Source organism: Entelurus aequoreus, linkage group LG20 (genome assembly GCF_033978785.1).
Source record: "Entelurus aequoreus isolate RoL-2023_Sb linkage group LG20, RoL_Eaeq_v1.1, whole genome shotgun sequence".
NCBI lineage: Eukaryota > Metazoa > Chordata > Actinopteri > Syngnathiformes > Syngnathidae > Entelurus > Entelurus aequoreus.
In genome coordinates this window covers 27,842,499-27,967,498 of record NC_084750.1, presented here as the reverse complement: position 1 = coordinate 27,967,498, position 125,000 = coordinate 27,842,499, and the positions used below count along the sequence as shown (strand labels likewise).

The following is a 125,000-nucleotide window of genomic DNA, read 5'->3' as shown; positions in this document are numbered from 1 at the left end:
GATAGAGATGCCCTTTCTTTTACACCTGTTGGGAGCGCATACATTGATGTGGCATAGAAAGAGAATGAGTTAAGACCTTTGTTAGTTCGGAATCTGGGTTTAACGTGGTTAGTGGAGCACCCACTGGTGTTGTGGTTATGGCGGTCATTTACGTTAAGGAAGTAGTTTGACATGTACTTCGGTATCAGGGAGGTGTAGCGGATTTTATAGACTAGGCTCAGTGCAAGTTGTTTAACTCTGTCCTCCACCTTGAGCCAGCCCACTTTAGAGAAGTGGGTAGGAGTGAGGTGGGATCTGGGGTGGAGGTCTAGAAGTAACCTGACTAGCTTGTTCTGAGATGTTTGGAGTTTAGATTTGAGGGTTTTGGAGGTGCTAGGGTACCAGGAGGTGCATGCGTAATCGAAAAAGGGTTGAACGAGAGTTCCCGCCAGAATCCTCAAGGTGCTTTTGTTGACCAGAGAGGAAATTCTGTAGAGAAATCTTGTTCGTTGGTTAACCTTTTTGATTACCTTGGTTGCCCTTTTTTCACAGGAAAGGTTAGCCTCTTGAATGGAACCTAGGTAGGTGACCTCATCTTTCCTGGTGATGACACTGTCACCTACTTTTATGGTGAAGTCATTGACTCTCTTAAGTTTGATGTGGGACCCAAACAGGATGGATTCTGTTTTACCCAAGTGGATGGATAGCTTGTTGTCAGCGAGCCAGGTGCAAGTTCTACAGAGCTCAGCACTGAGGATTTTCTCCACCTGTGACTTGTCCTTGCCGGATACCAGCAAGGCAGAGTCATCCGCAAACAAAAACAATTCACAGTCGCATGCCGATGACATGTCGTTTATGTATATTAGGAACAGTAAAGGTCCCAATATACTGTCTTGGGGGACTCCACAGCTCACCGAGAGGGGGGGGGGGGGGGGGACACGGTGCCGTTCACCTCTACCACCTGCTCCCTCCCCTCCAAGTAAGACTGCATCCAGCTCCAAGAGGTTTTGTTAAATCCGATTGCTCTGAGCTTATCCAACAGTATAGCGTGGTTAACGGTGTCAAAGGCCTTCTGAAGGTCCAGCATGACCATGCCGCAGTATTTGCCCGCGTCCACCTCATGTTTGATGTGGTCGGTCAGATAGAGAAGGCATGTGTCAGTGGAGTGGTTAGTTCTGAAGCCGGATTGGAATTTGTACATGAGTTTATTAGTGGCAAGGTAACTATCGACCTGTTCATAAACTATTTTCTCCATTACTTTCGAAATGGAGCTGAGAATAGAAACAGGTCGGTAGTTGCCAGGTTCCAATTTGCTTCCTTTTTTAAAGAGGGGAGTTACTCTTGCTATCTTAAAATCTTTTGGTACTTGGCCTTGTGTAATTGATAGGTTTATTATGTGCGTGATGATCGGGGCAATGATGGAGGCAGAGTCCCTGAGGAATCTGGAGGGAATATTATCAAGACCGGTGGCCTTGTTAGGGTGGAGCGCGCTCAATTTTTTAAACACCTCATCAGCTGTGACCATTTCTAATTTGAAATCATCGTTGGATACTCCTAGCTTTCTGTAGAAGGCTTTAATGTGTTCTACACCAAAGCGACCAGAGTGGTGGGACAGCTTGTTGACAAGAGTTGCGGCTATGCTGGTGAAAAAGGCGTTAAGTCTGCTAGCTACCTCCATTTTGTCTGTAATGAGGGAGTCACCCTCCTTGATGCTGATGTTGGTGAGTCTTGTTTTAAGTTTCTGGCTGCAACCAGGGAGCTGGTTGTTGAGAATTTTCCAGAGCTCACGTGGCTTATTCGTGTTTTCCTCTATTTTGTCGTTAATGTAATTTTTTTAAAGGATTTAGTCAGGTTGGTTGACTTATTTCTTAATTTATTGCATTGCTTTTTGAGAGTTGAAAGGAGTAATTTGAGGTTGCTATTATTGGGTTGTTTATCTACTTCTGTTTTACATTTTTGGTATTCAGAGTATTTCCTGTCTCTGTCTTTTATGGCAGCTAATAGGTCCGGATTCATCCATGGTTCCGAGCGGGCTTTGATCCTGACTGTTTTCACGGGAGCCATGTCATTTAGTATCTTTAGGAACGCCGTTTTGAAGCGATCCCAAGCGACATCGACCAGGTTGCTCGCGAGCACAGGGGACCAGTCCCACTCATCTAATTTTAAATTGAACTTGTCATTGGAGTATTTTTTGAGGGATCTGGATTGGGCTGTTATGTGGCCATTGGCTTTAGGTTTAGCTATTTTACGGGTGCAGAAGGTTAGATAGTGGTCGCTAAGACCACAGATCATGACCCCACTATTTTTTATTTTAGGCCGGTCTGAAGTGAGAATGAGATCTATGGTTGATTGGGTGGAATCACACACCCTTGTGGGTAGCGCTATTAGCTGGGAAAGACCGTGCAGATTACAAAACTTGCTGAAGGATCTGAAGACAGGCGCATCTTTGCGTTGAATATCTGTGTTCAGATCCCCAGGTATAATTTTCTCCATGTTGTCTGTCCCCGCCAAGCATTCTTCCAAAGCCCCATAGAAATCACTCTGATTAGGGGGTCTATAAACAGTCCCTATTAGTACTGGCTTAGCATTTTTAAATTTGATTTCCGCCCACACAGATTCCAGGTCATTGGGGTTAAGATCAGTGCGAGTTATGTATTTAATATCCTGGTGAATATACATACAAACGCCCCCACCGTGTTTATTCCTATCCTTTCTGATAACCGAAAAGTTTTGTATTTCTATCTCTGAGTCAGAAATACTTTGATCAAATTTGGTTTCAGAGAAACACAAGATTTTTACCTTCGTGTTGAGGAACATTTCTCTGATTTGGTCGAGTTTGGCTCCAGAGAGGCTGTTCACATTAAGGTGGATAATGTGTAGTCCACTGGAACCAAAAAGAGCATCAGAGTCCGCTGTGTTGTGGTACTGACCAGAAAAATTGTTGGTTATTATTGCTGTTGCAGTTGAAGAGCAAGGAGAGAGAGGAGAGAGAGGCATATTGATCGTCCTCCAGGTGAAGGGGGAGGGAGAGAAAGGGGGAGGGGAGGGAGAGGGAGGAGGAGGCCAGGTAGGGTTGCTGGGGGATGGGTTGGGTTTCCTTTTGGCGGGCTTTTTTGAAGACAAAGAGAAAGAGAATAACGAAAATGTTTGTGTAAAGGCGCCTCTAAATCCTGTGTATGCCGCGTCCTCGGCCGTCCGGGACCGGGGAGAGTTCGCGTGGACCCCCGCCATCTCGTGCAGTTCCCCGCAATCACCGATGTCTGGGTCACCGTCCACCGCAGCCGCCGCGTCGTTCACCGCAGCTGAGTCGCTGCCTTCTCTGATGACCGGGTCGTCCTCCACCGCCGCCGCCGAGCCTCCGACCGTGTCGATGAACGGGGCGAAGTCCTCCGCCGAGCCGCCGACCGCTGGAGCACAGGTGAGCTTGAGCTGAGATGAGCCGGTAGCCGAGTTAGCTTCGATGGCGACGCTAGCAGTAGCATTGCTAGTCTTCGCCAGTCGGGACAACATTAACCGTGTTGTTGCAGGTCCAGGGTTGAGTTCAGTGTCTCCTGATAGTAGAAGTAATAGTAGTATTATTGACTTTAATTAATACTAATATGTACACATACATACATACATACATACACAGTACAGGCCAAAAGTTTGGACACACCTCATTCAATGTGTTTTCTTTATTTTCATGATTAATTTATGTTGTAGATTGTCACCGAAGGCATCAAAACTATGAATGATCACATGTGGAGTTATGTACTTAACAAAAAATGGTGAAATAACTGAAAACATGTTTTATATTCTAGTTTCTTCAAAACAGCCACCCTTTGCTCTGATTACTGCTTTGCACACTCTTGACATTCTCTCGACGAGCTTCAAGCACACCTGTGAAGTGAAAACCATTTCAGGTGAGTACCTCTTGAAGACTATAGCTATTTCATAGATTACACACGCAATCTACGAACTACCGCGTACTATAAGCGGGTGTGTTGCGTGTGATCTACCATCCTAGTCACGTCCTTTGTGTCCTTGGGCAAGACACTTCACCCTTGCTCCTGATGGCTGCTGGTTAGCGCCTTGCATGGCAGCTCCCGCCATCAGTGTGTGAATGTGTGTGTGAATGGATGAATGTGGAAATACTGTCAAAGCGCTTTGAGTACCTTGAAGGTAGAAAAGCGCTATACAAGTATAACCCATTTATCATTATTATTTATATTTACTAAGACAGCGAGTTTCATGTACTATGTATATGGGGCATCACCATGGAGACACTCATTTACGGTGGCGGCATGGCGTGACGGGTAGAGCAGGTTCGCTCCCCACCTCTTGCCATCCAAATCACTGCCGTTGTGTCCTTGGGCAGGACACTTCACCCTTGCCCTCACACTGGTGAATGAATGATAGCTACAGGTCGCAGGGGCCGTAGGCGCAAACTTCCGCTTCCACTTCCAGGCTTCTGTCAGTCTATCCCAGGGCAGCTGTGGCTACACATGTAGCTTACCACCACCTTTGTGTGAATATGGAGTGAATGACTGATGGTTTCCCACTTCTCTGTGAAGCATGTCTAGAAAAGCGCTATATAAATTATCATTATTATTATTATTTACTGCACATTCATGTTATCATGCTCCTACCTGCATACTTTAAAATGTGTATTCATATAAGTAAGTAAAACGCTAAATAGTGCTCACAAAACGGCGATGAGTGTTGAAATAATTAATTAAATTAGCATTTTCTCCTCCCAGTATTGTGGCCGTTTTGATGATCAGCATATACTTTGCATTGTATTGAAGACAAAGACGCAAAATGGATTGCACGCCTTATTCTGCTCACTTAACAGATGCAATCCACTTTGCACACGTTTTGCGTGTGCTATCAGGTTTACACGTGTTTTAGTGCAGACACACCTTTAGTAGATCAGGCCCTTGGTTGGATATTTTGGACTTTTCCTCTGAGACCACAGCAATTATAGTGTCACCATGTGGCCCAGATATCAACCATTCACACATGCGACTCAACACTAAACCGACATGAACTTTTATCAGCATGGACTCAAATTAATCATTTGACGGCAAACATTCACACTGCGAGTAAAAGTGCAAACACAACATGACATATAACGCTATTAACAAATCTCAGCGCAATCAATAAACAAAATGTGATGAGTGCTGTTATTTCCCCCTGCTCAAAAACTCATATCCGCCACATAATAATTACATTTTTGTAATTTTTGTAAATGTCATATATCACATACAACAAAGTAATAGATATCATATATCACATACAACAACGTAGTAGATGTCATATATCACATACAACAACGTAGTAGATGTCATATATCACATACAACAACGTAATAGATGTCATGTATCACATACAACAACGTAATAGATGTCATATATCACATACAACAAAGTAATAGATGTCATATATTGCATACAACAATGGAGTTGATGTCATATATCACATACAACAAAGTAATAGATGTCATATATCACATACAACAATATGGTAAATGTCATATCACATACAACAATGTAGTAAATGTCATATATCACATACAACAATGTAGTAAATGGCATATATCACACACGACATTGTAATACATGTCATATATCACATACAACAATGTAGTAGATGTCATATATCACATACAACAACGTAATAGATGTCATATATTGCATACAACAATGGAGTAGATGTCATATATCACATACAACAAAGTAATAGATGTCATATATCACATACAACAATGTAATAGATTTCATATATCACATACAACAATATGGTAAATGTCATATCACATACAACAATGTAGTAAATGTCATATATCACATACAACAATGTAGTAAATGTCATATATCATATACAATAATGTAATAAATGTCATATATCACATACAACATCGTAATAGATGTCATATATCACATACAACAACATAATATATGTCATATATCACATACAACAATGTAATAGATCTCATATATCACACACAACAACGTAATAGGCAGAGGTGGGACCAAGTCATTGCTTTGCAAGTCACAAGTAAGTCTCAAGTCTTTGCCCTCAAGTCTCGAGTCAAGTCCCGAGTCAAGACAGGCAAGTCCCGAGGCAAGTCCCGAGTCAAGTCCAAAGTCAAGACTGGAAAGTCTCAAGTCGAGTCCCAAGTCCTGCATTTTGAGTTTCGAGTCCTTTCAAGTCCTTTTAACCACAGACTAATATTTTTACACAGATTGTGTATGCTTTTAAAACGCTGTATTTATTTATTAAAACAAGTGCACTTGAAATTGCAAGAAAAAAAATAGTGCTGACATTGCAATTCATAATAGCACTATTAACAGTAATTCTAATAGTTTAAACAATTTTAAACATTTAACTCATTCCTTTACAGAATAAACACATTTGCAAAAACAAACATTAACATACTATTGGTTGTATTTTATGAAAATAATATTACCACAGAGTTGAGAAGGAGCAAAGATCTTCAATATTTGTATGTGAAAATCACAAATAAATCTTCTGGGGGAGGATGACGCCCCTACAGGGGTTTGGTTTACAAACTTTCAGCCCCACCTAAAACAAAATTCACCAGCCGCCACTGATTATGATGCATTCTCATTTTAGGCAAAATATAAGACAATACTTTCTTAACAGTATAATTGTAACCAGGAATAAGTCTTCAAGTAACAATATTCAAATACTAACATTGTTGGGTAAAACAGCATTTGGTTTTATTCTGAATGTAGTGAAACAAATTGGTGTTTTTAGCTGATATAAAGACTTTCAGGTGTTTATATATGTTTAAGTATTTGGCAGACGCTTTTATCCAAAGCGACATACATAAAAAATACATACATAACAATCACTGTAAACATGATCATTTAAGGGAAGAATGTAATACAAAATATCAATACAAAGTGTCAAGACAGAATAAACTCTCTGCTGCTGCAGCAACAGAGATACAGTCTATAGGCCCCTAAGATATATAGATATCTAATGTATTCATACATTGTTTATGTAGGATATACGCATGTATATATAACCTAATCATATTGTTTCTTCAACTTAAAAATAGCTTACCGTTTTTTCCCCCTTCTCTGGGATTATATTCCCAGTTTTGATCTCGGACGTCTGGTCACTTATAGCGTATACGAATATTATATTACTGTTAAGCAAACTATGAATAATAAAACTTGCCAAAACATGTGTCCGTTATCATAGCTACACGTATGACAAAAAACCGCGTGAAAATGAGTGGTATTCAGTGAGGTAAAATGAATTAAATGCGCTGACAGTTCATTGCTCCTGACAAATGAATTGCACTGAGTGGAGCGGATCACCACTCCAAGATGGCGGCCCCGCGTCTCGTCTGCGCCAGTAGGCAGTAGCGCTCGATGCTGCGTACCCTTAAAACATGTCTATGGTTATAACGTTAGCAGTGAGTTTACAGCCTCACTGATTTAACTACACAGCAAATAAAAGTCATGTTACTTAGCCAATAAACGTTATCTTACATTCAAAACTTACCCTTCTTTGGGCAACTTCAAATGTCGAACGAAGTTGGAAGTTGTTGCGTCTCCGTCTGTAATATTCGAACTGCGTGATTTGCATACGCAATTTGTTTTTTGTTGACCAAGTCGTAGTTTTTATACCCGAACGAAACCAACTTTGGCATAATTGTTTCTCTCTGCCGCATTGTTTGACAACTCTTGTTCGGTGGTTGTCCTGCAATTTGATTGGATGAATGCTGTGTGATGAATACAACATATAACTAATTTGATTGGCTGTTGTACTGACAGCACACCAGCTGACAGGCAGCACACACGCTGATAGACAGACAGACACGTACAAAATGAAAGATGCGGAGCGCTCCCAAATAACTTTTTAAGCTTTGGGTTTTGGGGAAAGTAGCAAGTCATGTCAAGTCAAAAGGCTGAAGTCCAAGTGAAGTCACAAGTCATTGATGTTAAAGTCTAAGTCGAGTTGCAAGTCTCTTTACATTTTGTCAAGTCGAGTCTAAAGTCATCAAATTCATGATTCGAGTCTGACTCGAGTCCAAGTCATGTGACTCGAGTCCACACCTCTGGTAATAGGTGTCATATATCACATACAACAACATAATAGATGTCATATATCACATACAACAATGTAATAGATCTCATATATCACACACAACAACATAATATATGTCATATATCACATACAACAATGTAATAGATGTCATATATCACATACAACAACGTAATAGATCTCATATATCACACACAACAACGTAATAGGTGTCGTATATCACATACAACAACATAATAGATGTCATATATCACATACAACAACGTAATAGATGTCATATATCACATACAACAACGTAATAGATGTCATATATCACTTACAACAATGTAATAGGTGTCATATATCACATACAACAATGTGTTAAATGTCATATATCACATACAACAATGTGGTAAATGTCATATATCACACTCAACAATGTAGTAAATGTCATATCACATAAAACATTGTAATAGATGTCATGTATTACATTAAGATCGGCAGATGCAAACGTTAGCGACGCTAGCATAGTGTGAGCTATAGTGCTTGCATGAGAGTCACACTTTAACGTCATGCTAGGTCAACATATTCACCGCCTTTGGTGCGGTGTGGCTCGGTTGGTAGAGCCGCCGTGCCAGCCACTTGAGGGGTTCCAGATTTGATTCCTGCTTCCGCCATCCTTAGGCGGGAAACTTTAGCCTCATGCTCCAGTGCCACCCACGCTGGTTTAAATGTAGCTTGAAGATGTAGATTATGGCTTTCACGATGTAAAGCATTATATTAATATCATTCACTTCACTTCACTAAAGAGAAACAAAGTGATCCAATTTGACCGATAGATATTAGGAGCAATTATATTTTCATTTATTACAGTGTTAACATGTTTTACAGTAAAATGTTGTTAAACTCCATGAAGTACAACTAATGGGTTTTTTTTTATGTTCCAGAGAGTCTAGTGTTTTTTGGCAGGGTTGTGTGTATTGCAAATAAAACTAAATCAAATAAAGTCAAGGCTGACAAAACAGGCCTCAGGTTGTGGAAGACATCAAACACACTGATGTTTGTTTTGTAGGGTCAAAGGTAAACACGGCACATTTAGAGGCCTTGATAGCCTTCAATAACGTGTGTGTGTGTGTGTGTGTGTGTGTGTGTGTGTGTGTGTGTGTGTGTGTGTGTGTGTGTGTGTGTGTGTGTGTGTGTGTGTGTGTGTGTGTGTGTGTGTGTGTGTGTGTGTGTGTTCTTGTATTTCTACCCTTCTTGAGACACCAACAAGGAAAAATACCTTTCATATGAGGACAGGTGAACAAGTTAGGACATAAATCATGGTACAAATACGGAAAACCATTGCATCTAATAGAGAGCCAAATACTTGAGTACGTGAACATTGCTCCAAAGTCAGGATTTTTTGTTGATTTCATGTGCATACAAAAGTAAACATTGACAGGTGCAAAGGCAGCAATATATGATAAAACCAGACGGCAGCTAAAGAAGGACTTCCCTTTTCATCCCCGAAAAAACCTGTCGGGTAAACAGCTGATTTTATGACTTCCGGTGCTGACGTAAGACAACCCGCGTCCCTTATGTGATGAACAAATACACTTCGGTACTAAGACTATAGTGGCCATTAACAGTTAGCTTCTACAGCTGGGTTGCCCAAAGTGCGGCACACGGGCCATCTGTGGTCCGTGACACGTCTGTCATCGGCCTTAAGCACATTACAAAAAACGAGAAAAAAAAGAGATCTCATTAGCACCCCTGGTGGTGAAATCTTATCAAAATTGGGGTGGTCTCAAAAAGGAGGGATTTTTCAAATTGACTGTGTCGGTTTTAAAAGTGCTCCCCCTCTGGTCAACGTATGAAATAACAAGTGTGTGTACAAATTTGAAGTGCTCCCCCTCTGGTCAATATATGTAATAACAAGTGTGTGTAAGAAATTGAAATGCGCTCCCTTTGCCCAAAATGTATTAAAACAATAAAAAATGATATATGTATATAGAGACATACTGTAATAACTTAAAATAAATAATGAAGATTAAAAACTAATTACAAAAAAAAAAAAAAATTATCTAAAAGCTATGTGTCGACTTTTTTCTTATAAAATTGGGAACAATTTCTCATATTCTTTCTGTTTTGTAATATTGCAATATTTTCTCGTAAAATTATGAAATTTCTATTTAAAATTATTACTTTTAAATGCAAAATGGTGACATTTGTCTTATAAAAGTCTGACTTGTATCACAATATTGCCAATTTTTTTGTTGTTCTTGTAAAATAGTGACATTTTTTGATTAAAATTATGACTTTTATCATAATTTTGCAAAGTAAAATTCCGATAATTATTATAATATTGCAAAACTGTTGAAGTTTTCTGATAAAATTGTGAACATGTCAACATATTTTCTTGTAAAATTGCAACTAAAGTACTATCTATCTATCTATCTATCCATCTATCTATCTAACTGTTGAGTAAAATTCCAACTTTTATCATAATATTGCACAAATGTAAAATTTTTCTTGTCCGAAGAAGGTAAGAAATACAAAAATGTGTGTGTGTGTGTGTGTGTGTGTGTGTGTGTGTGTGTGTGTGTGCGCGCGTGTGGTGCGGGGGGGGGGGGGGTCAGGGTTGCTGCCATGTGATGTAACTTGATGACATATTGGATCTCTTCATTGGGATGGGAGGGGTGGTCCTTGCCACTTTTAACCTTCTAGTTTCCTGCCAGCGATAATGACAACAGTCGAGAGAGAGTGACATCAAAACCTTGGGCACACCAACGAGGTTTAGGGGGCTGGGTGGGGATTCAAGGCAACTGCACGCACACACACACACACGCCTCCTTCCTCTCTTTGCCGCTGATGTTTTCTTATTTTTAGCACAGATCCAGTTTCCAGTCCTCCCCGGCGGAGCAGCCGGACCCTCAGCCCTCCATGCAGCTCTGAGCGGAGGTCCAAAAAGATGCCTGGCGGGGACGTAAACGTGACTTGGAAGGAAATCTGCTGCTGACCTCCAGGGAAGGTAAATGCAAGGACACGCTTGGGATAGAACTTTGGCGACTTGGAAAAAGTGCCTAATCGGCATTATTCAGATAACACTAGACCTAAAAATGTGTTTTTAAATGCTAAACGATACTGTTTAACTTTACAAAATGAATATTTCTCCTAATCAGAGGCTGCTGTCCCGCACAGGACAATAACAACGTGGACAATGACTACGGTCTTGTGCGTTATTGTGCTGTTTGTTTGCATCATGTCGTGCATTCTCCCCTTCAGACAAGGTGACCTGTTGTTGGCTGCCAGGCCAGAAGAAGACATTTAATCTCTTAGAGGATGCACGGCATCAATAACAGTCAGTGCACGCTGCCATGTGGAGCGATGCTGCAGCAGGAAGGTGAGGACCATTCATACATTTGCTGAAAGGGGAACTTCACTTTCTTTTTTTTTGCCATTTTGTCTGTCGTTCACAATCCTTATGTAAGACCAGAACACATGTTTTTTTTAATGCACTCTAAATCGTAAATAAGCACTAGCAAGAGTCAGTTAACAATTGAGCCAGTGGAAGTTGTTTTATTCCGCCTATAAAGCGCTCTAAAAACATCCAAAAACATCCATCAAGGTTTTATATATACGTTGTAAGTATATACTGTATGTAATGTAGTAACATTCATAATAACATGTAATATTTACATATTTTAATAATCTTAAGTATTAATTTCACAACGTTCACTTTTCCCTTTAAACAACAACAACAACGCTACTAATCATGGCAGACTTGATGAGAGACAACAAAGACTACTGTGGGACAAACGGTGATCCAGAAACTTCTATTTTTGAGCCTGAATATAAGGATAGATACATGGATGGATGGATGGATAGATAGTACTTTTTTGATTCCTTCAGGAGAGTTCCCTCAGGAAAATTAAAAATTCCAGCAGCTGTGCACAGAATTGAGATCGAATTTAAAAAGTAAATAATGGGGGTATAAATGGAAATAAAATAGAAAATCATCAGCAGATTAAGACCTTCACATAGAATCATATTATTAATTTAACAATAGAGCATAATAAGACTTGGGATAAAGAACATTAATTAAAATGTATTCAAACAATAAAGATTAAAAAATTAATCAAACCCATCAACTTCAGAAATGTAGTAGCAGTTGAAAGCAAAAGTAAATAAAAAAGTTTTAAGTTTAGATTTTAAAATAGGTAAGGTAGGGACAGATATAATGTCCAGCTTTTGGAGGCACAGTGGTAGAATGCAGCTTCACCATGTTTTGTTTTGGTCTGAGGAACAATTAGCAGACTAGTCCCTGATGACCTAAGAGATCTAGATGGTTCAAAGTGTAGAAGCAATTCAGAGATGTATTTTGGGCCTGGCCCATTAAGAGATTTATAAACTATTAAAATTATCTTAAAGCTTATTCTAAGGCATACTGGTAGTCAGTATAGAAACGTGAGTTCTGGTGTAATGTGTTCTGCTTTCTTGGTTCTTGTTAGAACTCGAGCAGCAGCTTTTTGAATGAGCTGTAGCTGTTTAATAGCTTTCTTTGGGAGGCCTTCGAAGAGACTGTTGCCGTAGTCTAACCTGCTAGATGTGAAGGCATGAATTAGCTTTTCTAGATCAAGAGAAACTATGCAGTAGTGACCATTGTATGAAAATGTATTGCACTGGATGATCTACAAGTTTTAGAAGCTATGTGCTAAACAGACACACTAAGCATCATGTAGCAGTATTGCTAAGTGCTAAACAAGATATGCAAACATAATAAGACAATCACTTACTGGACAATGTCTGCTCTCACTGGGATGTTTATACCTTCCCGTTTAGATGAAGAATTTATCATAATATTCATGTAAATGTCCCACAAACGAGGGTCTCCGGGGCTAAGTTGGATGTCAAAGTTGACCAACTTGTCAGTCTATGTCCACAACATAGACTGACAATGTCAGTCTATGTTGTGGACTGACAACATAGACTGACATGTTAGGATTTATAAAGCCTAACCCTTTATAAATCATGGAGGCATGATTTATAAATCATGCCTCCATGATTATAAATCATGGAGGCATGATTTATAATCTAGATTAACATCTTAATAAACAAATTAGAACGGTATGGCATCAGAGAGTTGGTCCTGAACTGGGTAGGAAGCTGCTTAACCAACAGGAAGCCATACGTGAAGATAGGCGAACACACTTCCACAGAGCTAAAATATATTGTGGTGTACCTCAGGGATCAATACTCGGACCAAAATTGTTCAATCTCTATATAAATGACATTTGTAAAGTTACAAAGGACTTAAAGTTAGTATTATTTGCAAATGATACAACGGCATTTTGTTCAGGAGAGAACACACAGAAGATAATACAAATAATAACAGAAGAAATGAAAAAATTAAAAAGAGGGCCTGACAAAATCAGACTACCTTTGAATCTCAGTAAGACTAAAATAATGCTATTTGGTAACAGTAGAAGGGAAAGTCAAACACAAATACAGATAGACGGAGTAAATATTGAAAGGGTAAAAGAAAACACATTTTTGGGGGTAATAATAGATCATGTAAAAAATATACAACATAAAGTAGCAAAAAACACGTCAATAATGAACAAAGCAAAACATGTCCTAGACAAAAAATCATTTCATATTCTCTACTGCTCGCTAGTGTTACCATATCTTAGTTATTGTGTAGAAATATGGGGAAACAACTTCAGATATGCGCTTTATTCACTGACTGTGTTACAAAAATGATCAGTTAGAATAATACATAATGTTGGGTATAGAGAACATACAAACCCTTTATTTATTCAATCACAATTATTGAAATTCAACGATTTGGTGCATTTGCAAACAGCTAAAAAGATGTACAATGCAAACTATAACCTGCTAGCCAAGAATGTACAACAATTCTTCTCAACTAAAGAGGAGAAATATAACCTTAGAGGAAAATCTAATTTCAAACATTTGTATGCTCGCACAACACTTAAAACCTTTAGTATATCGGTATGTGGAATTAAATTATGGAACGGATTCACCAAAGAAATCAAACAAAGCACCAATATGATTCAGTTTAAGAGACTGTTCAAACTACAAGTGTTCACAAAGTACACAGAACAAGAATTATGATGAACATCTTGAACCCTTTTTTTCCCCTTTTTTTTTTAAATTGAGACATTATTTAGATTATTGATGTATTTAATATGTGTATGCTTACCATGGTATATTATTTATTTGTTCACTGTTCTGTTACAGAGAACAAGGAAATTGGATAAAATTGCTATGGTATGAAAAGGTGTAGGATTAAATAAGCTCTGCTTCTTCCTACTCTTTTTCGTACGTGCTGTAATGAAACAACTGGAACTGTGTGATGCGTTACATTGTATCATATGCATGTTCGAAATAAACTGAAACTGAACTGAACTGAAGAATTAACTTTCACCAACTCAGAGACAATGCAGCAGCTCAATATGTAAATATAGTTAGCTCTCTAGAAATATTACCTATGCGCTTGTAATAACAATATCGCTAATACTTGGTTAATATTCAGGTCACGACATGTAAATGGAGTATTGTTGGCAGTTTATGGGCGGAATGGTGTACTCCCGTTATCTGCATTGTTAGCCACCTCGGACTAGTTGTGTTTTACCAGTTAGAATGAATTGGAAAAAAAAGAAAAACATATGGGTTATTGTCTTACATAAGGATTGTGATAGATAGGTACAATTCCAAAAAAAAGGGAAGTTCTCTTTTAAACATGTTCCATTATTAATATCATTGCTGTTGTTGTTATACCACGGTGGCTCTCTGTAGTGGTGTTAAAGAGACTTGTCATAAATAGAATTATTATCAAGTTGCGCCTCTGTTCCGCGAAATAGCAAAGCCCACGTGCACGCATGCGCATTAGACGACGGTTCGTTTAACACGGGGGGGCGCCATATAGCTACATCATATAAAGTCGCCGTGTCAAATACCTTTTGATTAAACCAAAGTTTTTCTGGACAATTGCTCTCTTTACAATAGAACACCAAAACAGATGTGAAATGTAAAATGTGACCAATTTGTGATGCGAGCAATCCTTACTTTTAAATTAAATTTTAAACAATCCACTTTGACGTTCTGTTTTTTTTTAGTGTTGCGTCCAAAAATGATGATTTTGATGTTATAAAACGTGTTTTAATTGTCGTGTCTGTTATTAGTCCTTCTTCATCCTTTGCTCGCTGGGAACAGTTATTTCCAGGACGGAACCAAAAAAGTTTAGGGAGGGGTGCGCGTCGCGGTTTGTTGCTTCTTGTTTTGTTTGTTGGGGTAATATGTGACTCATTTGAAATACATTTAGCACAAGTGTCGATTATAATTGTTAAAAAAAACAGAGGTGAAAAAAATAAGACAAAGGACGAAAATTATAAATGTGTGTTTTTGTAAACCCCCTACAAGAAAGCAAATGTTTGAATCGAGTTCTTTTCTCCTCCTTCGCTTCTCGACAACAATACGGTGGACTATTTAACTGTCCTTCGGCAAAACGTCATCTTTTTTTTTTATAGCTTGGCTTTTTTAACTGTTAACATGATAGACTTTTGACGTGGTTTTGTCGGAGAGCGGCGGGCCTCCTTCCAAAAAAGAGGCTAAATAAAGTTAGCTGGAGTTTGTTTATAGTGGGGGGGGAAGCTAGCTTAGCTCGGCGAGGAAGGCTAACCGTTAGCCGGCAGATGCTAACCGACAATGTTGATGTGTTCTGTGGAGAAAGTGGATTTTAACATCAATTCCCGCGCCGTCGCTCGGCTCGTCTTCGAGGCCGAGCAGGATCACAGGAATGGAGGCCACTCGTCCAACGGAAGGTAATAATATGGTGGTGGTGGTGGGGCACAGCAGAGTTTGCCCCTCCCCTGCGGAGTGACCCCTGCTCACTTCAGTCACGGTTGTTTAAAGTCTGACGAGTAGGGGCTCGGTTGTGTGATTTATTTGCAAGATTATGCTGGTTAAACATGTCCGTGCTAGGATTGCTCTTGTTCAAACATGAGAGCAAACATTGTTGCACACTGTTGCCTTTTTTTTTTGCACACATCTCCAGTGTGTCGTGGCCTTGTCGCATGGAATAAATGTTTAATGCCTCCGATAAAGTTGTCACCCTCAGGCTACGTCTACACCAGGGGTGTCCAAAGTGTGGCCCGGGGGCCATTTGTGGCCCGCAGCTAATTGTTTGCCGGCCCGCCACACAATCTGCAAAATGGCAAAATTGATAGTATTGCAAAAATTAAAAAAAAAAACATTTTAAAAATGTGGAATGAGGTGAAATCTAACGAGTAAAAGTTGCAATGTTGACACAAAGCTGCCATGCAGGCTGTTTTTTTTCCTTTTGTCTTTCTTTATTTTTCTTTTTTTTTGCCATTGCTCCCAACAAAAAAAAAGACAAAAAAATCTATGTTATAATGAATTATTTACTTATTCAAGGCTCCAATTACTTCAATAATGTCACTTTAAAATGTTTAATGTGGAAAAAATATTGCATATATTGTGTGGTTGCCATATAAAAACATCAAAGTTTTCTTTGACAAAAGAGCATAAAAACCAACGTAGTTCGAACGTAAAATCGACAGATATATTTGAAGTTGATCTCGTAACTTAAGTGTTGAAAGTAAAAGAAAACCTAATAAAAATGTATCACTTTATGAGTGGGGGACCTTTTGGATCCCAAATATATTGTGTGGGATTTTATTAATATTTTCACTGATTTCTCAAAAATATTAAAGAATTAAAATCAATGGTGCCCTGTATTATTGATCTTTTAGAGCTCTAATTACTAAATACTTCATATTTCCAGTTTTGCTAAAAAAAACAAAGTTGTCTTTGACAGAAAAGGCATAAAACCTTTTATTTTATTTTTTTATTTTTTTTTACTTTTTATCAACCGGAAGTTGATATAAAGATTTACTATAAGCGTTAAATAAAAAAAGTAAAATAATAATTTGACTTATTTTTAACGTTTTAATGACTGAGACCCTTTATGGTCCCCGGGAGCCCTAAAGGTTAAAAAAAAAATCCATATATTTTGTTAATGGTTTGAAAATGAAAAATATCAAAAAGGCCCCCGCATGCTTAAATTTTTCCGTGTGCGGCCCTCAGTGGAAAAAGTTTGGACACCCCTGGTCTTCACTAAGCCGGTCAACCCCTTAAAAGAATAATTATTTAGTCTCAGCCCCGTTTCAGCCACACTAAACCATCGTTTAAGGTCCCCCTCCTCGGACAAATTTTTACACTGGTATTTCTTGAATCTGAGCTTTGTATGGACTCATTGATCGTTTACAAACTGAGTTCGGAGAGGAAGTGACGCCAGAAAGACCACGGCCCACACAGGAAGTGACGTCAGAAAGAACGCGCCACAGCCAGCTTCATAATAAAGCGGTTTCGTAACTCGGAGCTAACCACTAGAAATATGGAGGCGAGTCATCCAGACATGCCCGTATTTTTCCTTCCGTCTGTACAGACGCTTGTGGAAATCACACATGAATACCTCAAAAGAAAGCGATTGCAGCTATTTGGGATACAACACTTCTCAGACGGCAAGAGAACTTTCAAATGTCAGAGTCAGCTGTGATTCTACTTACCGAAAAACTTTGTCCATTTATCGAAGGAGAGTCAATGAGAATGCGGGCTCCCGTGGATGTGATAAAAAAACGTAGCGAGTGCTTTGTATTACCTAAGGGTGTAACGGTACACAAACATTTCGGTTCGGTACGTACCTCGGTTTAGAGGTCACGGTTCAGTTCATATTTGGTACAGTAAGAAAACAACAAAATATAAATTTTTTGGTTATTTATTTACCAAATTTGTAAACAATGGCTTTATCCTTTTAACATTGCTTTAAAATAGCTGTGTGTGATGGATGTGAGCCACCACTAGGCTGATCAGTGCAACAGCAGGCAGTCATGAATGCTAAGCATAACAATAACATACATATACACACAGGGTCCATTGCCAGGGTTAATGTGGTCAACATATATAAAATAAAAACTAAATAAGATAAGACTCAGAATGGTTTCTTAACAAAACATTTCTACATATAAAGTGCTTTTTTTGATTGATTGATTGATTGAGACTTTTATTAGTAGATTGCACAGTACAGTACATCCATCCATCCATCCATCCATTTTCTACCGCTTATTCCCTTCGGGGTCGCGGGGGGCGCTGGAGCCTATCTCAGCTACAATCGGGCGGAAGGCGGGGTACACCCTGGACAAGTCGCCACCTCATCGCAGGGCCAGCACAGATAGACAGACAACATTCACACTCACATTCACACACTAGGGCCAATTTAGTGTTGCCAATCAACCTATCCCCAGGTGCATGTCTTTGGAGGTGGGAGGAAGCCGGAGTACCCGGAGGGAACCCACGCAGTCACGGGGAGGACATGCAAACTCCACACAGAAAGATCCCGAGGCCGGGATTGATCTCACGACTACTCAGGACCTTCGTATTGTGAGGCAGACGCACTAACCCCTCTGCCACCATGCTGCCCCAGTACAGTACATATTCCGTACAATTGACCACTAAATGGTAACACCCGAATAAGTTTTTCAACTTGTTTAAGTCGGGGTCCACGTTAATCAACATTAAACTGCCTCAAGTTGTTGCTCAGATTAAATAAAATGACAACTTTTCTTCCATATACAAAAAGTGCAACATTTAACATTTTCAGTAGGTGATGCACTTCATGATCAGAAAGTACAGTATTCACATGTTTGTCTTTGTTTCTTCAGTAATATTTTTCATCAAGCATCAGAACCAAAGCTGTCACCCTAAAAATATCCTTAAACCCCCTAAATAATTTGGATTGAATATAAGGAGGATGATCTACAAGTTTTAGAAGGTGTGTGCTAAAAAAATGCAGCTTTAGTAAAACACTAAGCATCATGTAGCAGTATTGCTAAGTGCTAAACAAGATATACAAACTGTAAGAGAACAATCACTTACTGTACAATGTCTGCTTTCGGTACGCTACTTAATATGTCCGTGTGGAAACTCGTTCGGTACACCTCCGAACCGAACCGAAACCCCCGTACCGAAACGGTTCAGTACAAATACACGTACTGTTACACCCTTAGTATTACCTGGTCGTCGAGGGAAGACTACGGAAAACGGCGACTGCTTTAGGACTGGCAAAGCAGACTGTATCAGTTATTGTCCGCCATGTATGTCGCGGACTCAACGTCTAGGTCCAGAGTATATAAAGTCACCAAAAACGAAGGGCCAATGAAGGTGAAGGCAAAAGAGTGAGGAGTGTCCTGACAAGATATCTAGATCCCTAGATTGATTGTTGTAAAATGTTCTTCGTCACGTGTACTTTCACATGTTTTTTAAAGATTTGATTAATTTATGATGGCTCAGGTGTGATTCAACACAAAAGCACACTGGATTTGGTTAAATTTAAGAACTTGCACACAAAGCAACACTGAAGGTGACTATTACGTGCGCATGTTCGCGTTGCGCCGGCGGGGGCAGGGGGTCTTAAACGGTGGCATTGTTGTGTGTGGACACGGATAAGGTTAGGTGGGATTTACCCTGGATAAACGGGGCCTCAGTGTGTATGTCTGGTAGATTCCTGCAACATCTTTTTGTGTCTGCTGATGAACTCAAGTGTGACTGGAATGTCGCCCTTTGACCTTCGGGACAGACCTCACCCAGTAGTTTGGGGCTTTTTATGTAGAAGTTATGTTTTAAAATGGAGTAAATTGTCTGCTACAACAGCAGCTGGATGCATGAATGTCCTGCTTTATAATAATACACATAACAGGAAGTCTGCGTCCTCAGGATCCCCTTTCCGGCTTTCAAGCTGGAATAACATTTCCGTGCAAATTACTCCTGTCACGTGATATATACGGTGACCACACAGGAGCTGGCTGTTTAAATTGAAGTTAAAAGTTAAAGTACCACTGATAGTCACACACACACTATGTGTGGTGAAATTACCCTCTGCAGTTGACCCTTGTTCCACCTCCTGGGAGGTGAGGGGAGCAGTGAGCAGCAGCGGTGGCCGCGTTCGGGAATCATTTTGGTGATTTAACCCCCAATTCCAACCCTTGATGCTGAGTGTCAAGAAGGGAGGTAATAGTGTCCCAATTTTATAGTCTTTGGTATGACTCGGCCAGGGTTTGAACTCACGACCCTCAGTGTGGACACTCTAACCACAAGGCCACTGAGCAGGTTTGTAATGACGTGAGGATATCACATTTTCATGTCACGGCTGTTGTCACCAAAATGATCACAATTACCATTTATAATCACGGTATTGTTGGATGTCCTCAAAAAGTACTCACACTATAAACAAAATCCTAGATATATTTTTCAGATTTTTCCTCTACTTTTTAAGAAACAAAAGTATACAAATTACAAAGATAATTCAAAAACAAGTTTTGTTTTATTTGATTAAAAACTAGTACTGTATTTTTCACACCAGTATATAAGCTGCACCCACTAAATTTTTAAGGAAAAAAATGTTTCTCCATATATTAGCCTCACTTGACTATAAGCCGCAGATTTATACGTTGTGAAATGAGTTATTTACACAGAAGGTTTCGGTAAATGGTTATTTACATACCCGTTTCCAAACGGTGTTTGTAACACGGCAGTAAAATGGCTGATCAAACAAAACAGAAGTCATCGTCATGGACCCAATAGCTGCAGAAGCTAGCTCTCCAATCAGATAAACAGATTCAATAACTCCCCAGTAACGTTTTGGGGAATTTACTGAGGGATTTGTGAAACTGAAACAAGACAAAAATAATGCCTTTGTAAGTTAATAATACTAACACAGATACTCATAAACATGTTAGCATACTAGCTAATTTTAACGACCCTAGCTTCATTACATTGCGATAGCACGGACAATTATGCATGCAAACACTCCTACAGGCATCACCCATGTGACAGTTTAGTAAGTATGAATTGCTTTAGTTATATTGTAAAACTTACAAAAGTTGCTTGGAGTGATGAATGAAGAATCCATACGAGTAGAAACGCTACCGACGGCCAGAAGACGGAATGGTACTTGTACTTCCGGTTCACAGTTTTAAACCACAGGAGTTCACATTCACCCAGCAGTAGGGTTGGGTATTGAGTATCGAGTATCGATTGGAACCGGGACTAACTTTCCGATTCTCCCGGTATCGTTCAAAAGTTTAAATTTCGATTCCTATTTTCGATACCAGACCGCCGACCGGAAAAAAAAAAAAAAAAAAAAAAGGGCAGCCGAACCGGAAGAAGAAGACGCTGAGCACCAACGAAGAAGCGCCCACCCCCGGAAGTGTTAGCATAGCCGAGCGAGTCAGTCAAGCTCAAGCATGGATAGCGGGCGTCGGCGGTCGAAAGTGTGGCTTTACTTTACAAAAAAAAAAAATAACCGCGAAATAACAGAGCTCCATGTCCATCAAGAAACGAGTGGAGAGAGAGCTGCAGATGTACCAGGACGTTCCACCGATACTTATGTCTGACGACCCTGCTGCATGGTGGTGGAACCAACAAAAGACTTATCCTTTGCTGTCAGATCTAGCTTTCTCCTATTTATGCGTTCAAGCTTCTTCCACACCCAGTGAACGTGTATTTTACACAGCAGGAGACACTATCTGTCCAGAACGCTCACGCATCCTGCCTGAGAAGGCGGATATGGTCATTTTCCTAAACAAGAACTGTCTCTGATTTTATACTGTACCTGCTGCTAATCTGGACTGGGTTTTGCAAGTTGTTTCTTATTGTTTATTTGCTTTTCTGCACCAGGTTAGCCCATCAGTGGGAGCACGATAACATTTTTAAGTACCTGCAGCATCATACACTTGTGTGTGTAAATGTGTTTTCATGAGGTTTTCAAAAATAGAGCTCTCTTGAGGAAAGTGTACCCCTGGGAAAATGTATTCATAATTTATAATATTTATATTGAAGTTCATAGATTTGATATTTATATTCTAGTTGAAAACAGCCCTGTGAGGAATTTATAGTAAAGTTCATAAAAAGTTAATAGAATTAAAATTGATGGAGAATGTCAGACTATTTCATTCAGAAAGACTGTAGGTTAGCTAGCTCATTTAAAATATCCTAAACTTTTTTTTGACCCTGCCTCATAAAAGAATCGGAATCGAGGATCGTCAGGAATCGGAATCGAAACAAAGAACCGGAATCGGTATCGGAATCGTTCGAATTCAAACGATACCCAACCCTACCCAGCAGCACCTGCAGTGAGCGAACTCATAGCACAAACAATAACAGACCATTTAAGCGTCTTTGCATGTATGTGTTTAATGAAAACTACTTGCGTAATGGCCATCAGCGAAGAAAAATCCACAAATGAGCCGCACCGTTTTATAAGCCACATGATTCAAAGCATAGGAAAAAAGTAGCGGCTTATAGTCTTGAATTTACGGTACTTCAGTCAACAAAAATGTAGCATTGCATGTAAATAAATAAATCCAATAAATCAATAAATACCAATCAAATTAATAAAGTGCAAACTTAAAACATCTGTCTTGAATAAAAGTGTATCGTATGCAAATAAATGATCAAGTAAAACATTGAAAGGGCTATTTTAGTAAGTGGATAAAAAGGCTTTTGCTATGTACTTGGCGATGTGCAGAGCGACTGCTTTGGTGTGCATTCTTCTCTTTTTTTATTTTATTGTAAATACCTTGTGTAAAAGTTTCCACCAAAATAAGCTGCTTTTTAGCCAGGGTTTGTTGTTTGTTGTTGCGGTCTTGTTCACCTCATCAAGAGTTGCATTTCCCCCACTCGGCTCGATGCCTCGGTTTCAGATGCTGCAATAAGTTTGTTTGTGCTGCTACAGACATCACACATGGGACGGTTTAGTCTGTAAGAATCGTTTGTTATTTTGTATAACTTGCAAGCGTTGCTTGGAGTGATGAGTGAAGAATCCATACAAGTGGAAAGGCTACGGACGACACAGCACTTCTCCTTCCAGTTCAAAGCTTTAAAAATCAGGAAACACTTGTAAACTTCAGTGAGCAAACTCGTCCAAAAGATGGCGCCATAACACAAACAATAACGCACTATTTAAGTGTTTTTGCATGTGTTTTAATAAAAAATATTTCCGTTATGGCCGTCAGCGAAGAAAAATCCTTTAATTAGTTGCACTGTTTTATAAGCTGCAGGGTTCAAAGCGTAGAAAATAGTAGCGGCTTATAGTCCGGAATTTACGGTAAATTAATTCACAGTCAAATTTGCATGATAGGCGACTTTGTGACCGCTGTTCAGATGCTGTGCGTATGTTTAGAATATGAAAACAAGCCGTGTGGCCTTAAAGACAAAGCAATGTATGTTTGCTCACGTTATGGGATAGCTCATATGGTCAGAACCGGAAGAACCGGCAGAATAAAAAGAGCAGAAAGAAATGCAATAGTTTGCTCAGCGCTAGGTTTTATCGACACGTTCTGTGTGGCGAGCCTCATTTATACACCACTAGACGAAAGCCTGCCGTTTGAGTGCAAAGCCTGTGCTCTTCTTCTCGCCTCTCAGGTGTGTTTCACCTCTGAGCTCACAAAGATGAGGCACCTAACGCAAGCCTGATGTCTCACTTGTGGTGGAGCTGTGAGGAAACAATGAGGAAGGCGACGCAAGACCGCCCACGTACTGAAAAAAGAAGGATGATTGAGCGTCTTAGTCACTCTTAGGTGGACAGCTGGACGTCCTGAAGAAGAGGACGAAGCCCTTCTGTGAGCTCGGACTGAAGAATTGCTCAAGTATTATTTCATGTGCGCTTGATGCTTTCCGAAGATTCCGCAAAGCTCCGATCAGCTTGAACTCTCCAGCAGTCTGTTCCTGAGCACAACTTTGAAGATGACAATGTCGTCCCCTGTGAGGCCAGGAGCTGTCACTCTGGCTCAGCCCATCCCCGTCCCGACGCTGACCGTCCTGCCCCCATCCTCCGACACGGAGTCCTGGTCCCGCTCGCCCAGCCCGAGGCCGACCCGCTCCGGCCGACATCCGCGCTCACACCGCAGCAGGACCCGGACCAAGAAGTGGAACTCGGAAGACCGAGCTTCAACGCGCAGGCGGACAGAAACGCCGCAGATTGTAATAGAAAAGAGTGTCCGCAAGGGAACCGTCCCGCTTGGAAGGCCTTCCACCGCCACAGATCAGAGTCAGGCCAGCCTGTCCCAGGACCACCTCCTGCCACCGTCCCAATCCTGGTCTCGTAGCCCTTCTCCCAGCCGACGCTCCCGCTGGTCCCTTAGGAGCCTGCTCGGCAGGGACTCTGACTGGGACAGCTGCAGGTTAGTGTGCAGGATTCATACACAAAAAACAACCAATAGCTGGAGAACCTAATAGGAACTATGTGGAACTCTAAAGGGCTCTGATTCGTTCATGTACTCCAGTTGGGAAGAATTAGGGTTGTTCCGATACCAACCATTTGTTACCGGTAAAATCATTTATTTGGATAGATAGAGGGGACAACAAAAACATTTCATTGATGGTTTTGTTTGAACAAAATGATACATGAAACATATGTTTCTTATTTCGATTAAAGAAGAATTTATGCATGAAATAAGACTCTGAACATGCCCGATAGACAACTTCCGAAATGGGTTAATAGGGCTACGTTCCCACTGTTGGGTCAGGTTTGTCAAATTAGGATTTTTTTGTCAAATTCAATCTTTTTGGTGGCCGTTCACATTACAAAATAAATGCGATTTCTCATGCGAAAGCAATCTGACCCGCATGCGGACATGACCGTCATGATGTCACACGCACTGAAGTGTTTACAGAAGTAAGCATGGCTTCCACGGTCTCAGTACTGGCGCATTTGTGGCAATTTCAAGGATGTTGCGCTATCAAAGTCAACATTTTCTGAACCAAATTATTGTGCATAGAAGATTAATAAAAGAAGAGGCAGTTTTTCGGGATACTTTGCTTGGAATGTCTGCTTGAAGCGCAAGTCTGGGCGAACAGTCGGCGACAGGAGTTCCTAAAACACAATTTTCACCTGTTTTCTGCTCCATTGTCAACTATTCATTTTGTAACCGTCTATTTTGGCGAATAATTATGATGCTTATCGCTTTTTGAGGAATTCGACCAGATAGCGGGAGGGTTCACATTGAGGACGAATCACATATACGATTTATTTCCACATACGAAAGAGGCCTGGGTCGGATATGAAACATTCAGAATTGCCAAAATAGCAAACTCTGGCTGAGGTAAGGAGTTCCAAAACTCTCCGCTCAGCGTATGCATGTACACGGCACAAACAGAGACTTGGACTCCTCTGATGACGCCACGGTTGTGGTTGTGCTGCTGCGTTTCAATGATGACATGCTAACTAGCCACTTATGTGGCTGCTGTTATTGTTTGGATTTTATCATATTTGTTACGCTGTGTTCTTCTTCGACTGACATTGTCACGCTTTACACTGAAAGTCTTGCAAGTGCATAACAAAACCGACATATGGCTTTTTTCTGCTCCAGTAAAATAAAAAAAACAGGAAGTAGTTGCTACCTGTACTTTTTATATAGGAGGAAAAAATGAAAAGTTACTTCTGCATTAACTTTCGTTTTACTTTAAGTGATTAATGTGGCTTTGGCAGGAAGAAGCGCTTGTTGTTGACACAACCTCTCCTTCCGCCCTCATGGACCGGCGTTGCAGCGCAATAGGCAAGCAGCTTACGCAGACCGGGTGAAACACAGAGGCAAGATCTCTGCGGGCCCATTGCTTGGCCAGGCTGGATTACTATGTGGACTCTAATCCAGCAGGACTGTCGCAGATTTAGAGTGCAGGGATTGGACACTGGATTTGGGCCAGGTGGACTTGCTGGAAGGAGGGAGGAAAATGTGCAACCAATCAAAGACAAAGGCCTAATATTACTATCTGATACTAATAAGCACTGTTTGATATTAGGGCAGCACGGTGGTTCAGGGGTCAGTGCATGTGCCTCACAATACGAAGGTCCTGAGTAGTCCTGAGTTCAATCCCGGGCTCGGGATCTTTCTGTGTGGAGTTTGCGTGTTCCCCCCGTGACTGCGTGGGTTCTCTCTGGTTACTCCGGCTTCCTCCCACCTCCAAAAATCATGCACCCGGGGATAGGTTGATTTGCAACACTAAAATTTGGCCCTAGTGTGTGAATGTGAGTGTGAATGTTGTCTGTCTATCTGTGTTGGCCCTGCGATGAGGTGGCGTCTTGTCCAGGGTGTACCCCGCCTTCCGCCCGAATGCAGCTGAGATAGGCTCCAGCACCCCCCGTGACCCCAAAAAAGGGACAAGTGGTAGGAAATGGATGGATGGATGGATGGATGGATGGATATTAGGTCTACTATTTTAAACTAAGAAGGCATACTTAAGCTTTGTTAAAAATTGAAAATTACCGTAAAAAGATGTAATGAGAAAAATCCAAGAAAAGTCGCATATGGGCAAAAAAATTGGACTTGTCCAGGGTGTACCCCGCCTTCGCCTGAATGCAGCTGAGATAGGCTCCAGTACCCCCCGCGGCCCCAAAAGGTACAAGCGGTAGAACATGGATGGGTGGATGATAGATTAATAATCTACTTAATTTCATTCACTGTTAATATCTGTTTACTTCCTGTTTTGACATGGTCTATCTACACTTTAATACTTTATTTACATTTTGGGTGATACTACAGATTTGGGTATGGATCCAATACTAAGTAGTTACAGGGTCATACATTGGTCATAATTAAAGTTCTCCTGAGTTTAGGGAAGTATTTCCTGACTTTATAAACCAAAGACAAAGGATTTTGTGATAATAGAAAATATTGATGCAATCATTGTAGTATAGACTCTTGTACTTGGTATCGTTAGTCAATATTTGTATATATTGTATCCTACGGTATGTAGTGAAGCATGTTTAGGTATTCCTCGTCCTGCAAGGATGATACTTGCAAGAAACCTACTTTATTTGTCGCCATGGAGGCGAGGATTAGTGATTTAGATGTAGCTAAAGCCCCGCTAATTAGCTCTGTTTTATAGCTGCACCTTCATAGTTAGTTTTAAGGCCAAAATACGTTCATTCTCTCTCTTCTGTCTCCATGCTGTTAAAGTTAAAGTCCCAACGATTGTTACACACACACTGGGTCTGGTAAAAATGTGTCCTCTGCATTTGACCCATCCCCATGTTCACCTCCTTGGAGGTGAGGGGAGCAGTGAGCAGCAGCGTGCGCCGCGCTATGGAATCATTTGGTGATTTAACCCCCAATTCCAACCCTTGATGCTGAGTGCCAAGCAGGGAGGCAATGGGTCCTATTTTTTGTAGTCTTTGGTATGACTCGGCCGGGGTTTGAACTCACGACCTCCCAGTCTCAGGGCGGACACTCTAACCACAAGGCCACTGAGCTGGTAACTTTAACTTTAACTTTATTAGTACCGCCATACCGTACAACCCTCGTAGCAATTGGAACAATCTGTTCTAGGGAAAAGCCGTGGCCATCCTATAGGCTCAATGAATTGTATGGGCAATGTTTTGAGTGACATTCTTTACTAAGGGAACAAAGGCTTTCAGTGTCATTTAAATATTATTGTGCACAGTGCATGTGTGAAAGAGAGAGAGGTTACTGCGTGTGTCTGTGATGTGAGTCTCGCCTCATGTACACTTGGTTGTACATTCCGATGTTGACCTATTTACATATTGTACTGACCCCTCTATGGTTATCATCACACTTTCCCCCCCGCAACGTGGGTTCGACTTCCAAACCCCTCTTCTTTTGCGCTATTTCGTCTCTAATCCTTAGCGCCTGTTGTGCGTGCATGGTCCGCCGGCTCAGAACAAAGCACAATGTGCACAGTCAGCATCAAGTGTGACAGGCTCATGGGTATTCTGTGTTGATGTGTAAGTCAAGACAGCTGAGAGCAACCAGAATCCGGAGGATATTTTCCTGCAGTCCTCATGTTGCCTTTTTGGATCACTGTCCAGCTAGTTCGCCAATGGCTGTGAGTACAGAGGGCAGGCAGTGATGGCTCGCTGTGGCGTCCGCAGAACCAATCCAGATATTCTCGGTGCCTTACTTATGATTGCGCCTGCTAGGAGCGAAACGGAGGCGTCAGCACAGACAGTCAAAACAAGATGGTTATTTACACTGTCAACTTGTCAAGCGACAGCAACAACGTATAGCGGCTGACAGTCGCAGCAGACTAGATGGAGGCGGGGCTCGTCCCTTGAATCATGACATCACCCTCAGCCAATAAGGGCCGACCTCTAGTCTGATGATGTCATGCTTGTCCAATCAAAGGAGGTTCTGGCTGATGTGAGCAAGCCGAGCGTCACCCCCCTCCTCTTATGCATTCTTTTAGATTTCATGGACAGTTTGTACCTCATTATTATAAACAACTAGCTAGCAGTGGTTGTGCTGCTGCGTTTCAATGGTGATATACTAACTAGGCACTTCTGTGGTTGTTGTTATTCTTTGGATTTCATCATATTTGTTACGCTGTGGTCTTCTTAGACTGAGATTGTCACGCTCACTTTCCACTGAAAGTCTGACAAGTGCATTACAAACCCGACATGGCCTTTTTCTGCTACAGGAACATTAAAAAACAGGCAGTAGATGCTACCTGTACTTTTTATTTAGGGTGAAAAAATGAATAGTTGCTTCTGCATTAACCTCCGTTTCACTTAGTCTGATAAAGGTAAATGTGGCTTTGGCAGGAAGAAGCGCTTGTTGTTGACGCAACCTCTCCTTCCGCCCTCATGGACCCGGCGTTGCAGCGCAATAGGCAAGCAGATTACGGAGACCGGGCGAAACACCGAGGCAAGATCTCTGCGGGCCCATTGCTTGGCCAGGCTGGATTACTATGTGGACTCTAATCCAGCAGGACAGTCGCAGATTTAGAGTGCAGGGATTGGACACTGGACTTGGGCCAGGTGGACTTGCTGGAAGGAGGGAGGGAAATGTGCAACTAATCAAAGACAAAGGCCCAATATTACCATCTGATACTAATAAGCACTGTTTGATATTAGGTTTACTATTTTAAACTAAGAAGGCGTATTTAAGATATGTTAAAAGTTGGAAATTTCCGTAAAAAGATTGAATGAGAAAAAACTTCCAAAATCAATAACTAGTGAGATTACGAGCAAATAAAGTCATCACAAAGTCACTGTTTTTGCACACAGGGCTAAACGATATCAATGTATATCGTGATAGACATGTAATTAATATCAGTAAAAATGTGCTCGGTAAAACATTACACATATTTTTTGTTTCTTTGCCGTAAGAAACCGGAAGTTGCGAAGCAAGGTTGGTTGCGTGGACCAAGGCCTTCGCCCTCCGGTAACCGAGCAACACAGGAAGTGATCACTGATCAGTGGGAGTGACACGCTGACAGCCAATCAGGTAACAGTATCAACTATCAAGTTTGGTTGCGCCATCTTGCTGTCCGGCGGTTGATTATTTGCTTGGAGTGAGAAGAGAAAGTAAAAATGAAGAAAATGTGGATAAAAGAGGAAAAGCCACCTTGACAATATGTTTTTTGGGGGGGATATTTTAAAACGGACCGTAGTCAGACCAAAGTTCCGTAAATTCCTTGAACAAATCCTGCAGAAAAGAGTTCTTCACGGGTCTGTTTACATTTACACACTTTGCACTATTTTCTTACACTTATTAATCATTTCTTACATATTCCTTATTTTTGCACCTTCATTTTAAGCGCTTATTCTCAAGTGTACAATTTGATTTTACAATTTTTTTTTACATTGAGTGTTTTCCATGCTTGTGTTGACATTTCCTTTCTGCTTTAGTAGTTGAGGGGATTATAATTTGACGAAGGTTACATTCGAAATGAAAAGGTTTACAATTAATATATATTACTTTCTAGAAGTACAGGCATGTAAAATTTCAGCGAAAATGGGTAAATCCACCTTTTTTAAACATTAATTTTAAACCAGTTGTTATTCTAGAGTATTTATTAGTACCCAGTGAAAAGGTATATTTTTGACGTGACTGATTGTAAACAGAGATCACAACACCGGAAGTATATTACCCGAGGGGGCGTGGCTACAGCATAGAGTTGCCAAATAGGAAATGTTTTCTGACTTTGTTGAGTGCATGTTACAGATAGTAATCATTAGGGATGTCCGATAATATCGGCCTGCCGATATTATGCGTTAAAATGTAATATCGGAAATTATCGGTATCGTTTTTTTTATTATCTGTATCGTTTTTTTTATTAAATCAACATAAAAAACACAAGATACACTTACAATTAGTGCACCAACCCAAAAAACCTCCCTCCCCCATTTACACTCATTCACACAAAAGGGTTGTTTCTTTCTGTTATTAATATTCTGGTTCCTACATTATATATCAATATATATCAATACAGTCTGCAAGGGATACAGTCCGTAAGCACACATGATTGTGCGTGCTGCTGGTCCACTAATAGTACTAACCTTTAACAGTTAATTTTACTAATTTTCATTCATTACTAGTTTCTATGTAACTGTTTTTATATTGTTGTACTTTCTTTTTTATTCAAGAATTTTTTTTTAAATTGATTTATCTTATTTTACTAATTTTTTTAAAAAGTACCTTATCTTCACCATACCTGGTTGTCCAAATTAGGCATAATAATGTGTTAATTCCACGACTGCATATATCGGTTGATATCGGTATCGGTTGATATCGGTATCGGTAATTAAAGAGTTGGACAATATCGGAATATCTGATATCGGCAAAAAGCCATTATCGGACATCCCTAGTAATCATGATCATTTTTAATGATAATAATGTCAAATGCATACTTATCTCTGCGTTTAGGCCTCTTGTCCACACGCAAATGCATACTTTTGTCCTTAAAATCGCAGACTTCAGCAAAGTCTGGCTAAGGTAAGGAGTTCCAAAACTCTCCGCTGAGTGTATGCATGTACACAGCACAAATGGAGACTTGGACTCCTCTGATGAAGCCACGGTTGTGCGATTACATTTCCAAAGCTCAACAACACTGCTGCTATATGTTAGAACGTAAAAATGCTGCTATTTTCACTCAACACTGACAAAAAAGACTCATCAAAGACTGTTAAGACTGCAGGCTGAAGTGGCCCAAATCAGATTTTTTTTTTTTTTAGATTTTTTCCATCTGATAGTTTACACTGCAAGTAAAATGTGATTTTTATCAGACTCCTGTGTAAACGCACCCAGGCCCCAATGTGGCCCAATGTGAAAACACAGGAAGATGACCATGAGGAAGTCGCTACTACTACAAAATAAAATAAAAGTCGCAACACCTTAAAAATGAGTGGGTTTTTTTACGTGAAAGTAAATGAAAGTAACATAATGTATGAATGGATGTATATAGCGTAATATATTTGGGAGGGTTGTAATCTTTTTATGGCTGTTAAATAGAGGAGACACAGACATCAGCGTGGATCAACGTTAGCTTTATTTTTCATCTCACATGTAAGCAAACACCCCACAGGGTCAATTCTGGTCCTTCAACAATCAGTATTTCTTCGGAATAAAAATATATATTCATATACAGCCTATTTGCGCACTATTGACAAGTGATGCACCGAAAATTCAGTCTTAAACAGCGAAACCGGATGTCGTGATGAAATAGCGACTGCGTCTTTCCTTGCGCGCACGAGTGGGGTAGCTCGCCAAAAGATGACGAAAAAGTCACATTCAGGTCGCATTGCGTTTACATTGGAAAATATCAGATTCCAGGACCACCTCCTGATGTGGCCTGAATCTGATGCCAAAAGATCAGATTTGAAGCACTTTGGAGCGTTTAGACTGACATAAAAACAATCAGATTCGGTGTGCAAAATGGGCTTTGCGACAATGGCAGTCAGCTGTTTCGGATACATCAGGCTGTCGGACCTCCAGCTGATGGGACAATTTTGACAAGCAAGACCTGTTGCTTGGTGTCATAAGAAAGGTGCAACATTAGCTCATCTTTTTTAATCCATACTTAACAACATAGATCATCAAGTTATTTACTTATATGTGTTGGTTCCATTTGTGTTAATGGGAAGAGCGTAAAACACGCCCAAGCAACTAAAAAAAACATGATGTAACTTCCTCCTGTTAAAGACAATTATATATATTATATCACTATATTGAGGATTAAGTGCTTTATAATTCCATGAGAATTTTGCAGTGATCTATACGCTTCAGGCACTTAACCTTTGAAGAGATTTTTTGGCTCCTATTTCAGAAATAATGTACAATTCATTGTACATGTAATATATCACCATGTTGCTGATTTAACGTGTTACAAGTCCCCGAGTGTTGGGTTTCATACGTTCTTTAAGACAGTGTTTTTCAACATTTTCTGAGCCAAGGCACATTTTTTTAATTGAAAAACTTCTGAGGCCCACCACCAGCAGAAAACATAAAAAAATGAAATTCAGTAGCCGATATTGTCAATAAAATGTCGTTCTCACAATTGTTGGATATGAATTCAAACCATAACCAACCATGCATCACTATAGCTCTTGTCTCAAAGTAGGTGTACTGTCACGACCTGTCACATCACGCCGTGACTTATTTTGTTTTTTTGGTGTTTTCCTGTGTGTATTGTTTTAGTTATTGCGCTCCTATTTTGGTGGCTTTTCCTCTTTTGTTGGTATTTTCCTGTAGCGGTTTCATGTCTTCCTTGAACGCTATTCCCCGCACCGGCTTTGTTTTCGCAATCAAGACTATTTAAGTTGTGCGGACGCTATCCTTGTTTGTTGGGACATTGTTGATTGTCATGTCATGTACGGATGTACTTTGTGGACGCCGTCTGCTTCACACGCTGTAAGTCTTTGCTGTCGTCCAGCATTCTGTTTTTGTTTACTTTGCAGCCCGTTCAGTTTTAGTTTCGTTTTGCATAGCCATTCCTAAGCTTATATGCCTTTTCTTAGCAGCACTCGCCTATTGTTTATTTTTGGTTTAAGTGTTAGATACCTTTTTACCTGCACACTGCCTCCCGCTGTCGCCTGCATATTGTGACCACGACAAACCCTGTTCCCGACATCTACAAAGCAATTAGCTACCTGCTGCCACCTACTGATATGGAAGAGTATTACACGGTTACTCTGCCGAGCTCTAGACAGCACAGACACTCAACAACGGCACATTTGCGGATTATAATTACTGGTTTGCAAAAAATATTTTTAACCCAATTAGGTGAAATTACATAATCTCCCACGGCACACCAGCCTGTATCTCACGGCACACTAGTGGTTGGAAAAACACTGCTTTAAGCTCAAAGAAAAGATTCATAATGTTCCCAGGAGTCTGTGTAAGTTCAGGCTGGTTTTACAGATAATGTGCATGTCATTGTACGTCTTGTATATAAAAATAAACATTATAATAACAGAGGTGTAATGCCACCAAGTCAGCTGTGGCTGCTTTTTTCCAGGCGTCTAATTTGACCAGATGTGCATGACAGCAAGTGTGTGCGTTTGTGTGTAGACAAGAGACCGTTTTGAAACCACAGGAGACCATTTAAACCCCGGATATGGATTTTTGAAACTCTGTGTTCGTGTGAACATGGCCTCAGTTTTTTTCAAGTACCCGCCGTCCATGTGTGGCAGATAAACACAGTTATGATAAGTTATGAAAAATACAACTCACAATAACGCTAAATTAGTGGGAGCTCGAGGCTTGTTTCTTTGCGATGGGATGGTCTCAGGCAGGTTGATGGTATATACCAAGGGTTCTTTACCTTTATGACCTCGGGGCCCACTCAAATCTTAACACCGAATTAGTACTTTTCCTCTTGGTTCTAATCATATCAAATAATTGTATGTAACCTACTTACATTTGAACAGGATACACATTGTAAAATGGTATGAAAGCATGTGTTAATCACAAAGACTATTATCAAGGCTTAGGTCAGGCTGATTACAAAAATAACTGTACACATAAAATAAATAAACTGTACCGTATTTTTCGGACTATAAGTCGCTCTGGAGTATAAGTCGCACCGGCCGAAAATGCATAATAAAGAAGGAAAAAAACATATATAAGTCGCACTGGAGTATAAGTCGCATTTTTGGGGGAAATTTATTTGATAAAACCCAACACCAAGAATAGACATTTTGAAAGGCAATTTAAAATAAATAAAGAATAGTGAACAACAGGCTGAATAAGTGTACGTTATATGACGCATAAATAACGAACTGAGAACGTGCCTGGTATGCTAACGTAACATATTATGGTAAGGGTCATTCAAATAACTATAACATATAGAACATGCTATACGTTAACCAAACAATCTGTCACTCCTAATCGCTAAATCCGATGAAATCTTATACGTCTAGTCTCTTACGTGAATGAGCTAAATAATATTATTTGATATTTTACGGTAATGTGTTAATAATTTCACACATAAGTCGCTCCTGAGTATAAGTCGCACCCCCGGCCAAACTATGAAAAAAAACTGCGACTTATAGTCCGAAAAATACGGTAGCTAAATTCGTAAATATTAATAACGTATCGTTTGTCAATAAAGTTTAAATACAACTTCACCACTTACGTCATAATTTTTCCGCTTAACAGACTTCTTTGACTTTAGGTCCAGACTTCTTCTGTTTGTTTGATGTTGTCTTTACCGCCACAAGTGGTGGAAAAGTGTATTACAAATGAGTACCGTTGCGGCCCATACGAATCACAGCTGAGAAACACTTCTTTTTTTTTTGGTGGCCCTCTAGGGGGCGCTCGCGTCCCAACAATGTTAGGAAACACTGGTAAATACTATAAAGCTGCCGGGGACTGCAGATGGAAAGTAGCCTTTGACTACAGTCCGGCACCTTTACATTTTTATATGTTCTTTAATGTGCATTGTCCCATGTAACGAAGATGTAACAAATATAGCAAATGGCTACTTCCTATCTATGAACAAGCTCATTGGTGTGTCTCGAGTGACTGGCGAAAGTTAAGTGATTCAGTGATTCTCACAGCGTTCTCCATCTTAATTAAATATTCAAACACAGTGTTACTGTTCAAACTGTGTGTAATGTTACAGTAGCCAAATGTTTTAAAAATACTTCTTGAATAAAATCTCTGCCTCTTTTTTTTAATGAATACTTAGGCCTACGACGCTACTGTATTTTAATGGTGGTCATTACGAGCTTTCTGTGTGGAATTAGCATTTTCTCCCCGTGACTGCGTGGGTTTCCTCCGGGTACTCCGGCTTCCTCCCACCTCCAAAGACATGCACCTGGGGATAGGTTGATTGGCAACACTAAATTGGCCCTAGTGTGTGAATGTTGTCTGTCTATCTGTGTTGGCCCTGCGATGAGGTGGCGACTTCCAGGGTGTACCCCGCCTTCCGCCCGAATGCAGCTGAGATAGGCTCCAGTACCCCCCGCGACCCCGAAAGGGACAAGCGGTAGAAAATGAATGGATGGGGAATTACGGTGGTACTTGGAAAGACAAGTGTTTTCTGAGGTGGCACTTGTGTTTGGGGACCGCTGATGTAGACCATGCACAAGGAAGTGTTTGAAATGTAGAAAAACAAATCATAATATGACCTCTTGAGCTAATAAGTAATAACTTTACCTGGCTATAATAACGTATTAAAAACCTGTCATGTCCCGCGTTTCCCTGACGCGGCCTCACTTCTTACAGTGCCCAGACGCACACTCTTGACGGAAACATTGAGACAGCTGCCATTACAACCACAGGAAGTGAACTAGAAAGAAACTATTGTCTGCAGCTGTGTGTTCGCTCGCGTCCATTAAAGTTCCCAGCCTGGTTCTCCCACACCGAACTCATCCAAGCATGCATTTGCTTTGTGCACTTTGAACAGAGAAGTGTCCATGTCCACCCTAAATGTTTTTAGGGCAGACAACAGATATATGATGTATGATTGTGAATATGATGTAATGGATAGGAATGTCTGATGCTGGATGTCAATAAAAGTAAAAAGAAAAAAAAAAAAAAATTGACAAAATAATAGAATGATAAATGGCACAATATGCTACTGCATACGTCAGCAGACTAAACATACTGTTTGTTTACTTAATAATAAAAGAAAAGTTGTCTAGTAAAAAATAAAGTATAATTACAGGCTACTTCTCTTGAATACGTATCCCCACACTGTAGTGTTTTATTCCCTTCCTAGAATGTGTATCAGAGTCCCCCCATCCTCCCTCCTCCTGGACATAATACCGCACCTCCTCCCCTTCCATCTGTGATGTGAGGGGATTACGGGTGGACGGCAGCCCGTCAGAGGCTCATCCCGCACAGGCGGCAGTTGTCCGCGGCGCAGGGGCGTCGACGATGGCAAACTAATAACGTCTTTTTTAATCACCGCGGGCCCCTCTGGAGGATCTCAGCACCGAGGCACACCGAGCAGGGGGCGCTGGGGGGACAAAGACGGGGACGCGAATGCACCCTCCGCCTCGCTCTCGGCTGCACAAGCAACGGGACCGACGGCGGTTGTGACGTTCCGTGCTCTTTCGGCTGGACCGTGAACGCCTCATGACATGTTCGAGTAAGTCGAAAAAAGATGCGTTACGATTTTTTCCCCCGCTTATTATCACAAGAAGGGAAGCGAAGGGATATTTTTGTCTACACGGCGACCGTGATGCGTTCAAGGGACTCCCGGTCGATCAGCGGTCATCCGGTCACCGTCGCCCCCGCCCCCACCGCACACCCATCATCCATCCGTTCCAGAATGAAACGAATCGATCGATTCCTCCCAGCTCTGTTTTTTTAAATTGTATTATCTTATGTTATCCTCCTTATAATCATTTGCTTGTAGCCAAATTAGCCTGATTGCTAGCTAGCCGGCTGCTGTTGACATTACAGGGACGAGTGACGTCAACGTCTGACGTCACAACGTGGCGATAATGATGGTGATTTTTTGGAACATGTGGATTTAGTTTAGCGATACTGTTGGGAGACAAAAGCTGACACAGATTCCAGTTTAATGGATTTTAAGCCCATTACATAGCCCTGTGTTTGCATACTGTATCTAAAGTAATGCCTCCTGATTAACATTTTGTTTGCTAATACCGAATTTTGAGGCTGCACGATTTTGAGAAATGCGATCTTTCTTTTCAAAACTGCAAATAGATATGCAATGTTTAGATTTTATACATATTAATGCATAAAAGTGCAAAAATAGGAGTGAAGGAAAACATGTTCTTTTAGACTGTCAATCAACATATTCTTGTCTCAAGGTCCCACACATTAGAACATTATGCAATAATCTACTTTCAAAAATATTTGTCTTTATGTAGACAGACTCAGAGCTTTTGTCTGCATCATGCTCTTAAACTGAATAAATAACCGATAAAAACTATACTGTTCATGATGTAACCATTTAAAGGGATACAAATTCAAATTTCTCTGTACTGTAGAATGGTTTACCATTGCACTGCAATCGGAAGGTTAATAACGTTGTTATACTAAATAAATAAAGAAACAAAAAAATTAAATGGACTCTCATTCTGTCTCTTTCTGACCGTCTCTTCTGGACGCGCTGTTTTGTGGACGGTCTTATTTACATGCGTCTTCTCCCAATCAGCCATTTTGTAGTCTTTAGCGCTTCCATATGGATATAACAGATATGAGTTAGAACTGTACGCTACTTTGGATTCGAAATGGCAACAGCGAAGGGTGCATGTGAGAGCCAGTCTGCCCCACAACAAGAGGATAGGGAAAAAGAAGGAGCTTATTGACTATGTCAGACTACAACGGTGAAATAGCGTAAAGCACTTTGGATACATTTCTACCATATTTGGGGATTTTCACTGATGTCACAAATTGACACTAAAATTGTTTTATAAATATTTCTGCAATGCCTCCACAATGTAATTTTACATTTTTGGGGCTTATGAAGACCCCAAATACACAACGGCCGGTATCAATGGGTAAGACAAGTTGATTTTGCATAACAGGTGCCTTTTTATTTATTTGTTTTATTTACAGACATCATTTTATATTACATTATGGTTTCATTTGTTAACATCAGAGTCTGCTCTGCAAAAAGGTAATCCCTAGAAACAAAGAGCTCAAAATGTAAAAATTAAGAAGATATATGGAAGCGGTACGTCGCCGAGACTTAGTGTTAATAGTGGCGACCGCAGCAACCGTAAAGCCACATGTCAGAGCCAGAAAAATGTCACTCAAATGCCAGTGACAACAGAAAAAAAAACCTCAATGTCGATTTGATGACGATTAATTGTGCAGCCCTATCGAGTAGCTAAATATAAACAGTATTTTGCTGCTATTTGGGCTATAAATGTGCAGAGGTGTCCGCCAACCAACAGTGGCTTTTATCGCTTAATTATCAGACAATGTCATAGTCCTGAGTTCAATCCCGGGCTCGGGATCTTTCTCTGTGGAGTTTGCATGTTCTCCCCGTGACTGCGTGGGCTTCCTCCCACCTCTAAAGACATGCACCTGGGGATAAGTTGATTGGCGACACTAAATTGGCGCTAGTGTGTGAATGTTGTCTATCTGTGTTGGCCCTGCGATGAGGTGGCGACTTGTCCAGGGTGTACCCCGCCTAACGCCCGAATGCAGCTAAGATAGGCTCCAGCGACCAAAGGGACAAGCGGTAGAAAATGGATGGATGGATGGATGTTCACATGCTGCAAAAGATCAGAGAGGAGTTAATGGCAAAACATGACGTTTTACTAAGGAAATGGTTTGGTTTGTGGTAGTTGCTTCAAAATAATAAATGCTTGCGAGTGAGAGAGAGGACCTTGTAGTGGTTATAAAACAGTCCTTGCAGTGACTCTGGGTTAAATAATCTCACACGTCTGGCGGCGTTATCAGTCAGAAGAGTTCCAGCTGATAAAACTCTTAACTCCATTCTGCTCGTGCAGTAGTTCACCAAAGCTTTCTGCTGCGGGTGTTGTTGTTGATGTCAAATATAAAGCCTCTGCAGCCTCCTCTTCATAGTCTGCTCTTCAGGCGTATGAAAAAATAACGCCTTTTTTTTTTTTGATCTTGTCTCCAGCACCGCCAGTAATTCTCCACGCAGCACTCCGGGCAGCTCACCCTCCCTGCGGCGCCGGGTATTGGGGGGTGGCCGAGCCAGCGAGAGCGAGGGCGGCGGGGAGAAGAGTGGCGGCGGAGGTGGCGGCTCCGACAGCCCCCTGCCCTCCGTGCCATCTGCGTCCTCCCTCACGTCCGCCTACCCGCTCGCTTCCAGGCATTTCCGGAGCAATGCCAAGGTAACTGCCATTGCCGAAAGTCTTCAGCTGTCTCATCATATTCAAGATTCAAGATTGTTTATTGTCATATGCACAGTTAAACAGACAGTTTGCTGTACAATGAAAATCTTACTTTGCTAGTCCACCCTTCAACAAGTCACACGGTACTTAGCTAAAATAAAAATAAAAAATGTAAAGTTAAGCAGTTTAAAATAAGGTGTACATAAAAGTATAAGCTATATACAAGGCACAGTGAGTAACATAACATTAATGCACATTCTGATTCACAGTCAACAGTATAAATATGGAGGTGACATTGGGTCACAGCAGCAGTTTAAAGTGTCTTTAGTGATCAAAGGTGAAAAGTGTACAAGGATGGTTCACAGTTTGGGGGTGGTCAAAGTAGCTGTCTTTTGTTCAAAAAATAAAAGTAAAAGAGGGGGGGTGGGGGAGGGGGTAGCTGGAGGAGCTAGCATTCACAAGCCTGATGGCCTGTGGGTAAAAACTGTTTGTCAGTCTCATAGTCCTGGCTTTCAGGCTACTGTATCGTCTGCCTGATGGTAGGAGGCTGAAGAGACTGTGCTGGGGGTGTGTACTGTCCTTTATGATGTTGTGTGCTCTCCTGGTGGCCCTGGTAGAGTACATGTCCTGTAGTGAGGGGAAGGATGCTCCTGATATGTACTGAGCAGTTTTAATCACTCGCTGGAGTGCCTTCCTGTCCTTAGCAGCGCAGTTTCCATACCAGACCGTGATTGAGCTGGTAAGGACACTCTCAACCGTACTTCTATAGAAGTTGCTGTGAATTTTGGGTGGCATGCCAAATTTTCTCAGCCTTTTTAGGAAGTACAATCGCTGCTGGGCTTTCTTTATTGTTTGTTGGGTGTTTTGAGCCCAGGTGAGGTCCTCGCTGATGTGGGTCCCGAGGAATTTAAAGGTTTTCACCCTGTCCACCTCTGTCTCCCCTATGTATAGAGGTGTGTACTGTGCACTCCTTCTCCGTGGGTCAATAATCATCTCCTTGGTCTTGTCTGTGTTCAAGGAGAGATTATTATCCTGACACCAGGCCACCAGTTCCGCTACCTCCCTTCTGTACGCTGCCTCGGCTCCCCCGGTGATCAGTCCGACGACCGTAGTATCATATGGAAGACAAATGCATCTGTACATCATAGTGCACTTAAAGCTGCTTGTTAAAATAATCATTCAAGAAGCATAAACAACATTGACCCCAAAACATGTCTGTGAAATACACCAGAACCTTTGACAAATCTACGCACGTTTGTACTATTTACATGTTAGGGAACTTACGTTGCTGTTGCACACACATTTTATAGGGGATCTGCACTTTGTGTTTAGAATGTTGCCTATTATTCACAATCCTTATGTAAGACAAGAACACATGTTTTTGTTTTTTTTATGTATTCTAAGTAGTAAAATATGGCAAGTAAGAGGTGGATAACAGTGCAGCTAATGGGAATACACTAGGGCTGCAACAACTAATCGATTAAAATCGATTATAAAAATAGTTGGCGATTAATTTAGTCATCGATTCGTTGAATCTATGCTATGCGCATGCGCAGAGGCTACTTCTTTTTATTTTTTGATAAACTGCAACATTTACAAACAGCTGAGAAACAATAATCAAAATAAGTTTGGTGCCAGTATGCTGGTTTTTTTTCCAATAAAATACTGGAAAGGATAGAAATGTAGTTTGTCTCTTTTATCCGATTATTAATCGATTAATCGAAGTAATAATCGACAGATTAATCGATTATCAAATTAGTTGTTAGTTGCAGCCCTAGAGTTCACTATTCCGCACATAAAACCCTCTAAAAAAACATCCAAAAAGCACCAACCATACTCCATTCACTTGTCGTGACCTGAATATTAACCAAGTATTAACGATATTGTTATTATAAGCGCTAACACAGACAAACAACTTTTAGTTGCGACGTGATCACAGAGCGTTAACTAGCTTATGCTGCTGTATTGACATATTGAGCTGCTGCATCGCCTCAGAGTTGGTGAAAGGTTATTGTAGATTATAAATCATGCCTCTCACCTGGATAGTAGAAGGTTGTGGACATAAACCCACAAGTTGGTCAACTTTGACATCCAACTTAGACCCGGAGATGGCAAGAAAGACATAAAAAGGCGCTCGTTTGCAGCACTTTATTTATTTTAACCCTTTGTGAAGATTATGATTAATTCTTCATCTAAACGGGAAGATATGAACATCCCATCAGTCGGCAGTCGGCACTTTAAAAGAATGTTGTCATTAAATTAGCAATCCTTATTGAAGACAAGAACGCATATGTTTTTCTTTTTTATGCATTCTAAATCTTAAATAAATGCTAGTAAAAGTCAGATAACAATGGATTTAAGGGGAGTTGCTCTATCCTGCCTATAAAGCGCTCTAAAAAAACCTCCATAAAAGTTTTATATACACGCTCTAAATTTATATATAATGTAGTAACATTCATAATAACATGTAGTATTTATGTATTTTAATCATATTAAGCATATGACAGCGTTTTAATTTCACAGACGCATCACAGTGTTCACTTTCCCTTCAACAACAACAACACTACTAATCACAACAAAGACTACTTTGGGACAAATAATGATCCAGAAACTTCTATTTCTGATCCTGAATATAAGGAGGATTACTTGCAAGTTTTAGAAGCTGTGTGCTAAACAGATGCAGCTTTAGTGAAACACTAAGCATCATGTATTAGTATTGCTAAGTGCTAAACAAGATATACAAACATAATAAAACAATCACTTACTGTACATAGTCTGCTCTCACTAGGATGCAGACTGAATTTGGAGCCAAAACACTGCCAGTAAGATTTGGTATCGAAAACATTTAATTGACATTGCAGAAAAAGTTGTATTGGCACCGAAACAAGTTTAGTAACACTGCTTTTGGACAAACTTGTTGTAAGCCCCGCCAACAGGCATGTACCGCAAAAAAAAAGAAGCGAAAGCAAAAAGAAAAGAAAAACAAAACCGTAAAAAAGAGAAGCGAATGTGAACAAAAAGACACAATGACAGAGTATTAAAATATGAATATTGACATCTAAAACATGTCATGGTTAAAAACAATAGCCGCCAAAAATATTGTATTTTTTCAATGTTTGTATTTATTTGTTGCCAAAACTTTAAAAATATTTTTTATTCTACAATATACATTTTTCTTCAATACCAAATCTTACTGGCAGTGTTTTGGTTCCATAACTGATGGGATGTTTGTATCTTCCTGTTTAGATAAACAATTAATCATAATCTTCACAAAGGTAAAAAAAAGTGCCGCAAACAAGCCTCCTTTCATGTCTTTCTCGTCTTAGTTGGATGTCAAAGTTGACCAACTTGTAGGTTTATCTCTACAACCTTCTACTATCCAGGTGAGAGGCATGATTTATAATCTAGAATTAACTTTCACCAACTCAGAGGCAATGCAGCAGTTCAATATGTCAATATAGCAGCATAAGATAGTTAGCTCTCTATGATCACGGCGCCGCTAAGAGTAATCCCTCTGCGTTAGCGCTTAGAACAACAATATTGCAAATACTTGGTTAATATTCAGGTCACGAGTATCGTTGACAATTTTTGGATGTTTTTTTGGTAGGTTTTATGGGCGGAATGGAGCTCTCCCATTAACTGCATTGTTAGCCACCTTTTACTTGCCGTATTTTACGACTTACAATTCATACAAATACAGTATATATATTTGTGTGTGTGTGTGTGTGTATACTGTATGTATATATACATATATACACATACCGTAATTTCCGGACTATAAGCCGCACCTGACTATAAGCCGCACCAGCTAAATTTAGGGGAAAATACAGATTGCTCCATATATAAGCCGCACCCGACTATAAGCCGCAGGGTTTTGATGTGTAATTACCATAGTATATAGGGGTTCCTGCTACCACGGAGGGGATTGTCAGGACAGAGATGACTGTTTGGGAACGCAAAGCGTCCCATTTATTAACTATAAATCTTTCAATCATTCAATCAAACTTTCACATCTTTGACATGGCGAACAGCATTCAAGCAGAGTACAAATAATACAACGGTGCAAAGTAATACAAAGTGCTCGCATGTACGTTATCAAAATAACCAGCCTACCGGTATATGAAAAGTCAGTCTTTAATCATTGTGTCATCGTCTTCCTCCTGCGTACTAAAACCACCGAAATCCTCTTAGTCGGTGTCGGAGAAGAACAGGCAGTATATAAGCCGCACCGTTGTATAAGCCGCAGGGACCAGAACGAGGGGAAAAAGTAGCGGCTTATAGTCCGGAAATTACGGTACATACATATTGTATATATGTATGTTTATATATATATATATATAAATATATATGTGTGTGTGTATGTATATATCTGTATATATAAATGTATATATGTATTCATATAAATGTATATATGTGTGTGTGTATATATGTGTGTATATATATATATACAGTATGTAGATGTGTGTATATGTATATGTGTGTATATGTATATACTGTATGTGTATGTATATATATATGTATATAGATTTATATTTCTGAGTGTATGTGCGTGTTCTTGTGAACAATAGGCTAAAATTCCCCAAAAAGTGCAGTTTCCCTTTAAAGTACAAATGTTTTATCCACGTGTAATTAATTTTGCTGCTGCTGTTGTTACAGAAAATGCAGAGCTGGTACAATGTAAGTATCCATAAACTCTTTCTCAAACGTTTACCTTACAGATATACTTATCAGTATTTCTCTGACCTTCTATCGACTGCCGTTTGTCGGTTCTCCACAAGGGCATAAAATGAGTTCTCATCCTCAGGTTCTCAGTCCCACTTACAAGCAGCGGAACGAGGACTTTCGTAAAATCTTCAAAAAGCTTCCCGACACGGAGCGACTCATTGTGGGTGAGTGTGAGGGGCGACTGTCAGGCCGCACGTTTTGGCTCGAGGAGGATTTGGCTTGTTGGACCGACTGAATGAAAGCCTCTGCGTGTGTCCGTCAGTCCGCTAATGTTGCCTCTTCCCGTAGATTACTCGTGCGCTCTCCAGAAGGACATTCTGCTTCAAGGACGCCTGTACCTGTCCGAGAACTGGCTTTGTTTCTACAGCAACATCTTCCGCTGGGAAACCACTGTAAGCAATTAGCGCATGCTTCCCGTCACCCGGGTCACATCTAGTCCTGTTTTGGGAAATCCTTGTTTGTAGATACAGGACTTTGGTAAGACTTAGACAAGAAATCAAGTGATGAATATCGTTTATAGCAAAAACTCATTCAGTATTTCATGTTATGTACACCATTTTTTCCGGACCATAGAGCGCACCGGTATATAAACCGCACCCACTAAATTTTAGGAGGAAAAAAATATTTTTCCATATATTAGCCGCAACGGACTATGAATCGCAGTTATTTACATTGTGAATTTAGTTATTTACACATAAATATTCTTCAAATCTTTATTTATATACCATAGTTGTTTCCAAACGGTGCCTGTAACCCAGCAGTAAAACGGTTGATCAAACAAAACAGAAGTCATCGTCATGGACCCACTAGCTGCAGAAGCTAACTCTCCAATCAGCTAAACAGACTCAATAACTCCACGGTGACGTTTTGGTGAAATCACTGAATAATTTGTGAATCTGAAACAATACAAAAAGAATGCCATTGTAAGTTAATAATACTAACACAGACACTCGTGAACGTGTTAGCATATTAGCTAATGATAGCGACACTAGCTTGATTACATTACGATAGCACATATAAATATGCATAAAAACACTCCTACAGACATCACACATGGGACGGTTCAGTAAGTAAGAATTTTTTTAGTTATATTGTAAAACTTACAAACGTTGCTTGGAGTGATGAATGAAGAATCCATACGAGTGGGAACGCCATAGACGGGTAGAAGACGGAAGAGGACTTCTACTTTTGGTTGAAAGCTCAGTCTAAACAGAAGGGCACTGCAGCGCCTGCAGTAAGGGAACTCGCCCAAAGGATGGCGCCATAGCACAAACAATAACACACCTATTCAGTGTATTTGCTTTGTTGTTGTTTTTTTGCATTATGTCCGTCAGCGTAGAAACATTCATAAATTAGCTGCACCGTTTTCTAAGCCACAGGCTTCAAAGCGTAGGGAAAAAAATAGCGACCTATAGTTCGGAATTTACGCTACATTGTCAACTACTACTACATGTTCTAATCATCAAATGAACTGCAAAAACCTTCTGAGCCTTTAATTGATCTCCTGAAGTCAATAAACTTTTCCAGCGTTTTCTCATTCATTGAGGTGCACCTAGACACTGCAGTGGAGCTACACCTGCATATTACACTTGGGTTTCATGTGTAACGCCACCATCCACTGCACGACTAACATGTCAGTCGATAAGTAGCACACTTTAAACTTTGGACGGAGAAGTAGAAAACCGAGCAAAAGGCTTAAAATAAATGCCCAAGAGGTTAATGAAGAAAATGTTCCGCCTTTGTGTGGACGTGTCCTCTGCAAGTCTGTGCTGGTGTTTGCAGATCACCATCCTGCTGAAAGACGTTACCTCTATGACCAAGGAGAAGACTGCCAAGCTCATCCCAAATGCCATCCAGATCAGCACAGACAATGAGAAGGTCAGCCTGGAGCACATTGTACTTTTCCTTGTCGCCTTTGCATACACACACACACACACACACACAAACTTTGCCAACCTTCTACTTAATATATGCCGTGTTAAATGGCTGACTCCACTGACTGAACAAAAATTGAGCGTTTCTGTCATCCCCTTGCTGTTCCATTTCAACTCTCAGCACTTCTTCACGTCTTTCGGAGCACGGGATCGCAGCTTCATGATGATCTTCCGCCTGTGGCAGAACGCACTGATGGACAAGGTACGGTGGTCGCGTTATAAAGCTGCCGGTGCAACATGTTACTGCGTAGCAGTAAAACGGTATTTTCTATGCTTGTCCTCTCTGTGCAGTCCTTGTCCCCCAAAGAGTTGTGGCACATTGTGCACCAGTGTTACGGCACGGAGCTTGGCCTCACCAGCGAAGATGACGACTACGTCTCCCCGACGGCCGAACACATGAACGGCCTACTGTGAGTGCTCTGTCCTCTAAACTTCTACTTGGAGAGCCACGTTTTCACCACGCGGTACAGTTCCAAGAAGAGTACGGATCAATTATTTTGGTTTTATTCGACAACCATAAAAAATCTAATTGTGAGGAATTGCAAATAATGGACTTCCCCATAGAAAGCTTTAATTTTTTCTTTTCCTGGAATTTCGTCTATCATTCTCAATCCTTCATGTATTCTAACTCGTAAATAAACGGTAGCAAAAGTCAGCTAACGATGGAGTCAATTGGAGTCGCCCTATTGCGCCTATAAAGCCCTCTAAAAAACATCCAAAGGCCTCCATCAACATTTTATATACATGCTGTAAGTATATATGTAATGCAGTAACATTCATAATTAGAGCTACAACAATTAGTCGACATTGTCGACAATAGTGGTGACGTCTTCACTCCTGTTTTTCCGGGCGGAAGTGGGTCACTCACAAAAACATCACCAGTGATAACATGTAAAGTGTGAGGATATTTCCTCTTATTCTTATTAAAAACATAAATACCGTGCTCATTTTGCAAAGCAGACCTTGTTTTTATGGCAGTACATCTGGAAGTGAGCGTTTAAAGCGGAAACATGTCGGACATTTGGAGGGAAGATGCGGACACAGACTTGGTAAGAGTGTTAACTTCTACATCGCTAGCTAGCTAACAAGAGTGAGACGAAGTTGTGTGAAAAATAACTTTAACTTTCATTTTAGCCAAAGTCAGCTGGCTAAACTTTGTCGACATCAATTCAAGTACAGGTACGTTTTAAAGCAGCATATATTTGCAATGCCGGAAAAAAATCTAAACACACACAGACAGAAAGGCCCCAATGCGAAAGGTATCAAAAGATTAAACATAAAAACTATTAAATACCCAACATTTTAAGAATTAATCAAAGATATAATTCTACACATTGAGTCCATTAGGGTGCTCAAACTGCCAAAAGTTAATCAATAGTTCATATAACAGTGTGCAGCTTTTTAAACATCACATTTTCTTTTTGAGGAAATTAGGTTTTGCGTTTTGTTGTTTGTTTTCATTGCTGCTATTTCAACTGTTTTTTTTTAAATAGATAAACAACAAGTTTGGACACTCCTGCTCTAAACATCTATACTATACAGGTATTGAAACACATTTTATAATGAGTTTGACACACTAAGAAAGAGTTGAAGGCACGTAGTGCACACTATTGTACTTACAAATTGTGTCGTTTTGCAAAATCATGTCAAATCAAAGCATCTTCCTGCTGGAGAATGATGAGTGAATTGACTTGTGAGACAGCGCCCTCTTTCTATTCAGGTTACCATGAAAAAAACGAGATAGTTACTATTCAAAGTAGAGAAAATAAGTCTGCGTATATCAGTGACGTGCGGTGAGGTTCATGACTGGTGAGGCACGGACTTCATCAGAGTCAGATTTACAAACATATGAACCCTAAAGAGTATCTTATTCACCATTTGATTGGCAGCAGTTAACGGGTTATGTTTAAAAGCTCATACCAGCATTCTTCCCTGCTTGGCACTCAGCATCAAGGGTTGGAATTGGGGGTTAAATCACCAAAAATGATTCCCAGGCATGGCGCCGCTGCTGCCCACTGCTCCCCTCACCTCCCAGGGGGTGAACAAGGGGATGGGTCAAATGCAGAGGACAAATTTCACCACACCTAGTGTGTGTGTGACAATCATTGGTACTTTAACTTAACTTTAACTTTACACATAGAAACTGTAGCACACAAAAAAACACATTTAATAAAAACAACGTTATTATGGTCTTACCTTTACTTATAAGTGCGGGAACAGCGGTGTTCGTGTTGGAGGAGTTGTAAATGAATGAAATATGAAATCCGTGCTGCAGTCTGCAAGTGTACCTAATGTTGTGTCCCTGCGGTCGTTCGCAGCTCCTCCGGCGCGAGCATTGTTGTTTTTGCACTTTTTGGCTTCTTGTTAAGTGACTTTTTTTGGGTGGATTCGGTCTTGCACGTGGAGGGTTTGGGTGTGGGCTTTGGTTGATGTGGCGCTCCCGTCGGGCGGTGCATTCTGCGGCGGAGTTGCTTGGCACCAGGAGGCGGGGTTACTGCGAGCCTCCCACAGTGCGTCTTCGCAGCAGTTTTATGATCGCTGAGCACAAGAAATACTTTACACACATACAGTTGTTGACAAAATACACTGTACATTATATACCTCAGCCAACTAAACTATGGAAATGTATAATATAATTCATATAGCAATACGGTCTCACTGCACAGCAGGCCAGCAGTTAGCCGAATCATTGCACACAATCCATGTTGAGGCACAACTGAGTGACGTGCCTCAACTGGCTGCTGATTACCGCACCGTCTCTTCTCAGTATTTGAACGGCAAATGTGAAAATAAAAATAAAAATAATCTAAAACTGGTGAAGTTAAATGGAAAATAACTTTAGTATAATCACTGGATACATATAACAATTTAATTAATTTTTTTTTCTTTTTACATTTTTTTTCTTTCCATGATGGCAGGTGAGGCCGTGCCTCCCCTGCCTCTAGTGACGGCACGTCACTGGCGTATATTTGGGCTCCACTGCACACCAAAACTGTACTGCTTGTGGTGGAAATAGTGCTTCTATGTACCATGGTGCAATACACCGACCTGTGTTTTTTTTTTCTTGTCAATGCATCATTTTCTAATGATACTCTTGGGGTGTGTGTGTGTGTGTGTTTCATTTTTGCCTCCCCTCTTCGTCCTTTCAGGCCAGGAGAAGAGTCTGTGTCCGTCACAGATCTTCTGGACTTGAGCTCGGTGTCGGCACCCTCCTCTGGCAGCTCGCCTCCACCCTTGGTGCCCTGCAGTCAGGCCAGCTCTCCTTCGGTTGCCACCGCCGTCAGCTCCTCTCCCCCGTCCCCGGCTACCTGCTTGCCCATTGAGGTGCCCTCATCGTCGGGACGCAGGCTCAGCTCGGACCCCCTGGATCCCAGCCCGCCCAGCTCCCATGGCTCACTTCCGTCTGCCGCTGCTCTTGCCAACACTTCTTCTTCCTTTGTAAGTGTTTTTTTGTGACATCAATGAAGAATCTTAAGGGCCAATTTACGAAGATGAAATTAATTATATTTATATAGCGCTTTTCTCTAGTGACTCAAAGCGCTTTACATAGTGAAACCTATTATCTAAGTTATATTTAAACAAGTGTGGGTGGCACTGGCAGCAGGTGGGTCAAGTGTCTTGCCCAAGACCAAAATGGCAGCAACTCGGATGGTGGAGCGGGGATCAAACCTGGAAGCCTCAAGATCCAAAGTTCCAAGATCCAAACATCATGCGGTAAACAAACGTGTGTACTATTAGTGAGCGTGTTGCGTGCGATTTACTAAGACTGCGTGTGCAATTGAAAAGTGGTGCAAACCGCCTGATGATTTTGCGTCACCTTGGAGACACTCCTTTACTGCACTTTCATGTTATGCTCTTACCTCTGGCGTTTTGCTATGTTTTCAAACATGCAAGAGACATCTACCACTTTTTATGGGCATTTTAGAGACAGTCCTGCAGTGCATTCACAATAAAATAGCTTTTGGGTTTTTTTACAGCTGAAAGTGCGCTCATTGGAGAGAAGCTCTACTTACTCCTCTAAAGACGCAGAAAAATGCACACCTAAAGGGGAACTGCACTTTTTTTGAAAGACATGACGACGGATGTATTTATTTTTTAATTCATTCTAAATATTAAATATCAGCTTTGTTCTGTACATGCGGCGTTAAAAGCAGACACTCTTCAAGTTTATGTGCGCTCTCCTCTTAAGGTCACATGACCATGGGCTGATTTGTCACCCACTCTTTTGCCTCCGCATCAGAACCTAGAGGAGGGCGGGGACAGCCTGTCTGAATCGGCCAGTCACATGCTGCCCTTGCCCAGCCTGAGAAACCTCTCGTCGTTGGACATCACCAACGATGAGGACCTGCCCACGGACCCGAGCAACTCGTCCGACACACAGGAAGAGAGTAAGGCGACGCACACCGCACGGTCCATTGGAGTCATTGCATAAGCAGCCAAGTCCAAGGAACTTCCTCACAAACTTGTCCGACACATTTAGGTGAAGTGGAGTCCTTCTGCGCCAACCTGAGCGGGCGGCTAAACATCAACACTGCCGTGCGGATGAGTGTGGACAAGCTCCACGACCTGCTCTTCTCTGCCGACACACACTTCATCCGACACCTCTTCTCCCAGCGACACTTCACGGGTACGTACTCGTGCACTCGCTAGCTAGCTCAGGTTTCTTCTTGAGACTACTATAGCAATGGAGGTTGGAGGAAGTTGTACACTAACAAGCGGGAACCGAGCCACAACGGTTGAGGTAATTGCTAACATTATTGGATCGATGGATGGATCTTTGTTGTTATTGCAAAAGTACAATGGAAATTACATTTTCAGCACAAACCCGTTGAAGATTAGACACACATTGTACAGGGTTACAGAACACTCCACTACGACGCCCCGTAAAAGGTGAGCAAAGGGTAGACGCTGAGGGAGAATGAGGGGAAAAAAAAGTCAATTTCAGACTGGGCTCCTGTTGAGGCGGGCCCAGTCTGGGGTGAGAAAAGAACTCCATAGCAAAGCACATATACTGTACATGTTATGACATACAGCTCGGGACTTGCAATCAGGGGTGAGGGGGCGGGAATCCGGTCCAAATTTACTGAGATGTAACTGAAACAATACAAAAAGAATGCCATTGTAAGTTAATACAAGCACAGACACTTGTAAACATGCTAGCATTTTAGCTAAAGCTGCTAGCTTCATCACACTACGATAGCACGAAAAACCCTCCTACAGACATCACACATGGGACGGCTTAGTAAGTATAAACTGTTTTGGTTGTATTCAGGGCCGGCCCGTGGCATAGGCCGTATAGGCAAATGCTAAGGGCGCCGTCAATCAGGGGGCGCCAAGCCAGTGCCACAAATGTTGGAGAAAAAAAAAAAAGTTGGTACTCTTATTTCTAAATACAAAAAATAATCCCACGTTAATTAAAATGCAAAGTAAAGCCTATTTAATAGAAATATTATTTGTTACAACATTACGCCCCTCCCCCCGCACGGTGCGCCCCCTCCCTTCCTGTATCATGACTCTTTTTGGACGTCACCACATCAAAAAATCAACACAAGATGTCAAAACGGCCAAAACTGTCAGGTGCCCAGGGAAGAAAAAAGAGAAAAGAAGAGGTGGAGAAACGAGAAAAAGACAGAGGTAGCAGGTAGGTAACGTTAGCCTACATGAAATTATTTGTCTGTTACAGAATGTGATAGTAACCTGGCTTTTTAGCATTAAGCTAATGTTACATGATTCGGCAATTGCTAATCAATAAATAGCTAGTTCTGTTTTAACGGCGGGTTAATATTGTGGAGGGGGCTAAATTGTTATGGAAAATAATAATGTAACGTTAGGTAATTACAATACTCCCACCTTACATTCCTCAGAGACATTTGTATTAGATCTTTTAAGCAGGTGTTTTTTGTTTACATTGTTATTGCCTTCTGGTTAGCTAATGTTTGCCCTGCAGGTAATAGTCACTTTTCCACACCTTTATATATTAGGTATAGTTGTAAGCCTAGTTGTTAAAGTGCACATCATTAATGTTAATTAAGCAATATCACATGAGAGGGAATGCTGTTTTTTAATTTGAGCACTGCTGTGATTCGGTTAAAGATAATCATAACATAACATTCTCATATAATATATTATACTGTTACTTTGCATTCTGCTATTCAGCATTTCACTGTAATGATGACAATAAATTGATTGTTAGATATTCATTTTTTATTTTTTGTATTCATTTATTTATTCATATTTTTTTTAATCTTGTTAACTATTCTGATTGTTAATTTGCTTTCTTTAAGTAAAAAAAAGGTCAAAGACCAAGCTATTCAGTTTCTTGTGAGTATATACACTTCACTGCCGATGTGGGGGGGTGCCACCTAAAATCTTGCCCAGGGCGCCAGATTGGTTAGGGCCTGGTTGTATTGCAAAACTTACAAATGTTGCTTCGAGTGATCCACGAAGAATCCTTTAAGTCAGAAACGCTATGGACAGTTTTACTTCCGGTTCAAGGCATTAAAACAGGAGGTACATTTTCAACCGGCAACTCCTGCAGTGGCCGAACTCATCCAAAAGATGGCGCCATAGCACAAACAGTAACACACCATTTCAGTGTCTCTGCTTGTGTTTAAAAACTGTTGAACACAAAACATTATGGCCGTTGCCGAAAAAATTCCATAAATTAGCCGCACCGTTTTATAAGCCGCAGGGTTCAAAGCGTAGAAAAAAAGTTGTGAATAGTAGTTACGGTAATTAGATATTCAAACACAGTGTTACTGTTCAAACTGTGGCCAAAAATATTAAATATACTTAAAACCTCTGCTTTATTTTTAATGAATACTTGGGCATACCACGCTACTGTATGGTGGTACTTGGAGAGGCAATTTTAGACCCGAAAATAATACGTTACGGCAGGTGTCCAGAAGGGCCAACAATCAACATCTTCGTTTTCTTAGAGGCAAAAAGTTGCTGGACGTCCATTGTTTGATTTAGACTCACGCGCAGTGTGGCCCTAATGAGTGTGCCGCTCATTTGTTTAATTTTTTATGGAGAATGGAATAACCCACTTTTATCCCCTCTGCATTCCCTCTTTCTCCTTTCCATACACAAACTCTTTGTCCCTTTTTTATGTTATGATGCTTGTGTTAATGCTTGTGTTCCGCCACCCCTTCCAGAACTGACGGTGGGCAAGTGGCAGCAGGACGCCAGCAGCGGGAGCACCAGTCGTGTGCTCAGCTACACCATCGCCCTCAACAACCCCCTCGGCCCCAAGACTGCGCCTGTGGTGGAGACTCAGGTGAGTACATTTCAGAGATGCTGCTTATATTCACCTCATTAACATAAGTGAAGCTACAGTTGCCTTACAGCCTTTTAATAGCAATAGACGTTAGTTTAACTAGGGCTGGGCCGATGAAACAGTATCAGTATATATCGTGATAGACATGTAATCAATATTTGTTTGTCTGTTTGTTAGCAACATTACACAAAAATGTCTGAAAACAACAATTCTTCGACTATGAACACATTTCACTTTCAGCCTACGGCGTTCCACGCCCCCACCTTGCCGTTCTGCGCTGCGCAGAGAATTCTGGGAGCTGTAGTTTATTTTCAGACCCTGGCAAAGCTAAGGCGGCAGGAAAAAAACGACACACCAAGTTTTTGTTTGATACCGTTACGCGTCACGGCATTACTGTAAAGACTTTGAAATTGAAATACCACAGTAGCTACAAAACCGTTACACTCCTACCATAGAGGATTAGAAGACAGAACGGCAATTGTACTTCGGGGTTGAAAGCTCAGTCTAAGCAGAAGGGCAATGCAGCACCTGCAGTGAGCAAAGCCGTCCAAAAGATGGCGCCATACCACAAACAATAACACACCTATTCAGTGTCTTTGCTCATTTTTTTAAAAACTATATGCATTATGGCCATCAGGGTAGAAAAATCCTTAAGTTAGCCACACTGTTTTGTATGCCTCAGGATTCAAAGCGTAAGAAAAAAAAATAGCGTCTTACACTCTGGGAATTTACTTTATGTATGTATTTGTGTGTGTGTGTGTGTGTGTGTGTGTGTGTGTGTGTGTGTGTGTGTGTGTGTGTGTGTGTGTGTGTGTGTGTGTGTGTGTGTGTGTGTGTGTGTGTGTGTGTGTGTGTGTGTGTGTGTGTGTGTGTGTGTGTACTAGTAATGTAACGATACCAATATTTTGGTACCGGTACTAAAATAATTTCGATACTTTTCTAAATAAAGGGGACCACAAAAAATTGCATTATTGGCTTTATTTTAACAAAAAATCTTAAGGTACATTAAGGTGTGTGGACATATGTATATATATATATATATATATATATATATATATATATATATATATATATATATATATATATATATATATATATATATATATATATATATATATATATATATATATGTGTGTGTGTGTATATATGTGTATATATATATATATATGTGTGTATATATATATATGTGTGTATATATGTGTATATATATATATATGTGTGTATATATATATATATATATATATGTATGTGTGTATATATATATATATATATATATATATATATATATATATATATATATATATATATATATATATATATATATATATATATATATATATATATATATATATATATATATGTATATGTATGTGTGTATGTATATATATATATATATATATATAGACCGCTAGCCTGTGCATCGGATGGGGACATCTCTACGCTGCCCGTCTCCGCTCGGGATGGTTCCTGCTGGCCCCACTATGTACTGGACTTTCGCTGATGTGTTGGACTTTCACAATATTATGTCCGACCCACTCGACATCCATTGCTTTCGGTCTCCCCTAGAGGGGGGGGGGGGTTACCCACATATGCGGTTCTCTCCAAGGTTTCTCATAGTCATTCACATTGACGTCCCACTGGGGTGAGTTTTCCTTGCCCGTATGTGGGCTCTGTACCGAGGATGTCGTTGTGGCTTGTACAGCCCTTTGAGACACTTGGGATTTAGGGCTATATGAATAAACATTGATTGATTGATTGATATATATATATATATAATATGTGTGTGTGTGTGTGTGTGTGTATATATACAGTACCGTATTTTCCGCACCATAAGCCGCCCCGTGTTGTAAGCCGCACCTTCAATGAATGGCATATTTCAAAACTTTGTTTACCTATTAGCCGCCCCGTGTTATTAGCCGCACCTACGCTACGCTAAAGGGAATGTCAAAAAACAGTCAGATATGTCAATCAAACTTTAATAATATATCACAAACCAGCGTTCTAACAACTCTGTTCACTCCCAAAATGTAATGTGCAAATGTGCAATCACAAAAATAGTAACACTCAAAATAGTGCAGAGCAATAGCAACATCAATAACTCAACGTTGCTCATACGTTAGTGTAACACAACACACAAAATAAACATTTAAAGCTCACTTTCTGAAGTTATTACTCATCCACAAATCCCTCGAATTCTTCTTCTTCGGTGTGCTTCACTTGTTTTTTGACACCATCTGTGATGTGGACGCGCATTCAGTCATAGATCAACAGGGACGGAGCTGCGTGAAAAAAGTCACCTGGTCTCTTCGCTCATTTTTTCTTCATCCATCCATCCCTTCGAGTTAGCTTTTATGATGACGCCGGCTGGAAAGTTCTCTTTTGGCAAGGTCTTCCTTTTGAATATCACCGTGAGTGGAAGTTTCTGGCCATTAGCATGGCAAGCTAGAACCACAGTAGGACGACTTCTCATTCCCTGTGGTGCGAATATTCACTGTACGTGTTCCCGTTGTATCCATAGTGCGGTTCACATGAATATCGAAAGTCAGTGGAACCTTGTACGCGTGTCTCTTAGTAGGAGACATATTGTGGTCTTTACAGAAACACACAAATGAAATGAAACGTAATATCCGCACGCTTCTTCTTCTACGGGGGCGGGTGCTCACCTTGGCGGTTGCTTACAGTAGAAGAAGAAGCGCTTCCTCTTCTATGGGGGCGGTTGCTTACCGTAGAAGAAGAAGCGCTTCCTCTTTTACGGGGAAAAAAGATTGCGGCTGTTTACCGTAGTTGCGAGACCTAAACTTTATGAAAATAAATATTAATATTAATCCATATATAAGGCGCACCGGGTTATTAGCCGCACTGTCAGCTTTTGAGAATGTGTGTGTGTGTGTGTGTATATATATATATATATATATATATATATATATATATATATATATATATATATATATATATATATATATATATATATATATATATATATATATATATATATATATATATATATATATATGTATGTATATGTATGTATGTATTTTTTAATAAAAGGTCATTTATTTTTATCCTGGTCCTTAATTTCGATAGGTCATAAGATTTTAAATTAATTAGCTATATCGACCGATGTAAAACACTTATATCAGTATACAGTTTACAGCCATATTGCCCAGTTCTAATTTTATTTCATACCATTTGTGGAATACTCATTGGATTCTATTTAGGACTACAGTGTCCCTCATGTTGCCACAGAGACGCTGCATTACCTGCCTAACTATTTTGAAATAACAGGCAACCATCCATTGATCCACCAACAATGACTGTTTATTAATTAAGTGATTACGGTAACTAGCATATTGACATTGTAAGTGTTTGGCACGCTGACATCCTCTCCCTGCTTTTTCTCCCCCACGTCTAGACACTACACAAGAGCAGTGCTCAGGGCGAGTGTTACGTGGTGGATTTGGAGGTCATCACCTCGGGCATCCCGTACCAGGACTATTTCTACACCGTGCACAGATACTGCCTCACCGCCATCAGCAAGCACAAGAGTCGACTCAGGTGCGTTTCTTTGTCTTCCCCTTCCGATGTTGTGGCGTTTTTCCTACACAGACTTACTGGTAGACTGACCAGAGGACATTGTTCTTATTTTCTGTACACTTGGGTAACAAGAAGGTGTTCTGATACAACTTTTTAATATTGGAGCCTTGAGTATTGGCCGATAGGGGTGTGAGTTTTGCCCACCTTACAATTTCATCCGTTTGCTGGGGTGACGATTCAATTCAGAATCAAGTTTCTATTATTTTATGTAATGATTATAAAGCTTTTTTAAAAACAATAACAGGTTAGAAAAGCTCATTCTGGTTGCATGGAGATGGCCCAAAAAATGTATTTAAAAAAAAAATACATTCCTAAAAATATAGTTTTAAAAACAATTTGTAGTAAATTTTTTAAAAAGTATGAATTGATTTAGAATCGAGATGAATAAGAATCACAAGTCAGATGTGAATCTATATTTTTGTGCACCCCTATTGGCCGATACTAACCGTCTGGAGTGGACCTATTATGCAAAACCAGCTTTTCTTACCTTTTAGTCATTGCTTTTGTGTATTTGGGATCTGCACAAGTCCTGAAAATGTCAAACCATTGAGGCATGGTGGAGATATTTATGAAACAATCTTGCCTTCCTTCGTACTTCCCCCCCAACTAGCCGTTATAAATTTACCCAAAAAGCTTTGCGTGAGTTAGCCATTGTAGTCCGACGTTGTAGTCAATAAGTCGCATATTTTTCTCCAACCTCTTGTTGAGGGGCAGACTGGCTCGTACATGCACATGCATCCTCCGCTGTTGCTATTTTTTTAATACATCAATCAATCAATCAATCAATCAAAGTTTACTCATATAGCCTTAAATCACGAGTGTCTCAAAGGGCTGCACAATCCACAACGACATCCTCGGCTCAGATCCCACATCAGGGCAAGAAAAAACTCAACCCAATGGCATGACAATGAGAAACTTTGGAGGGGACCGCAGATGTGGGGACCCCCCCTCTACAAAATAGCGTATAGTTGTAACTTACCTTATTTTGCGGACTATAGCGATCACAACATTTTTCCATATATTAGCCGCACCGGACTAGGTCGCAGATGTATATGTTGTGATATTAGTTATGTACACAGAAATATTTTTTAAATGTTTATTTACATACCGTATTTTCCGCACTATAAGGGGCACCTAAAAACCTCCAATTTTGTCAAAAGCTGACAGTGCGCTCAATAATCCGGGGAGCCTTATATATGGACCAATATTGAGCCACAACAGGTCTTGCAACTACAAGACCTTCTTCTACTAAGCGCTTCTTCTTCTACGGGGGAAAATGAAGTCGGCGGCTGCTTACCATAGAAGAAGAAGCGCGCGGTGCATGCTGGGATATATGACTGCGCGAGGCGTGCCGTTTCATTTCCATTTGTGTGTTTATGTCAAGACCCCAAAATGGCTCCTATTAAGAGACACGCTTACGACGCAGAGTTTAAACTCAAGGCGATCAGTCACGCAGTAGAACAAGGGAATAGAGCAGCAGCGGGCATGTTTGATGCCGTATTCGCCCAACTGTTTAATTCGGACACTGAAGAAGAAGAATTCGAGGGACTCGTGGATGAGGAATAACTTCATAAAGTGAGCTTTACATGTTTATTTTGTGTGTTGTGTTGTGTGACATTAACGTTTGAGCAACGTTGAGTTATTGATATATCTTTATTGCTCTGCACTATTTCGAGTGTTACTATATTGTGATTGCACTAACGTTTGATTTACCGTAACAGTATCAGACTGTTTTTTACGTGTTTATTGAATTGAGGAAAAGTTCCCCTCCACTATGTGATATAAATGTTGCACTACATGTTATACCTTGCTGTTGTTAAAACATAAACGAAATACCACGTCACTGACTTTACCTCGGGGAAAATAATAAAACAGCTGTTTATTCATTTTGGGAGTGAACGGAGTTGTCAGAACGCTGGTTTGTAATCTATTAATAAAGTTTGACTGACCTATCTGACTGTTTTGTTGACATTCCCTTTAACGCAGCTCCATCTAATGGATGCATAACGTAACCCCAGCCTCTACTGTAGCGTCTATTCTATGCGCCTTATAACGCGGTGCGCCTTATATATGAACAGAGTTTTAAAATAGGCCATTCATTGAAGGTGCGCCTTATAATCCGGTGCGCCTTATAATGCGGAAAATACGGTACCTTAATTGTTTCCTAACAGTGTTCTTAACACTGCAGTATAACGGCTGATCAAACAAAACAGAAGTCATTGTCATGGACACACTAGCTGCGAAAGCTAGCTCTCCAATCAGCTAAACAGACTCAATAACTCCACAGTGACGTTTTGGTGAATTTACTGAGGAATTTATGAAACCGAAACAATTAAAAAAGAATGCCAATGTAAGTTAATAATACTTACAAAGGAACTCGAAAACGTGTTAGCATATTAGCTAATACTAATGATGCTAGCTTGATTACATTATGATTGCACATGAAAATATGCATGAAAACACTCCTACAGACATCACACATGGGACGGTATAGTAAGTAACAATTGTTTGTTATATTGTAAAATTACAAACTTTGCTTGAAATTATTTAGTAGTAGTAACGCTATGGACTTTGGACTGGCTATAAGTCTGAACAGCACTTGTACTTTCAGTTGAAAGCTTTGTCTCGACAGAAGGGCAATGCAGCACCTGCAGTGAGCGAACTCATCCAAAAGACGGCGCCATTGCACAAACAATCACACAATTTTTTAGTGTTTCTGCTTGTTTTTTTTGTTTTTTTTTTACTATTTGCTTTATTACCGTCAGCGAAGAAAAATCCATAAACTAGCCGCACTGTTTTATAAGCTGCAGGGTTCAAAGCATAGGAAAAAAGTAGCATCTTATAGTCCGGAATTTACTGCATGCTATACCTAGACTAGGAACATTAGGATAATGCCAAAAAGACATGCAACAGACGCTTTACATCAGGGGTGTCCAAATCTTTTGACTTGGGGGCCGCATTTGGCTAAAAACATTGCGTGCGTACCTGTGTACTTATTATATTAATAAGATGGATATATAATTGGATATTAAGAGTATGTGAAAGTTTGACTCCTACCTTGTTTAAAGTTTTCTAATCAATCAGAAATATCAAGCACCTAAAATGCACTAGACATGGAGAGAGTTTTTTGCATTTTTCCCATCATGCATTGTAATTAATTTTTATGGGTGTATATCAATATATCCACAATGTTCAATGATCAGGTTGTTGTGTGACCATGTGAGCATTTATCATAGTTGCATTTATTTTTATTTTTTATTTTTTTATATACTGTTACTGGGGAAAGTTGTTTGGATTGTGTCATACAAGTAAATGCTGTGCTATTAATACAACGTACTTTCAAGGGTCATTGATCTGATTTGCTCAAATTGTCCACAAGATGGCAGCAAATATGTAGCATTCAGAAACCGCCTGGTATTTAAGATTAATTTGAAAGCACTCCACGGGACAAAATGAAGAGGCCCGCGGGCTGTAGTTTGGACATCCTGCTTTACATCATTAGCAGAGTAAGTGGCTAGCAATGGCCTCATTTTGGTCACAAAGCAACCTTCTGGAATGTTGTAAACGTCTGTCTTCCAGAGTGTCCTCAGACATCTGCTATCGGAAGCAGCCGTGGAGTCTGGTCAAAGCGCTGATTGAGAAGAACACCTGGAGCGGCATCGAGGAGTACTACCGGCACATGGGTGAGTCGCAGGCCTGCCCCCACTGAACACACGCATCCTCACCGCACATCTCCATGACGACCAAACCCGACCTCTTCCATCCGCAGAGAGCGAGGTGTGCAAGTTGGAGACGCTGTTGCAGACCGAGGTCACCGTGGTGACCACCGGCGACGCCACCAGTGCCGCCGAAACCGCCAGGTCCCCGCTGGCCCTGCGTCGACGTAAAAGGACCTGCTCCCGCCGGCAGGGGGAGCGGGAGAGGGATGGGGAAGGCACGGGCGCCTCAGACCGAGGCGACAGAGGAGTTGGAGATGACCGAGACCTCAGACAAGCTGGTCAGTGAGCAAGGAGGACACTTTTCTAAAGCTTTTACTGGAGAAAAACTATGGTGAACCATTTTTCGTAGGTGCTCAGTATATGAAGCTGGGAGAGCGTGCGCGTGGTGGAGCACAGAACAGTATATCCACTATCCTGCTGATCGTCAGCTTCATGTAAGTCACCTTCTTTTTCTCCTCCGGCTCTCCTCTGCCTACTTTCTTCTTCTTCCTTTGAACGAGGCGCTTGTCTTATTTACCCAACAGGACAGCAGTGTTGTGATATAAAACAAGGACGGACCAAAACGCACCCCTCTTGTCCTCGTAAAGATCGCTTATGGCATCAAACGTTCCTTCATTAGAAAATAATTATGAAATAATATTGGTGTATGAATAATAAAATATGTCAAACACTTGGCAAGAAAGTAGGTTAAGGTACTATACTGCCGGTACTTATATTTTTCATGGACATGATGGCGAGGCCTGGTAACATTGTTGGTTATATGAACCGAGGCGCATGTGAGTCAACACACACACACAGAGCAGTTACAAGCGTAAACAGTGTGAAGACAGAAGAGGGAGAATGGACGTATTTTGGCTTCAAAATTAACGACAAAGATGAAGCTTTAAGAGCGGTGCTTCAAAAGCATAGTTAGCTCACGGCTAACGTCCGTCCACTGTGTTTTAGCTACCTCTAAATCACTAATTCTCGCCTCCATGGCGACAAATAAACTTGCTTCCTTTCATTTGAGGAATAGCTAAACATGCTTCACTCCACACTGTAGGAAGATTCTATAGCTAACCGCTAACAACTGAATGTAAACAGTTGGGTGGATCTATACAAATATTGATTGTAATGAGACCAAGTACAAGAGCTATATATAGTCAATACAAATGTTTTTGTTATTGTTTATAAAGTCAAGAAATACGTCCCTGGACACAGGAGAACTTAAAATATTTCCAATGTATGTAACTACTTGGTATTGGATTGTACGCAAATTTGTAGTATCAGCCAAAACGTATTAAAGTATCAAAGAAGAGAAGAATAAGGGATTATTACATTTGAACAGAAGTGTAGATAGAACGTGTTAAAACAGAAAGTACGCAGATAGTAACAGTAAATGTACAAGTAGATTAATAATTTTGACAAAATAATAGAATGAGAAATGACACAATATGTTACTGCATATGTCAGCAGACAATTAAGTGCCTTTGTTTGCTTACTTACTACTATAAGACAAGTTGTCTAGTATGTTCAACATTTTATTTCATGACAACATTCTTCTTTGATTGCAATAGGAAACATATGTTTAAATTAACATCAGACAATTTTTGTTTCCCTTTATTTTGAAAATTCTTGAAATACATTTTGGTGCCGGTACCAAAATATTGGTATGGGGACAACCCTACAAGAAAGCATTTTTTTAATGGATTGTTGTGTGATGGCTTCTTTCTGCGTGTTGCCATGGTTCTGCTTTGTAAACTCTCAGCCTCACAATGCCATTCTTATGTTCTCTCTCTCCTTTTGCAACACGTTCTACATGTGTGTAGGATCTGTATCAGGTACTGTACACTCCTACTTCCTCTGCCTGCAAGCACACACACGCCACTATTAAACATCCTATTAAGTGTCACTACTTTAGATCGCCGCCTAAAAGCTGTGATATTTCCCGTAACAAAGCCCCACTGTCATGTGACACAACCTAAAATGTTTGTGACCCTCATGTGTCAGCCATCGCATAAAAAAGCCCAGTTTCCACCAAGTACCTCGCAAGTACACACAGTTGTTACCTCAAATACAGCAGGTAAGGTTGTATTTTTGCCTCATTCCTGTGAGAATCCTGCATGTGACCTTACCATTAAGGAGTGGGACTGTCCAGGACTACCTGCAGTGTGCTCAAACAACCACCAAGCAGCATCTGTGAGCTGATAATACTTTAACTTCTCTTTTGGACTTATTGGTTCGGTAATGCATTCTTCACTGACGCTTTAATTGAGGGATGAGGCAAAAAGTAGTTATAGTCCTTCCCGCGTTGTCATATATATATTTGTTTCACACAAATGATCATTCTAATGTTATGTGTAGCCTACAATAGCCGTCAACAGTTGGGACGCTGTCTTTTTGAGCCCATAATTTGAGGAACCATGTGTCCTTTCAGTGGACAACACACACTCTTGTTTGCTCTACAGGACTGCAATCTATTTGTGGGGGTTGGTTTCAGGAGGAGGAGGGTTGTCATTGTCTAATTTGCATAATTGTCTGCTTCTCCATAAAAAAACTACCTTAAACAAACCTGAATATAAAAATTAATGAGGAGGTCATTGAACAAGTACCTGAAGTCAAATATTTGGGCATAATCATAGACTATCAGCTGAATTTTAAAAGTCACATTAAGAAGATGTGTAAAACCCTGAAGGCAAACCTAGGCTGTTTTAAGATTATAAGACACTGCTTAACTCTTAGCTGTGCTTTTACTTTTATGAATGCAATGATTCTGTCACACATATCTTATGGCTTAACCACATGGTCCCAGGCACACCAGTCATCAATCAAGACCATTGAGTGTCTTTATAACCGCACCTTGAAAGTTCTAGACAAGAAGAGTATACGATATCATCATTGCCAAATTTTAACCAAATACAATATTTTAAGTTTTACCAATTTTATTTTGTTACACACAGTCAAACTGGTTTTTAAATGCTTGCATAACTCTGCTCCCCAATTGCTCTGCAAGGCAATTACAAGACTGCAAAGTGGTACCAGATCTACCACCCGAGCAGTGTCAAAAGGCAACTGTTGTGTTCCATTCCGTAGAACATCTTTTGCCCAGACTGCCTTTTCAATAAAAGGACCACAACTATGGAACTCTTTACCGGACACTTTGAAAAGTATACCTGCACTTGTCACTTTCAAAAAACAAACAAAATTATGGCTAGTTGAGCAACAATCGTGTTCCCATGTTTAGTTTTTACTCATTTTTACTAATTGGTTTTTATCTAGTCTGCACTTTGTCTGTGTTATTATTATAATTATTATTGGCTTTTATCTAGTTTGCACTTTGTCTGTGTTTTTACTATTATCATTATTATCAACTCACTCTATTTTTTATTTTCCTATTTTAATGATGTTGGATCTGTGTTGTTGTTGTTGTTGTTGTTGTTGTTGTTGTTGGGGACAAGTGTTGTAAATTAGCTTTGGCTACAAACACTGTGATGCATGCATCGGATAACTGTTTCAGATGTCTGTGTTTTTGTATCTGTCCCTATTTCAAATAAACCTCTATAATAATAATTGGCCATGACGCGTTTGAGGATGCAGGATTTCCCCGAGATTGCCAACATACCTGTGGCAGTGGGGGGTTGGTCAACATGACGTCATACCAAAAAAAAACAAAAATCTGATATGATGCATATTTTCTTCAAAAAAGCTCAAATAATTTTATAAATACATTTAAAAACTAATCTGTGTTATTAATAATTAGTATTAACACTTGTTTTAATCGTTTTGCATTTTTGAATTGCTGCTGCTTATTGTACAATGTACTTTGTTGAGAGTTGTTCAAGTTTCTAGAGACTTTTTCAATCCTTTCAGTGACTTTTTCTTTATTAAAAAGGACTAGTAAGAAATCTAGCATCTTTTTCTGGTGTTATCGGAGACTGTACTTGTGTGTGTATATATATATATATATATATATATATATATATATATATATATATATATATATATATATATATATATATATATATATATATATATATGTATATATATATATATATATATGTATATATATATATGTATATGTATATATATATATATATATATATATATATATATATATGTATATATATATATATATATATATATATATATATATATGTATATATATATGTATATATATATATATATATATATATATATATATATATATATATATATATATATATATATGTATATATATTCACTTTCACCCAACAGCACCTGCAGTGAGCGTACTCGTCCAAAAGATGGCACCATAGCAAAAAATAATAAAACACTAAGTGTCTTTGCATGTGTTTAATGAAAACTATTTCCATTATGGCTGTGGGCGAATAAAAATCTTACAGTCGAACCCCCCCAAATATATTACACTATATACATTCACATGTACATTATATGACTTAAATTTATTTTCACGTAAAAAAAGTCATTTTTAAGGTGTGGCTGCTTTTATTTTGCCGTGACGGGGCGCCATGATCAATTACATAGAATAGAATAGAAAGTACTGTATTGATCCCTGGGGGAAAGTCATGCAGGGCAAACCCTCAGATAGTTGTGAATGGTACCAAAATGAGTTATCAATATCAAACCCCCTTTTGTAACTCTTCAGTTTGCAACAGTGGTAGCTAATCGGCGGAGCTAGACACCTCGCAGTGTGCTGATTGGTCACTTACTGAAAGAATAGAAAAACGATGCCCTCCATTGTTGTCCTTTTGTTGACTGTGTGGGCTTCTTTCTCTCGGTTGAGTTGGTTGTGACCACGCTATGATGTCAGAACTACTTGCTGGAAACTTGGCCTTAAATGCTGTTGTGAAATGTGTTGACATGTGTGTGTGTGTGTGTGTGTGTGTGTGTGTGTGTGTTCTCAGTCTGGTGGTGCTGGTGGCGCTCAACATGCTGCTCTTCTACAAACTTTACGCCCTGGAGCGAGCGGCCCATACACTGGAGACATGGCACTCCTACTCACTAACAGACAGGTAAGCACCAGTTACTACTAAACCTTCTGGTGGAATCTAAAGCAATGGTTCTTAATAAGGATGTCCGATAATGGCTTTTTGCCGATATTCCGATATTGTCCAACTCTTTAATTACAGATACCGATATCAACCGATACTGATATATACAGTCGTGGAATTAACACATTATTATGCCTAATTTGGACAACCAGGTATGGTGAAGATAAGGTCCTTTTTTTTAAAAAGTATAAAATAAAATAAGATAAATAATTTAAAAACATTTTCTTGAATAAAAAATAAAGTTAAACAATATAAAAACAGTTACATAGAAACTAGTAATTAATGAAAATGAGTAAAATTAACTGTTAAAGGTTAGTACTATTAGTGGACCAGCAGCACGCACAATCATGTGTGCTTACGGACTGTATCCCTTGCAGACTGTATTGATATATATTGATATATAATGTAGGAACCAGAATATTAATAACAGAAAGAAACAACCCTTTTGTGTGAATGAGTGTGAATGGGGGAGGGAGGTTTTTTGGGTTGGTGCACTAATTGTAAGTGTATCTTGTGTTTTTTATGTTGATTTAATTAAAAAAAACAAAAAAATAAAAATAAAAAACCTGATACTGATAATAAAAAAAACGATACCGATAATTTCCGATATTACATTTTAAAGCATTTATCGGCCAATAACATCGGCAGGCCGATATTATCAGGCATCTCTAGTTCTTAACCATAAGTGCCCCCTAGAGGACCACCAATAAATATCTGTTTCTCAGCTTTGGTCCGTATGGGCCGCTCAGTACTCAGTTGTAATACACTTTTTCACCACTTGTGGCAGTAATGACAATATCAAACAAACTGAAGAAATTATAGAGAAGTTTTTAGCTGCAAAAATTAGGACTGATTAGGTGTTTGTTTCTTCATTTGCTCCTAAATTTGACAGTATTTTGCAGACTATAGAGAGCACTGGTATACAGTATAAGCCGCACCCACTTAATTTTAGGGAAAAAAATAGTTTTCCATCTATCAGCCACACCGGAACTGCAAATATATACGTTGTGAAATTAGTTATTTACACAGACATGTTTGGTAAATGTTTATATACATACCTTAATTGTTTCCAAACGGTGTCTGTAACACGGAAGTTAAACAGCTGATCAAACATAACAGAAGTCATCGTCATGGGCCCACTAGCTGCGGAAGCTAGCTCTCCAATCAGCTCAACAGACTCAATAATTCCACAGTGACGTTTTAGGTAAATTTACTGAAGAATTTGTGAAACTCAAACAACACAAAAAGAATGCCATTGTAAGTTAATGATACTAACACAGACACTTGTAAACGACGCTAGCTGGATTACATTACAATAGTGCGTACAAATATGCATGAAAACTCTCTTACAGACATCACACATGGGACGCTTTAGTAAGTGTAGTGGATTGTCCGAAGCTTAAGCAGGCAACAAAAGTAGTTTAGTACAACAAATTTATTTACCCATTATCAGAAGTGCAGGTTGAATTAAGTTGGCCGTGCAGACAGACCACATGTTACTCCGGAGTAAACAAGACACACACAAGCCAAAATCACTCCCGAGTTCCGGTCTTCTGCCATTTTTTATATGTCTCTTGTGCGTCATTGTTTTTTATCGAGTGCGTCATGATTGTTTTGTTTTGGTTTTGTCTGTTCCAAAACAACCTTGTATCTCTTAGTCATATTTGGAAAATCTAAACATTCTGTAGACAGGTTGGCATAACTCCATATTCACCTTTGTCCCACAACTGGTCCATTCAATGGCACAAAATAGAAGAAAATTTAAAATGAGCGGACATTCTTAAAAGACAAGAAATATAGGTCAAAAGGTCAGAAATTCTACGACATACCCTCCTTCCAGGGTCTTAAGACCCTGGACCAAAACAATTTCTGATGTAGACCACTAAGTTAAATCTCTACCACAGATAGAGGCAAAAACCTCAATGTTTTTAAACGAGGCAAAAATTCCGTCTATGACCCTCCTTCAGAGCGATCGCTGTTACCAGCCTGCAGTAAAACCATCTCACAGAACACAATTAGTGGCCTACCCTTTGATTTAGTAAAGGAATAACAAATACTTTGATCATGAACATCATTGAACATAAATAGATGAATGTATATAGACTTATGACTGTAAGACATTTGCAAAAATATTTTTCCCGGCATTTGCAATGAATGTAGTTACCAATATTGTTAATTATCAATTGATTTTGAACACACAACTGAATTTCGTATGAGTCCATGTTCGATTAGAGCTCGTATAGATGGCTCGGTGGTGCCTCAGGCTGGTGGCCTGCCGACACCTCGTTGGGCTTTTGGCTGCCTTGGTGAAGAAAGAGATCCACTCAAACAGTCTGTCTCTGTCTCTTCTTGGGGTGTGGTTCAGTCCATTGGGCAGACTGTGCAATGGCATGTGCGCGCTGACCGCTTTGGGGAAAACTCAGGTAGAGTTGGAGCTGTGGGGGCTTTGGTGAAGGCTGGGGCAGAGTATGGGGCGTGGGGCTTTGGTCCAGGCCCTCGGCTTGCTTCAGGGCCTCCTTCCACAGCTGCTGGAATCCCGACGGACACATATTGGCTGGCAACCTTAGTCGTTCTCGTCATCGCTGGCAAGGTGTAGTCTCTCCTCTCGGTTCCTTCCAGTCAGGTATCGGGTGTTGTTCCCTGATACCGAAGTACATGTCAAACTACTTCCTTAACGTAAATGACCGCCATAACCACAACACCAGGGGGTGCTCCACTAACCACGTTAAACCCAGATTCCGAACTAACAAAGGTCTTAACTCATCCTCTTTCTATGCCACATCAATGTGGAATGCGCTCCCAACAGGTATAAAAGAAAGGGCATCTCTATCCTCCTTCAAAACCGCAATAAAAGTTCACCTCCTGGCAGCTACAACCCTAAACTAACACCCTCCCCGGATTGCTAATAATCAAATGTAAACAATCAAATGCAGATACTTTTTCTTTTTCTTATGCCTTCTGATCTCTCTCTCTCTCTCTCTATGTCCACTACTTGATGTCCATATCCCCCCCCCCCCTCCACACCCCTGATTGTAAATAATGTAAATAATTCAATGTGATTATCTTGTGTGATGACTGTATTATGATGATAGTATATATGATAGTATATATCTGTATCATGAATCAATTTAAGTGGACCCCGACTTAAACAAGTTGAAAAACTTATTCGGGTGTTACCATTTAGTGGTCAATTGTACGGAATATGTACTTCACTGTGCAACCTACTAATAAAAGTCTCAATCAATCAAAAAAAAAAAAGGTCCTGGATCGGCTTTGACCGTGCCCCTCTTAGCGAGTGCAAGGGAATCTGGAGTGCCTGCTTTCATCCTCAAATCTGCACAGAGGAACTGGCACACAAATTCTACATTTTGCAAACTTACCATTTTGGTCTCATGGTCTTTCCACCTTCCTAGGAAGCTGCTGGTCCTGAGAAGTGCTGATCTTGTGACTGAAGAAGATTAACCTGTTTTCTTAAAATAGGTGCCGTTGTTTGACCTAATCTTTTTGGGGAAACCATGTCGGGATATTAGATCATTCACAAAACATTTAATTACTGAATTGGCACCCTCCTTTGAGGTTGGGGTTGCTTTCGCCAACCACTGCAATTGTCAATCTAAATCATTACGTTCCTTTATCCTTGTACCGGATTGATCATATTGATTAAATAAAACCTCAACACGCTCAAACTTGACCCAATCCAAACTCACCTCCCCCCTCTGTCCCTTTCACAGGGACAGTGTTAGTCGTAGTAATAGTAATAGTGGTAGTAGCATTAGTAGTTTCAGAAACATCCAAGAAAAAGAAAAGAGGGGGGGGGAGGAAGGGGGGAATTAAACCAGATAAGAAACCAGGTGCTACACAAAAGATATTAAATTACGCATATATCTAAATGTACCAACATAAACTGACTCACTCAATACACACACATTTCAGCATTCATCATTATACACACACATTGTTAAATTACCATACCACCCCATTGTCCAGACAAATATAAACAACTAATGCACGCGTGCTTTTGTGGAATCGGCCGTCTCATATCACAAAAACCAGGTTCCATCATTGCTCATAAAACGGCGATTAACCCGTTTCATTGAAGCAACACCTGCGTTATCCCTGACCAACACGGAAAAACCTGGCCTAACGCCCAGTAGGACCACTGGAAATCATCCAGCAATCCTACAGACTCGTGTCTGGTCAGTCCATACAGTTTCACCAAGTTTCACCAAAGCTCTACCATATGCAGCCCGATCAATACCTGTCTATTTGCAGCAAATTTCCAAATTCGTCGTGACAGCTATACGCTCAGTTGATCTCCTTTACCGGAGTCAATGAGCGGTCACCTATAAGAGGCTTTTCCCACCGCTGCAGTTTCCACATAAACAGATATGTCGCACCTTCATAGACGTCATCAATTTATATGGGCCAAATGTCACACCAGTTAGCAAATCTTGCCTATAATTTAGCTGTATCCAACTCTGACTAATCTGATGCACTTGCAGCAAGAAGCATCCTCTGCCAGCAACGACAGAGGATGAAGAGGTTAAAAGAAATTTTTCGTGTCACATAGTCTACGCTTCAAAAACACTCCAAACCACCAAAATTCTATCAACAATCCCCTTATGTTAAAAACAAGAAATCACAAGTTTTCAACAAACACACAGACAAATGATCACATATAAAACAACTCAATCCAACCATAATTTACCCCATTCCAGGTTGTTTTTGGAGAACCTGACTAAACCTATCTTTTATCAAAAATAGATTCAGCAATTAGTCTTATCGATCCGGCTCTCTCCAGGCAGAAAATGTTTACACTTTAAGCAAAACGCTTACCTTGTTATGCGCGCGTGCAGCACACTGTCTGCCTGACAGAGAGAGCGGGAGCGGCTGTCGACCTGTAGCTTCTAAACCATCCTGTTCGTGACGCCAATTTGTGTAGTGGATTGTCCGAAGCTTAAGCAGGCAACAAAAGTAGTTTAGTACAACAAATTTATTTACCCATTATCAGAAGTGCAGGTTGAATTAAGTTGGCCGTGCAGACAGACCACATGTTACTCCGGAGTAAACAAGACACACACAAGCCAAAATCACTCCCGAGTTCCGGTCTTCTGCCATTTTTTATATGTCTCTTGTGCGTCATTGTTTTTTATCGAGTGCGTCATGATTGTTTTGTTTTGGTTTTGTCTGTTCCAAAACAACCTTGTATCTCTTAGTCATATTTGGAAAATCTAAACATTCTGTAGACAGGTTGGTATAACTCCATATTCAACTTTGTCCCACAACTGGTCCATTCAATGGCACAAAATAGAAGAGAATTGAAAATGAGCGGACATTCTTAAAAGACAAGAAATATAGGTCAAAAGGTCAGAAATTCTACGAGTAAGAATTGTTTTAGTTTTATTGTAAAACTTACACACGTTGCTTTGAGTAATGAAGAATCCATACGAGTAGAACGCTATGGACAACAAGAAGACTGAACTTCTACTTCCAGTTGCAAGTAGAAGTGTGTTTGTTTTTTAAACTATTTGCATTATGGCCGTAAATCCATTAATTAGCCACGGCGTTTTATAAGCCACAGGGTTCAAACTGTAGGAACAAAGTAACGGCTTATATTCTGGAATGTGCAGTATTTATATTACCATTATTTATTATTATATTAGTTAGTATTTATTAATTTTAGCACTGCATCATTGTATGTAAATTTATGTTTCATCAGTTTTCATAACTTATGATCAGTCCATCAAAGTAGACGCACACACCTGCAGATCACAGAGACTACAGTGACGATCAGCAACAAAAAGTTCAATATTTTGCGGTCCCATATAATGCGACCTTGACTCGGACCCCGAATTTTCACCCGTTTTTTTCCACCAGAGTCAATTGCGTTGTTTTTCAGAAATTATCACGTATCCACAAACTTACACAGTAAATCTTGATGAATATCTCCAAAAAGAAGGAATTTAAAAAAAAAACCTAACTAAACGAAAACAACAAAATCTCGACACAGTGATGTCCAAACCTACCGTATTTTTCGGACTATAAGTCGCAGTTTTTTTCATAGTGTGGCCGGGGGTGCGACTTATACTAAGGAGTGACTTATGTGTGAAATTATTAACACATTACCGTAAAATATCAAATAATATTATTATCTCATTCACGTAAGAGACTAGACGTATAAGATTTCATAGGATTTAGCGATTAGGAGTGACAGATAGTTTGGTAAACGTATAGCATGTTCTTTATGTTATAGTTATTTGAATGACTCTTACCATAATATGTTACGTTAACATACCAGGCACGTTCTCAGTTGGTTATTTATGCGTCATATAACGTACACTTATTCAGCCTGTTGTTCACTATTCTTTATTTATTTTAAATTGCCTTTCAAATGTCTATTCTTGGTGTTGGGTTTTATCAAATACATTTCCCCCAAAAATGCGACTTATACTCCAGTGCGACTTATATATGTTTTTTTCCTTCTTTATTATGCATTTTCAGCCGGTGCGATTTATATTACGGAGCGATTTATACTCCGAAAAATACGGTACTGTTGGAAAATGCCCGCCCCATTCTGTGACATGGGAGTATAGTCCACTATCACGTCACGCGACGTGGGGGCATTATTCATCAAGCAGGTTTACGCAGCCGAGCTACGCGTATAACTTTTTTAATAAGAAAAGGGTAAAAAAAAAAAAAAGGATCAGGAGTTTTAAAAGCTGTGTGCTAAACAAATGCAGCTTTAGTGACACACTAAGCATCCTGTAACAGTATTGCTAAGTGCTAAACAACATATTCAAACATAATAAAACAATCACTTACTGCACAATGTCTGCTCTCACTGGGATAAAGACTGATGGGATGTTTATATCTTTGCCTTTACATCAAATATTCATCATAATCTTCACAAAGGCTTAAAAAAATAAAAGTGCCGCAAATGAGCGCCTTTTCGTGTCTTTCTCGCCATCTCCGGGTGTAAGTTGGATGTCAAAGTTGACCAGTGGGTTTATGTTCACAACCTTCTACTATCCAGGTGAGAGACATGATTTATAATCTGGAATTAACTTTCACCACTCTGAGGTGATTAAAGGACCAGTATAAACTAGTTAGCTCTCTGTGATGACGGCACAGCTAAAAACAGTTTGTCTGCGTTAGCGCTTATAATAACAATGGCGCTATTACTCGGTTAATATTCAGGTCACGACATGTGAATGGAGTATTGTGAGCCACCTCTTACTTGCCGTATTTTACAACCTAGAATGCATAAAAAAAGAAAACATATGTGCTTATGTCTTACATAAGGATTGTGAATGATTGACAAAATACCAAAAAAAAAGAATTCAGAGTGTTTATAAGTACTTTTTAAACACATTCAATAATACCGAAAGTGAAATAATAATAATAATGACCGTGATATGATATTTTCATATTGTTACTTTCCTACTCGGCAGTCTTTTAAGGACTCTCAGACTGTTGGAAAATAGAACTCTTCAAGCAAGAACGAATGAACACGAATGTGGATATATTAAAAAATGTGCAAAAAAAAAAAAAAAGTCTATCCACAAAAACATATTCGCTGGCTGCCATGCAGACTTTTTCCAAGCCATGACCCCTCCCCCGCACTGATGATGTTACATAACACCTGTGTTCAATCAATCCACTGTAGCAAGTGTGACGTGAACGTCGTCCTATGTGTGGCTGACTTTGACGTGATTTCTCCGCTCCCCCCCACCCCCCCAGTCCTCTTCCGCAGACGGCAGGCGAGTGGGCTCAGGTGCTGCAGCTGCAGAGACAATTCCACCAGGCGCAGCTCAGCAAGTGGCAGCAGATCCTGCAGTCGTCCGTGGCTCTTCTTGACCAGGCGAGTGCTTCACCCTACTTGGCGACATGCATCAATGTATGGAAATCACTGTGCCCCAAATCAGGCATCCCACGATGAAGATGACATGTAATACAAATCTTCATGTTATAATTGAACAAACTTGTAGCAGACACCATGAATACAATCTTACTAAGTGACTCGCTGATTCTGCTAAATATTTGACTTTTTACACATGTAACAATTCAATTTAACTTCGATTCAGAATTTGAGGTTGCCAATACGATTCAGGTACGATATACATTTTTTAGAACGACCCGATCCGAAAAGGTTGAGTGAGTTGAAATGGCTGTGGAATAAATATTAGATATTAGACACTGCAGGTGAAGTTCATGTAAGGGAGTGACATACACTATATTGCCTAAAGTATTTGGCCACCTGCTTTTACCCACATATGAACTTGAAGTGCCATCCCCTGGAATTGTCCAAAATGTTTTGGTATCCTGGAGCATTCAAAGTTCCTTTCACTGGAACTAACCCCAACTCCTGAAAAACAACCCCACACCATAATTCCTCCTCCACCAAATTTCACACTTGGCACAACCTCCAAAGCCAGACTGGTCCATCAGATTGCCAGATGGAAAAGCGTGACTCGTCAGTCCAGAGAAAGCGTCTCCACTGCTCTACAGCCCAGTGGCGACGTGCTTTACACCACTACATCCCATGCTTTGCATTGGACTTGGTGATGAATGGCTTAGATGCAGCTGCTCGGCCATGGAAACCCATTCCATGAAGCTCTCTGCGTACTGTACGTGGGCTAATTGGAAGGTCACATGAAGTTTGGAGCTCTGTAGCAACTGACTGTGCAGAAAGTCTTTGCACTATCCACTTCAACATCCGCTGACCCCTCTCTGTCTGTTTACGTGGCCTACCACTTGGTGGCTGACTTGCTGTTGTTCCCAAACTCTTCACTTTTCTTATAATAAAGTTGACGGAATAAAGGGACGGAATCACAGAATTGGCCAGTAAAACGGAATCCACTGTTAAACGCAGAATATCAGGGAAATTGATATAAATGTAAGTTAATAATACTAACACAGACACTCGTAAACGTGTTAGTCTATTAACTCATGCTAACAACGCTAGTTTCGTTACATTACAATAGTATGTACAAATATGTATGAAGACACGCCTACCAACGTCACACATGAGACGGTTTACTAAGTAAGAATTGTTTTAGTTATATTGTAAAACTTAAAAAAAACATAGCTTGGAAATGATGAATGAAGAATCCATATGAGTAGAATGCTTTGGACGGCGAGAAGACTGAATGGCACTTCTACTTCCGGTTGAAAGCACTAAAAAACACACCTTTTCAGTTTATTTGCTTGTTTTTGGGGTTTTTTTATGTTTGCGTTATGGCCGTCAGCGAAGAAAAATCCATAAATTAGCCGCACCGTTTTATATGCCTCAGGGTCCAAAGCGTAGGAAAAAAGTGGCAGCTTATAGTCCGAAATTTACGGTAAAAATAGGAAGCTAAAACTAGCAAGAACAATCCATACACCCACAACACATCTCATTTGCATGTGTTGTTGTGAACGACATCATGGATGTAAGATCAATGTACAAACAGCAGTCGACACTTTTAATTTTTTTATAAAACGGCCTGGTCATCGTCGTCTTACTCGTCAATCTCAGAACAACAGCACACTTCCCCCCCTTGCTGTGCGCAACATCCTGTCTGACTGCGCTAACAAAATAAAGGTTTCAAAAAAAGTGCCTCATGATGTACTTAAAACACAATTATTATGCTTTGACTTAAAATATTGGTCAAAATTGTCCCAAAGATGTATTGCACCGATAAAAGTGACAATTTTATTTGACACAAAAAGCACACACTCTATGGTGGTCAAATTAGTGTAAAAGGTGAAAAATACTGAAAAAAATACTTTAAGTATTGTACTTGTTTATTCATTACTAATGTATAGCTCTAAATAAATACTAGATAAATATTTGTGTTTTTAATTGAATTAATAATTGTGATTATTATTTTAGCTGTTTTATTGCGTGATTTTTATGTCATCCAAATTGATGTCTTCCAACTTCCTTTTTTTTTTTTTTTTGGCCAGATGAAGCAGTCGCTCGAAAAACTGCACCAAGGCATCGCGGTCCCAGGAGTCCAGCAGGACCCGGACCCAATCCCGGATACCCCGACGGACACCTGAGCCCCTGCCCCGCCCCCATGGTACTGCCACGCCCACTCTCACCGTTGCCAGGGAACAACAGAACATGACCCACAAGCACCCTCACCTGTTAGACTTGAAGCCACGCCCCCCGAGTGGTCAATCAGCAATAATCTGAGAGAGGGGCGGGGCCTTATGAGCAAGTACTTTTTTGGATGCCACGTTTCAGCGAGGAAGGAGGGCTCCGCCTCCTCCTCTTCCTCCTTTCAGACACACGCCTCCTCTTCCCAAGGCTGTTTTCTTGTTTTATATAATAATAATAATCGTAATAACGAAGAAGAAGTTAGTTATTGTGGACCACTTGCAGTATTTATTCTAACCTTTGACCTGACGTCTCGTCCTCACTTGCTGTCAATCACGTTGGACCAAAAGGCGGAGCTGCTGGAGGACGACGCCCACAATACAGACTCTTCTTGAATGTTTGACGGTGGAATATTCAAACAATGTTGGTGCGTGTGTGTGATCACAAGGAGTCCGCGTTACATTTCAGATGTTGCATTTTCTTAATGTTTGCCAAACTTGAAGGACCAACCGGAAAATTCCGTGAGGGGAAAACAAAAAAGGGAATGTATTTTCGTCCTGTTACTTTGTTTTGTTTTGGGTTTTTTTAAGAAAAAAAATCTCAATATTTTTCCTGTCTTTACAATCCCCCCCCCCCCCCCATGTTGTTTGGTCACGCCCACTCCTGGCTCCCAATCACGTGGTCTCTTCACCCCCCTCCCTCCCTCCCTCCTTCCACCTGCTTGCTGTGGCCCTGCTGTGCGCGGCCCACCAGCAACATGTCGTGTTATTTATTATGAAGAGGCGGAGACTGACGTAGGGAAAGGGGGCGAAGTCCAGAATGTACTGTGAACACGTGATTGTGCACGCGGAGAGAAATGGAAAAAAAAAGAAAAAAAAGTACTTAAAAAATGTCCTTGCTTGTCTTTTGTGTTTGCTGAGGAGTCAACATCAGGAATTTAGCAGTGAAAAAATTCTAAATATTTATCTATAAATAAAGCAATATTTAATAATTTCAATGAAATAAGATTTTTTTTTCTTCACTTGGTAATGTAATGATTTAAAATTGTTTAATAATATTTTCTTCACTTGGCGAGGTCATAACGTGTTGGATATGAAAAATATGTATGATATAATTTTATTATTTCAATCAATTTTGTTAATACTAAATATATTCTTCACTTTGTGAGGAAATCATTTATCAATTATACGTGTTGGATATGAAAAATGAGTGTGATAGAGTTTTTAATACAATTTCAATAAAATTAGCTCATACTAAATATTAAACTAATACACTATATTGCCAAAGGTATTTGGCCACCTGCCTTGACTCACATATGAACATGAAGTGCCATCCCATTCCTAACCCGTAGGGTTCAATATGATGTGTGTCCACCTTTTGCAGCTATTACAGCTTCAACTCTTCTGGGAAGGCTGTCCACAAGGTTGCAGAGTGTGTTTATAGGAATTTTCCACCATTCTTCCAAAGTCACACAGTGATGTTGGTCGAGAAGGCCTGGCTCTCAGTCTCCGTTCTAATTCATCCCAAAGGTCTTCTATCGGGTTCAGGTCAGGACTCTGTGCAGGCCAGTCAAGTTCATCCACAGCAGACTCTGTCATCCATGTCTTTATGGACCTTGCTTTGTGCACTGGTGCACAGTCATGTTGGAAGAAGAAGGGGCCCGCTCCAAACTGTTCCCACAAGGTTGGGAGCATGGAATTGTCCAAAATGTTTTGGTATCCTGGAGCACTCAAAGTTCCTTTCACTGGAAATAAGGGGCCAAGCCCAACTCCGGAAAAACTACCCCACACCATAATTCCTCCCCCACCACTGCTCTACAGTCAAGTGGCGACGTGCTTTACTCCACTGCATCCCACGCTTTGCATTGGACTTGGTGATGTATGGCTTAGAGGCAGCTGCTCAGCCATGGAAACCAATTCCATGAAGCTCTCTGCGTACTGTACGTGGGCTAATTGGAAGGTCACATGAAGTTTGGAGCTCTGTAGCAACTGACTGTGCAGAAAGTCTTTGCACTATGCACTTCAGCATCCGCTGACCCCTCCCTGTCAGTTTACATGGTCTACCACTTGGTGGCTGACTTGCTGTTGTTCCCAAACTCTTCAATTTTCTTATAATAAAGTTGACTTTGGAATATTTAGGAGCGAGGAAATTTCACGACTGGACTTGTTGCACAGGTGGCATCCTATGACAGTTCCACGCTGGAAATCACTGAGAGTGGCCCATTCTTTCACACATGTTTGTAGAAACAGTGTCCATGCCCAAGTGCTTGATTTTATACACCTGTGGCCAAGTGATTAGGACACCTGATTCTCATCATTTGGATGGGTGGCCAAATACTTTTGGCAATATAGTGTATGTTCTTCACTTGGTGATGTAATCAATCAATTATATGAAGCGGCATTAAATACTTTATGATTATTGTAATAATTTAAATACAATTTGTTCACACTAAATACTGTTTTATTAATATGTTCTTCCCTTGGTGAGATATTTATCAATTACACGTGTTGAATATGACAAATAGGTATCATGTATTTTATGTGTGAAGACACCTTTTAACCACCAGAGGGCAGCAAATACACACACATCTATAATGTAATATGCAATGTAATTACACACATCTATTATGTAATAGGTAATGTAATTATACACACACACATTTATAATGTAATATGTAATGTAATTATACACACACACATCTATAATGTATTATGTAATGTAATTATACACACACACATCTATAATGTATTATGTAATTTAATTATACACACACACATCTATAATGTATTATGTAATGTAATTATACACACACATGTATAATGTAATATGTAATGTAATTACACACACATGTATAATGTAATATGTAATGTAATTACACACACATCTATAATGTAATATGTAATGTAATTATACACACACACATGTATAATGTAATATGTAATGTAATTATACACACACACACATCTATAATGTAATATGTAATGTAATTACACACACACATCTATAATGTAATATGTAATGTAATTATACACACACATGTATAATGTAATATGTAATGTAATTACACACACATGTATAATGTAATATGTAATGTAATTACACACACATCTATAATGTAATATGTAATGTAATTACACACACACATGTATAATGTAATATGTAATGTAATTACACACACACATCTATAATGTAATATGTAATGTAATTACACACACACACATGTATAATGTAATATGTAATGTAATTATACACACACATATTTATAATGTAATATGTAATGTAATTACACACACACATCTATAATGTAATATGTAATGTAATTACACACACACACATCTATAATGTAATATGTAGTGTAATTATACACACACATTTATAATGTAAATGTAATGTAATTATACACACACACATCTATAATGTAATATGTAATGTAATTATACACACACACATTTATAATGTAATATGTAATGTAATTATACACACACACATCTATAATGTAATATGTAATGTAATTATACACACACACATTTATAATGTAATATGTAATGTAATTACACACACACATCTATAATGTAATATGTAATGTAATTATACACACACACATTTATAATGTAATATGTAATGTAATTACACACACACATCTATAATGTAATATGTAATGTAATTATACACACACATTTATAATGTAATATGTAATGTAATTATACACACACACATCTATAATGTAATATGTAATGTAATTATACACACACACACATCTATAATGTAATATGTAATGTAATTATACACACACACACATCTATAATGTAATATGTAATGTAATTATACACACACACATCTATAATGTAATATGTAATGTAATTATACACACACACATCTATAATGTAATATGTAATGTAATTACACACACACACATCTATAATGTAATATGTAATGTAATTATACACACACACATCTATAATGTAATATGCTGACTTGTTATGTTCTTTGTTCGCCTGCCTTCCCTATGATGTTGTCTTGTTGGTTTTCCTCCTCAGGGCGGCCAAATTGGACACACCTGATCTTAATTTGGCACTGGACTATTTAAGCAGGGCACAGGAAGTGTTTCCTTGCTGGTGTGTTACTTCCTGTGTGCCTCCAAGTCGCCGAGCCAGCCGCCGCGTATCTGCAGATCCATTGTCAACTTATCCCTCCAAACCTCCGTCTTTTCATGTCCTCTCCAGAGGTTGGGAGTTTTCCTTCTGTGGACTAAAAGCATTCCCGGTGAGTCCTGACCCCGTTCACGTTTATTGTGCACCTGTGCCCTGGGACTATTCTAATGATGAAAGAACTGCACTTTTTGTTCATCCTTGCCTACCGTCTGTGCATCCGGGGTCCTGCCAGCGACTGAGCTGGTGACACCATCACTAAATTGTAGACCACATGGTTTGATGTTACCATGGCAACTTTATTCAAATGTCAACACACATATTGTTTGTGGAAAAATAACACACATTGTTCATGTTTATTTGAAAATTAACACACACATTGTTCATGTGAAAATTAACACACACAACGTTTATGTGAAAATTAACACACATTGTCTATGTGAAAATTAACACACACATTGCTTATGTGAAAATTAACACACACATTGTCTATGTGAAAATTAACACACACATTGTCTATGTGAAAATTAACACACACATTGTCTATGTGAAAATTAACACACACATTGTTCATGTGAAAATTAACACACACATTGTTCATGTGAAAATTAACACACACATTGTTTATGCGAAAATTAACACACACATTGTCTTTGTGAAAATTAACACACACATTGTCTATGTGAAAATTAACACACATTGTCTATGTGAAAATTAACACACATTGTCTATGTGAAAATTAACACACACATTGTCTGTGTGAAAATTAACACACATTGTCTATGTGAAAATTAACACACACTGTCTATGTGAAAATGAACACACACATTGTTTATGTGAAAATTAACACACACATTATTTATGTGAAAATTAACACACACATTGTTTATGTGAAAATTAACACACATTGTCTATGTGAAAATTAACACACATTGTCTATGTGAAAATTAACACACACATTGTTTATGTGAAAATTAACACACACATTGTTCATGTGAAAATTAACACACATTGTCTATGTGAAAATTAACACACACATTGCTTATGTGAAAATTAACACACACATTGTCTAAGTGAAAATTAACACACACATTGTCTATGTGAAAATTAACACACACATTGTTCATGTGAAAATTAACACACACATTGTTCATGTGAAAATTAACACACACATTGTTTATGCGAAAATTAACACACATTGTCTTTGTGAAAATTAACACACACATTGTCTTTGTGAAAATTAACACACACATTGTCTATGTGAAAATTAACACACATTGTCTATGTGAAAATTAACACACATTGTCTATGTGAAAATTAACACACACATTGTCTATGTGAAAATTAACACACACATTGTCTGTGTGAAAATTAACACGCATTGTCTATGTGAAAATTAACACACACTGTCTATGTGAAAATTAACACACACATTGTTTATGTGAAAATTAACACACACATTATTTATGTGAAAATTAATACACACATTGTTTATGTGAAAATTAACACACATTGTCCATGTGAAAATTAACACACATTGTCTATGTGAAAATTAACACACACATTGTTTATGTGAAAATTAACACACACATTGTTTATGTGAAAATTAACACACACATTGTTTATGTGAAAATTAACACACACATTGTTTATGTGAAAATTAACACACACATTATTTATGTGAAAATTAACACACACATTGTTTATGTGAAAATTAACACACATTGTCTATGTGAAAATTAACACACATTGTCTATGTGAAAATTAACACACACATTGTTTATGTGAAAATTAACACACACATTGTTTATGTGAAAATTAACCCACACATTGTTTATGTGAAAATTAACACACACATTGTTTATGTGAAAATTAACACACACATTGTTCATGTTTATGTGAAAATTAACACACACATTGTTCATGTTTATGTGAAAATTAACACACACATTGTTCATGTTTATGTGAAAATTAACACACATTGTTCATGTGTATGTGAAAATTAACACACATTGTTTATGTTTATGTGAAAATTAACACACACATTGTTCATGTTTATGTGAAAATTAACACACACATTGTTTGTGTGAAAATTAACACACATTGTTCATGTTTATGTGAAAATTAACACACATTGTTTATGTTTATGTGAAAATTAACACACACATTGTTTATGTGAAAATTAACACTCATTGTTTATTTGAAAATTAGCACACAAAATTATTCATGTGAAAATTAACACACAATTTGTTAATGTGAAAATTAACACACAATTTGTTCATGTGAAAATTAACACACACATTATTCATGTGAAAATTAACACACATTGTCTATGTGAAAATTAACACACACATTGTTCATGTGAAAATTAACACACACATTGTTTATGTGAAAATTAACACACACATTGTTCATGTGAAAATTAACACACACATTGTTTGCGTTTATGTGAAAATTAACACACACATTGTTTATGTGAAAATTAACACACACATTTTTTATGTGAAAATTAACACACACATTGTGTGTTTATGTGAAAATTAACACATACATTGTTCATGTTTATGTGAAAATTAACACACACATTGTTTGTGTGAAAATTAACACACACATTGTTTATGTGAAAATTAACACACACATTGTTTATGTGAAAATTAACACACACATTGTTTATGTAAAAATTAACACACACATTGTTCATGTGAAAATTAACACACACATTGTTTATGTTTATGAGAAAATTAACACACACATTGTTCATGTTTATGTGAAAATTAACACACACATTGTTTATGTGAAAATTAACACACACATTGTTTATGTGAAAATTAACACACACATTGTTTATGTTTATGTGAAAATTAACACATACATTGTTCATGTTTATGTGAAAATTAACACACACATTGTTTGTGTGAAAATTAACACACACATTGTTTGTGTGAAAATTAACACACACATTGTTTGTGTGAAAATTAACACACACATTGTTTATGTGAAAATTAACACACACATTGTCTATGTGAAAATTAACACACACATTGTTTATGTTTATGTGAAAATTAACACACACATTGTTTATGTTTATGTGAAAATTAACACACACATTGTTCATGTTTATGTGAAAATGAACACACATTGTTTATGTGAAAATGAACACACACATTGTTCATGTTTAAACCTGGCAGTGACTTTAGTTGGGTTCTTTAGTCGTGATTTTGAACTATCAACATATTTTCAAAAGTTTTTTATTTTTGCAAGTTGACAAACGTGAATGTGACAAACGGTACAGAAGACGTAATAATAACACTAATAAATCATCATCCGATACCTGGCAACGTCAACTTGTGGCGGCAGTGCTTGGACGCCCTCTAGTGGCCACTTGTGGTCATTTTTGAGTTCCTATAAAAAATTGTCAGCTCGCTTCAAAACTTTTTGGGTTTTTCCTTTAACTTCCTTCTTCTGCAAACTTCTTCCGTGTGTGGTTTTTTATGTTTTTATTTGCTCAACAGCTCTTTGTCTCAGCCCTTAGGTTTCTACAAATACGTGTGTGTGTGTGTGTGTGTGTGTGTGTGTGTGTGTGTGTGTGTGTGTGTGTGTGTGTGTGTGTGTGTGTGTGTGTGTGTGTGTGTGTGTGTGTGTGTGTGTGTGTGTGTGTGTGTGTGTGTGTGTTCTTGTATTGCTACCCTTCTTGAGACATCAACAAGGAGAAGTAGCTTCCATTTGAGGCGCGGTGAACAAGTTAGGACATAAATCATGGTCCCATTACGGAAAACCATTGCATCTAATAGAGAATGTCTCATTAGCACCCCTGGTGGTGAAATCTATCAAAATTAGGGTGGTCCCAAAAAGGAGAGATTTTTCAAATTGACCGTTTGTTGGTTTTAAAAGTGCTCCCCCTCTGGTCAACACATGTAATAACAAGTGTGTGTAAGAAATTGAAATGCGCCCCCTTTGGCAAAAATTAATTAAAAATAAGAAAATATATATGTATATAGAGACATACTGTAATAACTTGAAGTAAATAATGAAGATTAAAAAACAATTACAAACAAAAAAATACAAAAAAAATATAAAATTAACTAAAGTCAGTCTTTTTCTCACAGTGTGGACTTTTTTCTTATAAAATTGGGAACAATTTCTCTTATTCTTTCTGTTTTTGTAATATTGCGATATTTTCTCGTGAAATTATACTTTTTATGTAAAATTATTACTTTTTAATACAAAATGGTGACATTTGTCATATAAAATTCTGACTTATCACAATGTTGCCAACATTTTTTGTTGTTCTTGTAAAATAGTGAAATTTTTGGACTTTTGTCAAAATTTTGCCGAGAAAAATTCAGATTATTATTATAATATTGCCAAAATTTTTAAGTTTTCTTCTAAAATTGTGACTTTTGTCGAGTAAAATTATGACTCTTTTCATAAAATTGGCAAAATTGTAAACTTTTCTTGTAAAATTGCGACTGTCATTGAGTCAAATTCCAACTTTTATCATAACATTGCACAAATGTTCAGTTTTTCTTGTAAAATTTGGACTTGGGTTGTGGACAATGACGACTTTTATTATAATACTGACAAAATTCTGAGTTTTTCTTGTGAAATTGTGACCTTTTTCTTGTGAAATTCCAACTCATTTTTCACAACAAGCTTTTTTATATTTGTATAGTATGTATATATTATTAATGTTGTAAACACACATCTTTATATATACATATATAAAAGGGTGGTCCTAAAGAGGTAGGCATTTTTGGGAGGTCTTGAGAAGGTAAGGAATACAATAAAGTGTGTGTGTGGTAAATATGTATGTATGTATATATATATGTATGTGTATATTATATATGCTATAATTGTTTTGTTGGTTGTGGTGAGCATGCAAATGCAAAAACGTGCTCACACACACACACACACACACACACACACTACGTGCACGCACAACACAAATCCCCTTTTTGTTGCCGCAGGAAGTCCAGTGACCCTTGTTGTCATGACGACGGAGGCGATGAAGAGGATGAAGAGGAGGATGAAGATGCGAGTGAGAATCCGTCTCTTCGCCAGTTCTTGCCCAGGCTGCAGGTGACAAATAAGTTGGGAATAATTGAGTCCAAGTTTCTGATCTTCAATGGAGGATTCATGAAATAAACCAAAACAAAAATGTTATTAATTATATCTAACATTTTTTATTTATTTTTTATTTTCTTTCAACAAAATATCATCTGTGATTTAAAAAAAATAAATTTTAAATTAGAAAAAAAAAAATTATGGACCTACGGCAAAAAGGCCAGTCAAAGATCTTCTATTTAACAGGACCACTTGCTCATTAGAGAAACTTTTACATGATGTTGCACGTGTTTACAAGCAGTACTCATTGAAATAATCATTGTCAGAATATTCATGACAACGACAACTTTTATTGTGGTGACTTCCTGTGATTTTACACCTAAAGGGTGTTTAAAGGAAGTGTATTTATAAACCACACTTTTTACTTGTGAATAATGTCAATATTAATAGGGAGAATTTTGTAAATAATTATATCAGCAATAATGTATATAATAGTAAGAATAATTATGTAATAAGCATAATGTCATTAATTTGAATAATAACAATTATAATTTGAAAAATAATTACAATTATAATAATAGCAAAAACCTGAATAATAAGGGCAATATTAATAGGAACAATGATGAGAAAATGTGACATGAAGAGAAGATGTGGCTTACCTGGACTCTCACTCTGCTACTTCCACCTCTTTACTTTCTGATTCTACCGCTAAATACTCCGCTCTGAGAGCAAGAGCAAGAAGACAGAGATGAAGAAGAAGAAGTAGAGAAAGAGGAGGAGGAGGATGAAGAGAAATAAAAGAAAGAAGAGGAAGGGGAATACAATGGAGAAGTAGAGAAAGAAGAGAAAGTAAATGAAGAGAAGGAAGAGGTAGAAGAGCACGAAGAGGAAAAGGAAGAGGAAGATGAGAAGAAAAAGGAAGTAGAGGAAGAAGGGAAGGAAGAAGAAGTAGAGGAAGAACAAGAAGAGGAAGCAGAGAAAGGAGAGGAATAAGAGAAAGAATAATAAGTAGAGGAAGACGAGACGGAAGAGGAAGTAGAGGAAGAAGAAAAGTAAGAGGAACACGAGAACAAAGAGGAAGAAGAAAAGAAAGATGAAGTATACGAGAAAAAAAAGAAGTAGAGGAAGACAAGAAGGAATAGGAAGCATAGGAAGAAGAATTAAAAGAAAGAGGAAGCAGAAGAAGATGAGAGGAAAAAGGAAGTAGAGGAAGATGAGAAAAAATAGGAAGTAGAGGAAGAACAAGAAGAAGAAGTAGAGAAAGTAGAGGAAGAAGAGAAGGAAGAGGAAGTAGAAAAAGAAGAATAAATAGATGAAGATGAGAATCAAGAGGAAGTAGAGAAGGAATAAGAAGATAAGATAAGGAAGAGGAAGTCGGGAAGGAAGAATAAGTAGAGGAATAAGAAAAGAGAGGAAAAAGAAGAAGATGAGAAGAAAAGGGAAGTAGAGGAAGAATAAGAAGAACAAGAAGAATACATAGAGGAAAAAAGAAGGAAGAGGAAGTAGAGAAAGAAGAAGAAGTAGAGGAGGATGAGAAGAAAGAGGAAGCAGAGGAAGAGAATACGGATGAGGTAGAGGAAGAAGAATAGGAAGTGAATGAAGAAATAGAAGAGGAAGAAGAGGAAGTAGATTAAAAATAAGAGGAAGAGGAAGAAACGGCTCAGTGAATGAGGGAAAATGAAGAATGTATTTTGTGTGTTTCCAGCAGATTGTTCCAGTAGGGGGCAGCAAAGACAACATTTGTGGCGCCCAGCAAGCTTGTGGAAGTTTCCAGAAGTGCCGTGTGTGAAAGTGTGAAAGTGTTATGTGTGAAAGTGCCATGTGTGAAAGTGTGAAAGTGTTATGTGTGAAAGCGTTATGTGTGAAAGTGTTATGTGTGAAAGTGCCATGTGTGAAAGTGTGAAAGTGTTATGTGTGAAAGCGTTATGTGTGAAAGTGTTATGTGTGAAAGTGCCATGTGTGAAAGTGTGAAAGTGTTATGTGTGAAAGTGTGAAAGTGTTATGTGTGAAAGTGTTATGTGTGAAAGTGCCATGTGTGAAAGTGTGAAAGTGTTATGTGTGAAAGTGCCATGTGTGAAAGTGTGAAAGTGTTATGTGTGAAAGTGTTATGTGTGAAAGTGCCATGTGTGAAAGTGTTATGTGTGAAAGTACCATGAGTGAAAGTGTGAAAGTGTTATGTGTGAAAGTGCCATGTGTGAAAGTGTTATGTGTGAAAGTGCCATGTGTGAAAGTGTGAAAGTGTTATGTGTGAAAGTGCCATGTGTGAAAGTGTGAAAGTGTTATGTGTGAAAGTGTTATGTGTGAAAGTGCCATGTGTGAAAGTGTTATGTGTGAAAGTACCATGAGTGAAAGTGTGAAAGTGTTATGTGTGAAAGTGCCATGTGTGAAAGTGTTATGTGTGAAAGTGCCATGTGTGAAAGTGTGAAAGTGTTATGTGTGAAAATGCCATGTGTGAAAGTGTTATGTGTGAAAGTGTTATGTGTGAAAGTGTTATGTGTGAAAGTGCCATGTGTGAAAGTGCCATGTGTGAAAGTGTTATGTGTGAAAGTGCCATGTGTGAAAGTGCCATGTGTGAAAGTGTTATGTGTGAAAGTGCCATGTGTGAAAGTGTGGTGTGTGAAAGTGTGATGTGTGAAAGTGTTATGTGTGAAAGTGTTATGTGTGAATGTGTTGTGTGTGAAAGTGTTATGTGTGAAAGTGTGGTGTGTGAAAGTGTTATGTGTGAAGGTGTTATGTGTGAACGTGTTGTGTGTGATGTGTGAAAGTGTGATGTGTGAAAGTGTGATGTGTGAAAGTGTGGTGTGTGAAAGTGTTATGTGTGAAAGTGTGGTGTGTGAAAGTGTGATGTGTGAAAGTGTGATGTGTGAAAGTGTGGTGTGTGAAAGTGTGATGTGTGAAAGTGTGATGTGTGAACATGTTGTGTGTGAAAGTGTTATGTGTGAAAGTGTGATGTGTGAAAGTGTTATGTGTGAAAGTGTGTGTGAAAGTGTGATGTGTGAAAGTGTGGTGTGTGAAAGTGTGGTGTGTGAAAGTGTGATGTGTGAAAGTGTGATGTGTGAAAGTGTGGTGTGTGAAAGTGTTATGTTGACTTACGCGCTCTCTCTCAAAGCTTCCTCGCCTGCCGCTGAAATCTTCCTGTAGCAATAAATCATCTCCACCAACAACCAGAGCTGCAGGCCGATGATGGACACGTACATCATCACCTCAGACATAATGGACGCCATCCCTCTGGTCACTGCATGCAAGGACAAAACTTTTAAAACATTTTAACACATTTCAACACATCCTTTTTCATTGTCCCATTTAAAGCACCAGTTACATTGGCAGCAAAACAGGCCCAGAGCATAATACTACCACCTATATACACACACACACACACATATATATATATATATATATATATATATATATATATATATATATATATATATATATATATATACATTATTTGCATGTATACGTGAAAGTGTAAATATGTGAAAGTGTTAGCATGTAAAAATATTAGTATGTGAAAGTGTTAACATGTGCGAAGTGTTAGCACGAGAAAGTGTTTGCATGTTACTTCGCACAAATGGAGGTGCATCACATTTGGTGGAGGTGTGCGAGAAAGAATAGCGATTAAAGAGTGTTTGATGTATTGAAGGCCAAGATGGACGCACCTCGGGGCACCACCTTCATGATGACGGTCTTATTTGGGTTGGTCTCATATATACTGTTGGAGTAGATGAGCATGCGCCTAAACTTGCACTGGTAGGTTCCTGTGTCGTTGAAGGTGACGTTCAGGATGTAGATGGAGCCGTCCTGCAAGTCCTCCGTATTTTTACTGCCATTCCAGTGCAGGCGGCCATAGAAACGTGGATCCATCACCTTGCCTTCCCTCTCTGCGTAGGTGTACAGCTGCACAGCCAAGCATTATGGGACAAAAGCCATACATGTTATATTTATATACATTAATGTACAGTATTTATATACATATATACACATATACTATACATACTGTATCTATATGCACTATTTATATATCTATAGTACCTTGCAATCATTACCTTAACCATTCATTCATTTATTCTAATCTCATCAAATCATTAATTTCTTCATTCATTCATTCATTCATTCATTCATTCATTTGCACTAATCTCATTTATCAATTATTTCATCTATGTATTTATGTATTCTCGCCCTATTCATCCAGGCATTCGTCTATTTTTTCCAAACCCAATTCATCCATTCATTTATTATGCATCCATGCATCCGCCTAGTCTAATCTCATTTGTCTATTCATCTACAGTATCTATTCAGTCATTCATTGTAATCTGATTAATCCATTCATTCATCTATTTATCTATTCAAAGCCCTTTCGTCTATTCTAATCTCATTCATCCATTCATTCAGCTATTTACTGTATTTATCTATTCTAACCCTATTCATCTATTGTAACCTCATGCATCTATTCATTCCTCCATCTGTACTAACTTTATTTATTCAGTCCTTCATCCAGTCATCTATTCTAACCTCATTCATCCATCCATCCATTTGTTTAATCATTCATTCATCTATCCATGCATTCATTTATCTATTCTAACCATCCATTCATTCATTCATTCATTTATTCTTTATTCTAATCTCAATGTTTTAATTATCCAACCATTCACTCATTCATCTTTTTTAATCTCATTGAGCAATCATTTCATCTGTTGTTTTACGTATTCCAACCTCATTCATATATTCATTCATCTTTTCATTCATACATCTATTTATCCATCTATTCTAAACTCATTCATCCATTCATCCATCTATTCTAAACTCATTTATCCATTCATTTATCATTCATCCATGTAGTTATTTTAATCTTCATCTATTCATTCATATATTCATATATTGTAATTTATTCATCCATTCATTTTAATATCATTCATCCATTCATTATATATTTATTAATCTATTTTAACCTCCTTCATCTATTCATCCATCCATCTATTATTCATTCAGTCCTTCATCCATTCATCTATTTTAACCTCCTTCATCTATTCATCCATCCATCTATTATTCATTCAGTCCTTCATCCATTCATCTATTTTAACCTCCTTCATCTATTCATCCATCCATCTATTATGCATTCAGTCCTTCATCCATTCATCTATTCTAACCACATGTATCTATTCATTAATCTATTTATTCGTCCATTTATTCACTATCTATTCTAAACTCATTCATCCATTCATTTATCATTTATCCATGTAGTCATCTGTCTATTTTAACTTCCTTCCTCTATTCATCCACCAATTCATTCATCTAGTCCAGGGGTCACCAACCTTTTTGAAACCAAGAGCTACTTCTTGGGTACTGATTAATGCGAAGGGCTACCAGTTTGATACACACTTAAATAAATTGCCAGAAATAGCCAATTTGCTCAATTCACCTTTAACTCTGTTATTATTAATAATTAATGATATTTACACTTAATTGAACGGTTTAAAAGAGGAGAAAACACGAAAAAAATAACAATACATTTTGAAACATAGTTTATCTTCAATTTCGACTCTTTAAAATTCAAAATTCAACCGAAAAAAAGAAGAGAAAAACTAGCTCATTCGAATCTTTTTGAAAAAATAAAAAAAATAATTTATGGAACATCATTAGTAATTTTTCCTGATTAAGATTAATTTTAGAATTTTGATGACATGTTTTAAATAGGTTAAGATCCAATCTGCACTTTGTTAGAATATATAACAAATTGGACCAAGCTATATTTCTAACAAAGACGAATCATTATTTCTTCTAGATTTTCCAGAACAACAATTTTAAAAGAAATTCAAAACACTTTGAAATAAGATTTAAATTTGATTCTACAGATTTTCTAGATTTGCCAGAATATTTTTTTTGAATTTTAATCATAATAAGTTTGAAGAAATATTTCACAAATATTCTTCGTCGAAAAAACAGAAGCTAAAATGAAGAATTAAATTAAAATGTATTTATTATTCTTTACAATAAAAAAAATAAATTTACTTGAACATTGATTTAAATTGTCAGAAAAGAATAGGAAGGAATTTAAAAGGTAAAAAGGTATATGTGTTTAAAAATCCTAAAATCATTTTTAAGGTTGTATTTTTTCTCTAAAATTGTCTTTCTGAAAGTTATAAGAAGCAAAGTAAAAAAATTAATGAATTTATTTAAACAAGTGAAGACCAAGTCTTTAAAATATTTTCTTGGATTTTCAAATTCTATTTGAGTTTTGTCTCTCTTAGAATTAAAAATGTCGGGCAAAGCGAGACCAGCTTGCTAGTAAATAAATAACATTTAAAAAATAGAGGCAGCTCACTGGTAAGTGCTGCTATTTGAGCTATTTTTGGAACAGGCCAGCGGGCTACTCATCTGGTCCTTACGGGCTACCTGGTGCCCGCGGGCACCGCGTTGGTGACCCCTGATCTAGTCTAATCTCATTTATTTGTTCATTCATTTATGCATCCATCTATTCTAATCTTATTCATCCAATCATTATCTATGCATCCATCTATTCTAACCACATTCAACTAGCTATTCATTCATCCATTGATTATCTATTCAGTACTTCACCCATTCATCTGTTCTAACTGCACTCATTCATCTATTCATTAATTTATCCATCATTCATTCGTTCATCCGTTTGTCTATTTTAGCCTTATTCACCATTCATCTATTCATTCATTGAACTACTCATTCATCCATTCATCCATTTAGCTATTCTAACCCTATTCACATTCATTCATTCGTTCGTTCATTCATTCATTCGTTCGTTCATTCGTTCGTTCATTCATTCATCAATTCATGCATCCATTGATTCGTCTATTCCAGGGGTCGGCAACCCAAAATGTTGAAAGAGCCATATTGGACCAAAAATACAAAAAAAAATCTGTCTGGAGCCGCAAAAAATTAAAAGCCATATTACATGTGTCATGAGATATAAATTTAATTAAGAGGACTTAAATGAAACTAAATGAGCTCAAATATAGCTACAAATGAGGCATAATGATGTACATATCGCTAGCCTAAATAGCATGTTAGCATTGATTAGCTTGCAGTCATGCAGTGACTAAATATGTCTGATTAGCACTCCACACAAGTCAATAACATCAACAAAACTCACCTTTGTGCACTCACGCACGACGTTAAAAGTGTGGTGGACAAAATGAGACAGAAAAAGTGGCATAAAACACGTCCTAGAAAGTCGGAGAAATTTATACATGTAAACAAACTATACGGTGAGTTCAAGGACCGCCAAAATAAGTAGGAAAAAACGGCGCTCGCCAAATACTCGAATGAGTGAAGCATATTTAATATAAACCGTGTGATTTATAACAATTAGGGAGGTTTGTGTCATGTTTGTCCTCCTACAGAAACCATACTAAAACAAAAAAATACATTTTTTCCCCTCATCTTTTTCCATTCTTCATACATTTTTGAAAAATCTCCAGAGAGCCACTAGGGCGGCGCTAAAGAGCCGCATGCGGCTCTAGAGCCGCGGGTTGCCGACCCCCGGTCTATTCTAACTTCATCTGTGTTTTAAAAACAAACATCGAAGTGATGAATGCATGATGAAACATGTCACACACACACACACACACACACACACACACACACACACACACACACACACACACACACACACACAGGAAGCAGTCTAAGTGCTTCCTGCTGCATTTAAGTGCATGAAATGTGAAAGTAGACGTGTGACCTCTAATTTGCGTCAAAAAGCCTTCGCTAAAAACAAAGATGGCGTCAGTGCTGGCTTGAGTTTGCAGTGGAAGATGAGGTCATGTGATCATGTGACGTGTGACCGTGCCTCACCTCAGAGGAGACGTTGTCGTCCCAGGCCTGGAAGAACCAACTGACAGAAGCCGTGGCCTTCACTTCCCCCCTCTTCTTGCAGGAGATGCAGCCCAGCTTGAAGCCCTGATTGGCCACCGCCTCCGTGTCCGAGTCCACCTCCACGCAGGCGCCGCCGCACACCATCACTGAGCGAGACGACCAGACGGACACGCTGTGAGATGGACGCACGCCTTGCACACGTGACCTTGAGCTTGTGTTATGACCCCTAGGTCATTGCAGGCAGACTCAAATACTACAAGGTGTACTCACATACTACCAAGTGTACTGGTTTTTTTTGCGTGCTTCTTGTCACCAGTTCACTTCTTCAAACTCAACTGCGTCTCCTTCTGAGCGTCCTGGAGGATCAGAGCCGGCTAGGCAGGTGTTGAAGGTCAATAAACGCTCATGTAGTCATAGCAGCTTGGAAGATCACACTCGGGGAAAACTAAGTCCTCGTGCCGATGTTTCCATTTTTTTTGTTTCTTCATTTCTCTTTTTACTTCGTTTGGACATGTCATCATATACAAATAATAACACCAACGTATTATATACTCTGTGTATGTATTTAAAGAAAAACATTTAATATATCATAATCAGGGGCGTCCCGATCATTTATTGATATCAGATATCGCTCAAATGCCATCAAAAAACAGTATTCGATTATGTGTGCTTGCATGTGTGATATCATCTGCGAAACACGCAGTCCTGCAGAGTGTTGTGTGTGATATCATCTGCGATACACGCAGTCCTGCACCGTGTTTAAATGTGTGTGGTATCGTGTGCGATACAAACAGTCCTGCAGCGTGTTGATGTGTGTGGGATATCATGTGCAATACATGCAGTCCTGCAGCGTGTTTCTTATGTGTGATAACATGTGCGATACAAGAATTATTACAGCATGTTTACTTGTGTGTGATACCATGTGCGATACAAACAGTCCTGCAGCGTGTTGATGTGTGTGGTATATCATGTGCAATACATGCGGTCCTGCAGCGTGTTTCTTATGTGTGATAACATGTGCGATACAATAATTATTGCAGCATGTTTACTTGTGTGTGATATCATGTACGATACAAACAGTCCTGCAGCGTGTTGATGTGTGTGGGATATCATGTGCAATACATGCAGTCCTGCATCGTGTTTCTTATGTGTGATAACATGTGCGATACAATAATTATTGCAGCATGTTTACTTGTGTGTGATATCATGTGCAATACATGCGGTCCTGCAGCGTGTTTCTTATGTGTGATAACATGTGCGATACAATATTTATTGCAGCATGTTTACTTGTGTGTGATATCATGTGCGATACAAACAGTCCTGCAGTGTGTTTGTGTGTAATACCATGTGCAATACACGCAATCATGCAACGTGTTTATTTGTGTGCGATATCATGTGCGATACAATCAGTCTTGCAGCATGCTTACCTGTGTGTGATACAAGCAGTCCTGCAGCATGTTTACTTGTGTGTGATACAAGCTATCCTGCAGCATGTTGATGTGTGTGGGATATCATGTGCAATACATGCAGTCCTGCAGCGTGTTTCTTATGTGTGATAACATGTGCGATACAATAATTATTGTAGCATGTTTACTTGTGTGTGATATCATGTGCTATACAAACAGTCCTGCTGCGTGTTGATGTGTGTGGGATATCATGTGCAATACATGCAGTCCTGCAGCGTGTTTCTTATGTGTGATTAACATGTCCGATACAAGAATTATTGCAGCATGCTTACTTGTGTGTGATATCATGTACGATACAAACAGTCCTGCAGCGTGTTGACGTGTGTGGGATATCATGTGCAATACATGCGGTCCTGCAGCGTGTTTCTTATGTGTGATAACATGTGCAATACAAGAATTATTGTAGCATGTTTACTTGTGTGTGATATCATGTGCGATACAAACAGTCCTGCAGTGTGTTTGTGTGTAATATCATGTGCAATACACGCAATCATGCAGCGTGTTTACTTGTGTGCGATATCATGTGCGATACAATCAGTCTTTCAGCATGTTTACTTGTGTGTGATACAAGCAAACCTGCAGCATGTTTACTTGTTTGTGATATCATTTGCGATACAAGCTATACTGCAGCATGCTGATGTGTGTGGGATATCATGTGCGATACAAGCAGTCCTGCAGCGTGTTTACTTGTGTGTGATATAATGTGCGATACAAGCAGACCTGCAGCGTGTTTAATTGTGTGTGATATCATGTGCGATAAAATCAGCCCTGCAGCGTGTTGATGCGTGTGGGATATCATGTGCAATGCATGCAATCCTGCAGCGTGGTTTTTTATGTGTGATATCATGTGCGATACAAGCAGTCTTGCAGCGTGTTTACTTGTGTGTGATATAATGTGCGATACAAGCAGACCTGTAGCGTGTTTGAATTGTGTGTGATATCATGTGCGATAAAATCAGCCCTGCAGCGTGTTGATGCGTGTGGGATATCATGTGCAATGCATGCAATCCTGCAGCGTGTTTTTATGTGTGATATCATGTGCGATACAAGCAGTCTTGCAGCATGTTTACTTGTGTGTGATATCATGTGCAATGCATGCAATCCTGCAGCGTGTTTTTTTATGTGTGATGTCATGTGCGATACAAGCAGTCTCGCAGCGTGTTTACTTGTGTGTGTGATATAATGTGCGATACAAGCAGACCTGCAGCGTGTTTAATTGTGTGTGATACCATGTGCGATAAAATCAGCCCTGCAGCGTGTTGATGCGTGTGGAATATCATGTGCAATGCATGCAGTCCTGCAGCGTGTTTTTTTATGTGTGATATCATGTGCGATACAAACAGTCTTGCAGCATGTTTACTTGTGTGTGATATCATGTGCGAAACAAACAGTCCTGCAGTGTGTTTGTGTGTAATATCATGTGCAATACACGCAATCATGCGGCACGTTTACTTGTGTGCGATATCATGTGCGATGCAATCAGTCTTGCAGCATGTTTACTTGTGTGTGATACAAGCTATCCTGCAGCATGTTGATGTGTGTGGGATATCATGTGCAATACATGCAGTCCTGCAGCGTGTTTCTTATGTGTGATAACATGTGCAATACAAGAATTATTGCAGCATGTTTACTTGTGTGTGATATCATGTGCGATACAAACAGTCCTGCAGCGTGTTGATGTGTGTGGGATATCATGTGCAATACATGCAGTCCTGGAGTGTGTTTCTTATGTGTGATATAATTTGCGATACAAGCAGTCTTGCAGCATGTTTATTTGTGTGTGATATCATTTGCGATACAAACAGTCCTGCAGTGTGTTTGTGTGTAATATCATGTGCAATACAAGCAATCATGCAGCGTGTTTACTTGTGTGCGATATCATGTGCGATACAATCAGTCTTGCAGCATGTTTACTTGTGTGTGATACAAGCAGTCCTGCAGCATGTTTACTTGTGTGTGATATCATGTGCGATACAAGCTATCCTACAGCATGTTGATGTAAGTGGGATATGATGTGCGATACAAGCAGTCCTGCAGCGTGATTAATTGTGTGTGTGATATAATGTGCGATACAAGCAGACCTGCAGCGTGTTTAATTGTATGTGATATCATGTGCGATAAAAACAGTCCTGCAGCGTGTTGATGTGTGTAGGATATCATGTGCAATACATGCAGTCCTGCAGCGTGTTTCTTATGTTTGATATCATTTGAGAAACAAGCAGTATTGCAGCATGTTTACTTGTGTGTGATATCACGTGCGATACAAACAGTCCTGCAGTGTGTTTGTGTGTAATACCATGTGCAATACACGCAATCATGCAGCGTGTTTACTTGTGTGCGATATCGTGTGCGATACACTCAGTCTTGCAGCATGTTTACTTGTGTGTGATACAAGCAGTCCTGCAGCATGTTTACTTGTGTGTGATATCATGTGCGATACAAGCTATCCTGCAGCATGTTGATGTAAGTGGGATATGATGTGCGATACAAGCAGTCCTGCAGCATGTTTACTTGTGTGTGTGATATAATGTGCGATACAAGCAGTCCTGCAGCATGTTTACTTGTGTGTGTGATATAATGTGCGATACAAGCAGACCTGCAGCGTGTTGATGTGTGTGGGATATCATGTGCAATACATGCAGTCCTGCAGCGTGTTTCTTATGTGTGATATAATTTGCGATGCAAGCAGTCTTGCAGCATGTTTACTTGTGTGGGATATCATGTGCGATACAAACAGTCCTGCAGTGTGTTTGTGTGTAATACTATGTGCAATACACGCAATCATGCATCGTGTTTACTTGTGTGCGATATCATGTACGATACAATCAGTCTTGCAGCATGTTTACTTGTGTGTGATACAAGCAGTCCTGCAGCATGTTTACTTGTGTGTGATATCATGTGCGATACAAGCTATCCTGCAGCATGTTGACGTGTGAGGGATATAATGTGCAATGCATGCAGTCCTGCAGCGTGTTTCTTATGTGTGATAACATGTGCGGTACAAGAATTATTGCAGCATGTTTACTTGTGTGTGATATCATGTGCGATACAAACAGTCCTGCAGCGTGTTGATGTGTGTGGGATATCATGTGCAATACATGCAGTCCTGCAGCGTGTTTCTTATGTGTGATATCATGTGCGATACAAGCAGTCTTGCAGCATGTTTACTTGTGTGTGATATCATGTGCGATACAAACAGTCCTGCAGTGTGTTTGTGTGTTATATCATGTGCGATACAAGCAGTCATGCAGCGTGTTGACTTGTGTGTGATATCATGTGCGACATGAGTAGTTCTGCAGCGTGTTTACTTGTGTGTGTGATATCATGTGCGATATGAGTAGTTCTGCAGTGTGTTTACTTGTGTGTGATATCATGTGCGATATGAGCAGTCCTGCAACCTGTTGACTTGTGTGTGATATCATGTGTGATACAAGCAGTCTCTCAGCATGTGGACGTGTGAGGGATATCATATGGGATACGAGCGGTCCTGCAGTATGTTTACTTGTGTGTGCTATTGTGTGCGATACAACTAGTCCTGCAGCATGTTTACTTGTGTGTGATATCATTTGCGATACAAGCAGTCCTGCAGCATGTTTACTAGTGTGTCATATGATGTGCGATGCAAGCAGTCCTGCAGCGTGTTGACTTGTGTGTGATATCATGTGCAATATGAATAGTTCTGCAGCGTGTTGACTTGTGTGTGATATCATGTGCGATACAAGCCATCCTGCAGTGTGTTGATGTGTGTGTTATACCACGTGCGATACGAGCAGTCCTGCGACCTGTTGACCTGTGTGCGATATCATGTGTGATACAAGCAGTCCTGCCACATTTTGACCTGTGTGTATGTGATATCATGTGCGTATTAGAAGGCATCGCCAACAAATGTGTCCGCATCGTTCAACTTATTGAGCTTTACATCATGAATTATTGTGACCACTAGTTGTCACACACAAAATACCACTCCAATTCAACTTAAAGTCAAATCAAATCACATCAAATCAAATCAACTTAATTTATAAAGCACATTTAAAATTTACCACAGAGGTAGCCAAAGTGCTGTACAATGGGCAGGTTAAAAGATAATATGAGTACCGAGCAAACACAACACAACACAAACAGAACATGATAAAAAATACAAATAAAAAATAAAAAATAAAAAAAATTAATGAAAAATAAATAAATAAATAAATAAAAAATTAAAATAAAGAAGCATAAGTCCATTCCAGTTGTTAACAATAAATATTGTTGTGTTTTACATAGCTACCATTGTTCTCTGTTTGATTAATTTTACCTCATTAAACATTTCTACAAAATAATATAAGTATTAATGCTGATATTGTATCGGTTCAATTTTCAAGGCTACAATGGTATCGCAAGTGAAATAAACACCCTTGATTATAATAATAATAACAATAATATTAAACTGATGTATGACCTTAGACAACAAAATAAACTGACATATTACTACCTCAGACAACAAAATAAACTGACATATTACTACCTCAGACAACAAAATAAACTGATGTGTGACCTCAGACAACAAAATAAACTGATGTATGACCTCAGACAACAAAATAAACTGATGTGTGACCTCAGACAACAAAATATACTGATGTATGACCTCAGACAACAAAATAAACTGATGTATGACCTCAGACAACAAAATAAACTGATGTGTGACCTCAGACAACAAAATAAACTGATGTATGACATCAGACAACAAAATAAACTGACATATTACTACCTCAGACAACAAAATAAACTGATGTGTGACCTCAGACAACAAAATAAACTGATGTATGACCTCAGACAACAAAATAAATAATAAAAATAACAATAAATAATAAAAAAAATTTTTAAATTTGGCTTTAATATGATGTATTTCGGAAAAAATACTTTAATGTATATACGGTATATTTAAAAAAATCCTAATAGTGCATGTATTTGTGTATGACACATTTGAAAACATATATATATATATATATATATATATATATATATATATATATATATATATATATATATATATATATATATATATATATATATATATATATATATATATATATATATATATATATATATATATATATATATATATATTGAAGTCCTCATAATTTTTTATTAATCCTAAATATACATTTGTATTAGTTTTCCCTGAGTTTTATCATGAAGGCACACTTTTCCTGCACATTTGTGCATTATGGCTCCATTTTTTTCACGCCATTTTTTGCACAGCTTTTTTTCCCTGCGGCCAAAGATGAAGACGCAGTTGCACGGTGCTCTCACGCTTGCTGCTTACATCTCCACAGAGGAGCCTCGCCGTGCACCTTGTGCTCCATGCAGATCTTTTCTTGCATTTTTATTTCCTTTCATGACACATTCGGCGCCATTTTCGCCCTGCGCCAAAACTGAGGGGAAATAAAGAGCGCCGCTGGTCACCGTGCGCCATTTGGACGGCGAAACACACACGCATATATAGAAGCGGGAGTCTATATATGCCATCATCATCATCACATCGGCCGAGAGTTACACACCTGCAAGCATCTCACACTGCAGGCCTCGGCCAATGACAGCCTGCTACCCTCAACTTTGACCCCCGCCGGGGTCATGCTTTGGGGACAGGAGACACACATGGGGTCAGGCTAAGCACGCACTCAAGCAAGCACCGAGAAGAGCGGTGAGAGGGACAACGTTAGCGAACGTGTGGTGAGCGCACAGAGCGAGAAGAGGTGAGAGAGGAAGAAGAAGTTGAGGCTCTGCAGAGAAAGGGGAAGAGAAGAGGACACGCCCGTAAGCAGACCAGGAGAAGGTTACACAACACAAATCATACATCACAACTTTGGTGCCGCTTTCCATGGGCCGCCATCTTTGCTACGTGCAGTATGTGAAGGTTATGCCCTCGTACACAGCGTCATACCCACCCCTCATCCAACTAATGTTAGAAATATAATAACCAGTATTTGTATATAATAACCATCATATAATAACTAGTATTTGTATATAATAACCATCATAAAATAACCAGTATTTGTATATAATAACCATCATATAATAACTAGGATTTGTATATAATAACCATCATATAAAAACTAGTATTTGTATATAATAACCATCATAAAATAACCAGTATTTGTATATAATAACCATCATTTAATAACCAGTATTTGTATACAATAACCAGCATATGATACCCAGTATTTGTATATAATAACATCATATAATAACCAGTATTTGTATATAATAACATCATATAGTAACTAGTATTTGTATATAATAACCATTATTTAATAAACAGTATTTGTATAAAATAACCATCATATAAGTATTTGTGTATAATAACATCATAAAATAACTAGTTTTTGTATATAATAACCATCATTTAATAACCAGTATTTGTATATAATAACCATCATATAATAAGTATTTGTATATAATAACCATCATATAATAACTAGTATTTGTATATAATAACCATCCTAAAATAACCAGTATTTGTATATAATAACCATCACATAATAACTAGGATTTGTATATAATAACCATCATATAAAAACTAGTATTTGTATATAATAACCATCATAAAATAACCAGTATTTGTATATAATAACCATCATTTAATAACCAGTATTTGTATACAATAACCAGCATATGATACCCAGTATTTGTATATAATAACATCATATAATAACCAGTATTTGTATATAATAACATCATATAGTAACTAGTATTTGTATATAATAACCATTATTTAATAAACAGTATTTTTATAAAATAACCATCATATAAGTATTTGTGTATAATAACATCATAAAATAACTAGTTTTTGTATATAATAACCATCATTTAATAACCAGTATTTGTATATAATAACCATCATATAATAAGTATTTGTATATAATAACCATCATTTAATAACCAGTATTTGTATATAATAACCAACATATAATACCGAGTATTTGTATATAATAACCAACATATAATAACCAGTATGTGTATATAATAACATCATATAATAACTACTATTTGTATATAATAACCATCATTTAATAAACAGTATTTGTATATAATAACCATCATATAATAAGTATTTGTATATAATAACCATCATTTAATAACCAGTATTTGTATATAATAACCAGCATATAATACCGAGTATTTGTATATAATAACCAGCATATAATAACCAGTATGTGTATATAATAACATCATATAATAACTACTATTTGTATATAATAACCATTATTTAATAAACAGTATTTTTATATAATAACCATCATATAATAAGTATTTGTATATAATAACCATCATAAAATAACTACTTTTTGTATATAATAACCATCATTTAATAAACAGTATTTGTATATAATAACCAGCATATAATACCGAGTATTTGTATATAATAACCAGCATATAATAATCAGTATGTGTATATAATAACATCATATAATAACTACTATTTGTATATAATAACCATCATTTAATAAACAGTATTTGTATATAATAACCATCATATAATAAGTATTTGTATATAATAACATCATAAAATAACTACTTTTTGTATATAATAACCATCATTTAATAAATGGTTTTTGTATATAATAACCATCATTCAATAACCAGTATTTGTATATAATAACCCATATATATATATATATATATATATATATATATATATATATATATATATATATATATATATATATATATATATATATACATATATATTACATATATGTATATATATATATATATATATATATATATATATATATTTACATATATATATATATATATATATAAATATATATATATATATATATATATATATATATATATATATATATATATATATATATATATATATTTATATATATGTATATATATATATATATATATATATATATATATATATATATATATATATATATATATATATATATATATATATATATATATGTATTAGGGGTGTGGGAAAAAATGGATTCGAATTTGAATCTCGATTCTCACGTTGTGCGATTCAGAATCGATTCTCTTTTTTTTTTAAACGATTTTTTAAATTTATTATTTATGTATTTATTTATTTATGTATTTTTTATTCTTTTTTTTTTTTATTTTAATTAATCAATCCAACAAAACAATACACAGCAATACCAAAACAATGCAATCCAATTCCAAAACCAAACCCGACCCAGCAACACTCAGAACTGCAATAAACAGAGCAATTGAGAGGAGACACAAACACAACACAGAACAAACCAAAAGTAGTGATATATATATATATATATATATATATATATATATATATATATATATATATATATATATATATATATATATATATATATATATATATATATATATATATATATATACTGTATACAGTATACATACATATATATATATATACATACATATATATAGACATACATATATATATATACATATGTGTATATATATATATATATATATATATATATATATATATATATATATATATATATACATATGTGTATATATATATATATATATATATATATATATATATGTATATATATATATATATATATATATATATATATATATATATATATATATATATATGTATATATACATATGTATATATATATATATATATATATATATATATATATATATATATATATATATATATACATATGTGTATATATATATATATATATATATATATATATATATATATATATATATATATATTAGGGCTGTCAATCGAATAAAATAATTTTCCGCGATCAGTTAACTCAAAGTGAATCGCAGATGGGTATAATTTTTCATCATTAATAAGTGTACCCAAGACAGATAATTTTCACGGGGGGTGGTTTCATTCGTGACAATGTTTTAACCTTCTCTATTAAATAATAAAATGTAATATTGAGCCTGCTAATCATTCTGAAATTGACAACTCGACCAGAACATATTATATAATAATTTACAGATTATTTCAGCCAGCCGGAACGCTACAATACATTATATTACATTATTTTGTTAGGTTTGGTGGCTAACAGGAAGCCGTACATTAAGGAGAAACCCTAAATGTAGTTTAACTAGATGTAAAGCCTAGCGCTTCTATTTTGAAGTGTGCGATTGGTTTGAGAAAGTGTCATGACAAGTTTTAATGTTGGATCAACTGTTTGCAATAAAAAAAAAGTCTCCTTTCGACATCCTGCCGACTGTCTTTCATTTCTGTTGAACTTCTATGTCATCTTACTTACTAAATCAGTCACAGTAACAATCTACTATAAATGTTATCACAGTAACAATCTACTATAAATGTTATGTTATCACTGCAACTTAACTGCAAACCTGAACACTGAAGTGAAGCACCACCCACATCGAGAATGACGCGCTCAGTAGATGTTTGCTGCAGGGATATCACCTCTTCTCACGGTGAAAAATAGTTGGTTCTATGTTTTTGTATCACCTCAATCGTAGGTTACTAGTTTACTAGTTCACCATTACATCATTGAAGAAAACCCAGGATAGAACAGTGGTTAAGACTGCTGCCTCTGAGTCCGTAGTCTGAGTTCAAATCCTTGACTTTTAAAGCTGAGGAATTTGTTTTACCTCTATCATATATCACTGATTGCATTTGTAAATAAACAAAAATCATGAATCAACAAGATTCTGGATAGTTTAATAGTCAACACTGTGGGCTCCCCAGAATCCCACTTCAGCAACACCCATGATAGCATAGTGGTTAAGATTTGAACCCAGCACCCTTTATTCCAAGTCAACAGTCTTACCCACTGTACTACCCTGGGTCTTGAGAAATCTTGTCTCCGGCTTGTATAGAAAGCTAATCAGAGACTTTTTGCTGGGTAAACTACACTATAAACCAGTGGAATAACCCGACTGGTATTGAACCCAAGACTGTTTAATCCTATCCAAGAGTCTTAACCACTGGGCCATCCTGCCACTTGTAAGCCATTCTTTCCGGCTCATATAAAAAGCTAATCAGAGACTTAAGGTGGAACAAAATACTACCAACTTACCTGGGATTGAACCCAGCACCCTTCATTCCAAGTCAACAGTCTTACCCACTGTGCTATCCTGGGCCTTATGAAATCCTGTATCCGGCTTGTATAGAAAGCTAATCAGGGACTCTTTGCTGGGTAAAATACACAAGAGGTGGACCAAAATGCTGTCGACCTGACTGGTATTGACCTCAGGACTGTTTATTGCATGTCAAGAATCTTAACCACTGGGCCATCCTGGGTCTTTTGAAGATGTTTTTCTGGCTCATATAAAAAGGTAATCAGGGACTTGTTGCTGGGTAAACTACACTATAAAATAGTGGAATAAAATACTGTCAAACCGTCTGGTATTGAACGCAGGACTGTTTAATCCTAATCAAGAGTCTTAACCACTGTGACATCCTGACACTGTTAAGTCATTCTTTCCGGCTCATATAAAAAGCTAATCGGAGACTTAAGGTGGAACAAAATGCAACCAACCTACCTGGGATTGAACCCAGCACACTTCATTCCAAGTCAACAGTCTTAACCACTGTGCTATCCTGGGTCTTGCAAAACCTTGTATCCGGGTTGTATAGAAAGCTAATCAGGGACTCTTTGCTTGGTAAAATACACAATCGTTTGACAGCCCTAATATATATAAATTAGGGGTGTGGGAAAAAATCGATTCGAATTCGAATAGCGATTGTCACGTTGTGCGATTCAGAATCGATTCTCATTTTTAAAAAATCGATTTTTATTTCTTTATTTCTTTTTTCTTTCTTTTTTTTATATATATTTTTTTAATTAATCAATCCAACAAATTAATACACAGCAATACCATAACAATGCAATCCAATTCCAAAACCAAACCCGACCCAGCAACATGGTTCTAGTGCCCGTCACAATTTTTCAAATTTACCCCATTCATTTAAAACTGTTTCCACAATTTAAACTGGTAATAAATACAGATTTATACAGGTTTTAAATAATATGATGACAGATTTACACATGCAAACCACTTCTCCCCATGCGTGACAGAGCTTTTCTGCCTGTCACTCACACATACTCACACATATACATACCAGTTCAAAGTTGCTGCTGCAACACAAGAAGCGAGAACAAAAAGCGTCTCATATTGGGCGAGTAAACATAAATATAAAATGTAATTTTATTGAATTAAATCAATTGGGTGAAATAAAAAATAAACATGCAAATTTAAAATCTTGAAAGACATTTTTACAAAACATAACAAAAATACATGTTTGAAGTTGCGGGTGAACTCTGCGGGTGGGTCATACTAACAGTGGCCACTAGAGGTTATACATATTCTTTGAGCGTTCTCTTTAATCGACGCCCCAATTAGTGAAATTGTCGCTGTTTCCCTCCAAATATGGCGTGATGTCCTTAATTACACTTTAAGCTGCGCCAGCTGTCATTGCAGAGAGCCAATGAAATTCAAATCGTACGTCGTATTAGGATAAGATTTTAATCATGGAGGAGTGAGAAAACACAAGATGTGCAAGAGGTCGTCGTCTAGGAGGATGTTTCAGGTCACGACAGGGCGGTTGAGAAAGGTGAAAGGTCGGCAAACTGAGGCACCGATGAAACAGTTTCTGACACGCAAGCAGAAAGCCGCATGCTGTTTGTGCACACTGCACCAATTATGTCAGCACACCATTGCGTAATCCATGAAGGATTATGCAACAGATATTCTGGAATGTGCCGTACTCGCTAATCCCGTTTATCAGTGGCTGCGTAGCTCAAATAAACTGATGTATGACCTCAGACAACAAAATAAACTGATGTGTGACCTCAGACAACAAAATAAACTGACATATTACCTCAGACAACAAACTAAACTGATGTGTGACCTCAGACAACAAAATAAACTGACATATTACCTCAGACAACAAACTAAACTGATGTGTGACCTCAGACAACAAAATAAACTGATGTGTGACCTCAGACAACAAACTAAACTGATGTGTGACCTCTGACAACAAACTAAACTGATGTGTGACCTCAGACAACAAACTAAACTGATGTGTGACCTCAGACAACAAACTAAACTGATGTGTGACCTCAGACAACAAACTAAACTGATGTGTGACCTCAGACAACAACAAAATAAACTGTTGTATGAACTCAGACAGCAAAATAAACTGATGTGTGACCTCAGACAACAACAAAATAAACTGACGTATGACCTCAGACAACAAAATAAACTGATGTGTGACCTTAGAAAACAAAATAAACTGATATATGACCTCCGACAACACAATAAACTAATGTGTGACATCAGAAAACCAAATAAACTGATGTTTGACATCAGACAACCAAATAAATCGATGTATGACCTCAGACAACATAATAAACTATTTCGACCTCAGACAACAAACTAAACTGATATGTGACCTGGGACAACAAATAAACTGATGTGTGACCTCGGACAACCAAATAAACTGATAGGCAACCAAATAAACTGATGTGGGACCTCAGACAACAAAGTAAACTGTTCTGTGACCTCATACAACAACAAAATAAACTGATGTGGGACCTCAGACAACAAAACAAACTTGAGTGTGACCGAAACAACAACAACAAAATAAAGTGGTGTGTGACCGAAACAACAACAACAAAATAAACTGATGTGTGACCTTGGACAACAAAATAAACTCATGTGTGATCTCAGACAACAAAATAAACTGATGTGTGACCTTGGACAACAAAATAAACTGATTGTGACCTCAGACAACAAAATAAACTGATGTATGACCTCAGACCACAAAATAAACTGATATGTGACCTCAGACAACAAAATAAACTGATGCATGATCTCAGATAATAACAACAACAAAACAGCAGAGCTCTCTTGTAATAATAAAGATCTTTCACTAGAGTTTCTACGGTATGTCCCTAAAAATAGCAGTGTGATCCTGTCTTGTAGAGGATCTTTGACAATCATTTTTGTAGTTAAGTAGATCATTAAAAACAGAAGAGTGGTCCTGTTACGTAGAGGATCTTTGACCTGCTTCAAAACAGCAGTAAGCAAAGAGAAGAATGAATGAATGAATGAATGAATGAATGAATGAATGAATGAATGAATGACAGGACAAAGGCCATGTTCTGTTTCCAAACAGGAAATGACAAACATTCACGAAATCTGACGCCATGCTCGCCAGAAAGTTTCCACGAGGACAACGAGGCGATCGAAGCGAAACGAGCGACTGCTTGCGTCGCTTTCTTGTGCCACAAAGTTGTGGCTTTGTGTCAAGCAGCAGCTCGGAAGAAATCCAAGTTCCGTTCTCTTCTTTCCAGATAACAAAATTAAACGTCAACATTCCCACGCCATTAGAAACGTCTCCTTTGCGTTCTCTTCATCAGCTATAATTGCTCCAGCCACCAGAGGGCAGCAGGGACTTTGTCTAATGGGCGATCAGATTAGATTAGATACTTTTTTTGATTAATTGTTAATAATCATGTTAAATTACTTGTTTCGTGATCATTTATGTGCACTCCAAATAAATAATGCATTCATCTGTTCACATACGATGGATCATATGTGGTCATTTTTGTGATTATGGCCCCCGACTTAATGCGTTTTATTCGACGCAGTGAAGCCCGGTTGCTAGAGTGTGCATGCGAAGGCGGATTAGATGGCGGATAATTGCTTTACGACGAGCTCTTTAGCTAATGGCCGGGCTGTAATGTCCTTTTCCCCCAGACGGAAGTGAAGGAATGGACGTGGATGCGAACATGGGAGACGATGCGGCCACTCACGTTAATGCTGTGGCCGGGAGAAATGGCTGCCCTGAGACTGCAGGCCTCTCTGCATGAATTAGTGAGGAGGTGCACTATCCTGGACAGGAAGAGCGTACAGGGGAACATTTCATGAAGATCAGCATGCATGTCAGGCCTTTGTCAACATTGTTGGACAGTCTTGGGAACATGAAACACTGCTTAGTTTTATCCATTTCTCCTTCGATGCACGCTTTATCTTGGACGTTAAATATCAGAGGGAGTGTGGAATGCGTGTATTTTGCTCTTCTTTTTTTTTTATTCTACCTGACAAATTTATGAGCCCAGAAGTTCCCAAAACTTCACAAAATTGATGCAACTTTTTAAAAGTTTGATCAAAGTAACATGTTTTAACTTGTATTTGAAGTAGGTTTAATGCAATCAATTTGCTTTCTTCTCTCATTTTTCTGACATTTTTTGGAAAGTTTTAATTAACTTTTGTGACGATCTGTCACTTCATTTCTGTTTGTGCTTCCTTGTTTTGTATTTACTTCCTATCAGGGCTCTTATTTTGTTTCCGTTTCCTGCTTGTACCACTGAGTGCTGTGCTGATTGGCAGCCGGTCCACACCTGCTGCCAATCAGCATGTTTCTATTCATGCCTGTCTCGCGCGCTCCTCAGTGCTCGAGGATTGATTTATGTTTGGACCTTTTTTGCACGACTGCTTCATTTTCTGTTTTTGAGTGAATTAAACCATCTTACCTGATTACCACTCTCCTGGTTCCTGCATCTTAGGGTAACTACCATTGCAGCCATGCAAGTTCCCAACAAATTTTGTTTCATCTCCAACTTAATTAAACCAAGTTTTACCATGAATTAATTTACGTGGACCCCGACTTAAACAAGTTCAAAAACTTATTCTGGTGTTACTATTTAGTGGTCAATTGTACGGAATATGTACTGAACTGTGCAATCTACTAATAAAAGTTTAAATCAATCAATTCAATTCAATCAAAACCTATGAAAGGCATTTAATTAGGTGTGGTGTTATTAATTAGCTGCCTTTTTTCATGTTCAGTAAACCTAATTTTGTTGCATCTGCAACTTATCACTTATCAGTTCACCACAAATGAAAAAAAAACCATTAAGTTCACAGAACTTGCAAAAATTGACTGGAAAATGTCGCAACACTTTTTTAAAGTTGCATCAAAGTAAAACATTTTACAGGTTACGAGTATGTGCGTACTTCACCATCGTATTCTTCATTTGATACATTATATGACCGTAGTCGTAGTGGTAGACTTTGCCATAGCTTTCTGTGTCATCTGCACTTTTTTTCGATGTTCGTATTCCTGCCTGATTATTGGAATAAATCAGTTTTCTTTTCTGCACGCTGCTTCCGGACGTCCATCTGCATCTTGGGGTAACGACCACCGCATAAACATGCGACCCCGACGTGACATTTAATTTTATTATTTTTTGCAACTTGAGCTTTCCTTTAAATGTACATTATTAAATTGTATTTTTCCATTTAAACATAACCTTATGTGTATTCAACTGTGTGTCTTCTCTATATAGAATAAATGTTAACTGTATTTTTTTGTACAATTTTGGTTTAATTTCATGTGTATTTGCATGTATTATGTATTCCTATCTACACTTAATTTTAAGTGTATTTAATTGTAATATTGTATTTTATTTAACATTAATTTTGATTGTATTTTGTTGTATTATTTTCTATTTAAACTTAAATTTAAGTGTATTTAATTGCATTATTTTTTGTAACTTGAGCTTCCCTTTAAATGTACAGTATTAATTGTATTTTCCATTCAAACATGTATTTATTTGTATTTAAATGTATGTTATCCTATTTAAACTTATTTTTAAGTGTATTTTGTTGTATAATTATGTCTATTTAGGCTTAATTTTAAGTGTATTACCATGTTTATTTTTCCTAACTAGACTTAATTTTAAATGTATTTATTCGTATTTTTTCTTTTTTAAATGTATTTTAATTGTAATTTGTTGTTGTTTTCTATTTTAGTATATATATTTGTTTTTATTATTTGAAATCAATTTTAATTGTAGTTTCTTGTTTTTTTTGTATTTAGCCATAATTTTAAGTGTACTTACATGTATTATGTATTCATATCCACACTAAATTTTAAATGTATTTAATTGTAATATTTTTTGCTGCTTGAGCTTCATTTTAAATGTACATTATTTGCCCTGATGTGGGATCTGAGCCGAGGATGTCGTTGTGGCTTGTGCAGCCCTTTGAGACACTTGTGATTTAGGGCTATATAAATAAACTTTAATTGATTGATTGATTATTTAATTGTATTTTTTCTACTCAAACATAAATGTAGGTGTATTTAATTGTGTGGTTTTTTTTTATTTAATTTAAAGTAAACCTAATTCTATCACTTTTTCTCTTGAAACTAAATTTTTTTCTATGTAAACTTTTTTTTTTAAGTGTATTTATTTGTACAATTTTCGTCAGCATCTCTCCAAGTAATCATTCAATAATCAACAAACTGCAATTAATACTTTTGCTGCTATGGCAACTATTTCACGTCAGGTGGTAAAACAAGGGGAAAAAAACATGCCTATACAGATTTTAAAAGGCATATCGCTCATTTTTAATCAAGCCTCAATTTTACGAGCTCTCGTCCAATTTCTTGCTCTGCTTTTTTTTTTTTTTTTTTTTTTTAACTCCACAGCGATTCCCTCCTTCTTTCCGCGGTGGTTCTCTTCAATTTTTACGAGTCATATCAACTTTACAAAATGGACAAAAGTTGTGAAAAAAGCGAAGAAAAAAAAAACTTCAAAAAAGGCACACCCGCTGAAGCGCTCAGCAGTGACTAGTAGTGTACTGCAAAGCGCGGCAAGTGACATGGTTTTGGCTCCGCCTCCTCACTGAAATGCTGCGCCCTGCATTTTTTTCCTGCATTAACCTCTTAAGGCCCAAGCTGTTTGTTTACATGCTTTTTTTATTTCTCTTTGCTATTTGGGCTTATTGGACCCTAATTAGAATAAAAACTACAAATCATCTTTTAATATTATGTACTTAGTCCATAAGTACACGAACGTGTACTTCATGTGTAGTGACATGCAAATTTTTATTTCTACACTTTTTTTCCAAATTCCATTGTATGTTATAGTCTTCTGCCACCACCAGATAGCAGTATAAGTGTCCATATGTCGGCATAAGACCCCAATTCAGTAGTGTAAACAATTTTGGAAATAAGAGCTAAAAGGTTCTGTCCACGCATGTGGCCACTAAGGCCTTTAGAGGTTAAATGAATGAATGAATGAATGGAGCGTTTGCTCACTAAAAGTTGGTAAATCGCGGTTCCACTGCACAAATGTGTGATACTCGCAGTGACCACCAGGAGATGATTCTTTGAGGAACCCTCCTCCAAACAAGACCGGCGAGCGTGTCAACGTGGCAAAATCGCACCCGCGGCAACAGGAGCGGGACTCACCTTGAAGCGCCATGAGGAGGACCAGAGGCAGCAACGCCCGTGTTGCAGGCATCTTCTCACGCAGACGAGCACGCAACCTACAGGTGCACGAGAAAGGTCCAGAATGAAGAAAGGAGGCTGGGTGCGGCCCCCTCCACGACCCCCCCTGAAGGAAGAACACAAAGGAGGCGTGGCAGCAGTCCTCACCTCCCCAAAAACTCCCAACGCCTCACAGCTGCGGTCCGGTCTCAGCCCCAAACGTGTCAGGTTGCACCACTCCCGGTGTCACGTTTCTTTCCACCAGTGGGCTCCACCTCTTCTTCTCCTGGAGCGAAGAAGGCCGATGGAGATGAGAGACACAGGTGTTGTTGGAGCCTGCCCTGCCCACAAATAAAGCTACACTCAGTGATTCTGGTCCCTCTTTACGGTGCAGGTCACACTAGCCTGAAAGTGGAGCGTTTAAACACCTCAAGCAAACATCTGCATCGCCTTCTCGTGGAACAAAAATGCAGATTATTTGCCCTTTTTGAATGGAAAGTGCACCTGCTAGCGATGATCCAGAGGGGGGTGCATCCCGTCCAGGGGCAGCATCACCGTTTGAAAAGATCCCGATTCTAAACAACGCCTCTTCGGCCTTTCCGATCAGGTAGGGAGGCGCGCAGGTGCATGTGGAGAAGCGCACGTCCTCCCCCCTGGAGATATAGATGGTCGCTTTGGACTATAGACGCCAGGAGAGGGAGGACACAACAGAGCAGGAGCCGTAGATGACACGCGAGAGGGGAGAGGCGGGGAGGGTGTGATGCAATGCAGCAGAGGCGGAGGAAGGAGAGGTAGCCAAGCGTTGTCACGGCAACAGGGATTTTCCTGTCTTCCAAGTCTTCCACATTATTTATTATTCACTGCTGTTCATTTGCGTGTTAAACACGAAAAATATTGGGTCAGTTTATGTGTTGGTTATTGGATTTTATTTTCATGAATGGTAATAAAAATAATAATTTTAAATTTAAAAAAATACTTTTTTTTTTTTTTTTTGTGACGGAGAGCTATAATTACATCTTAAAAAAACGATTGGATTCTCATTTTATATTTCATACAAAAAAAAAAGAATCCCCAGTAAACGTACATGGAAAGACAAACCAAAAGGGATATGTTTACTGGTCAGTTGATGGTTTGGTATTTTAATTTTATTTTCATAAATGGAAATTGAAAAGTAAAACGACTGGTATATTTAAATTGTGTTTTAAAAAAAATAAAATATATTTTTTTTTTTTTTAAATGTTTTGGTGTTAAACAAGGATAACTAAATAGCTCCGTGCACCTTCCGTTCATTCTATTTCAAATTCTTACATGCAAATCAAAAAACTAATTCCGGATCATTTTTTCCATTTTTATTTCTGAAATAAAAGTTATTTAACCTCTTAAGGCCCAAGCTGTTTGTTTACATGCTTTTTTTTATTTCTCTTTGCTATTTGGGCTTATTGGATCCTAATTAGAATAATAACTAAGAATCATATTTTGATATGATGTACTTAGTCCATAAGTAACAAACGTGTACTTCATGTTTAGTGACATGCTATTTCTTAGTTTTACACTTTTTTTTTCTTCCAAATTCCATTGTATGTTATACTCTTCTGACACCACCAGATGGCAGTATAAGTGTCCACATAACCACATAAGACCCCAATTCAGTAGTGTACACAATTTTGGAAATAGGAGCTAAAAGGTGCTGTCCACGCATGTGGACAACTAAGCCTTTAGAGGACACTTTTTTAAAACGACAATAGGACGCCAGCCGAACGAGATGTTACCGTTATACTAAAAACACGCTAAACGCAAAGAGAAAAGCTAAAATAGTGCTTACGGTTTACTTTGTTATCACAAATATAACCACGCATTTTTGCATTGTGGATGAACTTTTTTTTTTTTTGTGTGTTTATCTGTAAAAATTTAAATCCATAAAAGGAAAACAGCACACAATCCAATTTTATGGCAATATTTTAATGAAAATCAACCTTTTTGGTTTGTTTTAAAATCTGCCATATATAATAACAATCGAAAAACGGCCCTAATTTTATTTTTTTGATTTGCGTTTCAGAATTGGAAATAGAATGAACGCAAGGTACACGGACTTAAATATATAAAAAAAAAAAGGTGTGATTTTCATTTTATATTTTATGGAATAAAAATTAAAGAGTCTGTTTGAGGGCGCCAAGTTTCTAAAGTATTTGACACAGTATAATCCCGCCCTCTCACAGTTTATTGTACGTAATGACGTAATGACATACGTACGTATGACACATGCACGCGCCTTAGCTTTAAGTGTTATTAGCTAATATTAGCAATTTGAATAGTTGGCGTTAGCTGTCATTAAATGTATATTTATTATATACATATCTGTTGTTGTTATAATTTTTGCTTTGCAAAATGTTACTGTGAGGAAATTGCAAACATTATCTTAAGATCCCCAGTAAACAGAAAGGTGAAAAAAAGGACCAAAGCGGATGTTTTTTCACAGTATTGACTCCGGAAAAGCGGGTTTACTACAGTACCCGTGTGTCTGGCTGAAATGTATTTGGAGCCCAACACAACAATGATTTTAGATACGGCCCACTTAGGCTTTACATTTACAGATATGTATACACATATATAATTTCTGAGAGGAGGCAAAAATTGATCTCATCACGCACTATTGTACATTTTTTACAGTCCGCGGTACTGTTTTTTAAAATCACTACTTCCGGTTCCGGTGTCGGAATAAACACATCTGTTTAGGTCTGTTTTTAATTTTCTGTTGATTTGTGTGTGGATTTTTTTGTAGATATCAGTCCTTGTTGTGCCATGTCTAAAATTATTTTTGTGTTGGGACTCCAAAAAACATTTTAGCCAGTCACAGGCACACGAGTACCGTCGTAATTATTTCAGCTTTTACTTTGGAAATAAACATTCCGGTTTCTGCAAATGAAAACAACATTCGTTTTGGTCTGTTCATCCGTGTCTGTTTACTGGGGATTTTCATTTTGATTAAATATAGAATGAATATCAAACTGGTTTTTATATTTAGTTATCGCTATTCAACAACAAAAAATAAGAATGATTTGTTGTTTAAATGTTTTTTTCTGACCGTTATCATTTACGGAAACCAGAAATTTTTATTTTCAAAGTAAAAGCGGGGACTACAGTACCTGGCCTGTAAGAAAATACTGTACTATGTGTTGTATCATGTTGCCTGATCAAATCCCCCCCTTTCTTCTACTTTCGTGTTATTTGTGCATAGAAAAATACTTTATGTGTAGGACTCCAAAGACATTTCAGCCAGACACATGGGCACTGTATTAGTATCCCCGTTTTTACTTTGAAAATAAAAACTTCCCGTGTCAGAATATGAAAAAAACAAAAACATCCGTTTTGGTCTGTTTCGCCGTTTCTGTTTACTAGAAATGTAAATGTTTGTTATATGAAATATAAAATGGAAATAAAAACATTGATTAAGATGTTGTTGTTGTTGTTGTTGTTTTTTGTTTTTTGATCTTAATCAAAAAATTGATTAAGATGTTGTTAAGCGGAAGAAGATGGATGGATGGATGAAATGAAGATGTTGTTACTTTTCGACACTAAAAAAGAATCACGCTTAGTTTTTTCAATTTTCTTTTTTTAATAACATTCAAATCAACCAGTCGTTTTTTTTTTTTTTTTAAATAAATGTCCATTCATGAAACAAACATTAAATGACCAAGACATATACTTGGGGTGCTGATTTATTTTTGTTTACCACAATAGAAACATGTTTCTTTAACGTCTTGAATGCAATTTCAGTTGAAATAATCAGATATGTTTTCCCTTCTATATCTACCTTCTACAATCCAGTGTTTCTCTAGAAAAATTCAGCCCTACATCGGTCATTTTTTGGGAAAAGAAAACGACATAAACATAACCCCATGCAATAGCACATGACCTCTTGTGGCAAGTCGAGGATCGACAATCTTGTTATTACGAAGGATTATGTGGCAAAAAGGCGAATAATTCACGTTCGTTAACATTCCCTCATTTAATGTAGTTGTGTTCCAGACAGGTTTTGTTGTTTGTTAGTTCAGAAACCTTCTAGAAAGTCGAGCAGTAACTGAACTTCATTACCCATAAACCCATACGGCGACGTGTTACGTCATTACGTCACTCCCCACCTCGGGAAAAATCCAAGATGGAGGATATCATCGCTGTAGAAAAGAGCCCGGTAGGAATGTTTCTCGTTTTACGCTAACATTGTCCGCTGTTTCTGTGATATGCTTCTATAAATTGAAACGTTTTGGTGTCAGTGTATTTTTTTTACCTTGTCTGTCGGCAGCTCTCGGTGGCCCGTCAACAATAAGAAACGTAAAGCTGCCAATTCATTCTGTTGCTATGCATTGCTATGTCATGCAAGTTAGCCATTAGCATTAGCATTGATGTTTCTAGTGGAGAGTGAATAAATGTATTCAAGCAAACACAAGATTCACTATTTGAAATAGATGTAGTCAAAAGTGTTACTGGTGTTTGGGGATTGTTAAAACTTTCAATTCGTCGACTTTTGACGCTATCATTCGTGGCTAGCTGTCAGTGAGCTACTTAGCTAGCTAAAAAGTAAATGTTTGTTGTCTATCCATCCATCCATTTTCTACCGCTTGTCCCTTTCGGGGTGGCGGGGGGTGCTGGAGCCTCTCTTAGCTGCATTCGGGCGGAAGGCAGGGTACACCCTGGACAAGTCGCCACCTAATCGCAGGGCCAACACAGATAGACAGACAACATTCACACTGTGTGGTACAAATTAAAATGAAGAGTAGTTGGATGAACGTTTTAATGAAGGATCAATGTTTGTTTTTGTGTTAGTAAATAAAAGGATATTGTTACTAAATGTTGTTTGTGTTTTTGTTGTTGCATGCAGGACGAGATGCCGGCAGTTTTGAACTCCAGACCGCAGACCGGTCTGTCCTTTTTGGCACCAGAACCAGAAGATATTGAGGACCTGTACAGCAGATACAAGGTCAGACCCAATCCACTTTCACACCAGAATTTACACAAAATATCAATCCACAGGAATTAGAAGTCCCTCTGCCTCCAGGGCGCTTAAAAAGCGCCTGGTGCTCTTACATAACATAACATATCAAAACAACAGTCCTTTTCCAACCAACAGTTCAGGAACTTTAAGCTCATGTAACTTTTACTTCCACAAACTTAATGTTCTTGTAGAATTGTGTGGTTTTGTGTTTCCACATTTCAGGTAGTTTATACAAATCAGGCTGACGTATGGAGGAGTAGTACAGCATATTTATACACAGACAATATTAGGTCATATTTCTTTTTACTAAATTGTAATTATATGAAATACAAAGCAATAATATATTAAACGATGGGGTTTAAAAACAGTGTACTGGATTTTACATTAAAAATTCAGGCTTTTGTCCTCAGTGTCCCACAGTCTGAAAGTCGTCCACTCAATACTAGATTAATTAATGAGGGTCTGGCAAGTCCTTATTGTCTATTTCAGCTGTAAATACAATATTATATATATGATAAATGTCAGTGTTTATCTCATGGCGACAACATAAATGCATCAAATTTAGCGTTACCTTGTTAGCATTCAGTTCACTCAGGTTGAGACGAGTAACTACGTAAATGGCGAGTGACTGACTATTTTTACCGCGTGTATCAAAGCATATAATGAATATTTAATGCGGTTTACCTTTTGTTCCACTCGTCCTTCATTTCACATTTCTCTTCCAACTACAAGGTCAGAGTTGCCACTTTAAAGTCCGGCTGAATATTTTATATTTCTCTGTAAATATTTATAAAAGAGTCCGTCCACTTCTCGTAGATTCGCATATTGCAATGAAGATTGTTAAGGACAATAAACAGCATTAAAGTGCACTGTAGTTTAAATAAACAAGCCGTCTCGCATGCTGTAATGGTGGCTAAAACTTGGACTACAAAGTTTTAGGAACGCCCCCAACTGTGTTCCACCAATCAGCGGTCGACAACACAGCCTGCCCCTCTAGAGTTCTCGCTAATCAGAACTAAATATTGTTCCTGAAGAACTAAATCTACCCGGATAGTTTTTGGTTGATACGCAGTGGGAACTCTATTTACCCAGGTAAATAGGAAGGTTCTTGTTAAAGTTCATGAAGAACTAAATCTACCTTGGTAGTTTTTGGTGGAAACACGGGGAACTTTATTTACCCGGTAAATAGGAAAGTTCCTGAAGAATTAAATCTACACAGGTAGATTTTGGTGGAAACAAAGGGGGGAACTTTATTTACCCAGGTACATAGGAAAGTTCCTGTTAAAGTCCCTGAAGAACTAAATCGACTTGATTGGTTTTTGGTGGAAACACCAGAGGACATTTATTTACCTTGGTAAATAGGAACGTTCCTGAAGAACTAAATCTACACAGGTAGATTTTGGTGGAAACAAAGGGGGAAACTTTATTTACCCGGGTAAATAGGAACGTTCCTGTTGAAGTTCCTGAATAACTAAATCTACTTGGGTAGTTTTTGGTGGAAACGCAAGGGGAAGTTTATTTACCTGGGTAAATAGGAAAGTTCATGTTAAAGTTCCTGAAGAACTAAGTCTACCTGGGTAGCTCTTGGTGAAAACACAGGGGGAACTTTATTTACCCGGATAAATAGGAACGTTCTTGTTGAAGTTCCTGAAGAACTAAATCTACCCGGGCAGTTTTTGGTGGAAACACAGGGGGGACTTTATTTACCCGGGCCAAGGGAAAAGTTCCTGCGGCGGTTTCCTATTGTAAACACGCTCAAGGCTTTGAAATGCAACACTGCCACCATTCCCTACTTTTCACAAGAAAACAATCGATTCTTCACTTTGTGGTTGCAGAAGCTGCAGCAGGAGCTGGAGTTTCTGGAGGTGCAGGAGGAATACATTAAAGATGAGCAGAAGAACCTGAAGAAAGAGTTCCTCCACGCACAGGAGGAAGTGAAGAGGATACAGAGCATCCCGCTCGTCATTGGCCAGTTCCTGGAAGCCGTGGACCAGAACACTGCCATTGTTGGCTCCACCACAGGTACTGATATCCCGGTATTTTTAAGTTGTATCGTGGGATATGATGTAAGTCGACATTTTAAACAAAACGTGCACTGTGTTTAATTTAAACTCAACACTACATTACTTTTACTACCAGTGTTCTGAAAATTACTTTAAAAAAGTCATTAATTATAGTTACATGTTACTTAACAAAAAAAGTAATTTAATTACTAATTGAATTACTCTTTAATATATGTACCTAATTACTAGGTAAAGTAATTAAAGAGTTACTTGAAAAAAACTCCCAAATGACCTAAACTGACTACAACAAGATATCTGTTGAAATTAGGGCCAGACCCATTATCGGCCAAGCCAATTATCGACACTATTTGGCAATTTGACGTATACCGGTATCAGCCTTTTTTTTTATCGGTATCTGCCTTTTTTTTTTTTTTTTAAACTACAACACAACTACATCAGCAGATACAATATATACACACACTTAAAAAAAAAATAGTGAAGTAGATAGTAATTACTGCTCAAGCACCAGCCCTTTTGCCCTGCATGAGAAAAGTTTCCGGGAGCCCTGTTTTTTTTATTCATTTAAGAATAAAAATTCCTTTTATTCAATTCAATTTAAAAAAACTATTTGTCCCGGGGGGAAATTAAGAGGCACACAGAGCAGTCAATGAGCGACAAGTTTAAGTTAAAACACAAAATTACCAGTTAAATACAAAAGTAAAGTATAAATGAAGGAAATTAAGTTAATTATATTTATACCCATATCTACATCTTTAAGCTACACTTAAACCAGTGTGGGTGGCACTGGGTGCAAGTGGGTAAAGTGTCTTCCCCAAGGACACAACGGCAGTGACTAGGATGGACTGTAGTGCAGTAATAGTAATTCATTAAACATATATACATCCATATATATATATATATATATACACACATACATACATATATATACACACACACATACGTAGACATACATACAGAGCTATGTGCAAGTAGACCGATACTAGATGATAAAGTAAATGTGGTGCATGGCACATGATAGAACGACGGATTAAAAATAAACAAGAGCTATATAAATAGAATATAAAGTAATATAATAATAATATAAAGACTAAACTGATTGTAGTGCATGAAGTCCACTGTAATCATTGCAAAAAGAGTTAAGGGTTACCGGTAGTCAATTGTCAATAATTATACCCAAATAGGTTTTGATATCTGACAAGGCATTCATCTGAGATCTTGTGAGAATAATTTTCTAGTCTGCTCAGCTGTGTTCATAGCTGCGCTCACACAGCCACGCCCCCTTTCTTTCCTTCCTAATTTTAATGCGTTGATGGTCGCCCACAGTACATCTCTGCTTCTGCTCACTTGTCAAAACTTCACAACTTTTGTTTTTCTTTCCTAGCGTCTTCCTGCCATTTGTTTTTGCTACTGCAGCGATGGAGTTGCATGACAAACCTCATGTTTGCAGCAATTGAACCGTGGGCTCATTTAAAGGAGCGCACAGAGTTTCATGTGCCGTGATTCAATCAAATAATGCGACAGAGATGGATGGACGACTAAAAAGCTATCGCTGCTAAAAATCTAAACTTTGTGTAAATATAAGATATTATTATACAAGTAAAGACAAGCAGGCAGCAGCTCACACATTCTCATACTTTCTGTGACATCCAGGTAGAAATTATGTCAGCCATCAGGAAAAATGTTCCAACTATAATCTATGTGAAGGAACCCAGAATGGAAATGTTACAAAATGGAGTAGATGAGTCATTGTGATGTTGAGAAATGCCATATTTTTACCACTTTAAGGAGATTTGTCATGTTTAGAAATGCAAATGTTGATGCTCTTCTTAGACACACGGAAAAAAGATGATTGATGTTTTTTTAATGCTGCTAAATTAAACACATTAGCGCCACAAAAAACATTATGTTGTGCCTGGTCCCACTTTTCTTAAGAAATAATGTTAAAAAATCTACTTAAAGCGTATACTATTCCTGTTTATATAACTTTTACTGCAAATGAATATCGGTTATCCAAATCGTCCTTGTGACTAAGGCTGAAACGACGCGTCAACATAGTCGACGTCATCGGTTACGTAAATACGTCGACGCCGTTTTTGTGCGTCGACGCGTCGCATATTTACGTCACACTACCATCATGGCGGAGCGCAAAGCAGACTGTGCGAGCGAGGGGGAAAAAGCACGCCAAAAGTGTGGGAGTATTTCAATACACGGCCTAATAATGTTGTTGTATGCACACTGTGTCGAGCGGAAATGGCCTATCATAGCAGCACAACGACTATGAACGAACATTTGAAAAGAAAACCATCAACCATCAACTAGTCAATCGTCCGCGTTAGTATACGTTGTCATCATTACACAAAAACATGAATGTGTCATTTGTATCTGCTAGGGGTGTAACGGTACGTGTTTTTTATTGAACCGTTTCGGTACGGGGCTTTCGGTTCGGTACGGGGGTGTACTGAACGAGTTTCTAAGCTAAAGCTAACTTTAGCTGCTAAAGTCTTAACAAGCTGCTTTGCTCCTTCTGCCTCTGTCTCAGCACGCAGCATTGTCCCACCCACACAACCATCTGATTGGTACACAGAAAGCTCTACCAGCCAATCAGCAGTGCGTATTCAGAGCGTTACCAGCCAATCAGCAGTGCGTATTCAGAGCGCATGTAGTCAGCGCTTCAGTGTCTAGCAGATAGGTGTTTAGCAGGTGAGCATCAGGCAGCGGACTCTCCCCAAATGATAATAAACACCTCCCAGTCAACTACTAGTAACATCACTATGAGCCCGTTGACCTTCTAGAAACTTAAACTGCAGCTCAGCTCGCTCGCAGTCCTGGTTTGAGGTGAAGGCTAATTACCTCTCAGTTCCAGCCACATCGACCCCTTCTGAGCGTAGACATGCTAACCTTTCTTCATTACAACTGTTAGTCACTCACTGGAATGAGTAGAATTGGTTATTGTGTACTGTGTTGGACTGGATGTTTATTTTGCACATTTTAAAAGCAATACTTAATGTTTACAGTGCTCCAGAATATTTAGATTGGCACTTTTTTGTATTGGATGTTTATCTTTATTTTTGCACATTTGAGCAAATAAGCAATACTTTCACTTTTGTTGAAATGTTTACACTGTTGTTACAGAATATTTCGTTTTGCACTTTTTTGTATTGGATGTTTATCTTTATTTTTGCACATTTTAAAGCAAAATAAGCAATACTTTTACTTTTGAAATGCTTATACTATTGCAGAATATTAAGATTTGCACTGGATGTTTACTTTTATATTTGCACATTAAAAAGCAAATAAGCTACTTTTAATTTTGTTAAATGTTAAAAGTTTTAAATGTTTACATTGTTACAGAATATTTTGTCATGTTGTCAATGTTGACTGAGTGGCCATACTTTTTTTTGTAAATAAAAGCCATGTCTTTTGAAAAAACTGGCCTACATTTATTTTTTCCTCTTCATTTTAAATAAAATAAAATAAAAAATAATCGGTAAAAGGAAAAATAATCTATAGATTAATCGAAAAAAAATAATCTATAGATTAATCGAAAAAAATAATCTATAGATTAATCGATAGAAAAATAATCGTTAGCTGCAGCCTTACTTGTGACTACTAATAATCGGAATTGGCCCTAAAAAAACATATCGTCGATCTCTAGTTGAAATAGCTGCACATGCAAACATTCTATTTTTACAATATATAAATTCTTTATCCCGTCAGGTGTCTGTTGAGAGAAAGAAGAAGTTGTCCTCTGCATGCCTGCATTTAATAATTCAGAGCGGAGGACATGTTTTAAATGTGTAATGAGTTATTTTTGCTCTGTGGGCTTTCGCTCACCTTTCAGGGTCCAACTACTACGTGCGCATCCTGAGCACCATCGACCGAGAGCTCCTCAAGCCCAATGCCTCCGTGGCCCTGCACAAGCACAGCAACGCCCTCGTCGACGTGCTGCCCCCCGAAGCCGACAGCAGCATCATGATGCTGACGTCAGGTAACGCTGCCGCCGCTCCATCCGGAGGAAAAATAGTCATGTGGTTCATTTGTCATCATGTGTTTGCGCCCACAGATCAAAAACCCGATGTAATGTACGCTGACATCGGCGGCATGGACATTCAGAAGCAGGAGGTCAGGGAAGCCGTGGAGCTACCACTCACGCATTTTGAACTCTACAAGCAGGTCCGAAATCACAACACGGGACATTGCAGCATACATTTTGCATATATGTCCTCATTGCAGTGATGAATGATTTATTATCTCTCTCATACAGATTGGCATTGACCCACCCAGGGGAGTCCTCATGTATGGACCTCCAGGTTGTGGGAAGACCATGTTGGCCAAAGCTGTGGCTCACCACACCACAGGTACGTACTTGCACACATGATGTCATCACTAGAAAGTAGGGCGTGATGATTATGGCAGAAATAATAATCAATATTACCGTATTTTCCGAACTATAGAGTGCACCGGTAGAAAATCCGCACCCACAAAATAACAATAAAATATTCCCCATTTATTAGTTGCACTGGACTATACGCCGCAGCTGTATACGTTGTGAAATTAGTTATTTGCAAATAAATATTCTGTTTTTCCAAACGGTTTCTGTAACACGGCAGTAAAACAGCTGATCAAACAAAACAGAAGTCATTGTCATGGACCCACTAGCTGCGGAAGCCAGCTCTCCAATCAGCTAAACAGACTCAATAACTCCACGCTGACGTTTTGGTAAGTTTGTGAATGCCATTGTAAGTTAATAATACTAACACAGACGCTAGCGCCATTACATTACGATAGCACGTACAAATATGCATGAAAACGCTCCTACAGACATCACACATGGGACGGTTTAGTAAGTAGGAATTGTTTTAGTTATATTGTAAAACTTTGAAAACATTGCTTGGAGTGATGAATGAAGACTCCATACGAGTAGAAACAGGGCTGTAACTAGGATTTGAAAACCACCAAGGTCAAAATTTGGTCCAAGAGGAGCTTTGGAAGGCTGAAATCATGGCTATCCCAGCACCACATGAATACTTTTACCTTGAGCAACACAATGAACAATCCACTTTTTTTTTTATTACTATGCTAAAGTTTAGCGTATTCAACAATGTTAACATCATTGAAACATAAGTTTAAAACCTTTACTTCATATTAAACTCCGACAAGGATGCGAACCGCAGATCTTCTGCTTTTCATGGCAAGTACTAGTGACCGGAAGTTCATGGGTGAGATTTGTTATCAGTGACAGAGCATGTCATGGCCAGGAATACCTTAGGGGTGAAACTTTAAATGAAGTGCCTTGTCATTCAATAATTTACATTTGACGTGCGCTTCTTGACGTAAAACAGGCCCCCGTGGGTGGTGGTTTTTGGTCCAAACATGCAAGGACCGCCTCTGCCTGTGTGAAAGACATGACCCCCAATTCTACTGTTAGGACTAAAAATAAGTTATTTTGCAGGATCCCTGTGTAAATTGTATGTGTTTTTTGTCCCTTTCACCAGCGGCCTTCATCCGTGTGGTGGGCTCTGAGTTTGTGCAGAAGTACTTGGGTGAAGGTCCTCGCATGGTGCGCGACGTCTTCCGCCTGGCCAAAGAAAACGCCCCCGCCATTATCTTCATCGATGAGATTGACGCCATCGCCACAAAGCGATTTGACGCGCAGACCGGGGGTATGACGCAGCCTTGTTGCAGTCCTGGATGATGATGACGGAAGTAAACTTTCTTGCCTGGTTTCTCTGCAGCGGACCGAGAGGTGCAGAGAATATTGCTGGAGCTGCTTAATCAGATGGACGGTTTCGACCAGAACGTCAACGTCAAGGTGAGTCAAGTCCCACACGCCGTCTGAAGAAGCTTTTAGCTAATTCCCCCATGGCTGCACTGTCTGCGTGTGAGTCCTCTCTGTGGCGCTGCCCAACCAGACGCCAACATTATTATGCTGCATGTCCTTTTGCTTGAACACGATTTATTATTCAAACTCACGAGTGGATATTAATGCACATAAGCTTGAGGTTGACTGCAAGCATGAGTTGCTCATTGTGTATCTTGACGATACAAGTGTTTTTTAAATCGGTCAATATTGATAATTATTGATATTTTTTATGACCAATGGAAAATGAGGAGCAATAGAAAAATATTAAGATTTTTTGTTCTATATTTAAACACTTCCTTGTGATCTACATAACATGTAATGGTGGGTCTTTGGTCAAAAGGTTGCATAGATTAGGTTGTACAATCCATCTTTAAGTCGCTTTCTGACCGTCTTTTCAGGATGCGCTGTTTTGAGGGCAGTCTTATTTATGTGCCTCCATTTCGACAGTGTCTTCTCCCTGTCATGTGTAGCATGCAAGGACGGGAGTGGAAGAAGTGTCAAAAGATGGCGCTAACTGTTTTAATGAGATTCAGACTTTACTTCAATCAATAACGGAGCAGCATCTCCTCATCCATGGCTCACTAGTGTAACAACGCCGGAAATGTGTCCTGTGAAAAACGGTCCAACTAGAACTCTCTAATAACTGAAGTTCTGTGGGTGAATTATGTAATGCCAGTACACCGGTAGTCTTTAGCGCTTCCATAGCGAGTCTACAGACAGATATAAAATAGAACTTTACGCTACTTTATATTAGAAATGGCAACAGCGGAGGATGAATGTCCCATAACAAGAAGATAGAGAAAAAGAAGGAGCTTATTGACTACAGTGTGGGAACGGACTACAAAAGCGGACTC

The 125,000-nt window shown here is 38.5% G+C and overlaps 3 protein-coding genes and 1 long non-coding RNA gene across 9 annotated transcripts in view; 3 read left to right on the top strand and 1 right to left on the bottom strand.

The window, feature by feature from the left end:
• Nucleotides 1-10,898: 10,898 nt before the first annotated feature.
• Nucleotides 10,899-76,510, top strand: LOC133636156 (protein Aster-A-like). 4 transcript variants are annotated; one of them, XM_062029885.1, is made up of 20 exons: nucleotides 10,899-11,035; nucleotides 11,290-11,407; nucleotides 38,920-39,136; nucleotides 43,793-43,813; nucleotides 43,941-44,025; nucleotides 44,150-44,253; nucleotides 45,644-45,739; nucleotides 45,917-45,997; nucleotides 46,087-46,205; nucleotides 48,945-49,233; nucleotides 50,036-50,183; nucleotides 50,276-50,422; nucleotides 52,953-53,074; nucleotides 56,487-56,629; nucleotides 60,248-60,351; nucleotides 60,438-60,665; nucleotides 60,737-60,821; nucleotides 65,271-65,378; nucleotides 73,158-73,278; nucleotides 75,366-76,509. In XM_062029885.1, exons 2-20 carry the CDS (start codon nucleotides 11,382-11,384, stop codon nucleotides 75,459-75,461), a joined length of 2,340 nt encoding a protein of 779 aa, XP_061885869.1. In that variant the 5' UTR covers nucleotides 10,899-11,035; nucleotides 11,290-11,381; the 3' UTR covers nucleotides 75,462-76,509. The 4 variants fall into 4 exon arrangements, with proteins under 4 accessions (XP_061885869.1, XP_061885866.1, XP_061885867.1 ...); XM_062029882.1 differs by lacking the exon at nucleotides 10,899-11,035 and adding an exon at nucleotides 23,530-24,287 and having other exon boundaries at nucleotides 11,283-11,407; nucleotides 75,366-76,510; XM_062029883.1 differs by lacking the exons at nucleotides 10,899-11,035; nucleotides 11,290-11,407 and adding an exon at nucleotides 15,372-15,851.
• Nucleotides 76,511-79,547: 3,037 nt separating this feature from the next.
• LOC133636158 (uncharacterized) lies at nucleotides 79,548-93,516 on the top strand. The gene is made up of 3 exons (XR_009822180.1): nucleotides 79,548-79,764; nucleotides 84,617-84,728; nucleotides 92,623-93,516. It is a non-coding gene; the product is annotated as an uncharacterized LOC133636158 (long non-coding RNA).
• On the bottom strand, nucleotides 83,223-111,266 carry LOC133636157 (sodium channel subunit beta-1-like). Of its 3 annotated transcripts, none has more exons than XM_062029888.1 (6): nucleotides 111,252-111,266; nucleotides 92,541-92,707; nucleotides 88,373-88,610; nucleotides 87,807-87,948; nucleotides 85,373-85,435; nucleotides 83,223-84,769 (listed from the first exon to the last, which is right to left on the bottom strand). In XM_062029888.1, the coding sequence occupies exons 1-5, from the start codon at nucleotides 111,262-111,264 to the stop codon at nucleotides 85,381-85,383; spliced, it is 615 nt and encodes a 204-aa protein (XP_061885872.1). In that variant the 5' UTR covers nucleotides 111,265-111,266; the 3' UTR covers nucleotides 83,223-84,769; nucleotides 85,373-85,380. The 3 variants fall into 3 exon arrangements, with proteins under 3 accessions (XP_061885872.1, XP_061885871.1, XP_061885873.1); XM_062029887.1 differs by having other exon boundaries at nucleotides 83,223-84,722; XM_062029889.1 differs by lacking the exon at nucleotides 111,252-111,266 and adding an exon at nucleotides 99,568-99,706 and having other exon boundaries at nucleotides 83,223-84,722.
• Nucleotides 111,267-115,320: 4,054 nt separating this feature from the next.
• LOC133635653 (26S proteasome regulatory subunit 6B) overlaps nucleotides 115,321-125,000 on the top strand; it is a 13,767-nt gene continuing 4,087 nt past the window's right edge. The window contains exons 1-8 of the mRNA XM_062028887.1: nucleotides 115,321-115,458; nucleotides 116,146-116,244; nucleotides 118,095-118,281; nucleotides 122,125-122,271; nucleotides 122,347-122,456; nucleotides 122,548-122,641; nucleotides 123,779-123,946; nucleotides 124,019-124,095. Coding sequence (XP_061884871.1) covers nucleotides 115,426-115,458; nucleotides 116,146-116,244; nucleotides 118,095-118,281; nucleotides 122,125-122,271; nucleotides 122,347-122,456; nucleotides 122,548-122,641; nucleotides 123,779-123,946; nucleotides 124,019-124,095 — 915 coding nt within the window. The 5' untranslated portion in view covers nucleotides 115,321-115,425. The remainder of the gene's footprint in view (nucleotides 115,459-116,145; nucleotides 116,245-118,094; nucleotides 118,282-122,124; nucleotides 122,272-122,346; nucleotides 122,457-122,547; nucleotides 122,642-123,778; nucleotides 123,947-124,018; nucleotides 124,096-125,000) is intronic.

Excerpts from the sequence above, each read along its gene's own strand:
- LOC133636157 (XM_062029888.1), bottom strand. Across the intron at positions 88,611-92,540 it reads ACGACAACGTCTCCTCTGAG|CTGTACACCTACGCAGAGAG; the intron begins GTGAGGCACGGT and ends TTGGCTGTGCAG. Across the intron at positions 85,436-87,806 it reads GAAGCTTTGAGAGAGAGCGC|AGCGGAGTATTTAGCGGTAG; the intron begins GTAAGTCAACAT and ends TCTTGCTCTCAG.
- LOC133636156 (XM_062029882.1), top strand. The coding sequence starts at position 23,851 with ATGACAATGTCGTCCCCTGTGAGGCCAGGAGCTGTCACTCTGGCTCAG. Across the intron at positions 44,026-44,149 it reads CACGGAGCGACTCATTGTGG|ATTACTCGTGCGCTCTCCAG; the intron begins GTGAGTGTGAGG and ends CTCTTCCCGTAG. Across the intron at positions 45,740-45,916 it reads TCAGCACAGACAATGAGAAG|CACTTCTTCACGTCTTTCGG; the intron begins GTCAGCCTGGAG and ends TTCAACTCTCAG.